The sequence below is a fragment of the Sus scrofa genome, chromosome 3 (assembly GCF_054392235.1).
Source record: "Sus scrofa isolate SSC_HxYL_T2T_F1_AM1 chromosome 3, Sscrofa_HxYL_maternal_Yorkshire_Landrace_v2.0, whole genome shotgun sequence".
NCBI classification, from domain to species: Eukaryota; Metazoa; Chordata; class Mammalia; order Artiodactyla; family Suidae; genus Sus; species Sus scrofa.
In genome coordinates this window covers 21,958,749-22,102,927 of record NC_139385.1, presented here as the reverse complement: position 1 = coordinate 22,102,927, position 144,179 = coordinate 21,958,749, and the positions used below count along the sequence as shown (strand labels likewise).

Below are 144,179 nucleotides of genomic sequence, written 5' to 3'. Positions count from 1 at the left end.
TTTTAGCTTATGTTTCTCCATATCCTAGAAAGATGTCATGTGAGGAATGAAACTGACATTGTATACCACTTCTTGTTAAATTGAATGGCATCTCTTTTTTAATGAAAGATAACTATTCACAATATTGATTAAGAGGTGAACTTAGGTTGTATCTAGTAAGTTAGTGAAAAGCTAGGGAATAGACCTTAAGAGCCATCTGTCCCTGACTAATCAATCTGCTGTAATAATTAAAGCTACCATCACTCTCTGTTTTTGTTAGTTGCCCTCTAAAATGGGGCCTGGGTTGGGGGGAAGGACTAGGGCTTTGGGATTGGCATGTACATACTGAGGTTTATGGATAGTTGGCTGATGGGGAGCTGCTGTACAGCACAGAGAATTCTACCCAATATTCTGTGATCATCTATGTGGGCAGAGAATCTGAAAGAGAATGGATTGTGCACACGTGTAACTGAATCACTTTGCTGTACAGCAGGAATTGTCACAATCATGTAAATCAACTACACTTCAATAAAACTTTTTTTTAAAAAGCTACTAGAACAAACAAAAATTAAAGCGACTGTCCTGTTTTGCATTCCCACCAGCAAAGTAAATAAAAAGTAGATAAATAGATAAAAAATAAATAATAAATAAATAAAATGGGGTCTGAAGTCTCATGGCATTAAATAGCCTCTGAAGCAGGGACCAACTGCTTCTAGCCCCAAATCATCAGTATCATGACCCTCTAACTCTGCATCGAAATTATCTTCCCTCCTAGCGAAGGAGGCTGACCTTGACTGGTTCCCTAGCTCCCACACTGCAACAGAGACAGAGCCAAATATGTCACTGAAACATTTCCCCAGGGAGGGGGAGGATAAGTGGTCTCTGTCTCGGTTCTGAGAACTATAAAGCTAATGATCCCTAGAAGTGGCTTGACTCCGAAGCTCTGAATAATCTACTTCTGGTCACAAAGAGCTGTAGGAAGTTATTTTGTCCATCCGTCTGTCTTGGGGCTGTGTTATACATTAAAAGTTCCAGAAAGATGGAGTCAAACAGTCCTCATACTTGATAGCACTTTAGTGTTTACCGAGCATTTTATTTATTTATTTTTTGGCCATGCCCGTGGCATGTGGAAGTTTCAGGGCCAGGGATTGAACTGGTGTCACAGCAGGGATAATGCTAGGTCCCTAACCTGCTGAGCCACCAGGTAACTCCTACCAAGCTTTTTTTTTTTTTTAACCAAGCTTTTTATATACATCATTTGCTTTCCCCAAATATCCCAAATTACTCATTACTATCTCCATTATCCAAAGCAAACTGAAGATCAGAGAGGTTGTTACTCGCTCAAAGTCACGCTTTTGCATGTACCAGCGCCTGGGCAGGGAACTTGTCAAATGTTCTTCCTACAACGTCTTGGCACAAGCTGTCTGGCAGGTACTTCCCCAGGCCAGGAATTCCTACCACTTCCTTTTGGTCCAAGAGCCCTCAGAGACAACTGTTACCAACTGACTCCTCCTGTCCCTAAACCTGCATCCTTTGTTCTCTTCTGGTCCTCTCCAAAGCATTTCCATTCTTCAAGCACAGTCTTAGACCTAAAGTAGGTAAGAGCTGCTCTCTTCACCTGTCTTCTCAAGGTGGGATACTCCAAGCATCTTCAGCTGCTTCTTTAACTGCCCTGGGAGGCAACCAGCTCTGCCCTCAGACCAATCAATTCACTGACATATGTGTTCTCACCTGATAAAGGGATGTCGCATCTGATGGGGGTAGTTGTGAGGATTAAACCAGAAAATACACATGAATTCACCTCAGAGAGGCCCAACAAATCAATATACTTCATCCCCCCCCTCCTACCTTTCCTTTACCTTCCTCTCAGGCTTTTTCATTGTGCTTCTAGATCCCTAAAAAAAGGGCATACTCCCCATTTGTGGGTGTGGATTGGTAGCAGGGTACTTTTCTAGGAAAGGGACTCTCCTTCTGATAAACTCCCCAAAGAAATAATGGAGAAAATTCTAAAAATACTCAGCAGGGGCCCATCAGAGGGTAGTGGTCTCTCTGCTGACTCAGTGCCTTTTATTCTTGTATTATCCACGTGCACCAATTATAGCCCTAAAACATAGCCAGGAGGTGCCACCTAACAGCTTTTGATTTATTAGTTTTATTAAACACAGATGCCTTTAATGTGGAGTTGTTTGTAGCCTGGGCTAGATTTCTAGCTTCTTTATCACAACTATTGGCCAATATATGAATTATCTTAAAAGGACACGGCTTTTGCTTTTTATCATACTTTTTCTCCACCTACCAAGGAAGAGGTCACTTGGAAGACACATCCTTTCATGGCAGGAAAGTAGCCTCGTAGATCAAATGTGTGTTTGTTCTGGGATGGTGCACAGCCAGGCCAGGCTTGGAGGAGGGGCTGGCATCATTCAGAAATCTTCATAATTACTCACCAAATGGGACCCATGGGTAGGGGCTTTGCTGGGAGATGAGTCTAGGGAAGGGAGGCAGTGGGAGAGGTGGGGAGGGCTGTGCAGTGGCAGCACATTCATTAGCTTTGGGGCCAAAGTAGGTTTCACATCCTGTATTTGCAGCAAGTGAGATTTGGGACTTCCAAGGTAAAAGACCGAACCTCTCCCAGTGCTATTAACACCAGCTTCCCTCCCCTCAGGCAGCCACAAGTCTTTTCTCCAAGTCCATGATTTTCTTTTCTGAGGAGATGTTCATTTGTGCTGGATATTAGATTCCAGCTATAAGTGATATCATATGGTATTTGTCTTTGTCTTTCTGGCTCATTTCACTCAGGATGAGAGTCTCTAGTTTCATCCATGTTGCTGCAAATGGCATGATGTCATTCTTTTTGATGGCTCAGTAGTATTCCATCATGTATATATGCCACATCTTCTGAATCCAATCCTCTGTCAATGGACATTTGGGTTGTTTCCATGTCCTGGCTATTGTGAAGAGTGCTGCAATGAACATGCGGGTGCATGTGTCTCTTTTAAGTAGAGTTTTGTCTGGATAGATGCCCAAGAGTGGGATGCGGGGCATATGGAAGTTCTATGTATAGATTTCTAAGGTATCTCCAAACTGTTCTCCATAGTGGCTGTACCAGTTTCCATTCCCACCAGCAGTGCAGGAGGGTTCCCTTTTCTCCACAGCCCCTCCAGCACTTGTTATTTGTGGATTTATTAATGATGGCCATTCTGACTGGTGTGAGGTGGTATCTCATGGTAGTTTTGATTTGCATTTCTCTTATAATCAGCGATGTTGAGCATTTTTTCATGTGTTTGCTGGCCATCTGTATATCTTCTTTGGAGAAATGTCTATTCAGGTCTTTTGCCCATTTTTCCATTGATTGATTGGCTTTTTTGCTGTTGGGTTGTATAACTTGTTTATATATTCTAGAGATTAAGCCCTTTTCAGTTGCATCATTTGAAACTATTTTCTCCCATTCTGAAAGTTGTCTTTTTGCTTTCTTTTTGGTTTCCTTTGCTGTTATCAGACACAACTTAGAATAGATTTACAAGGAGATCCTGCTGAGTAATATTGAGAACTTTGTCTAGATACTCATGTTGCAACAGAACAAAGGGTAAAATGTAATTGGGAAGAAATGTAATTGGGATAAAATGTAATTGTAATGTATACATGTAAGGATAACTTGATCCCCTTGCTGTACAGTGGGAAAATTAAAAAAAATATATTAAAAAAAAAGAAAATACTTCCAGGTCTTTTGAAAAGATGCAGCAAATATTTTCAAATTAGTCAAGGTAAAAGTGTTTTATAAACTGTAAATAAAGCATTATATCATGTAATATGTTGTTTCTACCCCAAATAACAACCAAAAAAAACACACCAGCTTCCTCCTAGCATCCTTGCAAACACTGAGATTATCAACCAAGATCAATGCACTTCCTCTGCCTTTTGCTCATTACAGCCTCACCTGAGGGTCTTGATCTTGAGGGTTGGTATTGGGGAAGGGGAGGTCGCTGGGAAGGTCAAGGGTCTGTCTCACCACAGTTTGATGTTTGTATTGCGTCCAGGCCTTTAAAAAAAAAAAAAAAAAAAAAAAAAAAAAAAAAAAAAAAAAGACTGTTAAAAATGTTTATCAATTTTCAACATTTATTTCAAAAAAAAAAAAAAACCCAAAACAACAACCAAAAAAGCTGCTTACTTCATTCTTCCATTTTTCCCTGTTATGTTTAAGTCACATGAGAGTAGTGTCCCTGGTTTTTGTTGTTGTTGTTATTGTTGGTGCTGCTGTTGTTATTTTTGTTTGTTTGATTTTTCTTTTCAGGGATGCACCCACAGCATATGGAAGTTCCCAGACTAGAGGTCTAATCAGAGCTACAGCTGCAGGCCTACCCACAGCCACAGCAATGCCAGATGCCAGCCACATCTGCAACCTACACCATAGCTCATGGCAACGCTAGATCCTTAACCCACTGAGCAAGGCCAGGGATGGAACCCACATCCTCATGGACACTAGTTGGATTCATTTGCCACGACGGGAACCCCCTTGTTGTTTATTTTTTGTTTCTGCCTTCCCACAGCACCTGGCATCCCAGGGCAGGTGGTCAGAAAATGTCTTTGAGATAAAGTCAAATGGACTCTTTTCTGCACCTCTGTGATTATTTTGTTCTGTCTCTGTCTGGCCCAGTAGACTCAGGAGGAAGCTTCAGGCTCCTGGACCTTCCCTGAGTTCCAAAGTTGCTAACAGTTCAAACAGTTGCTAATCAGGGAGGGGAGGGGATGCAGAGACCAGGGAGGGGCCCTGGAGAAACTAGAGTGCAGCCTTGGGGAAGGGTCCTGGCTCCTCCTCAAGGAATATCCATGACAATATCTTTGAGTTCTTCGAACTAAAACCCCTCAGAAAAGAAAACCAGAGAGGAGGACCCCCAGAACCAGTCCTGGGGCCACTCAACACCAGCTCTGAAGAATGAAAATTTGCCTCTACCCTGATCCTTATCTGTGGCCCTATTTTCTCCTCCCAAACTATAAACCCACTCCCTAATCTCTCCCAAAGGAGGGCACAGCCTTTGGGGCATTAGCCTGCTGTGACCCTCCTTTGCCTGACAAAGCAATAAAACAAATTTTTTCTCCTTCACCCAAAACTCTGTCTCTGTGTTTCTGTGTGGCACCAGGGGACAGAGGCTGACTTCTGACAAGACTACTACTTTCTCACTGGCTGTGTGATATTGGGCAGGACTCAACACTTTCCCAGCTATAATATTCTATGACTCTGATGAGTCCAGAGGGAGTATAAAAAAAGCAAGAAATGGGGGAGCAAGAAGGGCAAGACAAGGCAGAGCTTGTGTGCAAAGGGCCTGCCACTGAGCCATCTTCTCCAGGGCTGGGCTCCGAGCCACCGTGTGTCTGAGTTCACAACAGTGCCATTCCTGAGGGCTTCACACGTGTCCAGGGAGTTCCTTTTCTCCTGGGTTGGATGCTGAAGCTCACAGTTTGCCTCCAGGAACACACTTAGCAGATGAGCTCTTCTGGCTATCGAAACACATCAATACTGGAAAAAATGTCACCCTCCCTGAAACTGGCAAGAAACCTCAAAGAGGATCATCAAGGTGGAAGTTTCCATCCCAGGAGTGTTCTAGAGAGTCACAGAGCTGGAAGCTGAGGCTTCAACATGGGGCTAGGATTATTCAGTTTTCTTATTCAAGGAATGCACTGTACCTCGAGGGGGGTAATGGAACAGCAATAGACAAGTGGGCTTAGCTGTCATCTTTGGCCTTTAGCACATTCTGTCATCCAAAACTTAATACTTTGGTAAATATGACATGGTGGATTGAGTGATGGGGGCAGGCGGGGCTGACAAGGCTTCTTGCTTTAAGCAACAACTGTCTTCAGGATGGATGGACCTTCAAAGGAAGAACACACCTTGACAGCTGCCTTGGAGTGGTGGAATGCAGCCTCAGGAGAAACACCTACCAAGGAGAGACATGTTTATAACTTTTGTGGGGTGGGATAGGAATAATTTATTGCTGACAAAGGAATGTTTTTCTTCCATCAAAAGTAGAATATATTGTCTGTCTTATGTTTGCCATCTCCTGACTGGAAAAGCAAGATTTTGTTAGAGATGCTTTGCTCACTACATCTGCCCCTGACAGCAGAAGTATTTTAAAAATCCAAATAAACATTTTTCTCTAAAACAAGTACATGCTACTATAGAAAATTCTTGCATAGAAACACAAAGAATAATTAAAATCTTTCCGAGTCTGACTACTGAAGATAGTCAACTTGCATTTTGTTGAAATTCATTCTATGCTCTGTTATTTTTCAACATGGTTCACAACGGCACATACACATTTTCATGTTAACTTTCAAATTTAGCAATTAAGCACGATAAAGCCCATGTTATTAGAAAGGGTCATAAAATGGTTGTGATGAGCTTATAATGTTCTGTTGGTTTCTGTGCTGGAATTTACTAAACCGTAATGCTGACAGGCCTTTCATGGTTTTCCTATGTGCTGGATAGTCCTCTCAGTGTTTTACATACACTAAGTCATTTAATTCTCCAATCAATGTACAATGTGAGTATCCCCTATTTTAGAGATGAAGAAATTGGAGTTCCCTGGTGATCTAGCTGGTTGTGGCTTTGCTGTGGCAGGGGTTCAATCCTTAGTCTGGGAACTCCCACAGTGTTTGAGAGGTTAAATTTGAGAAGTTAAATAACTTGCCAGATGCCACACAGCTGCTGAGTGATGGGGCCAAGATTTGAACAGAGGCAGTCAGCGCTCCAGGGGGTATTCCTTAGCTCCTTTGCACTTTCCAGCCTCTCCAGTACACTTGGTCCTCAGAGTATAGTTGTTTGTTTTTTAATAAAACTGCTCTGAAGGTGGCATCTTCTTTTCCTGACAAATGAGAGCTTGGACCATTGAAGGTCTGGTTGGGCACAGGGATGGAGGGTCTGCTGGGAACATGAGACGATTCTGGGGGCAAAGCCCAACATGAAAACCAGAACATGGCGGGGGCAGAATCAGAGTTAGTACTCTGTTTTCAGACTCTTCCCTCCTCTATTTTTCTTTCCAACACTTTGTGCCAAAAGTCACAAAAAAGTCTTTTTCATAAGAAAAGACAATAAAATTATGAGCCCGTTGTAGGCAGAAACTCTGGCTTATTCATTGTTGCAGGTAATTTTCTCCCCTTTCTAACTTTATGCTGTGGATGAGCATGGAGTGGGCTTCTGTGGAACTTTTAAAGGTATTGGGAAGGGATTTTTCCATTGGGTGATGACAGTAGAGTCACGTGTTTGATTGGCGGGACTGGCTAAAGGGCAGAAGGCAGGCATGGCTCAACCCCTTCCAGATCTTCTCACCACCAACATGCACCCTCACCTCTGTCCCCTGGTGACCCTGGGCCCCTCTGGAAGGTCTAGATGGTTTTCTGTCTCTTGGGCCCTCTGGGCTCAGGAAGGCATGTGACAGGTGAGGCTCCTTTAGGAGGCCAGTGGGTGAGGGCTGCTTTCAGGCCCCACCTCCCTCATCAAAGTCCTAGGAGCTAAGGGCGATGACAGCTGGTTTTGACCACAGGAGCCTGGTTTTGACCACAGGTCTAAGGTTTGGTAATCCGGTGTCACCAACAGGTAAACTGATATCTGGATCTCCCTGTGCCTAGAGGGCCTATTTCTCAGTTGGTTAGAACCTGTGGAGAGAGGTATGTGATTTAAGTTCAACCTTGATCTTTGTGTTTTGGAGACAAAAAGCATTAATGTGAGAGTTGCAGTGACCCTTCCCGCCCCAAACTCTTTGAGTCGGTGTGGCATCCTCAGGTCTCCAGCCTCCATTCTCTGTAAAGAATTCCACCCTGAGGGGCAGATGGCTGCATCTCTCTGATTCTCAGTTCTTGGACTTCAGTGATGCAGAATGCCAATGACATGTGTTGAGAGGCAGAAAAGAGTTGCAAGGATGTGGCAGTGTGGGGGGTGCATATAAAAGGACTGAGATTTACTCATGGGGGGAATGAAAGAGTAGAGATGGGAGAATAAGGGGAGAAGGAGGAAAGGCAAGAAGTCACACAGACAAGTTCCTGCAGGACTCTTTGGGGAAAAAGATTCAGATCCACTGGGATATGCAAGAGAGACTGAGAATCAGACAAATGGGGAAAGATCATTTTAAGATGTTTTTACTGGGAGCTGTGAATTGGGTTCCTTTGGCATTTTTCAGAGTGACTGATGAATATTAAAATTCTCTCAAAAGCTGAAGAGATGGAGTTTTTTTTGAATGTGACTTTAGGTGTAGAGTGGGCTGTGAATTGGTCCCGGTTGTATATGGGTTACATACATCTTCCCAAATATTAACATAGATATTATCCAATGGAAAGAGAAGAAACACTCCTCAGTATCTTGAGCCCTGGGATGTGTAGGTGTGGGGTCCATCTGTGTCTGCATTCAGGGGCTGGGGGAGGTCCCCGGTGGAGCCTAGGCTGTTTTATACTAAAACTGGGCACCTGGAGAAGCCTCACACTGTCCCCTGGTGTCTACCTGTTGGAGATACCAAGGATATGCTGAGAAAGGAGCACGTCCTAGAGAAAGACAGTTGAAGTCTAAAGCAAGGACAGTGCAGCAAAGAGGGGGGGAGGGGGGAGAGGAAATCCTGACATCTATCCTCTAGAACCCAGACCCTGCAATAAACCCAAATTCTTAGATGAGGGGGTGGCCATGAAAGAGGGAAACAACAAAAACATCGGCTTCACCAGATGTCACCAGCTCCAGGCAACCCCAGGGAATTCTCGAGGACAACAGCAGCAGAGGTAATGGGAAGCTCTTCCTGCGGATCTGCCCTGTGGCTTCCACACTAGCTGTCAGTGGAGGAGCCGAGTCAGCAGACACCAGCTAGAATCCAAGAGGGGTTCATGATCACAGACAAAGACACAGAAACACTGTTCTTTGACTGCCCTGGCACAGGCTGTGGAGCCTGGGAAACAGCTCACTTTTATTTGTATTCTCCTTCTCCGCACAGCTCAGAGAAACCTGACATTATCTCAATGGGGAGAAGGAGGGAGAAAATTTTAAATAGGAGTCAGCTGCACCAGGGAAAGTTTTGAAGAAGTTTGGCAGGAACCCCAGTCAGCAGTGGCATCTGCGCTCCTGACACCAGGTCTGTAACATTTGGATTTCTAGGCATGGCAGATGGACCATTTGCCACATGTCTGCTTTTCTGGGCTCCTGTTTTCTGAGAGCCCTTGCTCACTTGGATCAGGCTATTAACAGACCTGACTCCTGGGAACATGGCACCTGACAGGCCCATGTGTGCTCCCACATGTGGTTTTCTGTTTATCAGAGTGAGAACATGAAAAAGGAGAGGAATGAAGCCCTTACTCTCTAGCTGTGTGTGCTGTCCTTCTGCCCACCTCAAGCAGGCTTGGCTCTGCCACAGGGCAACGCATCCAAATACAGATGGTGCCTACTAGCTGTTGGGGGACCTCACAGGTGGGAAGTGCATTTTGTTCCAAAGACTTCAATGGCATAGTTTAGAGGAAGAATAAAGACACACACAAATAAGTTAAATCTCCATGGGAACTTCCTGAACTGGCAGCCCTGACCCCAGGTGCCATGACTCTCTTTGGTGACCTCATAGTGGTGTTAGGTCCTGGATTGTCTTGGCCAAGCCTGGCTTCTAAAGGCCAGGAGAACAAGTTCTATGCCCGCATTGGGGTTGGGTAGTTATGGAAACTTTTTTCACATGGCCCTAGGCAAGCATCCAGGTGGCCTGTGCCATCACCCCCATATGAAGGAACAACTTGACACAGGATAGAAATGTACACCTAGCTGGTTTGGTGGGTTCTAGACATTAAAACTTACAACAGGAGTTCCCGTTGTGGCTCAGTGGTTAACAAATCCGAGTAGGAACCATGAGGTTGCGGGTTCCATCCCTGGCCTTGTTCAGTGGGTTAAGGATCCAGCATCACAGTGAGCTGTGGTATAGGTGGCAGATGCGGCTTGGATCCCGAGTTGCTGTAGCTCTGGCGTAGGCCGGGGCCTACAGCTCCGATTAGAACCTGAGCCTGGGAACCTCCATATGCCACAGGTGAGGCTCTAGAAAAGGCAAAAAGACAAAAACAAACAAACAAACAAACAAACAAACAAAAAACCAAACTTGCAACAATCGCTCAGTGGTGACTCATTGGAGAGTGTGAGCTCAGCTCTCAAGAATGTCATTGGAAAGCAGTTGTAGGAAATCAGTTTCTTTGCTCTGTGGTCTTGGGATTCTGTTTCTGCCTTGGAGGCTCGGATCAGAAGCAAGGCATTAAACTTCATCCTCAATTCTTTGCTCCCTGGAGTAGTTACAAGCTGGATATGCTTTTAAAGCAGGAAAATCAGAACAAGGGATATAGAAGGATTGCGAGAATTTCTTAGCTGAGGCTACCTGCAATGTCCAATAGAGAGTTGCAGATTTTAAAACAGAGAGGGTTCACCCTTTTCTTAGGTTTGAGGGAAATGCAGCCTCCTGAGTTTCTTAAAAAAAAAAAAAAAAAAAAAAGCCCCAGAATTTCATAAGCAGACTTTATATCAACATTTGGAGTTGTGAGAACGAATCAGACAAACATGCACCAAACGTTCCTTGAAGAGCAGAAGGGCTGAAAATGGAACTGCAAAGTGTTTGGCAGTTTGGAATTTTGGAATATAATTAGCACTCTCCCACCCCATACACCACCAGATAATTGACTGTTTGTATTTGGCTGGTATTTGCCTCCAAAACAAGTGATTTCGAAGCCTATTATGAGACACATTCCTCTCGAAATGATTATTTTCGTGTGTGTCTGTGTGAAGTATAAATCAGATAGAGTTTAGTCCATTTGGAGAGTTGATTTTGGTTTTAAATCTTTCCAGACATCACTCCCAGAAAGGGGACATGACCATAATAGACTAAACCTCATTTCCTGGCTTTACTGCCAGGACCTGAGAAGCAGGAGTCAGGAAATTCAATACGCTGCCTTCTTTTTTTGGGGGGGGGGGGGCGCTCCCACGCATATGGAGATTCCCAGGCTGGGGGTATAATCGGAGCTGTAGCCACCTGCCTACGCCAGAGGCACAGCAAGTGGGATCCGATCCGCTGCAACCTACACCGCACCGCGGCTTGCTCGGAGCTGTAGCCACCTGCCTATGCCAGAGGCACAGCAAGTGGGATCCCATCCGCTGCAACCTACACCGCACCGCGGCTTGCGGCTCACGGCAACGCCGGATCGTTAACCCACTGAGCAAGGGCAGGGACAGAACCTGCAACCTCATGGTTCCTAGTCGGATTCGTTAACCACTGCGCCACGACGGGAACTCCCACGCTGCCTTCTTAAATCAGATATCCATTCCCAGCTTTACTGCGCAGATCAGCAAGTTATTGATTTTCCTCTCCCAGAAGGTGACTTGAAATCTGTGGAAACTGTATTTACTTCAACATCTACACTTAATGCAATTTTGAGTCACTGAGCCTGACGGGCTTATTGTCTCCTTTATTCTAAGCAGCCCAGAGTCAGGCCAGTCTAAGGCCGGGGGTCGGGGTGTGGAGCGGGGGTGGAGAGGGGTTGGGGGTGTGAGGAATTTTGCTCCCCTAGCTGGATAGATGGCACAACGAAAGGCTGCTATGAAGAACCCCAGAGCGGGAAGGGAACTCCAAGAAGGGCTTCCAGGGAAGACCTGTGGTTGGACTGGGAACAGACTCAGAGTGGAATCTCAGCGGGGAGGGGGGGGGCAGGTCTGGGGGCAAAGCGCTGCTACTAAGCTTCAGTCTTCCACCGCGGCCCTGGGCCATCGTTGACTCAAGTAGGCCCTCTAGTGGTCGGATGCAGCCATCGCGGCTGGCGCTCCTGAGTGGTGGTGCTGGGCGGGGCCGGGGGAAGGGGTGGGGGCGCTTGCAACAATTCATCTGAGTTTCCTGTCTCATTTTCTCCCCTTCTCCTCACTCTGTTTTCTCCCCTCTTCAGGTCTCCTTTAGGAAAGTAAGTCCACCGCCTCCACCGCTTCACAGCTCCTTTGCTTACTCCACCTGCTTTTTAGGACCTGAAGAAATTTCTCTTTTCCATTTGGAAATCGCACATTATTGCATTGTCACCAAAACCAATTTGTGCAAACTAACAGGCTTATCAGAGCTGCTGAAATGAGATTAAAACTGCTTCCAATGAAACAGATAAAAACCGGGTGAATGAAGCCTTCTAATAAGACATTAAAGATAATGACAAGAATGATTGACTAGCTTGATATATTGAGCAGTTAGGAGGAGTCGGATGCCCCGGATCAGTAAACTAATAACAAAGAATCTATCTTTAATTTCCTTGAGTCAGTGAGGTATAATCACATCAACATTATAATTTTTTTTTGGTTATTATTTATCTGTGAGAGCAATCTCACACTTTTCCTCCAGATTGCTCAAAGTTTGTTAGTGAGAAGAGAGAGAGAGAGATGCTGGGGGGTGGAAAGAGCTCTTCTCATTTCAGCTCTTTACGAATAAAAAGAATGTGCTTAATACCCTGCTTGCGTTTACACACCTGGTTCTGTCGACACTCATTTTCCTTTCATCTCCGAGAGTGTCTTATTCATAGCCAGACTATTTTACATTAGACAATCAGTTCATCAATTATTGCATTATCCAGTCACATCCAGACAATCTGTAAATTACACTTCTGCTGGGTAATGTTGCAAGGCTGGCCATAGCTGCTACCTTGGAGCACTTTGCAGGGAGCCCTTCTGGCCATGCTTCAGCTGTGTTTCTCTTCCTGCTTTGTTGGGTTTGAGCTCAGGAGGGAAGAACCCAGAAGGAGAGGGCAGTCACTTATTGTTCCTTTAGAATTTTTCAAACCTTCCTGTGTGATGCAGGTCCAGGGCTATGCTCCAGGGATACAGATGAATGACAACTTGGCTCTGACCTCAAGGACCCCATAGCATAGTTGGGGGTGGGGATTGGAGGAAGAAAGACAAGGAAACAAAAGTGATCACAAATAAACAAACCCATGTGACAAATGACTTTCTGATAGAAATAATGGTGCTGTGGATCCCTGGAAGAGGAAATAACTCTGGAAAAGTGAGGAAAGGCTTCCCAAAGGAGAAACTCTCTGAGGTAGGTTTGTTTGAAAGGATGAATAGGTGGGGAAGGGTTTTACTAGAGAGAGAAAAAGAATGGGGTGGAGGTGACGTGTGTGCATGAGCAGCCTGCTGTGCCCTGGGAATCAGTGCCCGGGAGAATCTGGCAAAGGAGTCTCTGCACAGTCAAGAGGGACCCTTTATTCTATGCTGAGGTTTGCACATTTTCTCTTAAAAGCAGGAGCAAGCCATTCATTCTTTGTGAGGTAGCTATATGATCCAACCTGTGTTTAGAAATATAACTTTGGTGAGTGTGGAGAACGGGTTAAAGGTGGAAGGGAAATGAGTCAGGAAAGCTCTGTTCAAGTCATGACATAGAGAAGCACTGGCAGGACCAAGACAGGTATATATCTACACCTGAACATAGCTGTGATCTTGGGCTAAATCATCTCTTGAATTGCAGTTTTCTCATCTGTAAATCCAGGATAGAAATAACTGCTTATGGAGATTATTGGCAAGATCGGAAATAATAGAAACTAAGGTCTGGTTGTTCAGCACATGATGAGTCCATGAAAGACCGCAGTAGGGCCGATCTGCCCTGAGCACTACTGTGGGGGTGTGGAAGGGAACGGGTTAGGATGATGGGGAGTGTGTATGTTTTGCTGGTAGGAAAATTGATGGATAAAATGATCCCAAATTATCACATAATGTTGAGAACAGAAGGAAATCTGGAATAAAAAGCATGTTCAGATGGTTATGTTATTTCTGTCATTGATGCACTTTGTTGAATTAAATGGCCTGGGTTAGACATTTTTTGCAGTATTTTAGAGAGCCAGCAGGTTACAGCTAACACCCACCTCATCCATGTCAGGGGGCAGCTCTGAGGACTCAAAATTGATTGTGAAATTACTTGACCATCAGAATGTCACCTCCAAGAGGACAGGGCCATTGCTCACTGTTACACCCTCATGCCTAGGACTCGGCAAATAAATAGACGTGGAATGAGTGGATGAAGTCAACATAAACCAGTGCTAAAAACAGTGGAAACATTCATTTAACTACGAGTCAACAGGGTCAAAATGTCCACTCTCAGTCTTTCTTTTCATTCTCCTCACCAACTAAACTTCCACTCATGAATTCAGCATTTAACAAAAATGATTGATTCCTTTGAAATATCCTTGGGCTCTATATGCCACATGTATGGAATGAGGTGCTTAGTATACAGGGGTAAATAACACAGATATGGCTTTACCCTCAGCTTAATGTCCAGTGAACGTAGGCTGTTGACACGAAGGCTGTCAAATATGTGGGCTCCTTTCCTCCTTTTCCACTGCACCCCACTGTCCTTCTAGTTGAGACTGAAGTGATGGGAAGGTGTGAAAGACAGTAGGTAGAAGGATGGGTAGTAAAATAAAAAAGGGTGTATTGGAGTTCCCATCATGGCTCAGTGGTTAATGAATCCGACTAGGAACCATGAGGTTGTGGGTTTGATCCCTGTCCTCACTCAATGGGTTAAGGATCCAGTGTTGCTGTGAGCTGTGGTGTAGGTCACAGACTCAGCTCGGATGTGGCATTGCTGTGGCTCTGGTGTAGGCCAGCAGCTGCAGCTCCAATTCGACCCCTAGCCTGGGAACTTCCATCTGCCTTGGGAGCGGCCCTAGAAAAGGCAAAAAGACAAAAAAAAAAAAAAAAAAAAAAGAAAAAGAAAAAGAAAAAAAAGTTGTATCACATGCCTCCTGACTCCATCACTTACTAGATATCAGAATCTGGGCTAGCTACTCAGCCTCCCTAAGCTAAAAATGTCCTCATCCTTAAGTTGAATATTGTCAATAGAAATTGGTAAAATCAGGTATTCAAATTATTTGGTACACAGTGGACTCTTAATATTTTTTTTCCTTACCAAGAGATATCCTTGTAGATGAGCTTAATGGCTGTGAGAAGACAGTTGTTTTCCAAAGGTCTCAAAGCTTCGATATCCACAGAGCACTCCTCCTGACTCCAAGGTATGTCAGAGAAAACAGTCAAGTAGTTCGACTATGTTCAGGAAAGAGGAGAATCTACTTTCAGATCCTCCCTTGGCTCTTAGAAATGCTGATTTTTTCCTGATGCTTTATTAACACACAATCAAACGCAGCCTCAAAAACCTACCTGTTTGCAGAGAGGGCAGTCCTCTTAAATGAACAGTTGAGGGTGTGTGCCAATGAAAAGAAAACCCTAAAGACAACATGTTTTTAAAAGTTCTGTTTAATAAAACAATCTCACTGTTCGAGGTAACACATTAAAAGGAGTTGAAAATACTAATTCCATTACTTTTACAGCCACTGCTAAATTTCACAAACATGTTTAAAAAGCCATTATTTCTGGAGGTCCAGCTGTGGCACAATGAGATCCAAGACATCTCTGGAATGCTGAGATGCAGCTTACAGGTTCCATCCCTGGCTGGGCACAGTGGGTTAAGGACCTGGCGTTGCTTGGTTCTGATCCCTGGCCCAGGAACTCTATGTGCCATGGGGTGGCCTGAAAAGAAAAGAAAATAGCTGTTACTTCTGAATTTAATATAAATCTTAAATGTGGCTTTTTGGTATCAATTCTAAGCTCCCAATCAAGATTTCCTTCCCACTTGAGCCAATCCCATGACTGTCATCTTACTGATGTGTCCTTGTCCACCTACAGAAAAGGTAGACTTTTCATGAAAGTTTTACATGCTGATGGATTCCAATTTTTACAATCAATTTTATTCAAAGACCATATTTAGGGGTACTTAAAATATTTATATAGTCTACAAATGACTATTTTTTTAAATTCATTTTTACAAGATCTGGAGTTCCTGTCATGATGCAGTGGTTAACGAATCCGACCAGGAACCATGAGGTTGGGGGTTCAATCCCTGGCCTTGCTCAGTGGGTTAAGGATCCAGCATTGCCATGAGCTGTGGTGTAGGTCACAGACGTGGCTCGGATCCCGTGTTGCTGTAGCTGTGGTGTAGGCCAGCGGCTACAGCTCCGATTAGACCCCTAGCCTAGGAACCTCCATATGCTGTGGGAGCAGCCCTAGAATAGGCAAAAAGACACAAAAAAAATTCATTTTTACCAAGATCTTCATGGTGACAAAATATGCATTTTATAAAGTAGGCACTTACTCCTGGAGTGAAGACTGAAATTTTCCATAAAATTACATTTTCTACTGGGACTTGATGGGACTGAATTGGGTCATCTCTTTAGTTTTTTTCTGGCTTAAAATGCATATGTGTCTGTGATTTCATTGTGTCTCTCTTCTTTTCTAAATTTCTTACCACTTGGTCCCTGGGAAACAAGACTTATCCCTGAAGTAATTATATAATCAGATGGGTGAAAGGAAACACTAGGTAATTAATTTTATATAACTTTTGGAGGTGTCTATTTATTATGTCATAAATGGATTTATTGGATGGATGGATATGAATGCTACTTGACAATTATGTTCAAAGATAAGAATTTCTAAAAATAAGAGTAACATGCATTATACATTAAAGCAAAATAAAATTTCTTTAGAGTGACTATATAAATGGTAGAAATAACATAAGCAAATAATTATTCTCGGTATGTCTTTACATATCTCCCTTCTTCTTGGTTGTATCAGTGTCTAATACTCTGACAGGTATTTTTCTGAAGAACAAACTTTTGAATTATGGCTTATTGGTAATTTTTTCATAAAACTGATTGCAGTATCCTTCAAAGCTGTATTTCATGGTTGATAAATTTTTAATTGTTTATAACTTCTTTTTGTAGACTATATTATTTTTAGTTGAGAAAATGCCTCAGGTATTGAGGTGTATATCTGGTAAGCTCTGAGTAAATGCTGCTGTATGCAAGATATCCTTAATTCTGTTTTTTAATACATAAATATATGAATACTCTATGCTAAATATTTTTGCATGGACTGTCCTTGTGCCTCCATTGCTTCAAAACTAATTTTACAAAACAAAACCTATCAAGAAGTTATCTGGGAGTTCCTTCCATGATGTAGGAGTTGAGAATGTAACTGCAGCGGCTCAGGTTGCTTCAGAGGTGTGGGTTCGATTCCTGGCCCAGCACAGTTGGTTAAAGGACCCAGCATTGCTGCAGCTGTGGCTCATATTCAGTCCTAGGCCTGGGAACTTCCATATCCTGTGGGTGTGGCCATAAAAAGAAAGGGGGAAAAAAGACGTTATCTGCAATATATTTATTCAGAAAAATCTAAGGGATCCCCATTAGAAGATTTTCCCCAAAGGTAAAGATATTCCCAAGTATAATTATAGAATTACAAAGTTTAATATTTTATGCTTTTCATCTCTTACCATTTAGTTTATCCATTTCTTCTGTTGCTTTTATGTGGTTACAATTCATCATCTTTCTGGTTCCAAGATTTTCTTTCAATAATTATAATTTGCTGTACATTTCAAAAGCTTAAGTTACTTGGTGTGCCCTCAGTTGAACATCTGATTAAAGATTTACAACTCTTTTCAAACAAAATGCAGCCTCCATTGAGAGGCCTGCTTTAGGATAAGGTTCAATACTATTGTCAGTTGCTTGGATGGATCTACAAAGCAGTTCTTTAAAATTAAAACATTTCTAAAATCTGATGGAGACAGACAGTGAAGAGCAAAAGAATGCACTTCCATAATGGAAACATTCTTTAATAAAGTCAACACGAATTTTGTTGCAAAAGTTTATACTTTGGCTGATTTTAAATACAGCTTCTGTTTTGACAAGACCACTATCAAAGCTTGCTTGGACACTTTCATGAATCATACGTGCACTACAGCCAACTCCAACCAGAACTCTTCTTCCAAACCTGCTCCACGGGTTCTTAATTTAGTTAGAACATGTGTTTGTTTGTTTGTTTACCACCATATTGGGCTTCATCAAAATTTGTGTCATACTAGCACTGTCAATACAAGTAACTTTATCTTCAAGGTTGGACTTTTTAATCTAGATTTTTGATAGCATTTACTTTGATGTTAAGATATTTTACCAAAACAGAATGAACTTTGGAGAGTTTTACTTTGATGTCATGAATTAGATTTAAAAGACATTATTAGAATTAACTGATTTTTCTCTTTGAAGGATCTCATGACACTAAAGTAAAACTGACATTATCTCTTAGTGAAGTTCGATGGCTAATGGAGCCAATACTTTTAATAACTATCATTTCACTTTTACTCTTATGCAGGAGAGGCTTGGAATCGAGAGTGGAATTAATTTAGACAAATACTCATCTGATCCCAATGAAAAGTCATGCATTATAGTGTTATAAATGAACCTTCTGCAGCTGAACTTGCTAAATTGACTTCTTTGGGGAAAAGTCTTTTTAAAATAATCACTAACATTTAAAGGAGATGCCGGACTTCCTGTTGTGGCTCAGTGGTTAACGAACCCGACTAGCTTCCATGAAGACTCAGGTTCGATCCCTGGCCTCGCTCAGTGGGTTAAGGATCTGGTGTTGCCATGAGTTGTGGTGTAGGTCGAAGACCTGGCTTGGATCCTGAGTTGCTGTGGCTCTGGCATAGGCCGGCAGCTACAGCTCCGATTCGACCCCTAGCCTGGGAACCTCCATCTGCCATGGGTGCAGCCCTAAAAAGACAAAATAAAATAAAATAAAGTAGATGCTGATGCTTCTTCAGAATATTTGTGTCTTTTGGCGAGGTCAGGTAAACGATAACTATAAACCAAAATGTTGTGCAATTGACATTTTTATCACCACGTTTCTTAAGAAATGGAAATTTAGTATTTAATATTTCATTAAACGTTCACTCTTTTGAGATCATTGCTTTGAAAAGGACAAAATAAAACTAAACCTTACAAAACAAAAATACGTACTTATAGGTTTATATCATACAATAAATAATAAGTACCACTGAACAAATGCATTCAGAGTATTTTCTCTGTGATCTATGGCAGGACAGTCAAGTCTGTATTTACTGCACATGTTTCACTTATTTCAAACTTATCATTCCTGATGTCGTCATGCACCTTGCAGACCAGGGCATTGGCCATGGTCCTGGTCATAGCACCACTGGCTGCAGGTATACTGACTGGCCAGCAGGGGCAGCAACACTGAAAGCTTTTCCCTCATAGCCAGACAAGCTAACTGCCCCTGGTACCTAATCTGAACCTGCTTCCTTTTATCAGTGACTTCATGCTGTCCTTGGAAAGAAAGTATCAGTAGCGTATGTCTCAGTGAAAGCAGAAGGAAAAGTCAATTGGGTTATCATTAGTCATATGTTAATTAGAACTCCATACACTACATACTAACTACTTACAGAACTGCATGCATACTATACTAACTACTACCTGCTAACTACCTATTAGACAAGATCCTGGCAGAAACTAGAGGCACAGAATTACCAAACTCATCTTAGTTTATCTTAATGCTTTGTTAAAAAAATGAAAAATCTAGGATACATGTTAAACTGTGCAGGATCTGGGGCATCAGATGTAAAGTGGAAGTGTCCCAAACAAACTGGGATATAAGGTCTCCCTAACAATAGGGATTATTTTCAATTGTGGAAGTTTAATAATTATTCAGTGTCAGTGATTAAAGAAAGGGTTCAAAATTTAAAGGTGCGTTTTATCAGAGTTCCCTTGTGGCACATTGGCTTAAGGATCCAGCATTGTCACTGTCGTGGGTTGGGACCCTGGCTCAGGAACTTCCACAAGCTGCAGGTGTGGCCAAAAAAAAAAAAAGAAGAAGAAGGAGAAAGATAAAAAGGCAAGAAAGAAAAGAAAAAAGATGCTTTTTATTCACCCAAATTAAAAATTAGCACCACAGTGCAAATATTAGACTAGGGATCATTGAATCTGGCTTGCTAAAGGCTCTCAGCCTTTTTTCTGTCCAAGATACAGGTTTGGATACTAAAGGAGTAAGCAGTGATTACAAAGCAAATATGGCTACAGCAGAGTAGGGTCTCCTGGTGTCCATTAAGTCATTTAAAGTTACAACCCTGTTCACTTTGTTGCCCTTTCATTCTGTGTTACTTTTTGAGCTCAGTTGTTTACTGCCCTGGCTGTACTTGGTGTGCTCTTAAATACCCAGGAGGCAATGTTCTCACACTTCCTGCAAATATGCAATCTTTCTTTAGTGCTTTGCATGTTATGTACTGGGCTCTTACCCCGTATTCCCCTGCAGTGGATCTCATATCTTGCTTCATTTATGCCAAGGCTCCATCTGACATGCTCCATCAAAACCTCAAGTATACTCATTGTAGCAAAAGCTATTTCTATGAACAAAATGATATAAACTCACTGCTATGCGGGGAGAAGAACCTGTAATTTAGTCTCCATTGATTGAAGCAATCCCAATTCTCATTCTCCTGCCTCCCTGGTCCCATCTAAAGCAAATTTACATCATTGGAACAGGACTTCTACAACATCCAGGGGGAATTTATTTCTTCTCAGATGTCCACTTAACCTGCAGGGGTGAAGTAAGCAGGTGAGGTGAAGCTCTCACCATCATAGGTACCCTAAGAAAGACTTGCCTGATTCCTGCTAATTTGTTATCTCAGGGTTATCATTGCAGGCAGCAGCAGTTTTGTGGGTGTTTTAGGGATATTCTCTGTAGCTTTATGTTTCATACATGCTCCGCCCAAGTTCCTATAGCTGTGAATACTTAAATTCTTCATTCAGCTCCCAGTCTTTGAAACCAAGTCACATCAAACTTGTGTACAACCGAGGGCAATCAATATAGCGTCACCATTCTGCCACTTCATTTCGCATTCAGCACTCAACACATATTGATTGTGTACCTAACACTTGCCCGTCACCTGGGCAGGTAATGTGACTAAAACACAACCCCTGGCTTCAGGGAGTTTAGAAGGGTGGGAGATACAGGAAGGGGACCAAAGGTTTTCCAGAGGATGCCCAGGGCTGTAAGTGTGGCACATATAAGCTGTAAGGAACACATGGAGGGAAAGACCCAGATTTGGGGGAGAGTCCCTATTGGCTCTTCCAAGAGTGGGGGATGCCTGAGTTGAGGCGTTTGCCACACCTGATGCATGGGAGGATATTCCGGTGCAGTCCACAGTCATACAGGAGGCTTTTGGTATGTGCAGGTGGGAGCCACTTCTGCGAGGCTGACATGGTGTGTCCCTTACTGGGAGACCTCTCTGACTCTACCCCCTGCCTTGCCTTGGCTAGTTCCACTTCATGTCTCAGGTTACTCCGTGTCTTGTCCACCTGCTCCCAGAGTGTCCTGAACTTCCTTCAAGAGTGAAAAATAAATTCACCTTTGAAGTTCAAATGCTAATTCCACCCATAAAGTCTCTGTTTTGTGAAGAGAGAGACACAAAGACCATGTCAATTTGGGTTTTGCCCTGGTACCCAGCCTGGCCTGTGGTAGAGGGTAAGTCTCAATATATTGAAAAAAATGAATGACTACATAAACACAGAGAGCCAGGCCATGTAAATTGAGAGAGAATTTTCTCTAAAAGCTGACCAAATTTTTTTTTTCCCACTGTACAGCAAGGGGGTCAGGTTATCCTTACATGTATACATTACAATTACATTTTTCCCCCACCCTTTCTTCTGTTGCAACATGAGTATCTAGACAAAGTTCTCAATGCTACTCAGCAGGATCTCCTTGTAAATCTCTTCTAAGTTGTGTCTGATAAGCCCAAGCTCCCGATCCCTCCCACTCCCTCCCCCTCCCAAATTCTTTTAGTGTCCTGACCGCTGCTAGTTTTAATTTTTTTATAGTGCTCCTTTTTCATTAAAACTTGGTGCATTTTTGCCAAAGGACATTTGCTTAAGATGGCAAGCTAAGACTTTTTCCCTTGTCAGATCTCATCAAAATTCCAGCTTGGAAGTATACAAAGAAATGAACACCTAATAGCAAAAGCAAGGTAGTGTCAGCTGGTAGGCTCAGCAGCTGAGTGATTTCAGCTCATTAGAGGGGATGGTGGGAAGCAGGTTAACCGATGAAACAGTGGGGGGGTTGGGTCATTGGCTGGATGAGGCTGCAGTGCAGGTGAGATGGGCCTGGCAGTTAGAACCCGGACACGCATGCTGTGCTGTTTCCAGACACGCATGCTGTTTGCTGTGGGTGAGTAAGGAGAGCAGAAGCAGGGACTCACTGCTAATAGGAAGATTCACCCAAGATGGATTTGTAGAATCCTATGCCAGCAGCATTCACTCTCTCCTTGCCTTTCCTAGGCACAGACTGACAGGTAAACTCGTATTTACTTTCTAGGGAAATAGCCAGTGTTCTTCTCTAAGAGTGAACTTTCCGTGGTCGCCAAGGCCCTCTTTTTTTTTCTTTCTATGGCTGCACCTGTGGCATCTGGAAGTTCCCAGGCTTGGGGTCATAGCAGAGCTGCAGCTGTGGCCTTTGCCACAGCCATGGCAACACTGGACCTGAGCCACATCTGTGACCTACACTGCAGCTTACAGCAATGCTGGATTCTTAATCCACTGAGTGGGGCCAGGGATCATACCCGTATCCTCACAGAGACAACGTTAGGTCCTTAACCTGCTGAGCCACAATGGAAACTCCCCAAGGAATGTTTTGTTGTTGTTTTTTGGTTGGTTGGTTTGTTTTTCTTTTTCTTTCCTTTTTTTTTTTTTTTTTTTTTTTTTTTTGGTTTTAGGGCCTTATCTGCAGTATATAGAAATTCCCAGGCTAGGTATCCAATCAGATTTACAGCTGCCAGCCTACACCACAGCCACAGAAACTTGGGATCTGAGCTGCATCTGTCACCTACACCACAGCTCATGGTAATGCTGGATCCTCAACCCACTGAGCGAGGCCAGGGATCAAACCTGCATCCTCATGGATACTAGTCGGATTCATTTCTGCTACAGCACAGTGGGAACTCCCCAAGGAACTCTTGAATGAGAGTGGCAGCCCAGAGTAGAGATTTTCTTATTCTGGACCTGTGGAGTTTGCAGCCTAAGGGCTTCTGACTCTACTTTTCTGATTCACAGAGTTTAGAGTGAAAATGCTGGTGGAAAAGCTGACCCATGAACAAAGCTGTCAGCTTTCTCATCAAGAAAGAGTCCTGTCGAAAGAACCATATCTGCAAATATGCAGTAAATGAAATCGCCTCCATCTCCTCAGAGTAATCAGCTTTCTCCTCAATTCTTTCATGTAAAAAAGAAACAGAGGATTTTCTGCTGTGGGGTCCTGGGTTAAGAATCCTCCTGCAGTGGCTTGGGTCACTGCTGAGGCCAGGGTTCCATCTCCAGCCCTGCACAAGGGGTTATAAGGGATGCTCCACTGCTGCCGCTGTGGCATAAATTGCAGCTGTGGCTCGGCTTCAGTCCCTGGTGTGAGAACTTCCCTTTGCTGTGAGTGTGGTCATAAAAACAAAAGCATTAAACAAACCAGGGATTGCCAGACCAGGAAACAAGAGCGTGAGTGAGAATAGCCTGGATAATAAAGAAGAGCTGATCCCAGAGGAAAGACTGAACAAAGAGCAAAGTTGAGCTCTGTGAAAGGAACGGTTAGGAGATAGTGATCTCATGGAAGTGAAAAAATATGAGAAGCAAGGCTTCCAAGCATCATTAGCTAAGCACAAACTCCTTCCAAAATATGTAGCTATTGTGAGAAGCAGTTGTTTAACCAGAAACTACACTTTCTAGTTCCCTCCAGATTGCGTCTAGGCGAGACCAAATCACTATTTCACCCACAGAATGAGAGCGGAAGTGCCTGTGTGACATTTCCATGTCAAGGCTGTTGACAATAAGTTTTTCTTGCTTTTGCCCCTTCTTCTGCCTGTATACAAAGGACTGTGAGGCTGGGTGGGTGATGGATGAGCCCGGCTAAGGAAGGAGTCAGGATCCTTCACTATTTTTTAAAAATGTGTTTATTTTGCTTTTTAGGGCCACACCTGTGGCATATGGAAGTTGCCAGGATAGGGGTCAAATCAGAGCTGGAGCTGCCAGCCTACACCACAGCCACAGCAATGCCGGATCTGAGCTGTGTCTGTGACCTACACCACAGCTCATGGCAATGCTGGATCCTTAACCCACTGAGCAAGGGCAGGGATTGAACCTGCATCCTCATGGATACTAGTTGGGTTTGTTATTGCTGAGCCAGAAAAGGAATTGCCTTTAAATATATTTTTTTAATTAATTTATTTATTTATTTTTGTCTTTTTGCCTCTTCTAGGGCTGTTCCTGCTGAATATGGAGGTTCCCAGGCTAGAGGTCGAATCAGAGTTGTAGCTGCCGGCCTACACCACAGCCACAGCAATGCAGGATCTGAGCCGCATCTGCAACCTACACCACAGCTCATGGCAATGCCGGATTCTTAACCCACTGAGCAAGACCAGGGATCGAACCCACAACCTCAAGGTTCCTAGTCGGATTTGTTAACCACTGCGCCATGACAGGAACTCCCCTTAAAATGTATTTTTAAAAATTTTACTTTTCTTCAAGTTTTATTGAAGTATAGTTGATTTGCAATGTTGTTAATTTCTGCTGTAGAGTAAAGTGATTCCATTGTAACACACACATATCCATTCTTTGTCAGATCCTTTTCCCACCTTGAATCTTCCTTAGGGGAGTAGCAACATGATGAACAGAGACACCTGTATTTAAAGAGTTACATGAATGAAGCAAATGTTTAATGCGGGAAGGTACTGAAATTTGGGGGGTTCATTCATTTATTTGTTTGTTTATTTTAATTAAACGATAATTGTTGTACCATATTATATTCATTTCAGGTGCACGATATAGTGATTAGACATTTATATGCGTTGTGCAGTGATCTCTGCAAATATGTCTGGTCATCCTCAGTCACCATGCAAAGTTAATGCAATATTATTGACTGTATTCCTCATGCTGTTCCCGACATTGGGGTTTATTTATTACAGCAGTAGGTAGTATTGCCCCAAGTAATACAACTGGAGATTTAATGAAAGAAAAGAAAATCAGTAGGAGGGTGGGAAGATAAGTTAAAGAAATACCTAGAATCTAGAATTAGGGAGAAGAAAAGAAAATTTGAGAAGGTATAGGTAACCTAAGAAATTGACCCCAAAGCTCTAAGCACTAAAAAAAAAAAAAGGAATAAATAATACAAGAAATTGAGGGAGACAATTATGAAAGCTACACTAGAAAAAAGTTCACAGAGCTAAAGACTGATTTTTCAGATTGGAAGGGCTCAATGAGGACCAAATGGGCCCCAAAATAGATACACACTTGCAAAATTTCAGCAGGTTAAGGTTAAAAAGAAGATCCTCTTACACCTGCTAATGGCTATTAACAAAAAGACAAAAAATAAAAAGTGTTGGTTAGGATGTGGGGAAAGGGGAACCCTTAGGCACGGCTGGTGGGAAAACAAATTGGTGCAGCCACTATGGAAATCAGTATAGAGGTTTCTCAAAAAGAATGACAACCAGTACTACTTTTTGATCTGGCAATTCACTTTTGGGTATTTACCTGAAGGAAAACACTTACAGAAAAATAGAGGTACCCCCATGTTTACTGCAGCATTATTCACGCTAGCCAAGACATGGAAGCAACCTAAGTACCCATAAATAGGTGAATGGATAAAGAAACTGTTTATATATATATAAACAGTTATATATATATAATTTCCAATATATATAATGGAATAGTATTCAGCCATAAAAAGATGGCAAGCCTACTGTATGTGACAGCATGATGCTAAGTGAAATAAGTCCAAGAAAGAAAATAGAGTATGATCTCCCTTATATAGAAACAAATTCATAGAGACAGAGAACAGATAGAGGGCTTCCAGGGGTGGAGGGTGGGGCAAATGGGTGTCAGGGGTCCAAAGCTACAAACTTGCAATCCTAAAACAAAGTCCTGGGGCTGTAAAGTACAGCGTCAGCATGGCCCTTATAGTTAATGACACTGGATTGTATATTTGAAAGATTCTAGGAGAGTGGCTCTCCAAAGTTCTCATCACAAGGAACAAAAATTTCTATGTGGCAACGGACGTTCCTGAGAGTTATTGCGGTCATCATCTCACAATATACACAAAGATCAAACAATTATGTGGCATGCCTGAAACTCCTAAGGTTATAAGTCAATTATATCTAAATTTTTCAAAAAAGAGCAAACAAATCAATGCAGGAAAAAATACAGATTGTGTGTAAGGGAAAAGATTTAGACTGGCTTTGGGTTTCCCAGCAACATCGCCACAGGCCAACAGTGACTTCAATATCTTGAGGAAAAACATGTTTCAACCTAGATTTCCAATCTGGACCTAGCCAACTATTAATCAGTCATGAGGGTAAACTAAGTTACACTGAGAGCTTGTCCCTCTCCCCCCTTTGCTCCCTGTTTCTTCCTCCTCCTCTCCCCTCTCCCTCCAACAGAACCATTTCATCCTCATTTTCCATCTTCCAGTCGCTAAGGCCTGTCTCACAGAAGGGAAGACGGTTGCTTCTGGGGCATTATAAGAGTAGTAAAGGAGTGGGCTTACGATGTGCTGGGAACTTTGTTAAGTGGTTTCAATGTATTATCTCATTTAATCTCTCCATCTGCTTTATGAATGGTCACCCATAACTCAAGCTTCAGTCGAGGAAGCTGGAGTCAGAGAGGTTACACAGCTGAGCCCAGACCACACGGTCCATACCATGGAGGAGCACTGGGCCTTGAACTCAAGGCTCTCACTCAAAAGCCCAGACACGAGATCTTAACCCCTCTAAGATCCTGTCTCCCATACGAGGCTGTGCCAATTGTTTTCTCTTGCCAAATTACCCGTCTCCCTGTCTCCACCCCATCAAGGCTTGGTGGAGTGGAGACAGGGAGACTTGCCTTAAGGTGAACCCAATGTCAAGCCTTCCTTTGCTTTCCTAAAAATGCTAAAGCCCCTTCTGCAAGATGGCAGTGCATTCCCTGGGCAGAGTGGCGAGTTTGCTACATAACTGGTCAGTGATGACGGGTCATCCCTTTAGTGTGGATGGCACCGCACTGGTAGTTCTGTGAGGAATACTAACAAACATACAAGGCTGAAAATATCTTTTAAAGCTCTGATACCAGACAGGGTCATATCCTGATGTGAGCTGGTAGTGTTATGATTATCTGGAAGCGTGTTTGCTGATGGATGTGCAGCCAGAGAAAACTTTCTCCATTAGCAGATAGCAGGGTTCCGAGGCCTTACAGAGTGGGTCAGGTCAGTTTTGCTGGAAAAGAGGTCAAGGCAGTCCCTCTGCATGGGACACGGCTGTGGAGATGGGCCCAGAGAGAAGTATGGCTGAGAGCTTCTGGGACAAGCAAAGAAATGGATAGCAGGAGTGTGTGTGTGGGGGGGGGGTGTGTGTGAGAGCATGTGTGTGTGTGCATGTGTGTGCTGGTGCACCCATGCAGGATGGACTGGGATTGTGAAAGGGAAGATATTAGAGAGGAATCACAAAAAAAGGCAGTGACCTCGGGCAGCAGGAAGAGGACAGAGCCATGAACAAAACCACTTTATTCAGGGCAGGCCCTGCGTGTCTCATTCAGTGGTTTCCAAACCTGGCTACAGTGCAAAAGGAAGAGACTTAAGCATTTTGCCAGGTGCCACTCAAGTGTCTGATTTAGTAGGCTGATGGCAGGGCCCCGGCATTTATCCTTTTGAAATGGCTTTCTGGGTGACATCCCTTGAGTGCTCAGCCACAGAACCTGTGTAAACAAGTCTGCCACATCACTCTTCCTTTCCTCACATGCATGTGCGCACACACACACACACACACACATGCACACACACACACCCCTGCCCTTCTTTGCTCCCTGTCAGCCTGCACCTGCTTAACTCCTGCTCACCCACAACTCCCAGGGCTGCCGTCCCTGACCTTGGCTGCATCGAGCTCCTTTATCACACGGTCTAGAGAGGTGAGTTCTTCCTCTTTAGGGCCCGCCTCACCATTTGTAGTTACATCTACTTAGATGGGGAAACTCCATGAACACAAAGCCAAGACAATGTTTCAAAGAATATCAATTTCTCCCCAGCAACTAGAATAGACCAGAACCTAGTTGGTAATTAACAATGTCTGTGTAAGTTTTATCCTTTGTCTCAGCCTGGGTTCCCTGGACCCTGGGGGCTACTAAGGATTGACATAGCACTTTATAAGGGAGTGCATTTCAAGGGAAGCACCCCTGAGGATGGAAGGAACTGAGGCAGTGAAGGAGGAAGAGCAAACCTAAGGGGAGGTGTTGCTGAACTGGCTTTGGCTTTGTGACAAGGGCAGCTGATGGCTTGGTCTCTGGCAGCCCTTCTGGAAAGCCTTGCAAATTCCTGTGTCTCTGGTAGGGGAGGAAGATCAAGAACTTATCTGCCTCCTATGGGTCAAAACTCAACCCTTGAGGCAGAAAATTCTCTGCACCTCTTGGTGGTGTTTCCTGTAGGGTCTGAGCTGAAAACTGGAGGAGGTTACTCCTATCTAAAGCGCTATGGCAGCAAGAACATCTCAGGCTCAATAACAGAAGCTGGGACTCGGATTATTCATTATCTCTTCTGTGCAACCTCCTGCAGGATCATTTCAACAGACTGGGAAAAAGAGGTGCCTGGGTGCCAAATTTAAAAAACACCCTTGGAGTTCCCTTGTGGTGCAGTGGGTTAAGGATCTGGTGTTGTTAAAAAAGCAAGCGTGGCCAAAAAAAAAAAAAAAAAAAAAAAGACAATAAACAATAAAAAATAAAAACACTCTCACTTCCAGTGTTGTGAGAACACTGGTTGTTATGTTCTCATTTCTTTTAACCATCATGGAAACCTTGAGAGGTCAGTGTTAATAGTTGAATATATTTGTTCATGTCCCATGTGAAAATAGATAAGAACTTGATTCCAAGTTTAACCTATCTTATCAGCAAATTGCTCTTAGAAATTCATCTTTTCAGGTACACCCCAATGTTACTACAAATTTAATCCATCCCCCAAAGTAGATGACCCTTAGCTTTAGGAAGTTATTTATGCCAGGATCCATCCAAACAGCAGAAGTCTCTCTCTTTTTCCTGTCACCCTGAGTACTTGTCCTAACTGTCTACTACAAAGGACATGCCATCATTTTCCAAGAGTGTGAGATAAGAACAGGCCCCAGGGCGTTATGGGGCCCAGGGAGCTTCAAAGATTTACCAGGTTGCACAGCACTAGAAGTGCTTGGAGAACCTGCTTTTGTGATTAAGAGGCCCCAAGAAATGGTGCAAAGTCAGCCAGTTCTCAATCAACTTTCAGCTTCCTGGTCTCCAAGGAAGTTAAAACACCCACAATGCCTAGATGGTAGGAATGTCATTAAAACTGTCCCTCAAATTGAGCCCCTGGAAAGAAGACTTCCTCTCAGCCCCAGCAGCCTCTCAGTCCCAGCTTTATTTGTTTTTCTCCTGGGGAAACACCAGCAGCAAAGACAGGGTTGGAAGAGCATGACTCAAATATAAGCCATACACCAAACCTTGGAAAATGCTTCTGACCACTTCTACTCTTCTCTCTCTTTTTTTTGGGGGGGGGGGGCTTTTTAAGGACTCCCCCTGCAGCATATGGAAATTCCCAGGCTAGTGGTCAAATGAATTGGAGCTGCAGCTGGCGGCCTACCCCACAACCACAGCAATGCAGGATCTAGGCCTTGTCTATGACCTATACTGCAGCTCACAGCAATGCAGGATCCTTAACCCACTGAGTGAGGCCAGGGATTGCACCAGCGTCCTCTTGGATACTAGCTGGGTTCATTACCACTGAGCCATGGTGGGAACTTCCTACTCTCCTCTTTTTGATGATTCTTTAAAAAAAAAATGGTTCTGTTTCCTGCAAAAAAAATCTGGTGCATTTTATCTTATCCACAAGATTTAGGGCCTGTGTGTTCCTGAAGACCCCATCAATGGGATTTGTGAAACTCTGTGCTCACTTAGATGTCGGCTGCTCTCAGGTGCTCTTCTCAGTGCGTCTGTAGGAAGACCTTCAGGAATTAAACAGTATGTTATTTTTTTTCCTCCTTTTTTGACTGCCCTGAGGCATATGGATTTCTGGCCAGGGCTGAGATCCAAGCCAAGGTGGTGATCTAAGCTGTAGCTGTGGCAATGCTGGATCTTTAACCCACTGTGCGGGGCTGGGGATCAAACATGCATTCCACTGCTCCCCATGCCCCACCAATCCTGTGATGCCATAGTGGGAATGCTGAGGAATCAAACACTTTTATGATGAAATCCAGAATGCCACCCATCTCACTTCTCTGACAGGATAAGGGGCCAGGTGGCAGATTTCAGCCATAGCCCCATTCTGACTGCAACTGCAGTGAAAGGAAATGTTGAGATATAATCTAGGAAGCCTTGATCAGGGAGGGTAGAGTTTTTAAGCACTTCATTTTGGTTTCCACTAGAGTGAACCCCTCTCCTGGTGTGAATCCAGAGAGCCAGACTGTCTGTATTTAAACGTGGGCTTGCTGCTCCCTATGTGACCTTGAACGTGTTATATGACCTTTTCGTGTCTCAGTTTCCTCATCTGTAAGAGGAGATAATATGGCTTCTGTTTCACAGAGGATGCGAGGATCCCTGGCACAATAGGCAGAGTAAACTCTCAGTAACTCCTACAAGTGACCTTATGGTTATTTCAGGGACCACAGAGAAGAGGAGGTCTGTAGCTCTGGTACAGAACAGCTCTTGTCCAGCCATCTATGCTCTAGGCATACTTGCTCTGGGTAGAGGGGATGGGTGGGTGATTTTTGCTCTACAGAAGAATGCAGCACAGAACTTGAAAAAGTGAAGTCTGCACCACATTTAAAATATGACTCATTTCTCCAACCTAGTTTACACCCTTCATTTAGAAACACACCTTTTGTTAGAGCAGGACACACCTGCAGTATATATTAACAGCAGCCACTGCAGAAATTCAGGTTGAAAAACAGGAAGAAAGAGAAAGAGCTGGTATGAATAGAGTACCAACCACGGGATGGGGACACATGTTATTTTATCACTTCTTCTAAAGCACTGTGTAAGAAGTCTACTCTTATAGCTCTTTTATAGATGAGGACATTAAAACAAAAAAAAGTAAAATTTTTCAAGGTCAAAAAACTGGCTGGTGGCAGTGTTGTGACTTGACTTTCTGTACTCATTTTATAAGACCATGGAACACTTTTTTTTTTTTTTTTTTTGTCTTTTCGGGTCATATGGAGGTTCCCAGGCTAGGGGTCTAATTGGAGCTGTTGCTGCCCGGCCTACACCAGAGCCACAGTAACACCAGATCCGAGCCATGTCTGTGACCTACACCATAGCTCACTGTGATGTAGGATCCTTAACCCACGGAGCAAGGCCAGGGATGGAACTCATAACCTCATGGTTCCTAGTCGCATTTGTTTCTGCCACGCCACAATGGGAACTTCTCTTTTTTTAAAAAAAAAAAGATTTTTCAAAATTTTATTAAAGTATAGTTGATTTACAATGTTAATTCCTGCTATATAGCAAAGTGAGTCAGAATTATATATATTCTTTCTCATATTCTTTTCCATGAAGGTTTATCCCAGGATATTGACTCTAGTTCCCCATATAGATATCTCGATGGGGTGTTTAGGATTTTCTTTTCTTTTCTTTTCTTTTTTTTTTTTTTTGAGGTGACTGTATAATTATGTCTTTATTTATTTTTATTTTTTTCCCACTGTACAGAAAGGGGATCAAGTTATACTTACATGTATACTTTTTTTTTTTTTTTTTTTTTTTTTTTTTTTTTTTATTTTATTTTATTTTTTTTTTAAATTTTATTTTTTTTAATTTTATTTTCCCACTGTACAGCAAGGGGGTCAGGTTATCCTTACATGTATACATTACAATTACAGTTTTTCCCCCACCATTTCTTCTGTTGCAACATGAGTATCTAGACATAGTTCTCAATGCTATTCAGCGGGATCTCCTTGTAAATCTATTCTACGTTGTGACTGATAAGCCCAAGCTCCCGATCCCTCCCACTCCCTCCCCCTCCCATCAGGCAACCACAAGTCTCTTCTCCAAGTCCATGATTGATTTTCTTTTCTGAGGAGATGTTCATTTGTGCTGGATATTAGATTCCAGTTATAAGTGATGTCATATGGTATTTGTCTTTGTCTTTCTGGCTCATTTCACTCAGTATGAGATTCTCTAGTTCCATCCATGTTGCTGCAAATGGCATGATGTCATCCTTTTTTATGGCTGAGTAGTATTCCATCGTGTATATATACCACATCTTCCGAATCCAATCCTCTGTCGATGGACATTTGGATTGTTTCCATGTCCTGGCTATTGTGAATAGGGCTGCAATGAACATGCGGCTGCATGTGTCTCTTTTAAGTAGAGCTTTGTCCGGATAGATGCCCAAGAGTGGGATTGCAGGGTCATATGGAAGTTCTATGTATAGATTTCTAAGGTATCTCCAAACTGTTCTCCATAGTGGCTGTACCAGTTTACATTCCCACCAACAGTGCAGGAGGGTTCCCTTTTCTCCACAGCCCCTCCAGCACTTGTTATTTGTGGATTTATTAATGATGGCCATTCTGACTGGTGTGAGGTGGTATCTCATGGTAGTTTTGATTTGCATTTCTCTTATAATCAGCGATGTTGAGCATTTTTTCATGTGTTTGTTGGCCATCTGTATATCTTCTTTGGAGAAATGTCTATTCAGGTCTTTTGCCCATTTTTCCATTGATTGATTGGTTTTTTTGCTGTTGAGTTGTATAAGTTGTTTATATATTCTAGAGATTAAGCCCTTATCAGTTGCATCATTTGAAACTATTTTCTCCCATTCTGTAAGTTGTCTTTTTGTTTTCTTTTGGGTTTCCTTTGCTGTGCAAAAGCTTTTCAGTTTGATGAGGTCCCATGGGTTTATTTTTGCTCTAATTTCTATTGCTTTGGGAGACTGACCTGAGAAAATATTCATGATGTTGATGTCAGAGAGTGTTTTGCCTATGTTTTCTTCTAGGAGTTTGTGTATACTTTTTCCCCCACCCTTTGTTCTGTTGCAATATGAGTATCTAGACATAGTTCTCAATACTATGCAGCAGGATCTCCTTGTAAATCTATTCTAAGTTGTGTCTGATAACCCCAAGCTAGGATTTTCTTTACTCAAGGAAAAAGATGGGGGAGGGAATTAGATAAAACCAGAATAGCAAAATACTGAGAGTTGATGCTAGATGGTAGATGCCTCAGTATAACTTTATCTTCTTTACAAACTCTTGACAAGAGCCAACTTTGGTCCTTTTTGTGGTCTTTTCCTGTCTCCCTCTTGTCAACCCCTTCTCATTACCAATCATGCCCTCCTTGACCTCTCACCCAAGGACCCTCTATGCTTCTCAAAGGTAAAAAAAAAAAAAAAAGCCTCACCGGCTCAGGAACACATTCTTTGGGGGTGTGGGAGAAGACCGTGATGGACAACAGGAAGCCAAGAGACAATGCTGTGGTTCTGTTTAATTAAATTAGCTCAAGATAATGATATATCCTGAAATGGGAACACATCCATTAATGCTGTTATTATTATCAAGGACACAAATGGTCCACTGAGGATTAATGACAGACTAAACCGTCCATATGCTGTGAACCATAAGGAAACACTTGATAGGGAAAACCTCAACCAGGAACTTTGGACGGGATGGATAATGCATCCTGCGTGATCATGCACACGTGGTAAAGGGGATGGATGCTGGGCATCTGGTTAATAAATGAACTGTGAAGGGATTGAGGCAATAAAGTGAGCAGGTTCCACATTAATATTACCATATGATGTGTTTATAGGATGGGAATATTCAAAAGTGATTCCAGCCGCAATGTGCAGGAACTATTTTAATTGAGTTCTTCTTCTGCAACAGAAGCACAGATGTCATCCATCCCTCGAAGAAAGGGGTCACAGAAAGGGAAGATTTCAGCCTTGTTTGCTTCTGTAAGTGGTCTTTGATTTTTTTCTTCCAGATGTAACCTAGACACTGTGTTATTTAGCCATTGACTATTTAGCCAGGAGGACTGTTTGAGAAGACACAAGCCTTGGCTGCCCCCTACCCCAAGGATGTTGAAATAAAATATGCATATGTTAATGCCTTCCTGAAGCCATAAGACTGTTCTGGTTCACTGGGGATCCATCTCTGCCTGTATGATCTACGGTGTTGTGGACAGAAGGGAGCTGAATACAGCCAATTATACCCACAGAGCAAATCCTGAGAAGAAGAGACAGAATACAGGCTCCAGGAATGATTTGCTGCTGGGAAGGGATCCATTAGTCCAGGACAGAGGTTAGAGGGAAGAGGGCCCCAGCCTAAGGATGCAGCTATGTGCCAGAGAACATCACGAAAGGCTGCCCTGGGTGAAACACAGGGGAGCTCCCCACCTGGAATACGTTTCTCCTGACAGCAGTCTGTCCCACACAACATCAAATCCTTTGCAAAAATGTGCTGGGAATCACAACTGTTTGGTGTGATTAGGATGAGAAATAATTTAATGACCAGGTCTTATGCATAGTCTGTGGACGGCTGGCTTATGAGTATTGATCTTGGAATCTTTTGTCTCATTAAGGCTGCACCTGCAGAATAGGGAAGTTCCTGGGCCAGGGGTTGAATGGGAGCTGCAGCGGCCAGCCTAGGCCACAGGCACAGCATATGATTCCAGCTGCCTCAGAGATTTATGCCACAGTATGCAGCAATGTCGGATCCTTAACCCACTGAGTGAGGCCAGGGATCGACCCCATATCCCCAAAGACCCTCTGTAGGGTTCTTAACCTACTGAACTACAACAGAAAAGCCATGATCTTGGGATCTTGTTAGAGCCCACTGGGTTTGATCTCAGGTCCATCAGTCAAAATTGGAGATAACCTCTCTACACCTGTTCAAGTGAATGGGGCTGCAGACCCCTCCAAAGCCTCTACCTTCTGCTGTCAAGCCCTGACAGGTCTTGAGAAATAACCTGCATCACACTTCTCTATGAGACTCCACCTGTGGCCTTAGTGGGGCTGAGGGCTTGGGAAACTGCCCAGAGCATATTTCCAGGGAAGGGGAGGGGATTTCTTCTGCATACCCCAGGGGAAAGTCATATGGGGAGATATTTCCAGCCCTTCCATCATGCCTTCATCTGCAGCTCCTTGTGGAAGAAGGATTTCTGTGATTGGCAAGAGTGGGGTTCACTCCTCTTCCCTCTCCCCTGCTCCTCTCACTCCCCTTCTCTCTTTCTGTCCATCCTGACTTCCTTCCCAAAGAGGCAGTCCCTTTGCCTTCATTCCCACGAGGTCAGCACCCAAAGCCTGGACGGTCCCTTGTCCTTGACACTTAGTCTCCACCAGGCCTGACTTGACTTCCCAGTTTCTCAAAGACCTCATCAAAGACATCGCCTTCTCAAGACCTTCAGTCTCTCCCAGTGTGATGGCTTCTCGCCCCCACTTTACGTACACACGCAATTGTGTTCAGTTACAACAGAGCAACAGCCATCCTTCCTGGATTACAACCCTTCCCTGCCCTTTCCAGCCCCTCCTTCCCTTGTGCAGAAGCTCCTAGAAAATTCCCTCAAGTGTTATCTCACTCAGGCTTGGTCCCCAGCTCTGGCTCTGCCCACTGCCATGGCCTCTGCCTCCAGTGCATGCAAACAGCTCTGAGCCCTTACTTCAACTCCCATGGAAACTTTACTTCAGTTCTTGCCTGAGTGTCATCCTTTGACCACATCCTTCTCCTCCAAGTTCTTTTCTCCTTTGGTGTCTCTGACACATACATTCCTGTTCTTCCTGTTTCTCTAGAAAGTTCTCTGTTTGGCTTCCTTCTCTGATTCCTCTTCCCCACCATCTCCTAAATGGTGGTGTGCTGGGTTTCTGCCTTGGTCTTCCTCTTATGCAAGTCTCTCATGAATTCAACTGTGTATTACTTGATAAGTAACAAGGACCTAGTGTATAGCACAGAGACATCTGCTCAATACTGTGTAATAACCTACATGGGAAAAGAACATGAAAAGGAATGGCTATATGTATATATAACTGATTTACTTTGCAGTACACCTGAAACTAACACAACTTTGTAAGTTGACTACACTCCAATGAAATAAAATAAAAAAGAATATGAGAGGTGGCTGCTTGGGGCAAACTAAGATAATTTGGTTTTTGAGATGCTTTTGGATTAGTTTTGTGAAAACTTCTTCCAAAAAAGATTTTCCTCTCAAGTATTAATTTGAAGATGTAACACACTGTATGGATTCTGGGTGAGGGCATGTTCTCCATTTAAATATGAAGGAATAAGAAAGACAAATTGCACTCCTGTCCTATGGCTCCAGTAGGTGCTCTCCTTTGCACTGATTTTACCTGATCAGCCCTGGTTGGGATGAGACATGAGCTTCATGGCTGATGTCTACAGGACTACCCTGATTTCATGCCCAAATGAAGCAGTCAAAGGAACCCAGTCAGAACAAAGGAGGAGAGCGTGCCAGATGTGTGGCTAATGGGAGAATGATGGGGGGGGCAGGCAGTGAAGCTGGAATAAGCTTGTGAAGCAGGGGTAAAATCCTCACAAAGCAGCCTTCTGGAAGTTCTAAGGCAGAAGCTACCTTTGTGTGCCTTAGATCTCATCAGGAGAAAATATGTGATTGAACTACTCATATATCATGTACATAGAGCAATTCATTTTAGCAGGTTGAACTATCAATAATAAAATATGAAAGAGGATTTTGAAATGTTTTAGCAATTCATTTCAAATTTACTTTTTTTTTTTTTTGTCTTTTTGCTATTTCTTTGTGCCACTCCCACGGCATATGGGAGTTCCCAGGCTAAGGGTCGAATCGGAGCTGTAGCCACCGGCCTACGCCAGAGCCACAGCAACACGGGATCCGAGCCGCGTCTGCAACCTACACCACAGCTCACGGCAATGCCGGATTGTTAACCCGATCGTTAACTGAGCAAGGGCAGGGACCAAACCCGCAACCTCATGGTTCCTAGTCGGATTCGTTAACCACTGCGCCACCACGCGAACTCCTCCTTTGTGTTTTTAGCTGCATAACACACGTTCCTTTATTTGCTTCTCTGATAGTTTTTTTTCTTTTCTCATCAGTATTTTAAACCTAGCAAAAAATTAGAAATTGTAATGGGAATGGTTGAAATGTATAGTATTTTATATATATAAATATGTTATTATTATATTTAAATTAAAAATGCAAAACTATATTGCTTTAACTTCTCTCGGTTTTCATAGAAGTTCACTGACAGAATACATTCTTTTACATTTAGATTATGTATTAAAATCTCTATTTCATTACAGCTGACTTTTGTGGTGTTCCCCATTTGTTATAACAAAATATGATACACCAAAGTCTTAATTTATCAAATATTTTTTAATTTTGGGCTCTAATTTTTATTTATATAACAAATCAATCAATAAGCAATTATTTTATTAGCTTATTTGTCAAGCTCCAAGATTATTTGTAAGTACGACTAAGGATCAGCCTAAGCCAATACTAACAGCTTTGTTGAACTGCCATGATTAGGGCATCTGCCTTCCTCAAAAATGAAAAGTGGGTAAGCTGGGTATTTGGTTTTCCTTAAAATATAATTAATTGAGTTCATTTAATTCAGTATTTCCTGTCAGGAAAACTGCTAGTAAATATACAGTGGTGAATAAATAAACGTGTTGCTCACTCTCCTGGCACATATAAAATAGTAATTATGCAGTTAAGAAAATTATAAGATTATTCACATTATCCAGTCTACAAAGGGAGATTTTTCATCATAAATATTTTAGATTTTAGATCTTTTTTAAAGTGACAGGAAAATTCTCATGATTATTTTTTGTCATAAAATGCAAGTAATTTCTATTCCACAGGTTTTAAAGTATCTTTATTTCTTTCCTCCACCTCAGCCCTCACACTTTTTACAGAGTTTTTTGAGGCTCCATTTGTGTCTCCTCCTGAGACATCTTCTCTTGACTGCTCTAGATAATGTAGTGAGGAAAGCGGACACAATGTATCTGTTCTGAATGTACATTTATGCTTTATATTGTCAGCTTCATCATCCATGTTTGTATCTCCATCTATGGATTTATGTATATCTAAGGAAAAGGAAACATACAGTCATGGTTGAGAGCAGGTTTATGGAGCTAAACAATGCTTAAAAACACAACTCTGCCACTGATTAACCATTTGCCTCTGGGCAGGAAACATGATTTCTCTGTACTTCATTGTACTCATCTTTAAAACAGAGATAATAAAATCACCTATTCTACAAAGTTGTTACGAACATTAAATGTGAAAGGGAGACACATATATGAATATGTGTGTGCATATATATATTTGTGTTAAATGCTTTAAAAGGTGTCTAGCAAAAGTAATCACTTACGGAGTTCCCATTGTGGCGCAGTGGTTAACGAATCTGACTAGGAACCATGAGGTTGTGGGTTCGATCCCTGGCCTCACTCAGTGGGTTAAGGATTCAGTGTTGCTGTGAGCTGTGATGTAAGTCACAGACACAGCTCAGACCTGGCATTGCTGTGTCTCTGATGTAGGTCGGTGGCTACAGCTCTGATGAGACCCCTAGCTTGGGAACCTCCATATGCTGCAGGAGCAGCCCTTGAAATGGCAAAAAAGACCAAAAAAAGTAATCATTTATGAAATCATTAATTTCCTCATTAATATGTTTCTTGATACCCAGATATATTTAATCCAACTGTGTATAAATTATTCATTCTACTTTCCTTTCAGTGGGATGCTAGCAAGTGAGACACATGATACAGACTTTGATATATCTTCACTTCTCTGAGTGGAGTTTGCATCAGACTACTGACAATTATTTGAGGAGGTGGCAATGAACTGCTATTTTTTGGCTGCCTCACATGCAAGGGTCCACTAGCAAATGCATGTTGCCTACCAAAATTATATGGAGGCAAACATGTACACAAGATATGCTTTCATGAATATGACCAACTTTTCCTTTTGAAATAACTCTGACTTTCCATTCTGACTTTCTAAAAATATGTAGCAATTTCCTGAGAACATTTTCCATGCTAGAAAATTTTCTCATTTAATAACATGGTTAATGCCCTTCTTAGCTAAAGTCTACCTATGAGAAAGGAGAACAAGCACTGAAAGGAAGAGCATAAGATATTCATCATTAACAAGTATTTGATGCTTGCCCACTAAGAACACCCATGTGTATTAATCAGAAATAGGGAGTTCCCGTCGTGGCGCAGTGGTTAACGAATCCGACTAGGAACCATGAGGTTGCGGGTTCGGTCCCTGCCCTTGCTCAGTGGGTTAACGAGCCGGTGTTGCCGTGAGCTGTGGTGTAGGTTGCAGACGCGGCTCGGAACCCGCGTTGCTGTGGCTCTGGCGTAGGCAGGTGGCTACAGCTCTGATTGGACCCCTAGCCTGGGAACCTCCATATGCCGCGGGAGCGGCCCAAGAAATAGCAACAACAACAACAACAAAAGAAATAAAAGAATACTTAACAGTAAAGCACTCAACCCTCCAGCAGGGGGACTTCCCTTGTGGTGCAGTGGGTTAAGGATCTGGCATTGTCACTACACTGGCTGGGGTAACTGCTGTGGCACTGGTTTGATCCCCAGTACATGACTTCTACATGCCATGGACGCAGCACCACACACACACCCCAAAAAATTAAATTCTCCAGCAGGATTTTATTTTGGCCACTGTGCATACTCCTCTTCCATACTCCACTGTGCTTTACTCCACCTATGTAACCTCATTTTTCAACTCCTGGTTTTAATTAACATTTGTATTAATTCATCTAGCTCTTGACTGAACACTTTGAACTATCTAGAGTCTTTGGACTTTCTCATTACTCTATTTATGTGCCCTGGCTGAGCTCTGCTGACCAACCCCAGTGTCTCCACCCTGAGTTCAGTTCATTCTGATTTCAGTCTGGCTTAGTCTTAGGTAGATGATGTCTGCTCTGTACCTTCCTCACCCTCAAGCCTTTACTCAACTTGGCGCTGTCTGGGATAAGATCAAGGATCTCTGAGGCATAAATACATGTTTGTTGAATAAGAAAATAATTAAATAATCTCATGATGAGATAGACTGTATATTGGAATCATGTTAAGATAGAAAAAGTTTTATAGAAATAAGTTCAACGATGACATCAGGTAGCTAAGATGAACAAAAATCTAAAAGTATATCGCTAGCTAAGACAGAATGTCTCTCCTTTTTTAAAACTTATTAGAAATAGCTGATCTGCAATGTTGTATTAGCTTCAGATGTACAGCAAAGTGAATCAATCACACATATGCATATATCCATTCTTTTTCTCCCAGATAGGTTATTACAAATCAGTCAAAAAACGGGCAGTGTCTTTCCTTTGCAATGAACAGTTTTGTAAACCTTGATACACTACTTGAGAATATGTATTTTTATTTATAAATGTAGTTACAATGAGATGAGCTAGAATATATATCAGAATATCTGTAAAATAGACATCAAACTGATATTGTTATATCTGACATCCCTGTTTACTTTTTACTTATTTTATTTACACTTTTGCATGAGTTTTACGTGCACAGCTGTGTAAATATAAAATACAGTTAAGAGTTGGGAATCAAAATGTGAGTGATGCCCTCATTTTCTCTAAGAAGCTGTTCTAAGTAACTAATAAACTCTCCTCATAAGCCACCCAAACTTTTACTTTGGCAAATATGTAAAATTATTGTGCAGTGGATGATTTTTGCATCCAAGGTTTAATGTATATATTAAATATAATCTTTACAACTGGAAGATAGATAATAAAAACACAAAGTGAATAAATAATAGATTATACCTTCTATAGAACACATATATGTGGAATCCTTGGGATGTATAAATTATATTGGCTATGATTACCTTCTCTATTTGAATAAATAAAAATCACCAAGCTATCAGTCCCTCTAGACAACCTCTATCTACATCATTTAATTGATGCAAGTCAATGCTTATGAAGACTTCCATAAATACCCTGAAATATGTTTTAAAAGAATGTTGTATCCCTCTGCATTATTTCTCTCAATTCTTGGCCACATGCAGCAAAAATTTGGAGGCGTGTGGATGGGGAACTCTTCTGAAAGCGAAGTGCTACAGTGGCTCCAGGATAGAGCCAGTGGTCCCTGGTGCAGAATAGAGAGGTGGGCAGGCTCTCTAGGCAGGAGCCTTCGGTTTGGGATGGGAGTAGTTCTGGGTCAAAAGAAATCCCCTCAAACCAACAGTGCCTTAGGGTGAAAGTTGCAGCTCTTGTTTGGGTGCTTTTAATGAGTCTTTCTGGTCTGTTTCCTGAGTGAAATAAACACTCAATAAACACTCTTGCTGGTTGCCTTGGAGATCACAGTCTTGATCACAATCAAGAGCCAAATTTGTAGCAGTGCAGAGAAAATTTTATTTACATCCTCAGAGAGAGGGGGCCATCCTCAGGTGGGGACTGGCTCTGGCTGCAACTGGGTCTTTCCTTATATCCTCATACAGCACATGTGTTTGGGGACCCCAATTCTCCCATCCCATGCCCACTAATTTTTCCTGTCCCAGCCCCCCTGCAATGTGTGTAAGGGCTGAGTGTCATTTGATCTCTGTCTGGAGGCATGTTTTGACCTTCCTATTGGTTTGGGGCAGATGCTCATCTGCATGGGGAACAGGTTATAGGGAAGTGCTCTCTGAAGAGCATGCCTCATTTATATAGGGAAGCTCCAAAGACCACACCTTTTGTGTCCAGGTGTGGCTTTATTGTTTGATCACATGCCTCTTGTTTTCGGTAATGATAAATGGCCTGTTTCAAATCACCTGGGTCTACTTCCCCATCCCACCCTACCTAACACAAACACAGAGGTAATGAATGTAATTATACCTGTCTTTAGAATATATATATTTTATGTATTAAATTGGAAAACTTAATCAAAACATCAAAAATCAGAATAGAAATACACTGAAATTGGAAGAATAATGGTATGTATTTAACCCGTGAACAATGACAATTCCCTTATCAGAAAAATAAATTTGTATTTATTTCAAGTTATTTTCCTACTTGTGAAGTCATTGGCCCATGCCACTCTTCACTCCTTTTTATCCACCATGCCATACTGAAGGTGACATTTTGAAACTGGCATCCGCTCAGATGATTTTTTTAAGCTATTTTTTTTTTTTTGTCTTTTTGCTATTTCTTGGGCCGCTCCCTTGGCATATGGAGGTTCCCAGGCTAGGGGTCGAATCGGAGCTGTAGCCACCGATGTAAGAACATATTCCTGTGTACAATAAATAACTGCACCAAAGCCACAGCAATGCGGGATCCGAGCCGTGTCTGCAACCTACACCACAGCTCATGGCAACACCAGATCCTTAACCCACTGATCAAGGGCAGGGACCGAACCTGCAACCTCATGGTTCCTAGTCGGATTCGTGAACCACTGCGCCACGACGGGAACTCCCTAAGCTATTATTTTTAATCTTGACATAATTAGAACTTCTCTGGCACTTTACTTTTGGTTTTTCAACACATTAATCAGTTTGGTGAAATGTACCTTCAAGTATCAATTTGACACCAAAGAGGAACAAGTGTTCAAAGGAATCTAACCTGTTTTTTCCCTTTATATGTGAGCCTTATCTCCACCAATACAGCTTTCTCTCTTGGCATGCTACACCAATACCATTTCCTTTCTATGGTGTAAATAATTTTAATAAAATGAAACATGAATTTGACACACAGATTTTTAAGTTCATCAATATTTAAAATGCCTTCTTAATATTAGGAAGATAATTATTGTTGACTCTAATATGATTCATTTATAACTTCAAGCTTCCTCCATAGAATTAATGTCTGTTATACACAATAAAATAATTTTCAAGAAATAAATGTAAGAAAATATTCCTGTGTACAATAAATAACTATTTTATTTGTTTCTCTTGATGGTCTAATACATTGTAGTTTATCCCCTACATGTTTCTTAGAAAAATGTTGTTATACATATTTAAAACAAAATATTTAAAATACACTTAAAATAAAATATTTCAAATATTTCCACATGTATAAATTAAATTGCATTGTGACATTAGTAAACTTTGGTTTCATCTTTCACTTATTGCTGTTAATATATACTAAAACTACTTACAAAGATCATCCACATTGTATATAGGTAGAAAGATGAGTTTGACAAAAGCACCTAAGTTGTAAATGCAGATGAATTTAGCCAAGAAAACCTGTTTCACATCTTATATAATACACACTTCCCACCAAACACAGAGAGGTAAATCCATAAAGACTTTCTATTAACTATTAACATTGTTACTTGGGTCACCTCAAATAGAAATAATCATTTTCTATAATCTATGATAGTTACAGAAGATAATTATGAAAACAGGAACAGGATTGAGATGGCAGAATAGAAGGACTGGAGCACAACTTCTCTCCTAAAAGCAACAAAATTCACAACTAATGACTGAGCACTCTTCACCAAAATGGACCAGAAACCTTAAAAAAGATGCCCTACTCCAGAAGAAAAAGAGGAAGCCACATCAAGAGGTAGGAGGGGCGATTTCACGATATAAACAACTCCATACCTCCTGGGCGGGAAGCTCCACAGACGGGAAACTAACTGGTCCATAGAGACTCACCTACAGGAGTGAGAGTTCTGAGCCCCACATCAAACTCTCACGTGTGGGGATCTGGCACAGGGAGAAAGAGCCCCGGAGCATCTGGCATTGACGGCCAGTGGGGCTTGTGCTCAAGGGCTCCATGGGACTGGGGTAAATGGAGGCCCCATTCTTAAAAGACACACACAGACTTTCACGTGCACTGAGTCCCAGGGCAAAGCAAAGTCTCCAAGGGAATCTGGGTCAAACCTAACCGCAGTTCTTAGTGGACATCCTGGGAAAACAGGGGTGAACGTGGCTTGTTGTGAGGGAAGGACATTGAAAGCAAAGCTTTCAGGAATATTCAGCAGCAGTGCCTTTCTCTGGAGGTGGCCATTGTGGAAAAATCTGGCCCCATCTGTCAGCCTGCTGCTGAGAAGCCCCAGGGCAAACAACAACTCAGGTGGGATCACAGCCCCGCCCCTCAGTAAACAGGCTACCTAAAGAGCCCTCAGGCACACAGCTGCCTCTAATCCCATCCAGAGACTAAGCCCCACCCACCAGAGGGATTAGAATCAGCTCCTCCTACCAAGGGGCAGGCGTCAGCCCCTCCCATCAGGAAGCCTACACCAAACTCCCATACTGACTTCAGCCACAGTGGGGCAGACATCAGAAGTGAGAGAGGCTACAACTCTATTATCTGTAAGAAGGTCACCACACCAAAAACCTATAAAAATGAAAAGACAGAGGACTCTAACTCAGATGAGGGAGAAAGGAAAAACCCCAGAAAAACAGCTAAGCCATGAGGAGATTCTCAGCCTCCAAAAAAAGTCTTTAGGCTGTTGATGCTGAAGATGATGCAAGATGTTGGAAATAAACTGGAGGCAAAAATGGATAACTTACAGGAAATGTCGATCAAAGAGATACAAGATATCGAACTTAAACCAGAAGAGATGCACAATACAATAACTGAAAGAAAAAATTCACTAGAAGCAGCTAGCAGCAGAACACAGGAGGCAGAAGAACGAATAAGCGAGGTGGAGGACAGATTAGTAGGAATTACAGATGCAGAACAGAAAAGAGAAAAAAGATTGAATACAAATGAAGAGAGTCTCAGAGAACTCTGGGACAACATGAAACACACCAACATCCATATCATAGGGGTGCCAGAAGGAGAAGAGAGAGAGAAGGAGACAGAAAGATATATTCCAAGAGATAATAGCCAAAAACTTCCCTAACATGGGGAAGGAATCACTCACTCAAATCCAGGAAGCACAACAAGTACCATATAAAATAAACCCAAGGAGGAACACCCCAAGACACATACTAATCAAACTGACCAAAATTAAAGACAAAGAGAAAAAATTTTTTTTGTCTTTTTGCTATTTCTTGGGCTGCTCCCACGGCATATGGAGTTCCCAGGCTAGGGGTCGAATCGGAGCTGTAGCCACCAGCCTATGCCAGAGTCACAGCAACGTGGGATCCTAGCCACGTCTGCAACCTACACCACATCTCACGGCAATGCCGGATCGTTAACCCGCTGAGGAAGGGCAGGGACTGAACCCACAACCTCATGGTTCCTAGTCAGATTCGTTAACCACTGCACCACGACAGGAACTCCTTTTTTTTTTTTTTTTTTTTTTTTTTTTCAGAGAAAATCTTGAAAGCAGCTAGGGAAAAGAAACAAGTAACATACAAGGGAACCCCGATAAGGCTATCGGCAGATTTTTCAACAGAAACTCTGCAGGCCAGAAGGGAGTGGCATGATATACTCAACGTGATGAAAGGAAAAAACCTCCAACCAAGATTACTCTACCCAGCAAGGCTCTTATTCACATTTGAAGGAGAAATCAAATCCTTCACAGATAAAAAAAAGCTGAGAGAATTCAGCAACACTAAACCAGCCTTACAACAAATACTAAAGGAACTTCTCTAGACAGAAAAGAACAAGAGAAGAAGGAAAGGGAAAAGAGCAGCAAAAACAAATCCAAAGTAATTAATAAAATGGCAATAAGAACATACATATCAATAATTACCTTAAATGTGAATGGTTTGAACGCCCCAGCCAAAAGACATAGACTGGCTGAATGGATACAAAAACAAGACCCATATACATGCTGTCTTCAAGAGGCCCACTTCACTTCTAGGGACACATACAAATTGAATGGGAGAGGGTGGAAGAAAATATTTCATGCAAACGGGAATCAAAAGAAAGCTGGAGTAGCAATACTCATATCTGACAAAATAGACTTTAAAATGAAGACTATTTTAAGGGACAAAGAAGGACATTACATAATGATCAAAGATCAATCCAAGAAGATGATATAACAATTTTAAATATCTACACACCCAACACAGGTTCACCACCATATATAAGGCAACTGCTAACAACCTTAAAAGGAGAAATCGACAATAACACAATCATAGTGGGGGACTTTAACACCCCACTTACAGCAATGGACAGATCAACCAGACAGAAAATCAATAAGGAAACACAGGCCCTGAATGATGCATTAAACCAGATGGACTTAATAGACATTTATAGGACATTCCATCCAAAAGCAACAGAATACACATTCTTCTCAAGTGCACTTGGAACATTCTCTAAGATGGATCATATCCTGGGCTACAAATCCAACCTCAGTAACTTTAAGAAAACTGAAATCATATCAAGCATCTTTTCTGACCACGACACTATATGACTGGAAATCAACAACAAGAAAAAATCTGCAAAAAACACAAACACGTGGAGACTCAACAACATGCTACTAAACAACCAATGGATCACTGAAGAAATCAAAGAGGAAATTAAAAAATACCTAGCAGCAAATGACAACGAAGATATGACACTCCAAAACCTATGGGATGCAGCAAAAGCCGTTCTAAAAGGAAACTTTAGAGCAATACAAAGCCCACCTCAGGAAACAAGAAAAAACCAAAATAAACAAGCTAACTTTACATCTAAAGCAGCTCAAGAGAGAAGAACAGACAAGACCTAAAGTTAGTAGAAGGAAAGAAATCATAAAGATCAGAGCAGAAATCAATTCAATAGAAACAAGGAAAACCATAGGGAAAAAAATGAAATGAAAAGCTGGTTCTTTGAAAAGATCAACAAAATTGATAAACCCCTAGCCAGACTTATCAAGAAAAAAAGAGAGAGGACTCAAATCAATAAAATTAGAAATGAAAAAGGAGAAGTAACAACGGACATCACAGAAATACAAAGGATCATAACGGACTACTATATGCATCTATACTCCAATAAAATGGAAAACCTAGATGAAATGGACAAATTATTAGAAAAGCACAATCTTCCAAGACTAAACCAAGAGGAAATAGAAAAGATGAATAGACCCATCACAAGAACCAAAATTGGAACTCTGATGAAAAACTTCCAACAAACAAAAGTCCAGGACCAGATGGCTTCACAGGCAAATTCCATCAAACATTTATAGAAGAGCTAACACCTCTCCTTCTGAAAATATTTCAAAAAATATCAGAGGAAGGGATACTCCCAAACTCATTCTATGAGGCCACCATCACCCTGACACCAAAACCAGACAAAGATACCACAAAAAAAGAAAACTACAGGCCAATTTCACTAATGAACATCAATGCAGAAATCCTCCACAAAATACTAACAAGCGACATCCAACAATACATTAAAAGAATTGTACATCATGGTCAAGTGGGATTTATCCCAGGGATGCAAGGGTTCTTCAATAGCCACAAATCCATCAATGTGATACACCACATTAACAAACTGAAGAATAAAAACCATATGATCCTCTCAATAGACATGGAAAAAGCCTTTGACACAATCCAACACCCATTTCTGATAAAAACCCTTCAGAAGGTGGGCATGGCAGAAGCCTACCTCAACATAATGAAATCCGTATATGACAAACCCACAGCTAACATCATTCTCCATTGGGAAAAGCTGAAAGAATTCTCACTGAGATCAGGAACAAGACAAGGATGTCTGCACTCACCACTACACTTCAACATAGTTTTGGAAGTCCTAGCCACAGCAATCAGAAAAGTAAAAGAAATAAAAGGAATCCAACTTGGAAAGGAAGAAGTAAAACTATCGCTATTTGCAGATGACATGATAGTATACCTAGAGAATCCTAAAGACTCTACCAGAAAACTGTTACAGCTCATCCACAAATTCGGCAAAGTTGCAGGATACAAAATCAATACACAGAAATCGACAGTGTTTCTATATACTAACAATGAAAAAGCAGAAAAGGAAATTAGGGAAGCAATCCCATTTACCATCACAACCAAAAGAATAAAATACCTAGGAGTAACCTACCTAAAGAAACAAAAGACCTATACTCTGAAAACTATAAGCCACTGATGAAAGAAATCAAAGATGACACAAAGAGATGGAAAGATATACCATGCTCGTGGATTGCAAGAGTTCATATTATCAAAATGACTATACTACCTAAGGTAATCTACAGATTCAATGCAATCCCTAACCAATTACCAAGGACATTTTTCACAGAACTCAAACAAAATATTTTAAAGTTTGTTTGGAAGCACAAAAGACCCAGACTAGCCAAAGACATCCTCAAAAAGAAACATGGAGCTGGAGGAATCAGGCTCCCCCAACTTCAGACTATACACACAAAGCAACAATCATCAAAATTGCATGATACTGGCACAAAGACAGACATATAGATAAGTGGGACAGGATAGAAAGCCCAGAATTAAACCCTATAGCCAACTAATCTATGACAAAGGAGGCAAAACTACACAATGGAGAAAGGACAGCTTGTTCAATAAGTGGTGCTGGGAAAACTGGACAGCCACATGGAAAAGAATGAAATGAGAACACTCCCTAACACCATACACAAAAATAAACTCCAAATGGTTTAAAGACCTAGATATAAGACCAGACACTATCAAACTCCTAGAGGAAAACATACGCCAAACACTCTCTGACATAAATGGCAGCAACATCTTCTCAGATCCACCTCTTAGAGTATTGACAATAAAAAGAAAAATAAGCAAATGGGAGCTAATCAAACTTCAAAGTTTCTGCACAGCAAAGGAAACCCTAAACAACACAAAAAGACAACCCACAGAATGGGAGAACATCTTTGCAAGTGAATCGACTGACAAGGGATTCATCTCCAAAATTTATAAACAACTTCCGCAGCTCCATACCAAAAAAAAACAAGCCTTTCAAAAAATGGGCAGAAGATCTAAACAGACAATTCTCCAAAGAAGACATACAGATGCCCAAGAAACACATGAAAAGATGTTCAATGTCAGTCATTATTAGAGAGTTGCAAATCAAAACCACAATGAGGTACCACCTTGCACCAGCAGAATGGTCATCATCCAAAAGTCTACAAACAAGAAGTGCTGGAGAGGGGGTGGAGAAAAAGGAACACCAGTACACTGTTGGTGGGATTGTACATTGGTGCAACCACTGTGGAAAGCAGTATGGAGATTCCTCAGAAAACTAAACATAGAACTACCATTTGATCCAGCAATCCCACTCCTGGGCATCTATCCAGAGAAAACCATGACTCTCAAAGACACATGGACCCCGATGTTCATTGCTGCACTCTTTTCAATAGCCAAGACATGGAAACAACCTAAATGTCCATTGACAGAGGAATGGATCCAGAAGATGTACATATACACAATGGAATAGTACTCAGCCATTAAAAAGAATGAAATACCAGCACTTTTAGCAACATGGATGGACCTAGAAACTATCATGCTAAGTGAAGTCACCCATACAATGAGACCAACATCAGATGCTTTCACTGACATGTGGAATCTGAAAAAAGGACAGACTAAACTTCTTTGCAGAACAGATGCTGACTCACAGACATTGAAAAACTTATGGTCTCCAGAGGATACAGTTTAGGGGGTAGGGGGATGTGCTTGGGCTGTGGGGTGGAAATCCTGTGAAATCAGATTGTTATGATCATTATACAACTACAGATTGATAAATTCATTTGAGTAATAAAAAATGAAAAAATAAAAAAACAACTGGACATTGTTATAGATCAACATATATGAAACCCAAGGTAACCATAAATCAAAATCCTATAACAGATATGTAAAAACAAAGGAAAGGAACATCATCTTAACACATGAGCTATGCGTTTTCAGCTCAAAGATGGAGACACAGGAGGCCGGTGTGGCTGCAGACAGGCAGGGTGGAGGCACAGGGCACCCTGGCAGCCTGGGCTGGTCTGAACCTGTCTGGGGGCAACCTTCAGGTCCCCTGGCTGTGGAATGGACAGGCTGGGCCCCACTAGCCTGTGGTATGGGCAGGCTGGCCCCACTAGCACACAAAGCATCTTTTTCAAACATGCATGAGCATTAATCCATGACAGATCCTCTTCTGCTGTGGATCCTGGTTTGCTAGTCTCATCATTGTCAGTTAATATTCTGCTGGACTCTCTGCATATCAACGAATGAAGGAAGTGGTCTCCACTTTCCTCATGAGCTGATATCCTGGGCAGGCTGTGGTTTCTTTGGGAGGCTGTTTTCCCCAATGTCATTGAAAATCATTCCCAGTGTTCTAAATTGGGAGAGTGTGGAAATCTGAGTTTGATGGTTGGTGGTTGGTTGGTTGTCTGGCTTGCTCCTTTGCTTTCTAAGTGTTTGCACATTGGAGTGTTTAATAAGTTTTTGTGGAGAAGGTACTTTGTGAAACGTCTGTTGCTTTTGGAGCTTGCTTGATATTTTAAAGCATTGGTTCTATTTGTTTATTTATGTCTGAATGTATGTAGGTAGGTATGTATGTATGAAATCAGTGGGTTTTTGTATGTGTTTGGTGGAATTTGTGTTAGCTTTCCTAAGGTTTTCCAATAGGGTTCATTGCAATCTTGGTTGGGATGGTGTTAGTGCTTGTGTCAGGTTATTGGAAAGAGGGAAAGGTGAGAGATGATCACAGTTGATGAAACAATGGGGCAGCCAATATCTAAGCTGTGTAGAGAGGAAAGAGAGGCCCATCAGGAGGATTGGGAGGGATCTGTCAGTCACATTCCAGGAAGAATTCAGGAGAGTCTGAGGTCCATGGAAGGAAAACGGTGAGTGGGAGATCCTGGGGGAGAGAGAGCATGGAAAAAAAAAAAAAAAAGGAACCCACACTCCTTGGATTGGCAGTTCTGTTAGATGTGAAAAAAAAATGTTGTGCCTTCTGTAAGCAACTCCTTTTTTTCTTAACTATGAGCAGTATCTATGTAGCTGTCTCAAGGGTTTAGTCCTATCTTGAGCAGTATCATGCATGTATGACTTTATTTCATGGTTTCGTTATTTGTGGTAGACAGTGGTCAGATTCCTGAGGGAAGGAAACACGGTTTCATTCATCTTTGAATTGTGGACTGTGTTTGGCACAAGAGATCTGTAAAACAACACTTAGGGTGAATGAATGAATGACTGATTTAGGCCCCAAGTTCACAAACGAAAACAGAAAAAAACAACTTACGCTTTAGGGCTAGAACCATTGATCAACTGCATTGGTTCCTTGGTTGGCTTTGACTGTGGAGTAGAGTAACCCATGTAGACTCCTTTTGTTCGCTGGGTATGTGGAGTGCTTGATGGGACTGTAAGGTGACTGACTGTACCACTGTAGGTGACTCAGCCTTGCCCTTCCTAGACTTTACTTGGGTGAAACCTGCTAGATGATCAGAGGGCCAGAGTGCAAATATGTGTTGGAAATGCTAGGGACCATTTCCAGGGACAAGCTGTCCAAGTGGTTTTGGTGCTGAGGTTCAGGATACAGGCCCAAGTCCTGGGCCCTGGTTCCACCCCCTGCAGGCTTTCCTTTTGTGCTGTTGGCCCTGCCCCCAAGTTGCCTAGAGGTGCTGCTTGCAGGATTGGGAGCATGCACATGGGTGCGCACACCTCCCGCTGAGTGAAGCTGGAAGTGAGGCGGGTCACAGGACTTGCTCACTGTCTGCCTGCCCAGGAGCTGGAGCCCGAGGTGTGAGCCAGAGAGGGGTCAAGCCACACTCTCCCTTCTGGAGGTGCACCCTGGGCAGGGCCCTGCCCGGGGGTCCAGGATGCTGACTGGCCCTTGCCCATCTTCCCCAGGCCCCAGCTGGCAGCAAGGTGTCATGGACTGGCTCAGGTCAAGCAAGGTAAGTGGGCACCTCCCTTGGTCTCTGTGTGCGGCAGGCCTCTCTTCCCGAGGGCATTACCCTGTTGTGCTTGGGCCCACTCTCTTCTCTCCTTCTGTCCCCTCTGCCTTCCTGTTGCCTCCTCTAGCCTAAGGTCCCTCCTCTGGCTGGCGGGGATCTCTCTCAGATCACACAGGGTGGCAGGCGCACAGCTGGTGGAGCTGTCACCTCTCCCCTAGGCCTGGCTTTTGGCCTCCTGTCCTCAGGGGCCCCGCTGGTGCCTCCCGCCTGGACCTGGGTCGGGTGAGGTCCCTTTGTGGAGGTTAGTCAGCCTCCTGGCCTCTCTTGGGCCCTCATGTGTTTGCTCCCTTTTCCCCGTGGGGCTGTGGGTGCTTCAGTTGGACCGATGGGAAGATGTGTTTGGCCATTTCAGGTCCCCTGGGTCCCTGGGCTCAGCAGAGCTTCCCTGGCTGCTGCCCCGGGTCAGGGCAGTGCCTGCTTGGCAGGAAGCCCCACCACAGGGTGGCCCAGGGCACTCCAGCAGCCTGGGATGGACCAAACCTGGCTGGGGGTGACCTTCATGTACCCTGGGTTCCCAGGGCTATCAGTGGGATGGGCAGACTGGGCCCCACAAGTGCCTGAAGCCTCCTTTTCAAATGTGCCTGAGCAGGAATCCTCCATGGATCCTCTTCTGCCCTGGAGGCTGTTGTTCTGGTCTCCTTGTTGTCAGTTCACAGTCTGCTTGTGTCTCTGCACATCAGTTCATGAAGTAGGTTGTCTCCACTTTCCTCAGCCCACAAGAAAGTTAGATGTTCACACTAAGAATCTACTTTTCTCTAGATGCTGGATGAGGAGGACCCTAAAAATGATGGGGTGAATTCAGAGGTCAACACTCCTGTGACAAACCATCAGGGTGAAGAAGAACAAGGTGGGTCTTCCTTGCTGGCATTGATTGGAGAGCCACCAGAGCTGGGGTTCCTTTTGGAAAGAGGGCTGCGGGTGTAGGGCATGCCGCTCTTTCCCAGTCATAGTGATGGGCAAGTCATACTCGCCCTGGACACAAGTCTATCCTGTAGATGGTGCTTTGTGGTAAGATACGAGGCCTGGGAAGTGAGGTCCACATGTGAGCATGTGTGGTGTGAGCTTGTGGTTCCCCAGAACCTCTTGCCTGTTTCCACCACAAAGAGACACGTCAGCTTCGTGGAGGACAAATCCCACCCCCTCTGAAGAGCTTCTCTGCATTCATGCATTCTCCCTTGACCACTGCTGCTCCCCAGTTGGCTTAATGTTCCCATTGCTCAGGTGGGGAGGGTGCCGAGCCAGGTGGCCCAAGCCCTTGACCTCCTACATGGAAAAGCCAAAGGGGGACCCCGGCCGGGTTCCCCATGGGGTTGCTCTGGAACCCTGACCTGTGCCTCTCCCTCAGCAGGGAATCCTCAGTCACGGAGCCCTGAGGGGTGAGGGTCCCTGTCCCCCATCCATGCGTGGGCATAGCAGGGACTCCAGAGGTCCTGTAACACCTGCCCATCTCGAGAAGGTGGGCGGTCGGCGCTGGTGTCTTTGCTTCCACTTGGCCAAAACAGATCAGAATCAGGGGAATGTTTTCTCGTGTTGGATGGTGTCACGTTAAGGCTTCCAACTGCCCACCCGAGGTGGCACACACCCAGGGGCTATTGCACATAAGAGCTCAGGGTGAAACTCCATCGTCAGCCTGGTGTCCGGCACCATGGTACAAAAACTTCTGCAGTGCTGGGCGAGAAGGAGTCAGTGCTCAGTCTGTGTCTCTCTGTGACAAACTGTCCCATTCGTCATAAGGCTCCTATGAGTGCGGGTAGCCTTTCACTCAGGGGACATGCACACCTCATGTAGAAAAGGGAGACTGGGAGAGCAAGCAGGATGTGACTGAAAGTGGCTGTTTTTCATGGTAGGATTTCCATAGAGTCACATCATCTATATTTGATTTTCTTTACGACAAGTGGTTGGTAAATTCACTCAGTAGCATGCCTTTCACAGGATTGAAGTCAGCCCTCCAGGATAGTTTAAACATTTGATCAAAAACAAAGTCTTAGAGAAAACACGAGGAGTGCAGTAGCTGCATCTGTGACTCTTGTGGCACAGATGATCTGGGAAGAAGTCCAGCAGACCCTGGCCGTTTAGCAGACATTTCAGATGGGCAGGAGATGTCTGGGTCCCTACGCTCCCAAGAGAGCTTGCCTTTGCATGTCTTTGCCCATCGATGAGGGTCCCCTTTGCTAGAAAGCCACAGCTCTGGTTTCCTGTCTTGCCTGCCCTTCTCCTTTGCGTTCCTTCCTGCACCAAAGGGGCTGGCCCAGCAGCAGCTCAGCCCACACTTACCAGCCATGCACATCCATTCACTGACTCCCCACATCCCCCTCATCAAGAAAAACTCCCAGCGGGATTCCTGAGCATCACGCCCAGTGTCCTGACAGTTCCTCTGTGTGCCTGCAGATATCTCCGAGATAGCGCTGGATGATGTGCCTTCGGTGACAATGGTGGGACGGCCTCCATTCGCTCCGCGGGTAAGTTGGGTTTTTAGTCTGAGCTTGCAGTGTTGCTTTATTTCCCCTTCATGGACATTCAGTTATGAAAACCTGAGCATGCACGTTCCAGACAATATGGACGATTCTGAGGGGTGGGACTCCCTGTCAAGCGTGTTTGTTGCCAGCTCCCGATGCCTGGTTCCGCAGGACAGTGCAGTAACAACACCTGTGCCAACCTGCAGAGGACAGAGCTCTTTCTCCAGAAGCATTTTTTCCTCGAGGGAAAGAGTTCTGTCATTTCCAACTGACATGGCCTTGGACATCCCTTCCTCTAGGACAAGTTCTTGCCTTTCTCCCTGAGGAGGGTTTGCTCTGCCTTTGCTGGGTTCTCTGGACTCCACTGCCGTTGTGCATTGGGGTTTCTGCTGTCACCAAGTGAAGGAAAGGCCTGTGCAAATACATGACCTTGTGGTCTGATCCTCGTGGCACTTTCTCCTCTTGTCATTGCAGGTGGCCTTCATGGTGAACAAAACACGTATGTATGCTAGAAGCACTCATCTGGGGGAAGGGGCACCTTAGAACATGAGGAAGGTGGCACAGTCTTGCTGGGTTTATTTATTTTTAATTGTTGTTTCCCCAGTGCAGGTTTTTTTTTCCTACTGTATGGAATGGTGACCCAGTTACACATACATGTACACATTCTATTTTCACACATTATCATGCTCTATCATAAGTGACTGGACATAGCTCCCAGTGCTACACAGCAGGCTCTCACTGCCCATCCATTCTGAAAGCGTGAGTTTGTATCTATTAACCCCAAGCTCCCCAACCACCCCAGCCCCTCCCCCTCCCCCTCAGCAACCACAAGCCTCTTCTCCAAGTCCATGGTTTTCTTTTCTGTAGAAAGGTTCATCTGTGCCTCATATTAGATTCCAGATACATTCTTACTGGCTTTAGTGTGGAGGGCCAGATTGTTTCCAGTTTTGTCCTTGGACTTAGAGTTGCAGGTTTGCTGATGGAAAGTGACTTACAGGTAAAGTCACAAGGCCAGGTACTGTAGCCCCAGGAACAAGCCGTGTTACCATTAGTCAATGGAGGTTTGTGTGCAAGGGAATAGTGTTGTGTAAGGGAGCTCTTTTTTTTATTTTGACTTTTTGTGTGTGTGTTGTTTGAATGTTTTTTCATTAAGTTTCTCTATATATATGTACCTCAAAATATCATTGTTCCTTGTTCCAATACCCCAAAATTTATCCCTGTACCTATTTCATCATGAAAATATACACATGTAAAAATTAACCAGTGTATAAACTTTTATTGTTTTCATTCATTTTATATCAAGTGCACCTCACTTCACCTAGAAAAACATTGCCTTCAGCACCCAGAGGAAATATCAGATTTCTTCCTTGTGAACAATACTCTTTTCCCAATCCCTTTTATGTGGTCCATACTAACTTCATTTAATAATAAATCTTACCTCCTCAGAGGAGGCCTCATTGCAATATTGATCGCTGTGATACATCACTCTTGCTGCTCACCTCAACAAACAGTTTCCTAGTCAAGTCTCAGAGTCTGAATTCCCACTCCACTCCGTTATTAAGCATCTTTTGCTGGGCAAAGTTCCCCTTCCTCGAGGAGCCCTTTCCTTGTATCCATGTGCCATGCCCAGTTCTGGAGGAATCTGAAAATAGGAACCCCCAGGAACAGATGGAAGAAATTCACTCCAGGTTTCTTCTCTGAGTGTGAGTAGTCACCTTCAGATCCTGTGCTATGATTACAAACTTCCTTCTGCTATGGAAAATCTGTCTTCCATCCCTTATACTGGCCCTGGTTTCTCTGTACTGGGCAAGAAATGCTGTGTACAGTGACAACAGAACCATGAGATCTACTCCAGTGACTGAGCTCAGGGTGGGCTCTTGCTCATTTCCCAGGGGTTGAAGGGGAGGCTGTGCAAGGAGGCACAGAAATACTCAGCAGTGTGACAGGAATATCTCCACTCAGGTTGCTGTTGAAACTGACAGATGCAACAGGTTTTTGGTGCTTTCTGAAAGCTTTGCAGAGAAACAAGTCAAGAGAGTAATGTCAATTAAATAGAAAACAAAGAAACATATACCTAATAATATTTTTGGACTGTGACTCCTTTAAGAAATACATACTGTCATAGAATTCAGTTGCCTTCTATCTATCAGTATTTTCTCTAATGAAGAGAAAATGAGAATGACTTGATTTACAGCGTTTGTACCAGAAACTCTCTATGAGACCATCGTGTCCTTGAAACTCTCCATGTCTACATCATGGTTTTCAGATGGTGCTGAAGGGAACCCTGGTGTTGGTTACATGGTGAAGTGGTTGCTCCCCACAGAGAAGCTCTAAGAACCCAGAGGCCCACCTGGTGGACTCCAGGTGTGAGGACAGTGCACCTTGAGGGAGATGCTTTAGGAAGTGGATGGAAGCCAGAGAAGGGGCACCCAAGCCATGTGGGATCCAAGGTGTTTGACTTAAATAGTAGGAATGAGTGGAATACACCTGTGTGCACCCTTCAGGTCTTCCTTGGACCCCTGCTTGAGTGGCTAAGAGGAAGGCCATCCCCTTCCCTAGAGCAAACACTGGGGGAGGTGTCTCCTTGCAAGCCTGTGGAGAGCAGTCTTCCTCCTGTTCCTTGGTCCTCTGCAGCTATCCATGTGCACTCCAGGTCCTTTCTCCTTCCCTCCAACCACCCCCCTCCTTGTTTTGTTCTTCTTTCTCCCCTTTCTCCCACTTTGTATTTTATTATTGTAGTTAAAATACGCATGCCATAGGATCCCACCTCTTAACAAGATCAGAAGTGTCCAGTCCAGTACTATTAATACTATGCAGCACATGGTTGTACAGCCTGTCTCTACTGCTTTTTCACCTTGCACATTAAACCCTAGAGCCATTGAAGGAACACTCCCCACTTACCATCCTCCCAGCTCTTGGAATCACCTGTATTTTCTGCTTCTGTGAGTTGTCCTTTAGATATCTAATTGAAAGGAGATTGTTCAGTATTTGTCCTCCTGTGATTGGTCTTTTTCACTCTTGCTGATGTCCTCCAGGTTCATTTGGGTAGCCACAAATTGCAGGATTTCCTTCTTTTTTAAAGGATGCATAACATGACACTGTACATACGTGTGTGTGTACCATATTTTTGTGATTAATTTGTATGGTCAGAGACACTAGGACAGTTTTCCTGCTTAGCTATACTGTATAATGCTGCAATGAACAGGAGATGGCAGGTCTGTCTTGCACATACCCATTTTATCTCCTTTGGATATGAATCCAAAGTGTGATTGATGCATTTTTGCTAGTTTTATTATTAATTTTTTGGAGGTCCTGCATACTGTTTCCCATAATGGCTATACCATTTTCCATTCTTACCAACAAGGTGCAGAAGTTCCAGGTGTCCACATCTTTGCCTACATCAATTAATTTTCATTTTACAACATACATCCTAACAGGTGTGAGTGGGGTATCTCCTTGTAGTTTGATTTGCATTCTACTGCTACCTAATGTTGATCAAAACATGCATTTTCACATATATATGGATCACTTTCAAGTCTTGTGTGTGTGGAAATATTTACTCAAGATGTTTGCCCATTTTTAACTCAGCTATTCGCCCAAAGCCTTTTTTGTTTTCTTTTTTTTTTTTTTTTGGTTTGGTTTTGTTTAGTTTTGATTTTGTTTTTTTAATTGCAGTGTGGTAGTCTCATATATTTTGGATTTGGGTCCCTTATTCAGAAGCAATATCTGCAAGTATTTCCTCCCACCCTATAGATTGCCTTTTCATTCCGTCAATTGTTAAAGAGACTATACTTTTCTGACTGGGGAATCATAGAACCTGGGCAGTGATCTTTTGGCCATACATGTGTGAGTTTATTTTTAGGTCCTTCTCTTATGGATCATTGGTCTGTCTTCCTGTTTAGATGCCAGGGGTAGACTTTTTTGCTGCCATGGCTTTGCAGTGTGTTTTGAATCTGGGGATTGGGATATCTCCATTTTTATTCTTTGCTGTCAAGATCATTTTTTTATTTTGGGTTCTTTGGGGTTCTACTTGTATTTTAGGATTTTCTTTTCCAAGTCTCAAAAAATGGCATGAGGTTTTGTGAGTGGTTGCAGTTTATGTGTACTTCATTTTCAGTAGCAGAGAAATGTCGACAACATTAAACCATCCAGTCTAGGAACATGGTGTGTCGTTCCAAGCACTTGCACCTTCTTTAATTTCTTTCAGCCATGATCTGTAGTTTTCAGTGTACAAATTGTTCACCCCATAAAGGGGTGCCACTGCCTTCCTTGGGTCTTCCAGGCTCAGGGGTGAGAAGGATGGGATCATGAAAAGAGTGATGCATCCCTCCCTCCCCTCTGCCCCTTCTCTCCGATTATGTCCAGCACTGGTGCCCTGGGCCAAGCTCTTCACCACTAGCAAAACGTGGGGTGCCCTGCTGGGAGTTCCTCCCAGGTCAGAGTGTTGACACTGTTGTTTGAGTGTCCCCAAGGACTCTCACAATGCCTAGCATGGGTCCAAGTGCCCAAGATAACCTGCAAATGAAAGATCCCCTCTGGATGTCCAGGTTCCCTGAATGAAGGAACAGTGAGGTGAGGGTGGTTGTTTGCCTCTTCTTCATCTTGCAAGCTCTTAGAGCTGCTCCGTCCACTGTGGTACCCACTAGCCAGAAGTGCCAGGTTATTTTTAACTTAGTTCAAATTGTGGTTAACTCAAGCAATTAAAATAATCACACACACACACACACACACACACACATAACACCCAATGGCTTGATCACACTAGCCATATTTCAAGTGTGCCTGTAAGTGTTGGAGTTTCCAGTTAGTCAACTTGAAGGGGAGAGCTGTAATGGACCTGTGGAAGTGAGAGATTGACAGGTGCTTCTCTCAGCATCTTGCTTTCTTGAAGGTTTAAAACCATGATCGATGTCTTGCTGAAGGACTGTTGCTCCACAGAGCCCAGGGGAGATGTGAGAATCTGGAGAGGACTAGTGGGGTGCCTTGGAAGGCAGCATTAGGTGAAGGGGAAGGGGAGAAATGGGTGGGGCAACTTTTCTTATAATGTCATTGCTCATGTTTATGTTTCTGCAGAATTGATTGTGGAGAGCGTTGGCAACAGCAACAGCGAAGATGCAGGTAGGAATAGCACTCAGGAAGGATCTAATGAGAGAGGAGGTCATGGAACCCTTGAAACTAAGAAAGGTGAATTTGAAATCAGGCAGGAGAAGGAAATGTGCATAGAATTCTGATTTGTTTTTTCATATATTTATGATGTAATGAAGGAATTAGCCCCTGTCCTTTGATTGTACTTGTGTTGAGAGACATCTCTTGCTGCTTTGTCATTCAAACATTTTCTTTCCCACAACACCTCCTCTTTCTTTCTCTCTTCACTATCAAGGGTGAAAGTTCCAATTCACATTCCCAGGTGGAGGGGGATTGCTTACAATGGATTTTGGCTTTGTTTTTATTTTTATTTTTTATGTTTCCTTCAAATTTTTTATTATTTCCCCAATATAATTTTTTCCCCAATACAATTTTTCCCCTTACGGTACAGCATGGTGACCCAATTACACACACATGTATACATTCTTTTTTCTCCCATTATCATGTTCCAGCATAAGTGACTAGACACAGTTCTCAGTGCTACACAACAGGATCTCATTGCTAATCCATTCCAAAGGCAATGGTTTGTGTCTATTAAGCCCAAGCTCCCAATCCATCCTACTCCCTCCCCCTCTCCCTTTGCAACTGCAAGGCTATTCTCCATGTCCATGATTTTCTTTTCTGTGGAAAGGTTCATTTGTACTGTATATTAGATACCAGATATAAGTGATATCATATGGTATTTGTCTTTGTCTTTCCGACTTCACTCAGTATGAGAGTCTGTAGTTCCATCCATGTTGCTGCAAATGGCATTATTTCATTCTTTCCTATGGCTGAGTAGTATTCCATTGTGTATATATACCACATCTTCCTAATCTAATCATCTTCGACAGACATTTGGGTTGTTTCTATGTCTTGGCTATTGCGAATAGAGCTGCAATGAACATGCGGGTGCATGTCTTTTTTAAGGAAAGTTTTGTCAGATGTATGCCCAAGAGTGGGATTGTGGGGTCATATGGTAGTTCTATGTATATATTTCAAAGGTACCACCATATTGTTCTCCACAATGGTTGTACGAGCTTCCATTCCCACCAACAGTGCAGGAGGGTTCCCTTTTCTCCACACTCCCACCAGCATTTACTATTTATGGACTTCTTAATGATGGCCATTCTAACTGGTGTGAGGTATTATCTTGCGGTAGTTTTGATTTGCATTTCTCTAATAATCAGGAATGTTGAGCATTTTTTTCATGTGCTTGGACATTTGTATATCTTCCTTGGATATATATATATATATATATATATATATATATATATATATATATATATATATTAGTCTTTTGTCCATTTTTACATTGGACTGTTGGATGATTTGTTGTTGAGTTGTATAAGTCATTTGTATATTGTGGAGATTAAGCCCTTGTCAGTTGCATCATTTGAAACTATTTTCTCCCATTCTGTATGCCGATTTTTGCTTTCTTTTTGGGTTCCTTTGCTGTGCAAAAGCTTGTCTGTTTTGTTAGATCCCATTGGTTTATTTTTGCTTTCATTTCTGTTGGCTTTGTTTTTAAATTCACCTATGACAGCCATAAGCTGATGGGGCACAAAACTCTGAGAGTCACTTGACACTGGAGACCCAAGTTCTTGGAGGGAGTGTCTGGTGGTGGATGAGAAGTATACTCTGTCTGCACTTTCAGGATCCCATTGCTCTTTCTTCCTCATGTGAAGGCACTCCCAGGGCAGGATGGCTTGTGGAGCACATCCTCTGGGATCACGGATGTGCTTCAGCCTCCTTCAGCTCATCTCAGCCTGGACAGCTCACCCAAGGCTGATGTGCTGATGTGCACATCATGTTTGAGAGAGGGCTCCATGTCCACCTGCCTGGGGACCCTCCCCACCAGAAGGAAGTCTAGAGGAATGTGTGAAGGGGAGGCTGGGCTTCTCTGCACACTTGCTCTCACAGACCCACCCACCTTGTCTCCTGGGCTTGACCAGGCCCAGGACAGAGGCTCAGGGCAGCAGGGCCTGGGGCCCCTGGTTGCCTGAGAATCCACCGCTCATCCAGGCAGCCCTGGCCCTGATCCCCACACCCCAGTCATGTGCACACCATGTCCTCTCCTCAGGCCTGACCAGCTCTCATCCCTCCTTCTCTTTCCAAGTCTCAGGGCAAAATCCTGGCAGGCACCCTGTGTTATGTAGATGCCTGCTGCCTCATTTTGGGGCAAGGAATTTGGATACATTCCTTCACCTCTGATTGTGCTTTTATCCTCTCTGAGGAGCCGGGAAAGTCAGGGTGGTGTTGTGAGCAATAAGCTTCTGCCAGATACCTAAGGTCACCCCAGGTAATAAGGGAGTCCTGGTTGTGTGGAGGTTTTTGTCCTTCCCTCCCCCAGGTGCCAGCACAGGATCAGGCCCATCCATGCCAGGAACTCCCTGGGTGGCATGGATTGGCTAACTGCCTGGAGAGAGGCAACATAGCCATGGCCCTTCTTCCACCCTGCCCTCATTGGAGGAAGGAAATGAGCAGTAATTAGAGGAGAGAAATGAGGAAGGAGGGAGTCGGAAGCTGGGGTGCCGGAGGAAGGCCAGGGTGTGCCCTGAGGTGCATGGGGACAGAGGCAGCCTGTGTGTGAGGCAGGAAGACACAGGTCTTATTCCAAGTCACATTGAGGGAAGCAGAGGGCTGCAGCAGGATCTTGGGGATCAGAGACCTTCTCCACTGTAGATGTGAACCAGCTGAGGCCCTGGGAGGTCCATGGAGGTGAGGACAGAAAGGGGCCCGAGACTGAGCTCCCTGCAGCATCATGGTCCTGAGGTTCCATCTTGATTCTAAATCACCCCTTTCCTTTCCCATGGCCTCCCCAACCTGGTGGCTGCCCCTGGACACAGAACACTACATGGCAGATAATGAGAATTCTGACAAGGACAGTAGCAGTAAGCTGGTAATCTGTTTCGTCTTTCACGTCTTTTTGTTTTCCTCTCTTTTTGTCACCCATAGGCTCTTCCTTGTAAGTCTTAACCACCTCCTTGCTCCATCCTTTTATGATATTTACCATGAAGGATTTGGCCTCAGGTGGGCACTGGGAGTCCTGGGATAAAATGGACACCATCTCTGCAGCTTTCCTCCCATTTCCTTAGCATCTTGCCAGCGTCCATCCCCAGCTCTGCACCTTTGAGTCCAGCTTAGCTGTCCTGAGGGGCCTGAGCAGAAGATGGGAGTAGAGTAAGCTGCTCTGGACCTGCCCAGCTAGAGGGGCCACAATAAATCCCCCCTGCCCTGGGTGCCTCCCTGACCAGGGTGTTTTCCTGCCCCAGGTGGCTGCAGGCCAGCATGACTGTTCTTTTCCTTCCAGAAGTCAAGACACTCCCAGCTTACAACTTTTCTGTGAAGGCAGAAAACAAATATTCATACAAAGAAGAGAAAGAGAGATTCCTCTAGAGTTTGGTGGAAAGAGTCTTTTCCCCACTAAAATATCTAAGATTTAATCCCCAATTATAATAAAACTCTAAATCAGTGTTCAGTCTCTGACTCAGTTTCCTCTTTGAAGAATAAATATTTAATTTGCATGGTTGATGTTAAGGAAATTTTATTTGCTCAGATATAACCAGTGATTTGCTCTCTTCTTGACAACTAACTGTATTGTTAGCTTGCTACCCAAGCTGATGTGGACATTATATTTTCAAAGAAGAAATATAAAATATACACAAAATATTCATAGGTAAAATAATTGTGAGTAATTTTGGACTGCATTTAGGAAAGCCTTCAAATTTTACTCTCAGTGATTGATTAAAACTACTGTTAAATCTTTTTAGTACTGACTGAGATGACTACCTCATTAATGTGAGGTCACAGTAAGTTCTTTTGCAGGGGGGGGTGTTTCTGTGTGAGTGTAAAGATGCTCTACCTATCTGGAAATGGGTTATAACCACAAATGCAGAGACATTCTTTAAGGGTGTTGTTTGTTTGGCCTGTGATCTAATGCCTTTTTGAGAAAGGTATCCATAGATATATGAAAGGTCATGGCTCTGTTGATGTATGTCTTTCCACCAATGTTTGGCATCTTGGAGAATCTTCACTTCTCAGTGGACATCAGGGGTGAGCAGCCTGCTTTGCCTGGATCTTGCTCTCATCAGTTGTGGCAGGGCCTCATTTCTGTCTCTCATGGTTGGTTATACTTCACTCTGCCCTGTGATTCCCACAGTCCTCAATGTCTTCACTACTGTTGTACTTGGCATATGACTTTTAACCTTTCCCTCTACTCTTTTAGCAAAAAGGCATTAGGTCATGGGCCACTTGTCCTCAGGGCTGAGTTTTAACATCTGTCCTGAAGGACTATATTGAGAGAAAACAAGGAGCACTTGGTCCACAAGGGTTTTCTCTTGCTTTCTCCTGAGTCCTAATACTGTAACAGTCATAACAAGACTCATTTTTGCTTCCTATCATAAACTTTCCAAGGACTGAAAAATAGATATTAAGTAAATAAAATAAAACCCTTCTTTCTCAAGGTTAAACCTTACAATAGAACCATGTTTTTTGATTACAGTCCTTTCATCAAATCTTGCCTATCACTAAATCACATTTTTGGAAGGAAATTCCTCAGAGCTTATCAGGTTTTCATGCTTTCATTAGAGAAGTTTATTGATGCTGAGTTGATCCTATTCCACAGGTCACCTATCAAAATAATTTACTTTGTTTTGCCTTACAGATTATTTCTGTGGTCTTGCCAAAGGTTTGTAGCAATATATTACTATTATCCATGTCTACAGTACCATAATGCATTTTTATAATCAACACCACTTTCTAAGCAGAAAACTGAACTTTTTTTTTGGGTGACTTTCTCTGAAAATCGATTAATATTCTTCAGCCAGGAACATGGCCCTTTTCCAATAGAAACACACTGAGAACTCTTAATGGACTTTGAGGAGCATGGTGATGTATCATGGATCATATGTGATTAGAAGCAAGAAGGAGAAGAAACTGTTGATGCCTTGGTTTCTTTAACAATCTCTCAGTGTTGGCATAAATGTCTACAAACCATCCACTCATCTTCACCACGCCTCCTTCCGTGAAGGTTCGGCTGTTTTGACAGGATAATCTGAAGATGTTTCCTGATGAAAAAGATACTTCGCTGCCTGGATTGCTCTGTGATAAGCACTGTTAAAGATCATATTCAGTGAATTGCAAAATTCTCAGCAGGAGAAGGTAGATGAAGAAAAGCCACAAAGACATTGCAAAAGGTAAGGAAAAGGACAGTGGGCAGATTATAAGAAAGGGGAGTGGAAGGGAAAACAACTGTACAACTTTACCAGTGTGATGGGAAAAAAGGACAATTAAGGGATACTTCACGCAGGGCAAAACACACAAAAGCATTCATTTTTAAATTTTTCATATTTGTTTTTGCCGAAAGATGTGTGTGTATGTAATTATTACTCTCCATTTAGTGAATATCAGTGGTGTAGATACAAAATGGCACAAAACTGATTTTCTTTCCTTCCTTCTCCTGACTAGCTGGAAGCGAAAAGTTCCATAAGTGGTGATTAAGCCATAGACTCTTGAGGTATCCGTTTAATACACTGGTGGAAAAAAGCCCTAAAAATTAGAAAAAGCTTATTGAAATGAAAATTCCTTACTTCAGTCAGTTCAGAGATTCAAAAGAGTTTGGGGATGAACTAGGAATTTATCAAAAAAACTAGTCTTCCTTATCAGAGTCGAAAAACTTGCACTCTGAGTCTCATAGTATATCTCTTTTAGGATTTTGAAAACTGTGACCTGAGGGCCACATCTGGTCTGTCACCTGTTTTTTGTTGAAGCTGTATGGTAACTCTCACTTGCACCTTTGTTTGCATGTCTCTGTTTCATCTGGCTGCTTGGGTGCTACAAATCCAGAGGTTAGTAGTTGTCACAGAGACTGTATGTTCCACAAGGCCAAGACTATTTATTATTTGACCCCATAAAAATTTTGTTGACTTCTGTATTTATTTTAAACATACCTATTATTCCAGGTTCAACTTGAATCTTTCTAAGAATTTTCTTGCAATTTTCCCTGCTCACACTGCCCTCTGTATCTGTAGATTGTTGTTAAAATTATAGATATATCCATACCATCCACAGCTTAACTAAACTTCAGGTAAGTTTTTTTTTTTTCTTTCTTCATTACCTTATTCTTGCAGCATTTATATGAGAAAACAAAATTTTAAATTCCTTCTCCTTCCCTAGGATATGTGAAAGTTTTACAACCCAGGAATGTCTTGCTCAAGAACCTGGGAGACTTCCTTTCTCAAAGTAATAATTGAGAAAGATAAGGCCCCTTTATCCCAGTCTCTGTGCAGAGGTAGACACTAACTCCCATTAGTGCTACTTAGAAGGCCACCCTTCAGGCTAAGGACCGGGAGTACTTTTTAATTAGTTCACTCTGTGTTTGCAAATCCACCCCCATCTTTGTTTCAGAGGAGCTGAGTTCAATCTCTTGCAGTCATCTTTAATAATCTTGACCATCAGCAAATTGTGCTTGCATTTTTTGTTTGTTTGTTTGTTTATTTGTTTTAGGCTATACCCTAGGCCTATGGAAGTTCTAAGGCTAGGGGTTGAATTGGGCACAGCTGCGGGCCACAGCCACAGCCATAGCAATGAGGAGCCAAGCCTCCTCTGTGACCTCTCACAGCAACGTTGAATCCTTAAGCCACTGAGGGAGGCCAGAGATTGAACCTGCATCCTGATGGATAGTAGTCAGATTGGTTTCCACTGAGCTGCTACAGGAACTCCTAGCACAAAGTTTTGGATAAAGTTTTCCTTGCCAAGTTAATTCTATCTAGTGCAATACTTGTTTGAAACATCTGCGACTCTTTTCTATCAAATAAAAGTCTTACTCTCAAAATCCATAGTGATGGCTGCCTTAGTGAGTTTGGGCTGCTACAACAGAATACACTGCGTGGGGTGGCTTACACAATAGTTATTTATTTCTCATATTTCTAACAGTTAAACATTCAAGATCAGGTGGAACAAAGTCAGGTTCTGAGGAATGCCATGTTTCTGATTTACACAGGGTGGGTCATTTTTCTCATGCATCCTCACATGACAACAGAAGAGGAAAAGGGTAGAGCTCTTTTCTTCCTAGAGGGACTCCACCCTCATAAACTAATTGCCCCCCAAAGGCCCCAGCTCCCAGTACCATCCCTCTGGAGGTTGGTGTTCCAATATAGGATACAGTATGGGGCACCACAAATTTGCAGTCCACAAGCATAGTAGCTTACACTATTTATAGTCAGTGGGATTTGGTTAGACTCTTCATGATACTCTGTGTGTAAGAGTGATAGTCTCCAAGTTGGCCTTATTTCATCACTTTTATGTATTTACCTTGATTCATTATGATAAATAGTCACCAACTATAAAAACAGTTGTTGGATCAAAGATAGGGGGATTTTGAAAAGAAAAAAATATGACCGGGTCAAAGAAATGCCAATCAGGTTGGCATTTGAATCTATATCAAAACCCAGTCAATTCTCCACTTCTAAAATCAACAATAGGACATTTACAGATTTCTTTTAATCACAAACTCATTTAATGTGTGTTAACTAACATTTACTGAGTATGGCCCTCTTTCCCAGCAAACACCTACAAGTTCATTATTGGATAAAGAGGCACATGGTAAACCTAATGTGTTTAAGTGGATGAATCATTGGTGCCCCATCATTATCACATCCAAAATGTTCTGAGATTTTTATTTGAGACATAAATAACCACGTGTGCTTTACAACACCTTTTATGAATGGACTGGGATATTTCTGGCTGTACATAACTTCTGGGGAAAAAGTCATGTCCTCTTCCTATAAAATTGATTGGTCTACTTTGACATGCATCTTTAGAAATACAATTGTTTAACAGAAAAATTTGTCTTGAAACACCTCTGTTTATTTTCCTAATTAGTGGAAGCTTAAAGGCATATTTAACCCTTAGAATGAGTAATGGTCATGATATTCTTCCTAGTTTTATTTATCAAAGCCAGAAACTACAAAAATATTTACTGAAATTTTTTTTGGCAAATGAAAAAATTTTCTAATGATGCAAGTACGAGTAACTGCAGTAAATGAAAAGAATGTGACAAATTGGAAACTTTCTTGCAGTACACATCAAAAATATGTTTTTGTGAGGAGAAAAAGTGTATTGATAGGACACTACAGAATAGCAGTCGACATGAAACATGAAAATATTAACTTTGGTCATAATAAGCTTAAATCTCAAATTTTGAAATGGTATTATCTGTCAATGTCCAGTGACTCAGGAAGAGCAGAAATGGAGGGGTATGGTAAGTTAAACAGTAATGGGACTTCTTTAAATTCTCCACATGCTGGCTTTTTGCCTCTTCACCCTGCAAGGTTCACTCTCAACTCTTCCTGAGGGACAGGTCATTTTCTCTGATAGAAAATTATTTTCTTAATCAGAGAGTTATGTGGGAGCCTGAGATTCAGTTTTGGAAATTAATGTTTCCTCTGAAAAGACAAGCTTGTCCATGAAAACACCCTCTCTGCCAGCAGCAGTTGGACCCATCCTGGGCAGGGTTTACTTGCCTCTGAAAGTTCTATTATGACACATCACCATGGTAATGTGATTATGCACTAAGTTCTATTATGACACATCACCGTGGTAATGTGATTATGCACCTCATGGTCAGACTGCCACTCTGTAGTGAGAGTTTGGTATCTGCTGGCCACTTTGTAGCTCTGCCTTAATAGTTCAAACTTTAGGAATGGGAAATTTTAGTTCCTGTCCCACAGGTAAGTTTACATGGATCCCCTAAAGTCTGTTCCTTCAAATGGGCTCACTAATTTTGCTCAAACATTTTCTTCATCTTTTTTTTTCTCATTTCTATCACTCTAAACTATCTATAGAGTTATAAGTGTAACTTCCAGTTTTGTTGTATTAATTAATATGTCTGGTCCACAGGCCTGAAATATTTTCCTGAATGTAGAGAACCATATTATTTCCTAATGCCAATTTTGTCAGTCTCAACCAGAGAAAAGACAAAGGGAACCTACCCACTCTGCTTCCACTAAAGCAGGTGAAACTGGATGCCTCCCCAGGAATGGATGTTTCAGGAGGAGCAGGGACTTACAGCTCAGCTCTTCTGAATGTAGCTGTCAAAATCTGAAACCAAATAGTGGGGGTCTAAATACAGAGAGTGTTATAAAGCAAGGAAACTGGGATTTACTGGCAGGATTCCCATGAGTTGATGTGGACAGAATCACGGGCTGTTTGCATATTGCCAGGGTGTTTGATGAGAAGGAACAGTGTGATCATTTAGTGGGATGAACATGTGGTCACTGATGGAATGAGGTTCAGTCTGGGGATCCTCAAGGAGCAATCTGGGTGGGGTTGCCTGCCTCTTGAACATGGATGTGGCTTTCAAATGGATGTGGGACACTGTGGCCTTCTTCTCCAAGCATCTAGAGACAGATGAGGTGTTGATAGAGCAGAATTTTGGTGAGGACTTGAGCCCTGCCCATCCTTAGGCAGCCCTTTGTCCAGGCTGCTCAGAGGGGTACTCAAATCAATTATTAGTGAGACTCTGAGCAACCAAGACTTACTTGCCTCAGCCCTCAGGGTTGGTCCATTGAAAGGAAGCTGGTCCTTGGCAAAGCCATCATGTGGAGTTTGGTTTAGAATGTTCTGAGCTCTGGGTCAAGTGATCATTGGGAAGCTCCTCTGGACAAAGACAGCTGAGAGGAAGAAGATTCTGGGAGAACAAGAGCAGTTAGAATCCCTGTGTCTTTCAGACCTTCAGAAGGGCTTTGTTTGGAAGAAATGTTTATATTGTGGATCAGGGGGAGAAAGATGGGGATCAAAGGCGGGGCAAGGGTGTGGGCTCTTCTCTAAGCTCAGGCAATTCCTCTGGGACATCAGAACTCACCCACAGAAGCCATGGGGCAGGAGGGGTTGAGACTGAGGAGAGCTACTGATTCAGGTGTCCAGGGCATGATCTCAGAACCCTGGGCAAGGATTTCTGTCCTCAGGAAACCAGGTCCATTCCTGCCACATATCTGTCACTGAACAGTGTTTGACTCTTAGAAAGTCACTACATCCCTCTAGATGTTAGTGCCCCCCACTGTACTCTATGGGTTATAGCCCCTGTTTGCACTTCCTCCCCTTCAACTGGACTGGGTATCAGAGGAGGTGAAAATAGATATTGTCCATGAGCTGTGAAGCATTGTTCCCATGAAGATGCTGGAGAGTAAGCTTCCACCCTTCCTGACTTGAGGCATCCATTTACCCTCTCTGGCTTCAACCATCACTGAATGTCTAGCTTACTCTTGCCATCACTCAAGGATGAACACATACGGAGCATTAATGAAGCACCCATCCTTCAATTTTCTAAAATGTTACCCATACTGCCTGAAGTCGTCCTCATGACATAATACTAAAAGCTAACCAGATTACCATTTCTACATCTTAGAACAGGGCATTGAGGCACCTAGGAACCTACAACCCTTTCCCCAGGTTCATGATTCTTCTACATGTGTTTGAACCAGACCATTAGGCACAATCACTGTGATTTCCTGCATTTCTAGAAGGTCTCAGTTAAACAAAGGTATTTGTTCATAAAACCTGTCTATTAGTTGTTTTAAACTGCTCCATCTTCTATGTCTGTTCTGATCCAGGCAGCACTCCTGGGCAGCTGGTGAGCCAGGGGACCAAATGATTAAATGGAATAAATGAGTACTAATTTCCTTATTTTCTGACAGCAAGTTGTTAACAGTTCTCTCTGTGGTAATACATTTTGTAGGATCCTGCTTCCAGATTAAAAGTAGCCAGCCTCTGAGGTCACAAAGATCTACCTCTGGCTGTGTGAAAAACTTATGCTGCTGTCACTGCAAACAGGTTGTTCATACTCCACGTGAGTCTGATGAAGGTACTGTGGTGATTTTCTCATTAAGTTCATGAAAGAATAATTTTTCTTTAGTGTCCCGTATATAAGAAAGAACTGTTAGATATAATGTGATGTCCTTTTTTCCCCCTGTGTTTCCAAATTGAAACATATTTCATCAGTTGGTTGTGTTATAACTGCGGAAATAAAAATACATTGAAATCTCAACAGCTGGTTGACATTTAAGAGTGAATATGACCTCTAGCTAGGGTGTAGATATTAGCTGGTTTTTGGACATTAGCTGATGTGCCTCCCTCAGGAAATCGTGTTTCCAGGTTTCATTAAGTTATTAGACATTTTTTAGACCTGGGATATATCTGCAAAGAAATAAAACAGATGACACAGACGGTTCCTGAATCCCATCGCTCCAGGTTTAGCCATGATAACATTTAACATGCTTTTGGTACCTTTATTACAATTAGTGAGACAATATGGATACATTTTTATTAATGAGAAGTCTGTAGTTTGCTTTAAGATTCATACTTGGTGCTCTTGTAAGCTCTGCTATTTGGCAAATGCACACTATTACCTGTCACCATTATACCACAGAGAAATCTATACCCTAATGCTCCCTGGCATGTTTCTCCCAAGAGTCAAAAGGTAGGCAGTACCCAAAGGCTGTGAATAATGTGTGATGAATGGAAGGACTGGAAAAATAAAATGGGAAGTATAACACAAAATGGAATAGTCTTCAGCCACAGTGTGGAGTTAAAGCTTGAAATATGCTAGAGTATGTGTGGACCAAATAATACAAAACTCTATTGTGGTGAGAGAAGTAAGGCAGGCACACCAAGCCAAATATCATGTAATTCTAATTGCATAGGCAAATTCATATAGCAGAAGTAGAAATTACCAAGGCCTGGTGGCCAGGGGAAGGTGAATTTTGACCTAATGGGTATAGAAGTCATGTTGATTATGATGACAAAGATGTGGGTATAGCTAGCATTGATGGGTCCTGAACAGTGTGGAAGTAAAAAATGCTATGGAACTGTATACTTAAAAATTATGCAAAGGGTACATATTATATCTGTGTCATCACACTAAAGGAAGTAAAAAATCATCAAGCAGAAGAGATGCTGAGCAGAAGCAGGGCATGTGAATATGTGGGAGATAAAATGGTCTTGTAACATTTCAAGAAGTGGTGGGAATCACCATGAGATTTAAATGGTCTGGAGGAGTCATTGGACTCTGTCCTTGAAACATAGCATGACTTACTTTTGTTATGTTTTTACAGCCACACCTGTGGCATATGGAAGTTCCTGGGCTAGGGATTGACTCAGAGCTGTACCCCAGCCATGCAACACCAGATCCAAGGCACATCTGCACACTTTACTGCATCGTGCAGTAATGCTGTCTCCTTTACCCTCTGGGGACGGCCTTTCATTCAGGGGACCTGCACACATTTTGTAGAGAATGAATACTGGGAGAAAAATAGTGATGTGATTGGTAGTGACCGCCTTTACTGGCAGGATTTTGGTAATGTCACATATTCAGTATTTGATTTTCTTTAGGAGAAAGAGTTTGGGAATACATTTATTAGCATATTTTGCCTAGAATAGAAATCAACCCTCCATGAAAGTTTAAACTCTAATTAAGTACAAAGACTTATGGAAGAGATGATAAGTACAGTCACTACAATGTGGCTTTTTGGGAGCAGATGAACTGAGAAGAAGTCACAAAGACTGTCTATTTAGCAGAAATTTAGATCAGCAGGAGGCGTCTGGATCTCTATGCTTGAAACACAGCTTGCTTTGGGGGTCTTTTCCCATTGATTACGTTCCCCTTAGCTAGAAAACTGAAGGTCTGTTTTCATGTCTTTCCTGCTCTCCTCCTTTGCTTTCCTTCCTCCACTAAAGGGGCTGAACCTGCAGCAACTCAGTCCATACATATTATCCTCTCACACCTGTACACTCCCTCCCCATATCCTCACCAAGAAGAACTCCCTGAGTGATTCCTCAGCATCATGGTCAGTGTCCCGACAATTTCTCTGTGTCCCTCTAGCTCCCCCACCTCAGGATACAGTGGAGGAAATGCCCACCTTTGAGGTAGAAGAAGAGGCTCTTTCTGACATTGAGGTGAGCTCCACTTTCTTTATCTCAGATGAAAATGCAGCTTCATTTCTTTTTTCAGTCAAAGGCAGTTATAAAATTCAGACCATGTACGTTATAGCTGATGTATACAATTTCCTTGGTTGGGGCATGTTGAGGGAAAATCAACTACAACAGAGACCTGATTCATTAAATCTTTCCCCCAATGTTAGCATCAAATAACTACTGTCCTAAGAGCAGGCCCTTTCCCCAGCAGAATATTTTCCTCCTTGAAGGAGGAAAATTGTATGATATCTGTTTCAAATTGGACCTGAGAAGTCTTCCAGGAAATGCTAGATCCTTTCCCGCTGATGTCTTCTCAGGTTCCTTTGGGGACCATCAACTCAAGGGCAGTTTCCCAGTTAGTTTTCTGAGGACAAAGAGGGAACAAAAGACCTGTGAGCCCAGAGCACAGGAAGCTTAGATCCTCACACTGTCCTTGTTTGTGTTTTTTCTCTTGTTACAGAGATCGAATATTGTTACAGATATTCACATGTATTATGAGAAGGACACTCCACCGATGAACAATCAGGGTGAAGGAGAAAAAGGTGGGGCTTTCTTGCTGGCTTTGATGGGAGAGCCGCCAGATTCCGGGTTCTTGGTGGGAATGAGGGCTGGGTCTGTAGAGCAAGTGCCTGTTGCCCAGTGAGGAGCAGTGCCGGGTACTATGGTTCTGGAAGACACTTCATTACTGGGTCTCTGGGCATGTGGGTGTCTCGGTGTGAGCCTAGGTGATGTGATTGTGGATCTGCACATGTGTGATGTGTAGTTCTTCAGGATGTATTTCCTGCTTAGACAGTACACCCACCACCTTTCTTTAGGAAAAATCACCTTTGCACATCATCTCTCTTGTCACACCTGCATGCTTCACCACAGCTGTTCCCAGTTGGCTTACCATTCCCAATGCTCAGGCAGAGATGGTACTGAGACAGCTGGCCCAAGCTCTCGACCCCCTGAGTGGAGAAGCCAAAATGGGAACCAGGCGAGGGCCCCCATATGGTGCTCTGGACCCAAGACACTCACCTGTCCCTCAGCCAGGGAAACATCAATCATGGGGAAAGAAGTGGGGGGGGGGTGTCTCTGCTCCCTGTCCGTGTCTGGCAGTACCAGGGTCTCCAGAGGTCACAGACCTGCCCATTGTTATAAGGTGGCCTAAGTGGTCACAGAACCCAGGCAGCTCTGGGTGGACTTTACAGTCACATTGGCACAGACCTTGGTGGGAATGGCTCCTCCTCAGTTCACAGATTCTGAGAGGGCTGAGGCCCCCATGAGACAATGTAGGTCATGCACACTTTGTGTAGAAAAGGAACCCTTTGAGAAAAAACTATGATGTGATTGATAGCAGCTGGTTTTTAATGTAGGATTTCAGTAGAGCCAAATCTTCTACATTTGATTTTCTATAAGACCAGTGGTTTGTGAATCCGTTTATTAGCATACTTTTCCCTAAAGTGGAAATCAGCCCTCCACTGATTTAAAAAAAGAAGTTTAAACTTTTTTAAATGATTTTTCTTTTTTCCATTAGAGTTGATTTGCAGTGTTCTATCAATTTCTACTGTAGGGCAAAGTGACCCAGGCACACACATAAACACATCCTTTTTCTCACAATATCCTCCACCATGTTCCACCGTTAGTGACTATATGGTGTTCCCTCTGCTATACAGCAGGATCTCACTGCTTATCCACTCCAAGTGGAATAGTTTGCATTGCTTAACCCCAGATTCCCAGGCCATCCTACTCCCTCCCCCTTCCCCTCCGCTACCACATGTCTTTTCTCCAAGTCCGTGGGATTCTTTTCTGTGGAAAGGTTCATTTGTGCCGTATATTAGATTCCAGCTATAAGTGATATCATCTGGTATTTGTCTCTCTTTCTGACTTAGTTCAATTAGTAGGAGGGTCTCTAGTTCCATCCATGTTGCTGAAAATGGCATTATTTTGTTTTTCTATGGTTGAGTAATATTCTGTTGTGTATATATGCCACCTCTTCTGAATCCATCCATTAGTTGGTGGATGTTCAGGTTGTTTCCATGTCTTGGCTAGTGTGAATAGGGCTGTGGTGAACATAACAGGTGCATGTGCCTATTTCAAGGAAAGTCTTGTCTGGATATATGCCCAAGAATGGGATTGCTGGATCACATGCTAGTTCTGTATATAGTTTTCTGAGGTACCTGCAGAGTGTTTTCCATGGCGGTTGTACCAATTTACGTTCCCACCAACAGTGGAGGAGGGCCCTCTCTTCTCCACACCCTCTCCAGCATTTGTTATTGGTTGACTTGTAAATGATGGCCATTCTGACCGGTGTGAGGTGCTACTTCATAGTACCTTTGATTTGTCTTTCTCTAATAATTAGTGATGTTGAGCATTTTTCCATGTGCCTGTTGGCCATCTGGATATCTTCCTTGGGTAAATGTCTATTCCTAGTTCTTTTACCCATTTTTCAAATGGGTTGTTGGTTTTTTGGCTGTCGAGTTGTCCATGTGTTTTTGTATAATTTAGAGGTTAAGCCCTTGCCAGCTGCGTCATTCAAAACGATTTTCTCCCATTCCATAGGTTGTCTTTTTTTTTTTTTTAATGGTTTCCATTGCTGTGCCAAAGCTTGTCAGTTTGATTAAGACCCATTGGGACCCACTGGTTTATTTTTGCTTTTAATTCTTTTCCCTTACAGTCTGATGTAAGAAAACATTTGTAAGGTTGATGTCAGAGACTGATTTTCCTGTGTTCTCTTCTAGGATTTTGATGGTATCTTGTCTTACATTTAAGTCTTTAAGCCCTTTGGAGTTTATTTTTCTGCATGGTGTCAGGGTTTCATTGATATTCACGCAGCTGTCCCATTTTCCCAGCACCACTTGCTGAAAAGACCATCTTTTACCTGAACTTTTACATTCTCGCCTCCTTTGTTGAAGATTAATTGACCGTAGGTGTCTGGGTTTATTTCTAGGTTGTGTATTCTGGTCCATGGGGCTGTGTGTCTGTTTTGGTACCAGGACCACACTGTCTTGATTACCATAGCTTTGGAATATTGCCCAAAGTCTCCTGCTTGGTTTCTGTTCCTCAGGATTGCTCTGGCAATTCTGGCTCTTTTATGGGTCCATATAAATGTTTGGATCGTTGGTTTTAGTGTGGTGAAAAATGTCATGGGTAATTTGATAGTGATTGCATTGACTCTGTAGATTTCTTTGGGTAGGATGGCCATTTTTACCATATCCATTTATCCAACCCTGGAGCATGGAATATCTTTCCATTTCTTTGAATCCTCTCTATTTTCCTTGATTAATGTTTTATCGTTCTCACCATATGAGTCTTTTGCCTCCTTGCTCAGGTTTACTCCCAGGTATTTAATTTTCACGGAGGTGATTTGAAAAGGTATTGTATTTTTGTAGTCCTTTTCTGAGACTTCATTTTTAGTGTACAGAAAGGCAACTGATTGCTGAGTGTTAGTTTTGTGCCCTGCTACATTGCAGAATTTGTTGATCAGGTCAAGGAAATTTTGTGTGGAATCCTTAGGGTTTTTGATATTTAGTATCATGTCATCTGCATAGCGTGAAAATTTTACCTCTTCTCTTCCAATCTGGACACCGTTTATTCCTTTTGTTTGTCTGATTGCTGTGTCTAGGACTTCCAATAAGTATATTGAATAAAAGTCAAGAGAGTGGGCATCCTTGTCTTGGTCCAGATTTTAGTAGGCTGGCTTTCAGCTTTTCTCCATGGAGTATGATATTTGCTGTGGGCATGTCAAAAATGGCTTTGATTATGTTAAGGTAAGTTCCCTCTGTACCCACTTGGGTAAGAGGTTTTACCCTGAATGGATGTTGCACTTTTTCAAAGGCTTTTTCTACATCTATTGAGATGATCATGTGGTCTTTGACTTTTCTTTTGTTAATGTGGTGTATGCTATTGATTGATTTGTGTCTGGTGAACCATCCTTGTGCACCTGGGATGAATCCCACTTGGTCGTGGTGTATGATCTGTTTTATAGGTTGTTGGATTCGGTTGGCTAAAATTTTGTTGAGGATGCTTGCATCTATGTTCATCACAGATACTGGCCTATCATTTTCTGTTTTGATAATATCTTTGGTTTAGGTATTAGGGTGAGGGTGGCTTCACAGAATGTCTTTGGGAGTGTTGTTTCTTTTTCACCATTTTGGAAAATTTAACAAAGGATAGGTATAAATTCTTCTTTGTATGTTTGGTAGAATTCAGCTGTGAAGCCATCTGGTCCTGGACTTTTGTTTGTAGGGAGTGTTTTTATGACATATTCAGTTTCATTTGAAGTGATTGGTCTGGTCAGTTGCTCTGTTTCTTCTTGATTCAGTTTTTGGTGGGATGTAAGTCTCTAGAAGGGTGTCCATTTCTTCCAGGTTTTCAAATTTCTTGCCATCTAAATATTCAGAGTCTCCTCTCACTCTTTTTATTTTTTGTATTTCTGCAATATCCATTAAGATTTCTCCTTTTTCTTTTCTTATTTTGTTTATTTGGGTTTTTGTTCTCCTCACCTTGGTGAGTCTGGCCAGAGGTTTTTCGATTTTGTTACCTTGTCAAAGAACCAGTTCTTGCTTTTAGTGATAGTTTTCTATAGAAATTTTTTTCAATCTCTCCTTTATGGATTTCCTCTCAGGGCTTTATGATTTCCTTCCTTCTTTTGGCTTTAGGTTTTGTTCTTCTTTTTCTAGTTCATTTAGGTGGTGGGTAAAGTTGTTGATGTGAGGTTTTTCTTCTTTTTTGAGGAAGGCCTCTATCACTATGCCTTTCCCTCTAAGCACTGCTTTTGCAGCATTCCATAGATTGGAGTGGTTGTGTCTTCAGTATCAGTTGTCCTGAGGTATTTTTCTAATTACCTTTTGGATTTCCTCATTGACATGTAGAGTTTTTAGTAGCATGTTGTTGAGTCTCCACGGAGTCAGTTTTTTTCTGATTTCTTTCTCTGTGGTTGATTGCTAGTTTCATGGCATTGTGGTCAGAGAAGATACTTGAAATGATTTCTATCCTCTTAAATATGTTGAGGTTAGTTTTGTGCCCCTGAATGTGTCAGTCCTTGAGAATGTTCCGTGTACCCTTGAAAAGAATGTATCTAATTCTGCCTTTTTTTTTTTTTTGGATGTAATATACTGAAAATGTCAGTGAAGTCTAACTTTTTTATTGTGTTATTTAGGATCTCTGTTGCCTTATTGATTTTCTGTCTAGAGGATCTGTCCATTGATGTGAGTGGTGTGTTAATGTCTCCTACTATTAGTGTATCCCCATTGATTTCTTCTTTTATGGCTCTTAGTATTTGGGTGTGCATGGGTGCTCCTCTATGAGGGGCATATATATTGATGATGATAATATCCTCTTCTTGAATGACACTATTTTAACATTAAACACTGTCCTCCTTTGTCTTTCTACATGGGCACATTTTTAACATCTGCTTTGTCTGATAGGAGTATTGCAACTCCTGCTTTCCTGTCTTGTTCATTGGCATGAAACAGCTTTTCCCATCCCCTCACTTTCCATGTGTCCTTTGTCCTAAGGTGAGTCTCTTGTAGCTAGCACGTTGTAGGCTCTTGCTTTTGTATTCAATCAAGCACTCTCTGCCTTTTGATTGGGGCATTCGGTCCATGGACATTTAAGGCAATTATTGATACATATGCATTTATTGCCACTTTAAACCTTGTTTTCCAGTTGAGTGTGTGTTTGTCCTTTTTTCCTTTTTTTGGTTGTATGATTTCTATTTATGCTTGTGTCCCTTTCTTTTTAGTTTTTGTGAATGTAATGTTTGGTTTTGCATTGCAGTTGCCCTATTTTTCAGGCCTGTTAGCCCATTCCTCTATCTGCTAGCATGAGCCTGATAGTCAGATAGGCTCCCACACATTATAATAAAAAAGAGCCTATATATTCTTACTTTCCTTGCTTGCATTTTGTAATTTTGAATTCCTTTTTAACATCTTCATGTTTGTCCTTTTGCTTGTCCTTGTGTGGATCGTCTCTTTTTCAATAGTTTTTTTCTTCTTTTTACATCTGTGTACTGGCTTATTGAAGTGATTACATTCCAATTGTGATTTCCAGCATCTTGTTTTTCTTCGTGTTTATTTGGAGAAGCCCTTTCAGTGTGTCTTTTAGAATACTGCTGTATTCTTCTACCTTTTGCTTGTTGGAGAATTTCCTTATTTCTCCTTCTCATTTAAAGGATATTTTTGCTGGGCACAGTATCAAGCCTGAAGATTTTTCCCTTGTAGAACTTTGACTATATCTTGCCACTCTCTTCTGGCCTGTAGAGTTTCTGAATTGAAATCATCTGATCGCCTTATGGGCTTTCCCTTATAATTCGAGTTTTGTGTTTCTCTTGCTGCCTTTAGAATTCTCTCTTTTTCTTTTAATTTTGCTATCTTTATTGTAATGTGTCTTGGTGTGGGCCTGTTTGGGTTCACCTTGTTTGGGGCCCTTGGTGCATCCTGTTTCTTGATATCTGTTGCCTTTAGATTTGGAAAGTTTTCAGACATGATTTCTTCAAATATAGTTTCAATCCCCTTTTCTTTCTCTTCTTCTGGAATTCCTCTTATGCGTAGATTGGCACCCTGTGTTTTACCCCATAGATCTCTTATATTGTTTTCCTGTTGTTTCATTTGGTTTTCCATATGCTGTCCTGATTGGGTCATTTCCATTATTCTATCTTCCAAGTCCCTAATTCATTCCCCTGCATTATTCCTGCTGGTCTTTAATGCTTTTAACTCAGTTTGCATCTCTGCAAGTGAATTTTCTAATTGTTCTTGAGCTCCTCCTGATATTCTCTAGTTCCTTTCTAATGCAATCTGCTTTCCTTTTTCTATCTGCTCTTGAAAGAAAAATGTATGTCTTCTAGAGTCAGTTATTTGGGGAGGGAATCCTTAGAAGATGGAAAAGGTGGCGCATTCTTGCTGGTTTTAGTGTGGAGGGCCAGATGGATTCCATTTTTGTCCTTGGGAGTAGAATGACAGGTTTGCTGATGGAAAGTGACTTACAGGTAAAGGCGTGAGGCCAGGTACTCTAGTCCCAAGAAAAATCCATATTACCTTGAGTTGATGGAGGTTTGTCAGAAAGGCACTAGGTGTGTCTGTATGTGAAATGGCTAGTAGGATTCTTAGTATGTCAAAATCCTGACCCTTAATCTTTGTCCACATAGATGACCCTGAGGAAGCCATGGACAAGCTGACCAAAATTGAACCAAAAGAAGAATCCAACAGCTCCTCAAACGTTAGTGTGATTTATTTACCTGAGAAACAACATAGCTTCACTTCCAACATTTTTAATCAAATTCAACTCTGAAAGTGTACAAAGGTCAAATCAGTGGATAAGTAAAATTTTGCTGGGTTATATGAATGTTAACTGAATGTCTCCCCCAATGGATGACTGATTCAAAAGAACATTTAAAAAGTGACAAGAGCGGATAGAATGAGCAGGTGTGGTTGGGAGCATGGTTAGTAGCAGAGAATTGCTCTCCTTGAAAGAGAATTTGGTAACTTTGTATCAAAGAGCACATAAGAGTTTTTCCATGATAAATCGAAGCCTTTCTCCAATGATGCCTGTGTTTTTTCTTTGGGACCTGGGACTAAAGGAATTTTACATTTGGGTCTTCGACACACAGACAATGAAAAATCTTGAGTCTGTAGAGCACAGGAGGCTTAGATGCTGTCACTGTTTACTTTTCTCTAGATGCGGAATGAGGAGGACACCAACAAAGATGGGGAGGATTCAGAGGTCAACATTCCAGTGACGAACATTTGGGGTGAAGAAGAAGATGGTGGGTCTTCCTTGCTGGCATTGGTTGGGGAGTGGCCAGATCCTGGGATGCTTTTGGAAAGGGGGTCGTCTGGGATGTTGAGCAGGCAGCTCTTTCCCAGTCATAGTGATGGGCAAGTCATACTCGCCCTGGACACAAGTCTATCCTGTAGATGGTGCTTTGTGGTAAGATACGAGGCCTGGGAAGTGAGGTCCACATGTGAGCATGTGTGGTGTGAGCTTGTGGTTCCCCAGAACCTCTTGCCTGTTTCCACCACAAAGAGACACGTCAGCTTCGTGGAGGACAAATCCCACCCCCTCTGAAGAGCTTCTCTGCATTCATGCATTCTCCCTTGACCACTGCTGCTCCCCAGTTGGCTTAATGTTCCCATTGCTCAGGTGGGGAGGGTGCCGAGCCAGGTGGCCCAAGCCCTTGACCTCCTACATGGAAAAGCCAAAGGGGGACCCCGGCCGGGTTCCCCATGGGGTTGCTCTGGAACCCTGACCTGTGCCTCTCCCTCAGCAGGGAATCCTCAGTCACGGAGCCCTGAGGGGTGAGGGTCCCTGTCCCCCATCCATGCGTGGGCATAGCAGGGACTCCAGAGGTCCTGTAACACCTGCCCATCTCGAGAAGGTGGGCGGTCGGCGCTGGTGTCTTTGCTTCCACTTGGCCAAAACAGATCAGAATCAGGGGAATGTTTTCTCGTGTTGGATGGTGTCACGTTAAGGCTTCCAACTGCCCACCCGAGGTGGCACACACCCAGGGGCTATTGCACATAAGAGCTCAGGGTGAAACTCCATCGTCAGCCTGGTGTCCGGCACCATGGTACAAAAACTTCTGCAGTGCTGGGCGAGAAGGAGTCAGTGCTCAGTCTTTGTGTCTCTCTGTGACAAACTGTCCCACTCGTCATAAGGCTCCTATGAGTGCGGGTAGCCTTTCACTCAGGGGACATGCACACCTCATGTAGAAAAGGGAGACTGGGAGAGCAAGCAGGATGTGACTGAAAGTGGCTGTTATTGATGGTAGGGTTTCCATGGAGTCACGTCATCTATATTTGATTTTCTTTATGACAAGTGGTTGGTAAATACAATTACCAGCATACTTTCCTGGAATTGAAATGAGCCCTCCAGGACAGTTTAAAGTTTTAATCAACAACAATGTCTTACAGAAGATGCAATGAGTGCAGTAAAAACAACAGTGACTCTTGTGGCGCAGATGATCTGGGAAGAAGTCCAGCAGACCCTGGCCATTTAGCAGATGTCTGGGTCCCTACGCTCCCAAGAGAGCTTGCCTTTGCATGTCTTTGCCCATCGATGAGGGTCCCCTTTGCTAGAAAGCCACAGCTCTGGTTTCCTGTCTTGCCTGCCCTTCTCCTTTGCGTTCCTTCCTGCACCAAAGGGGCTGGCCCAGCAGCAGCTCAGCCCACACTTACCAGCCATGCACATCCATTCACTGACTCCCCACATCCCCCTCATCAAGAAAAACTCCCAGCGGGATTCCTGAGCATCACGCCCAGTGTCCTGACAGTTCCTCTGTGTGCCTGCAGATATCTCCGAGATAGCGCTGGATGATGTGCCTTCGGTGACAATGGTGGGACGGCCTCCATTCGCTCCGCGGGTAAGTTGGGTTTTTAGTCTGAGCTTGCAGTGTTGCTTTATTTCCCCTTCATGGACATTCAGTTATGAAAACCTGAGCATGCACGTTCCAGACAATATGGACGATTCTGAGGGGTGGGACTCCCTGTCAAGCGTGTTTGTTGCCAGCTCCCGATGCCTGGTTCCGCAGGACAGTGCAATAACAACACCTGTGCCAACCTGCAGAGGACAGAGCTCTTTCTCCAGAAGCATTTTTTCCTCGAGGGAAAGAGTTCTGTCATTTCCAACTGACATGGCCTTGGACATCCCTTCCTCTAGGACAAGTTCTTGCCTTTCTCCCTGAGGAGGGTTTGCTCTGCCTTTGCTGGGTTCTCTGGACTCCACTGCCGTTGTGCATTGGGGTTTCTGCTGTCACCAAGTGAAGGAAAGGCCTGTGCAAATACATGACCTTGTGGTCTGATCCTCATGGCACTTTCTCCTCTTGTCATTGCAGGTGGCCTTCATGGTGAACAAAACACGTATGTATGCTAGAAGCACTCATCTGGGGGGAGGGGCACCTTAGAACATGAGGAAGGTGGCACTTTCTTGCTGATTTAGTATGGAGCGCCAGATGGTTTCCAGTTTTGTCCTTGGAAGTAGCGTAGAAAATTTATTGCTGGAAAGTGACTTACAGGTATAGTCATGAGACCAGGTACTGCAGTCCCAGTAATAAACCATATTACCATAAGTTGATGGAGGTTTGTTTGCAAGGGACCTGGGATGTCTATATGTCAAATGGCTGTTAGTATTGTGAGTGTGTCAAAATCCTGAGCCTTTATCTGACCTACCTCATAGATGACACCGAGGACCCTATGGAGAAACGGCCCAGCATCAATGCTCAAAAAGCAGCTCTCTACTCCGATCAGGTAATTACTTTTTACTTATTTGAGAAAAGTATATTTTCATTTCCTGCTTTTTGAAAGAATTCAAATATGAACATCGAAAAGTTCAACAGAGGGCATACTTAGGATTATCCTTGGTTAGATGCATAGTGAATGACTATCTATCTCAAGGCATGAATGTTTCTAGATGTCATTAAGCAAAAGGAAAGCAGCCTTAAGAAGCTGGCTGAGGGCAATATTATCAGCAGAGAATTGCCCTCCTTGCAAGAGATTTTGGTGATTTGGGGTCAAAGTACACATAAGAATTCCTCCACAGAGATTTGAAGCCTCTGTCCAGGATGACCTCTGTGTTCTCTTTGGGACCATGGACTCAAGGCGTGTTTCCCTTTTGGGTTTTGATGGACAGAAAGACCATGACAATTCTTGTGTCCACAGAGACCAGGAAGCTGAGATTCTCACACTGTTTTCTTGCACTAGATGATGACCAATGGTATGACTAATAATAATGCAGTGACGTCAGAGATCACGACTCCAGTGACGAACAATCGGGGTGAAGAAGAAGAAGAAGGTGGGTCTTCCTTGCTGGCATTGGTTGGAGAGTGGCCAGATCCTGGGATGCTTTTGGAAAGGGGGTCGTCTGGGATGTTGAGCAGGCAGCTCTTTCCCAGTCATAGTGATGGGCAAGTCATACTCGCCCTGGACACAAGTCTATCCTGTAGATGGTGCTTTGTGGTAAGATACGAGGCCTGGGAAGTGAGGTCCACATGTGAGCATGTGTGGTGTGAGCTTGTGGTTCCCCAGAACCTCTTGCCTGTTTCCACCACAAAGAGACACGTCAGCTTCGTGGAGGACAAATCCCACCCCCTCTGAAGAGCTTCTCTGCATTCATGCATTCTCCCTTGACCACTGCTGCTCCCCAGTTGGCTTAATGTTCCCATTGCTCAGGTGGGGAGGGTGCCGAGCCAGGTGGCCCAAGCCCTTGACCTCCTACATGGAAAAGCCAAAGGGGGACCCCGGCCGGGTTCCCCATGGGGTTGCTCTGGAACCCTGACCTGTGCCTCTCCCTCAGCAGGGAATCCTCAGTCACGGAGCCCTGAGGGGTGAGGGTCCCTGTCCCCCATCCATGCGTGGGCATAGCAGGGACTCCAGAGGTCCTGTAACACCTGCCCATCTCGAGAAGGTGGGCGGTCGGCGCTGGTGTCTTTGCTTCCACTTGGCCAAAACAGATCAGAATCAGGGGAATGTTTTCTCGTGTTGGATGGTGTCACGTTAAGGCTTCCAACTGCCCACCCGAGGTGGCACACACCCAGGGGCTATTGCACATAAGAGCTCAGGGTGAAACTCCATCGTCAGCCTGGTGTCCGGCACCATGGTACAAAAACTTCTGCAGTGCTGGGCGAGAAGGAGTCAGTGCTCAGTCTTTGTGTCTCTCTGTGACAAACTGTCCCACTCGTCATAAGGCTCCTATGAGTGCGGGTAGCCTTTCACTCAGGGGACATGCACACCTCATGTAGAAAAGGGAGACTGGGAGAGCAAGCAGGATGTGACTGAAAGTGGCTGTTATTGATGGTAGGGTTTCCATGGAGTCACGTCATCTATATTTGATTTTCTTTATGACAAGTGGTTGGTAAATACAATTACCAGCATACTTTCCTGGAATTGAAATGAGCCCTCCAGGACAGTTTAAAGTTTTAATCAACAACAATGTCTTACAGAAGATGCAATGAGTGCAGTAAAAACAACAGTGACTCTTGTGGCGCAGATGATCTGGGAAGAAGTCCAGCAGACCCTGGCCATTTAGCAGATGTCTGGGTCCCTACGCTCCCAAGAGAGCTTGCCTTTGCATGTCTTTGCCCATCGATGAGGGTCCCCTTTGCTAGAAAGCCACAGCTCTGGTTTCCTGTCTTGCCTGCCCTTCTCCTTTGCGTTCCTTCCTGCACCAAAGGGGCTGGCCCAGCAGCAGCTCAGCCCACACTTACCAGCCATGCACATCCATTCACTGACTCCCCACATCCCCCTCATCAAGAAAAACTCCCAGCGGGATTCCTGAGCATCACGCCCAGTGTCCTGACAGTTCCTCTGTGTGCCTGCAGATATCTCCGAGATAGCGCTGGATGATGTGCCTTCGGTGACAATGGTGGGACGGCCTCCATTCGCTCCGCGGGTAAGTTGGGTTTTTAGTCTGAGCTTGCAGTGTTGCTTTATTTCCCCTTCATGGACATTCAGTTATGAAAACCTGAGCATGCACGTTCCAGACAATATGGACGATTCTGAGGGGTGGGACTCCCTGTCAAGCGTGTTTGTTGCCAGCTCCCGATGCCTGGTTCCGCAGGACAGTGCAATAACAACACCTGTGCCAACCTGCAGAGGACAGAGCTCTTTCTCCAGAAGCATTTTTTCCTCGAGGGAAAGAGTTCTGTCATTTCCAACTGACATGGCCTTGGACATCCCTTCCTCTAGGACAAGTTCTTGCCTTTCTCCCTGAGGAGGGTTTGCTCTGCCTTTGCTGGGTTCTCTGGACTCCACTGCCGTTGTGCATTGGGGTTTCTGCTGTCACCAAGTGAAGGAAAGGCCTGTGCAAATACATGACCTTGTGGTCTGATCCTCATGGCACTTTCTCCTCTTGTCATTGCAGGTGGCCTTCATGGTGAACAAAACACGTATGTATGCTAGAAGCACTCATCTGGGGGGAGGGGCACCTTAGAACATGAGGAAGGTGGCACTTTCTTGCTGATTTAGTATGGAGCGCCAGATGGTTTCCAGTTTTGTCCTTGGAAGTAGCGTAGAAAATTTATTGCTGGAAAGTGACTTACAGGTATAGTCATGAGACCAGGTACTGCAGTCCCAGTAATAAACCATATTACCATAAGTTGATGGAGGTTTGTTTGCAAGGGACCTGGGATGTCTATATGTCAAATGGCTGTTAGTATTGTGAGTGTGTCAAAATCCTGAGCCTTTATCTGACCTACCTCATAGATGACACCGAGGACCCTATGGAGAAACGGCCCAGCATCAATGCTCAAAAAGCAGCTCTCTACTCCGATCAGGTAATTACTTTTTACTTATTTGAGAAAAGTATATTTTCATTTCCTGCTTTTTGAAAGAATTCAAATATGAACATCGAAAAGTTCAACAGAGGGCATACTTAGGATTATCCTTGGTTAGATGCATAGTGAATGACTATCTATCTCAAGGCATGAATGTTTCTAGATGTCATTAAGCAAAAGGAAAGCAGCCTTAAGAAGCTGGCTGAGGGCAATATTATCTGCAGAGAATTGCCCTCCTTGCAAGAGATTTTGGTGATTTGGGGTCAAAGTACACATAAGAATTCCTCCACAGAGATTTGAAGCCTCTGTCCAGGATGACCTCTGTGTTCTCTTTGGGACCATGGACTCAAGGCGTGTTTCCCTTTTGGGTTTTGATGGACAGAAAGACCATGACAATTCTTGTGTCCACAGAGACCAGGAAGCTGAGATTCTCACACTGTTTTCTTGCACTAGATGATGACCAATGGTATGACTAATAATAATGCAGTGACGTCAGAGATCACGACTCCAGTGACGAACAATCGGGGTGAAGAAGAAGAAGAAGGTGGGTCTTCCTTGCTGGCATTGGTTGGAGAGTGGCCAGATCCTGGGATGCTTTTGGAAAGGGGGTCATCTGGGATGTTGAGCAGGCAGCTCTTTCCCGGTCATAGTGATGCCCTGGTGGTACATGCCCTGGACACATGTCTCTTGTGTTGATTCCTTGGGTTGTGACACATTAGGAGGGACAGGGAGTGAGGTCCCTGTGTGCGCACATGTGGTGTAAGCATCTGTTTCCTCATGAGCTCGCTCCTATTTTTACAGAAAATACACCTCTCAACTTTCCTTAAGACACATCCCATCACCTCCGCATACCACCTCTACAGGCATGCACTCATCCCTCACCGCCACTGTTCCCAATGGGGCAGAGACCGTTGGCCCAAGCTCTTGACCTCCTACGTGGAAAAGCCAAAGTGGGACCCAGGCTGGGTTCCCTATGGGGATGCTCTGGACCCCCGCCTTGCACCTCTCCCTCAGCCAGGATTTGATCATTCATGGGGAGCATGGAGCGGGGAGGGCCCCTGCTCTGTGTCTATGCCCGGGAATACCAGGGTCTCCAGAGGTCCTGTTGATGCTGTGCATTTTAAAAGGTCCCTGCCAGTGCTGCTGTCATTGCTTCAACACAACCAAAGCAGACAGGAATTGGAGAGGCGTCGTCTTGTATTGGACGGTGTCACCGTCATTCTTACGTTTGGCCACCCTAGGAAGCACACACCCAGGCGATGTTGCAAGTGAGAAACTCGGCAAATGAAAAACTCTCCTCAGGTTGTATGTACAAGTAACTGTAGCAAGATACAAGCATGTGACAAATTGGAAAATTACTTCTATTATGCATCAAAAATATTAGATTTTGTGAGGAGACAAACTGAATAGGGCACTGCAGAATAGCAGTCGACATGAAAGATGAAAATATTCACCCTGGTTATAATAAGCTCGAATCTCGCATTTTGAAATGGTTTGATCTGCAAATGTCTAGTGACTCAGGAAGAGTAGAAATGGAGGGGTATGATCATTGAAACAGTAATGGGACTTCTTTAAGTTCTCCACCTGCTGGCTTTTTGGCTCTCCCCCCTGCAGGGGTTTGCTCTCAACTCCTCCTGGGGGGCAGGTCATTCTCTCTCATAGGAAATTATGTTCTTAATCAGAGAGTTATGTGGGAGCCTGGGATTCAATTTTGGAAATGAAAAGGTTCCTCTGAGAAGCCAAGCTTGTCCACGGAAACACGCTTTCTGCCAGAAGCAGTTGGACCCATCCTGTGCAGGGTTGACTTCCCCCTGAGAGTTGTATGATGACACATCACCATGGTAATGTGCTTATGCACTTCTTGCCTCATGGTCAGACTGTCACTCTGTGGCCTGAGAGGTTCGTATGTGGTGGCCAGTGTGAAGCTCTCACTTCATGGCTCATGCTTTAGGAATGGGCAATCTCAATTGTTGTGCCAAAGGTGAGTTTACATTGATCCCCTGGTGGCTGTTCCTTCAAATGGGCTCACTCACTTTTTCACATGCATTTTTCTTCTTAGATATTTCTTGTCATTTCTACCACTCTGAGTTATGTATAGAGTTATAACTTCCACCTTTGTTGTGTTAATTAATATGTCTGGTCCACCTGCCTCAGATTCATCACTCGTCATTGTTGTGACCCTTGGACTGTCACTTCGTTACTCCTCATGTCGGTCCTGTTTGCACTTCCTCACCTGCAACAGGACTGAGTATCAGAGGAGATGAAAATAGATACTGTCCATCAGCTGCACAGCATCGATCCCATGAAGATGCTGGGGCATAAGCTTCCACCCTTCCTGACTTGAGGCATCCATTTACCCTCTCTGGCTTCAACCACCACTGAGTGTCTGGCTTACTCTTGCCACCACTCAAGGATGAACACATACGGAGCATTGACGGGGCACCCGTCCTTCCTTTTTCTAAAATGTTACCCGTACTTCATGAAGTCGTCCTCATAACATCGTACTAAAAGTCAGCCAGAAGACCATTTCCACCTCTTAGAACAGGGCATCGATCGAGGCACTTAGGGATCTACAACCCTTTCCCCAGGTTCATGATTCTTCTAAATGTGTTTGAACCAGACCATTAGGCACGATCACTCTACTTTCCTGTGTTTCTAGAAGGTCTCAGTTAAACAAAGGCATTTGTTCCAAACTCCTGTCTTTCGGTTGTTTTAAACTGCATGATCCTTCTAAGTCTGACTTTGATCCAGGCAGCACTCCTGGGCAGCTGGTGAGCCAGGGGACCAAAAGATAAAATGGAATAAACGAGTACGAATTTCCCTATGGTCTTCTGACAGCAAGATGTCAACTGTCCTCCCTGTTCTGATAGATTGCATAGGATGCTGCTTCCAGATTCAAAGAAACAATGGACAGAAGTCACAAAGATCAACCCCTGGTTGCATCAGAAAGTTATTCTCCCGGCGCCACAAGCGGGTACACCCAGCAGGTGGGCCAGGTACATGGAGATTTTCTCATTAAGTGCATGCAAGGATAAGTTTTCTTTCATGTCCCCTGTATATGAATGAACGAGGAAGTATTATGTGATATCCTGTGTGTGTGTGTGTGTGTGTGTGTGTGTGTCCAAATTGAAATATACTTAGTCAGGTGGTGGTGTAATACCTGTGGAAATAAAACTACTTTGAAATCTCAATAGCTGGTTGATGGTTAAGAGTGAAGATGATCTCTAGCTAGGGTGTAGATGATAACCGGCTTTTGGACATTAGCTGATATGTCTCCCTCAGGGAGACCATGTTTCCAGATGTCTTTCAATTATTAGACATTGTTTAGACCTGGATTGTGTGGACAAAGAGGTCAAATGACACAGACGGTTCCTAAATCCCAGCACTCCAGGTCCAGTCATTGGTGGTACCTTTATTACAATTAGTGGAACACTGTGGATACCTTTTTATTAATGAAACATCTATAGTTTGCCTTAGGAGTCATACTTGGTGTTCTTATAAGCTCTGCTCTTTGACAGATGCGCAATGTGATTTCTCACCACTGTAGCACAGAGAAATCCATACCCGAATGCTCCCTGGCATATTTCTCCCAGGAGTCCAAAGATGGGCAGTACACAAAAGGCTTTGATGAATGTGATGACGAATGAGATGACTGGCAAAATGAAGTGCAAAAGATACTCCGAATGAGCTACCCTTTAGCCACAGAGTGGCATTAAAGCTCGAAATATGTTAGAGTAGGGGTGGACCAGATAATACAAAAATCTATTGTGGTGAGTGAAATAAGGCAGGCACAGCAAGACAAATATCATGTAATTCTGCTTGTGTAGGCAAATTCCTATTAACAGAAGTAGAAATTACCAGGGCCTGGCGGCAAGGGGAAGGTGAGTTATGATGGGTCATGTCGGGCATGATGACAAAGGTGTGGGTGTAGGTAGGGTTGATGGGTACTAAAGCATGTGGAAGTCAAAAAGGCTACGGGACTGTATGGTTAACAATTGTGTGAAGGACAAATATTATATCTGTGCCATCACGCTAAAGGAAGTAAAAAAAATAATCAAGGAGAAGAGATGCTGAACAGAAGCAGGGCATGTGAATGTGTGGAGATGAAATGGTCTTGTAACCTTTCAAGAAGTAGTGGGAATCGCCCTGGGATGTAAAATAGGCTGGAGGAGTCATTGGACTCTGTCCTTGGAACATAGCATGAATTATTTTTGTTTTGTTATGCTATGTGTTTACGGCCACACCTGTGGCATACGGACGTTCCCAGGGCAGGGATTGACTCAGAGCTGTACCCAGACATGGCAACACCGGATCCAGGCCACATGTGCACACTACACTGCAGCATGCAGCAACCCTGGATCCTCGAGCCCCTGAAGGAAGCTAGGGAGTGAACCTGCATCCTCACAGAGACAGCTTTGTGTCCTTAACACACTGAGCCACAGTGGGAGGTCCGCAGAACATGAATTTGGAATTTACCTTTTTTCAAATGGCCTACATTGAGTTGATTGTGTTGGCTTTAGCTAGGAAGCTTAAAGCTCCCCTTCTCATTATGTCAAGGAACCTCCCCTTGGCCAGCCTCGTCCCACTGGAGTGGTCGGCCAACAGCACGGGGGCCCATACTTAATAATCTCCCATCCTTCCCCTCCCTCCCTGTGTTCACACACCACTCCCCAACAATGCTGCCTGAATAATTCCTGAGCAGCATCACCAATATCATGACCCTTCATCTGTGTCCTCCTAGAAAAAATGGAGGAATTCCAGGCAAAGCTGCCCAGCATCACAGGAGAAGTAGAGGCTCTAACTGGCTCCATGGTAAGTGCCTTTTATTATCTGAGATCAAAGCATAACTTCATTTCCTCAATTTTTCTTTTTTCTTGTTGCTTCTCTCTCTCTCTCTCTCTCTCTCTCTCTCTCTCTCTCTCTCTCTCTCTCTCTCTCTCTCTCTCTCTCTCTTTTAGGGCCACACCCTCAGCATATGGAGTGTCTCAGGCTAGGGGTCTAATCAGAACTACGGCTGCCAGCGTACCCCACAGCCACAGCAAATCTCGATGTGAGCCGAGTCGGTGACCTACACCACAGCGCATGGCAACACCAGACCCTTAACCCACTGAGCGAGTCCAGGGATCAAACCTGCAACCTCATGCTTTCTAGTCAGTTTTGGTTCCACTGTGCCAAGACGGGAACTCCAATTTCCTCCTTTTGTCTACCAATTTCAACTATGAAAGTCTACACTGCTCAAATCAGTGGAGACCTACATTTTTCCTGGGTTGGATGCATGTTGACTGAATGTCTCTCCCAATGTGTGACTGATTGAAAAAATGACAATAGCCTTTAGAAACTGCAAGTATGGCTGAGAGCAATGTTATCAGCAGAGAATTGCCCTCCTTGCAAGAGATTTTGGTGATTTGGGGTCAAAGTACACATAAGAATTCCTCCACGGAGATTTGAAGCCTCTGTCCAGGATGACCTCTGTGTTCTCTTTGGGACCATGGACTCAAGGCGTGTTTCCCTTTTGGGTTTTGATGGACAGAAAGACCATGACAATTCTTGTGTCCATAGAGACCAGGAAGCTGAGATTCTCACACTGTTTTCTTGCACTAGATGATGACCAGTGAAACGACTAATGATAATGGTGTGACTTCGGAGATCACGACTCCAGTGACGAACAATCAGGTTGAAGTTGAAGAAGAAGGTGGGTCTTCCTTGCTGGCATTGGTTGGAGAGTGGCCAGATCCTGGGATGCTTTTGGAAAGGGGGTCGTCTGGGATGTTGAGCAGGCAGCTCTTTCCCGGTCATAGTGATGCCCTGGTGGTACATGCCCTGGACACATGTCTCTTGTGTTGATTCCTTGGGTTGTGACACATTAGGAGGGACAGGGAGTGAGGTCCCTGTGTGCGCACATGTGGTGTAAGCATCTGTTTCCTCATGAGCTCGCTCCTATTTTTACAGAAAATACACCTCTCAACTTTCCTTAAGACACATCCCATCACCTCCGCATACCACCTCTACAGGCATGCACTCATCCCTCACCGCCACTGTTCCCAATGGGGCAGAGACCGTTGGCCCAAGCTCTTGACCTCCTACGTGGAAAAGCCAAAGTGGGACCCAGGCTGGGTTCCCTATGGGGATGCTCTGGACCCCCGCCTTGCACCTCTCCCTCAGCCAGGATTTGATCATTCATGGGGAGCACGGAGCGGGGAGGGCCCCTGCTCTGTGTCTATGCCCGGGAATACCAGGGTCTCCAGAGGTCCTGTTGATGCTGTGCATTTTAAAAGGCCCCTGCCAGTGCTGCTGTCATTGCTTCAACACGGCCAAAGCAGACGGGAATCGGAGAGGCGTCGTCTTGTATTGGACGGTGTCACCGTCATTCTTACGTTTGGCCACCCTAGGTAGCACACACCCAGGCGATGTTGCAAGTGAGAGCTCAGAGTGCACCCACATCCTTAGCCTGGTGTCCAGCACCATTGTACAAACTCGCTGCCCATCTGGGTGAGAAGGACTCCGTGCTCCCTCTGTGTTTCTCTCCATGAAGTAAGCCCCTCTTGCTGTAAGGCTCTTGTGAGTGTGGACATCCTTTTGTTCAGGGCCCACGCACAAAATGAAGCCTGCAGAGAAACTGTCATGGGATGGATAGTGGCTGCTATTAATGGTTGGATTAGAGCATTGTCATGTCTTCTATTTTTGATTTTAAGATCAACGTATTGTGAATCCTTTCATTAGCATACTTTTCCTAGAAATTATCCCTCCAGTAAAGTTTTAACTTTTTAAATGATTTTTTATTTTTTCCATTATACTAGGTTTAAATTTTTCTGTTAATTTCTACGGTGCAGGAAAGTGATCCTGTCACGCACAGGTGCACACACGTGCGCGTGCGCGTGCACATACACACAGGCATGCATACATTTTCTCCCATTATCCTCTATCACGTTCCTTCGTGAGTGACTGGATATTGTTCCCTGTGCGATCCAGTGGGCTCTCGTTGCTTATCCAGTCCAGATGCAATGGTTTGCATCCCTTAAGCCCAGAGGCCCAGTCCATCCCACTCCCTCCCTGTCCCTGTTGGCAAGCACAAGTCCCTTCTCCAAGTCCTTGAGTTTCTATTCCGTGGAAAGGATCATTTGTGCTGTGTATTAGAGTCCAGGTATAAGTGCTATCGTATGGGATTGGTGTTTCTCTTTCTGAGGGACTTTGCTTAGTGTGAGCGTCTCTAGTTCCACCCACTTTGGTGCAAATGGCACTATTCCTTCCTTTTATGGCTGAGGAGTATCCCATTGTGTATCTATCCCACCTCCTCCTAACCCATTCACCTGTCGATGGACATTTAGGTTGTTTCCATGTCTTGGCTAGTGTGAGGAGTGCTGCTATGAACATGCGGGTGCAAGTGTCTCTTTTAAGTAGAGCTTTGTCCGGATAGATGCCCAAGAGTGGGATGCGGGGCATATGGAAGTTCTATGTATAGATTTCTAAGGTATCTCCAAACTGTTCTCCATAGTGGCTGTACCAGTTTACATTCCCAGCAACAGTGCAGGAGGGTTCCCTTTTCTCCACAGCCCCTCCAGCACTTGTTATTTGTGGATTTATTAATGATGGCCATTCTGACTGGTGTGAGGTGGTATCTCATGGTAGTTTTGATTTGCATTTCTCTTATAATCAGCGATGTTGAGCATTTTTTCATGTGTTTGTTGGCCATCTGTATATCTTCTTTGGAGAAATGTCTGTTCAGGTCTTTTGCCCATTTTTCCATTGATTGATTGGTTTTTTTGCTGTTGGGTTGTATAAGTTGTTTATATATTCTAGAGATTAAGCCCTTGTCAGTTGCATCATTTGAAACTGTTTTCTCCCATTCTGTAAGTTGTCTTTTTGTTTTCTTTTGGGTTTCCATTGCTGTGCAAAAGCTTTTCAGTTTGATGAGGTCCCATGGGTTTATTTTTGCTCTAATTTCTATTGCTTTGGGAGACTGACCTGAGAAAATATTCATGATGTTGATGTCAGAGAGTGTTTTGCCTATGTTTTCTTCTAGGAGTTTGATGGTGTCCTGTCGTATATTTAAGTCTTTCAGCCATTTGGAGTTTATTTGTGTGCATGGTGTGAGGGTGTGTTCTAGTTTCATTGCTTTGCATGCAGCTGTCCAGGTTTCCCAGCAATGCTTGCTGAATAGACTTTCTTTTTCCCATTTGATGTTCTTGCCTCCCTTGTCAAAGATTAATCTTGCCCATTTTTCAAATGGGTTGTTTGTTTTTGCTGTTGTGTTGGAAGTGTCTTGATTTGTGTGTGTGTGTGTGTGTGTGTGTGTGTGTGTGTGTGTGTGTGTGTGTGTGTTTTAGATGTTAGGCTGCTGTCAGTTGCATCACTTGAAACTATTTTCTCCCATTCCATAGGCTGTGTTAGTTTTTATGAGTTCCTTTGCTGTGCAAAGGCTTATGGGCTTGATTAGGACTCATTTGTTTAGTTTTGCTTTGGTTTCTTTTTCCTTGCACTCAGTGTGACCTACGGAAATGCTTTGATGTCAGAGAATGTTTTGCGGACATTCTCCTCCAGGAGTTTGATGGTGTCTTGTCTTAGGTTTCAGTCTTTAAGCCGTTTTGAGTTTCTCTTTGTGCACGGTTTGAGGGTGTTTTCCAGTTTCATGGATTTTCATGTGGCTGCCCAGCTTCCCAGCACCACTGGCTGAACAGACTGTCTTTTCCCCATTTTACATTCTTGCCCCCTCAGTTGAAGAATAATTGACCGTCGGTTTGGGGGTTATTTCTGGGTTCTGTATTCTGTTCCAATGGTCTGTGTGTCGGTTTTGGTACCTTTACCACACTGTCTTGCTTACTGTAGCTTTGTAATATTGACCGAAGTCTGGGAGAGGTGTGCCTCCTGCCTGGTTTTTGTTCCTCAGGATTGCCTTGGCCATTCCGGGCCTGTTTTGGTTCCGTGTAAATGTTTGGATGGTTTTGTTCTACTTCTGTGAAAACTATCCCAGGTGGGGATGGCATTGAATCTGTAGATTGCTTTGCGTAGAATGGCCATTTTTAGGATATTCACTTTTCCAAGCCAGGAGCATGGACTATCTCTCCCCTTCTTTGACTCCTCTTCAACTTCCTTGAGTCATGTTTTATTGCTCTCGGTGTAGAGGTCTTGCAGCTCCTGGCTCAGGTTGGTCCCTAGATAGTTAATGCTTTGGGTTCTTCCTTGGACCCCTGCTTGAGTGGCTAAGAGGAAGGCTGTCCCCTTCCCTGGAGTGAACACTGGGGGAGGTGTCTCCTTGCAAGCCTGGGGAGGGCAGCCTTCCTCCTGTTCCTTGGTCCTCTGCAGCTACCCGTGTGCACTCCAGGCCCCTTCTCCATCGCCTTGTCTGCCGCCTCTCCTTGTTTTGTCTTCTTTGTTTCTCATTTACACAGGGTCCTTTTTCTCATGCGTCCTCACATGACAAAAACTAAAAAAGAATAAAGAGGAGAAGGGGAGAGCTCTCTTCTTCCTAGAGGGACTGCACCCTCATAAACTAATTGCCTCCCAAAGGCCCCACCTCCCGGTACCATCCCACTGGATGTTGGCGTTCCAACATAGCCTCCGCTTAGGAGGGAACACAAAGATGCACGCCATAAGCACAGTAGCTTATGCTACTTATAGGCAGTGGGATTTGGTTAGGCTGTTCACGATACGATGCATGTAGCAGTGATGGTCTCCAAGTTGGCCCTGTTCCATCATTTTTACATCATTTATCTTGATGCATCATTACTATTAGTCACCAACTTTTAAAAACATTTGTGGAATCAACTAGAGGAAGATTCCCTCCCCCCCACACACACACACACAAATAAATAATCCACTATGTGGCTTGGTCAAAGGAATGCCTAATCTACCTGGCAAACTGACTCTATATCCAAACTCAGTGAATTCTCCACTACCGAAATCAAGAGTTGGACATTTGCAAGTTTCTTTTAATCACAAACTGAACGTGCCCCTCTTTGCCAGCAAACACCTACCAGTTCCTTTTGGGATAAGTAGGCACTTTGTACCGCACATCTAAACTGTTAAAATGGATGAATCATTGGTGCACCATCACTCTCACATCCAATATGTTCTGAGATTTTTATTTGAGACACACATTACCGTGCGTGCTTTACAAAACATTCTGCTCATTTTGGGAATGGACTGGGATATTTCTGGCTGTCCATAACTTCTAGGGGAAAAGTTGTATCCGCTTCCTAAAAAACTGATTGGCCCTTTGACATGCATGTTCAGACATAGTCACAAGTGTTTAATAGAAACATTTGTCTCAAAAGCCCCGTACTTATGTTCCTAAGTAGTAAAAGCTTTTCTTCAGGGCGTCTTTAATCCTTAGTATGAATAAAAGTCGTAATATTCTTCCTCCTTTCCTTTCTCAAAGCCAGAAATTACAAAAATAATTACTAATTTTCTTTCTCTCTTTCTTTTCTTCTTTCTTTCTTTCTTTCTTTCTTTCTTTCTTTCTTTCTTTCTTTCTTTCTTTCTTTCTTTTTCTTTTTTTGGCAAAAGAAAAAGAAAAAAAAAACTCTCCTCAGGTTGTATGTACAAGTAACTGTAGCAAGATACAAGCATGTGACAAATTGGAAAATTACTTCTATTATGCATCAAAAATATTAGATTTTGTGAGGAGACAAACTGAATAGGGCACTGCAGAATAGCAGTCGACATGAAAGATGAAAATATTCACCCTGGTTATAATAAGCTCGAATCTCGCATTTTGAAATGGTTTGATCTGCAAATGTCTAGTGACTCAGGAAGAGTAGAAATGGAGGGGTATGATCATTGAAACAGTAATGGGACTTCTTTAAGTTCTCCACCTGCTGGCTTTTTGGCTCTCCCCCCTGCAGGGGTTTGCTCTCAACTCCTCCTGGGGGGCAGGTCATTCTCTCTCATAGGAAATTATGTTCTTAATCAGAGAGTTATGTGGGAGCCTGGGATTCAATTTTGGAAATGAAAAGGTTCCTCTGAGAAGCCAAGCTTGTCCACGGAAACACGCTTTCTGCCAGAAGCAGTTGGACCCATCCTGTGCAGGGTTGACTTCCCCCTGAGAGTTGTATGATGACACATCACCATGGTAATGTGCTTATGCACTTCTTGCCTCATGGTCAGACTGTCACTCTGTGGCCTGAGAGGTTCGTATGTGGTGGCCAGTGTGAAGCTCTCACTTCACGGCTCATGCTTTAGGAATGGGCAATCTCAATTGTTGTGCCAAAGGTGAGTTTACATTGATCCCCTGGTGGCTGTTCCTTCAAATGGGCTCACTCACTTTTTCACATGCATTTTTCTTCTTAGATATTTCTTGTCATTTCTACCACTCTGAGTTATGTATAGAGTTATAACTTCCACCTTTGTTGTGTTAATTAATATGTCTGGTCCACCTGCCTCAGATTCATCACTCGTCATTGTTGTGACCCTTGGACTGTCACTTCGTTACTCCTCATGTCGGTCCTGTTTGCACTTCCTCACCTGCAACAGGACTGAGTATCAGAGGAGATGAAAATAGATACTGTCCATCAGCTGCACAGCATCGATCCCATGAAGATGCTGGGGCATAAGCTTCCACCCTTCCTGACTTGAGGCATCCATTTACCCTCTCTGGCTTCAACCACCACTGAGTGTCTGGCTTACTCTTGCCACCACTCAAGGATGAACACATACGGAGCATTGACGGGGCACCCGTCCTTCCTTTTTCTAAAATGTTACCCGTACTTCATGAAGTCGTCCTCATAACATCGTACTAAAAGTCAGCCAGAAGACCATTTCCACCTCTTAGAACAGGGCATCGATCGAGGCACTTAGGGATCTACAACCCTTTCCCCAGGTTCATGATTCTTCTAAATGTGTTTGAACCAGACCATTAGGCACGATCACTCTACTTTCCTGTGTTTCTAGAAGGTCTCAGTTAAACAAAGGCATTTGTTCCAAACTCCTGTCTTTCGGTTGTTTTAAACTGCATGATCCTTCTAAGTCTGACTTTGATCCAGGCAGCACTCCTGGGCAGCTGGTGAGCCAGGGGACCAAAAGATAAAATGGAATAAACGAGTACGAATTTCCCTATGGTCTTCTGACAGCAAGATGTCAACTGTCCTCCCTGTTCTGATAGATTGCATAGGATGCTGCTTCCAGATTCAAAGAAACAATGGACAGAAGTCACAAAGATCAACCCCTGGTTGCATCAGAAAGTTATTCTCCCGGCGCCACAAGCGGGTACACCCAGCAGGTGGGCCAGGTACATGGAGATTTTCTCATTAAGTGCATGCAAGGATAAGTTTTCTTTCATGTCCCCTGTATATGAATGAACGAGGAAGTATTATGTGATATCCTGTGTGTGTGTGTGTGTGTGTGTGTGTGTGTGTCCAAATTGAAATATACTTAGTCAGGTGGTGGTGTAATACCTGTGGAAATAAAACTACTTTGAAATCTCAATAGCTGGTTGATGGTTAAGAGTGAAGATGATCTCTAGCTAGGGTGTAGATGATAACCGGCTTTTGGACATTAGCTGATATGTCTCCCTCAGGGAGACCATGTTTCCAGATGTCTTTCAATTATTAGACATTGTTTAGACCTGGATTGTGTGGACAAAGAGGTCAAATGACACAGACGGTTCCTAAATCCCAGCACTCCAGGTCCAGTCATTGGTGGTACCTTTATTACAATTAGTGGAACACTGTGGATACCTTTTTATTAATGAAACATCTATAGTTTGCCTTAGGAGTCATACTTGGTGTTCTTATAAGCTCTGCTCTTTGACAGATGCGCAATGTGATTTCTCACCACTGTAGCACAGAGAAATCCATACCCGAATGCTCCCTGGCATATTTCTCCCAGGAGTCCAAAGATGGGCAGTACACAAAAGGCTTTGATGAATGTGATGACGAATGAGATGACTGGCAAAATGAAGTGCAAAAGATACTCCGAATGAGCTACCCTTTAGCCACAGAGTGGCATTAAAGCTCGAAATATGTTAGAGTAGGGGTGGACCAGATAATACAAAAATCTATTGTGGTGAGTGAAATAAGGCAGGCACAGCAAGACAAATATCATGTAATTCTGCTTGTGTAGGCAAATTCCTATTAACAGAAGTAGAAATTACCAGGGCCTGGCGGCAAGGGGAAGGTGAGTTATGATGGGTCATGTCGGGCATGATGACAAAGGTGTGGGTGTAGGTAGGGTTGATGGGTACTAAAGCATGTGGAAGTCAAAAAGGCTACGGGACTGTATGGTTAACAATTGTGTGAAGGACAAATATTATATCTGTGCCATCACGCTAAAGGAAGTAAAAAAAATAATCAAGGAGAAGAGATGCTGAACAGAAGCAGGGCATGTGAATGTGTGGAGATGAAATGGTCTTGTAACCTTTCAAGAAGTAGTGGGAATCGCCCTGGGATGTAAAATAGGCTGGAGGAGTCATTGGACTCTGTCCTTGGAACATAGCATGAATTATTTTTGTTTTGTTATGCTATGTGTTTACGGCCACACCTGTGGCATACGGACGTTCCCAGGGCAGGGATCGACTCAGAGCTGTACCCAGACATGGCAACACCGGATCCAGGCCACATGTGCACACTACACTGCAGCATGCAGCAACCCTGGATCCTCGAGCCCCTGAAGGAAGCTAGGGAGTGAACCTGCATCCTCACAGAGACAGCTTTGTGTCCTTAACACACTGAGCCACAGTGGGAGGTCCGCAGAACATGAATTTGGAATTTACCTTTTTTCAAATGGCCTACATTGAGTTGATTGTGTTGGCTTTAGCTAGGAAGCTTAAAGCTCCCCTTCTCATTATGTCAAGGAACCTCCCCTTGGCCAGCCTCGTCCCACTGGAGTGGTCGGCCAACAGCACGGGGGCCCATACTTAATAATCTCCCATCCTTCCCCTCCCTCCCTGTGTTCACACACCACTCCCCAACAATGCTGCCTGAATAATTCCTGAGCAGCATCACCAATATCATGACCCTTCATCTGTGTCCTCCTAGAAAAAATGGAGGAATTCCAGGCAAAGCTGCCCAGCATCACAGGAGAAGTAGAGGCTCTAACTGGCTCCATGGTAAGTGCCTTTTATTATCTGAGATCAAAGCATAACTTCATTTCCTCAATTTTTCTTTTTTCTTGTTGCTTCTCTCTCTCTCTCTCTCTCTCTCTCTCTCTCTCTCTCTCTCTCTCTCTCTCTCTTTTAGGGCCACACCCTCAGCATATGGAGTGTCTCAGGCTAGGGGTCTAATCAGAACTACGGCTGCCAGCGTACCCCACAGCCACAGCAAATCTCGATGTGAGCCGAGTCGGTGACCTACACCACAGCGCATGGCAACACCAGACCCTTAACCCACTGAGCGAGTCCAGGGATCAAACCTGCAACCTCATGCTTTCTAGTCAGTTTTGGTTCCACTGTGCCAAGACGGGAACTCCAATTTCCTCCTTTTGTCTACCAATTTCAACTATGAAAGTCTACACTGCTCAAATCAGTGGAGACCTACATTTTTCCTGGGTTGGATGCATGTTGACTGAATGTCTCTCCCAATGTGTGACTGATTGAAAAAATGACAATAGCCTTTAGAAACTGCAAGTATGGCTGAGAGCAATGTTATCAGCAGAGAATTGCCCTCCTTGCAAGAGATTTTGGTGATTTGGGGTCAAAGTACACATAAGAATTCCTCCACGGAGATTTGAAGCCTCTGTCCAGGATGACCTCTGTGTTCTCTTTGGGACCATGGACTCAAGGCGTGTTTCCCTTTTGGGTTTTGATGGACAGAAAGACCATGACAATTCTTGTGTCCATAGAGACCAGGAAGCTGAGATTCTCACACTGTTTTCTTGCACTAGATGATGACCAGTGAAACGACTAATGATAATGGTGTGACTTCGGAGATCACGACTCCAGTGACGAACAATCAGGTTGAAGTTGAAGAAGAAGGTGGGTCTTCCTTGCTGGCATTGGTTGGAGAGTGGCCAGATCCTGGGATGCTTTTGGAAAGGGGGTCGTCTGGGATGTTGAGCAGGCAGCTCTTTCCCGGTCATAGTGATGCCCTGGTGGTACATGCCCTGGACACATGTCTCTTGTGTTGATTCCTTGGGTTGTGACACATTAGGAGGGACAGGGAGTGAGGTCCCTGTGTGCGCACATGTGGTGTAAGCATCTGTTTCCTCATGAGCTCGCTCCTATTTTTACAGAAAATACACCTCTCAACTTTCCTTAAGACACATCCCATCACCTCCGCATACCACCTCTACAGGCATGCACTCATCCCTCACCGCCACTGTTCCCAATGGGGCAGAGACCGTTGGCCCAAGCTCTTGACCTCCTACGTGGAAAAGCCAAAGTGGGACCCAGGCTGGGTTCCCTATGGGGATGCTCTGGACCCCCTCCTTGCACCTCTCCCTCAGCCAGGATTTGATCATTCATGGGGAGCACGGAGCGGGGAGGGCCCCTGCTCTGTGTCTATGCCCGGGAATACCAGGGTCTCCAGAGGTCCTGTTGATGCTGTGCATTTTAAAAGGCCCCTGCCAGTGCTGCTGTCATTGCTTCAACACGGCCAAAGCAGACGGGAATCGGAGAGGCGTCGTCTTGTATTGGACGGTGTCACCGTCATTCTTACGTTTGGCCACCCTAGGTAGCACACACCCAGGCGATGTTGCAAGTGAGAGCTCAGAGTGCACCCACATCCTTAGCCTGGTGTCCAGCACCATTGTACAAACTCGCTGCCCATCTGAGTGAGAAGGACTCCATGCTCCCTCTGTGTTTCTCTCCATGAAGTAAGCCCCTCTTGCTGTAAGGCTCTTGTGAGTGTGGACATCCTTTTGTTCAGGGCCCACGCACAAAATGAAGCCTGCAGAGAAACTGTCATGGGATGGATAGTGGCTGCTATTAATGGTTGGATTAGAGCATTGTCATGTCTTCTATTTTTGATTTTAAGATCAACGTATTGTGAATCCTTTCATTAGCATACTTTTCCTAGAAATTATCCCTCCAGTAAAGTTTTAACTTTTTAAATGATTTTTTATTTTTTCCATTATACTAGGTTTAAATTTTTCTGTTAATTTCTACGGTGCAGGAAAGTGATCCTGTCACGCACAGGTGCACACACGTGCGCGTGCGCGTGCACATACACACAGGCATGCATACATTTTCTCCCATTATCCTCTATCACGTTCCTTCGTGAGTGACTGGATATTGTTCCCTGTGCGATCCAGTGGGCTCTCATTGCTTATCCAGTCCAGATGCAATGGTTTGCATCCCTTAAGCCCAGAGGCCCAGTCCATCCCACTCCCTCCCTGTCCCTGTTGGCAAGCACAAGTCCCTTCTCCAAGTCCTTGAGTTTCTATTCCGTGGAAAGGATCATTTGTGCTGTGTATTAGAGTCCAGGTATAAGTGCTATCGTATGGGATTGGTGTTTCTCTTTCTGAGGGACTTTGCTTAGTGTGAGCGTCTCTAGTTCCACCCACTTTGGTGCAAATGGCACTATTCCTTCCTTTTATGGCTGAGGAGTATCCCATTGTGTATCTATCCCACCTCCTCCTAACCCATTCACCTGTCGATGGACATTTAGGTTGTTTCCATGTCTTGGCTAGTGTGAGGAGTGCTGCTATGAACATGCGGGTGCAAGTGTCTCTTTTAAGTAGAGCTTTGTCCGGATAGATGCCCAAGAGTGGGATGCGGGGCATATGGAAGTTCTATGTATAGATTTCTAAGGTATCTCCAAACTGTTCTCCATAGTGGCTGTACCAGTTTACATTCCCAGCAACAGTGCAGGAGGGTTCCCTTTTCTCCACAGCCCCTCCAGCACTTGTTATTTGTGGATTTATTAATGATGGCCATTCTGACTGGTGTGAGGTGGTATCTCATGGTAGTTTTGATTTGCATTTCTCTTATAATCAGCGATGTTGAGCATTTTTTCATGTGTTTGTTGGCCATCTGTATATCTTCTTTGGAGAAATGTCTGTTCAGGTCTTTTGCCCATTTTTCCATTGATTGATTGGTTTTTTTGCTGTTGGGTTGTATAAGTTGTTTATATATTCTAGAGATTAAGCCCTTGTCAGTTGCATCATTTGAAACTGTTTTCTCCCATTCTGTAAGTTGTCTTTTTGTTTTCTTTTGGGTTTCCATTGCTGTGCAAAAGCTTTTCAGTTTGATGAGGTCCCATGGGTTTATTTTTGCTCTAATTTCTATTGCTTTGGGAGACTGACCTGAGAAAATATTCATGATGTTGATGTCAGAGAGTGTTTTGCCTATGTTTTCTTCTAGGAGTTTGATGGTGTCCTGTCGTATATTTAAGTCTTTCAGCCATTTGGAGTTTATTTGTGTGCATGGTGTGAGGGTGTGTTCTAGTTTCATTGCTTTGCATGCAGCTGTCCAGGTTTCCCAGCAATGCTTGCTGAATAGACTTTCTTTTTCCCATTTGATGTTCTTGCCTCCCTTGTCAAAGATTAATCTTGCCCATTTTTCAAATGGGTTGTTTGTTTTTGCTGTTGTGTTGGAAGTGTCTTGATTTGTGTGTGTGTGTGTGTGTGTGTGTGTGTGTGTGTGTGTGTGTTTTAGATGTTAGGCTGCTGTCAGTTGCATCACTTGAAACTATTTTCTCCCATTCCATAGGCTGTGTTAGTTTTTATGAGTTCCTTTGCTGTGCAAAGGCTTATGGGCTTGATTAGGACTCATTTGTTTAGTTTTGCTTTGGTTTCTTTTTCCTTGCACTCAGTGTGACCTACGGAAATGCTTTGATGTCAGAGAATGTTTTGCGGACATTCTCCTCCAGGAGTTTGATGGTGTCTTGTCTTAGGTTTCAGTCTTTAAGCCGTTTTGAGTTTCTCTTTGTGCACGGTTTGAGGGTGTTTTCCAGTTTCATGGATTTTCATGTGGCTGCCCAGCTTCCCAGCACCACTGGCTGAACAGACTGTCTTTTCCCCATTTTACATTCTTGCCCCCTCAGTTGAAGAATAATTGACCGTCGGTTTGGGGGTTATTTCTGGGTTCTGTATTCTGTTCCAATGGTCTGTGTGTCGGTTTTGGTACCTTTACCACACTGTCTTGCTTACTGTAGCTTTGTAATATTGACCGAAGTCTGGGAGAGGTGTGCCTCCTGCCTGGTTTTTGTTCCTCAGGATTGCCTTGGCCATTCCGGGCCTGTTTTGGTTCCGTGTAAATGTTTGGATGGTTTTGTTCTACTTCTGTGAAAACTATCCCAGGTGGGGATGGCATTGAATCTGTAGATTGCTTTGCGTAGAATGGCCATTTTTAGGATATTCACTTTTCCAAGCCAGGAGCATGGACTATCTCTCCCCTTCTTTGACTCCTCTTCAACTTCCTTGAGTCATGTTTTATTGCTCTCGGTGTAGAGGTCTTGCAGCTCCTGGCTCAGGTTGGTCCCTAGATAGTTAATGCTTTGGGTTCTTCCTTGGACCCCTGCTTGAGTGGCTAAGAGGAAGGCTGTCCCCTTCCCTGGAGTGAACACTGGGGGAGGTGTCTCCTTGCAAGCCTGGGGAGGGCAGCCTTCCTCCTGTTCCTTGGTCCTCTGCAGCTACCCGTGTGCACTCCAGGCCCCTTCTCCATCGCCTTGTCTGCCGCCTCTCCTTGTTTTGTCTTCTTTGTTTCTCATTTACACAGGGTCCTTTTTCTCATGCGTCCTCACATGACAAAAACTAAAAAAGAATAAAGAGGAGAAGGGGAGAGCTCTCTTCTTCCTAGAGGGACTGCACCCTCATAAACTAATTGCCTCCCAAAGGCCCCACCTCCCGGTACCATCCCACTGGATGTTGGCGTTCCAACATAGCCTCCGCTTAGGAGGGAACACAAAGATGCACGCCATAAGCACAGTAGCTTATGCTACTTATAGGCAGTGGGATTTGGTTAGGCTGTTCACGATACGATGCATGTAGCAGTGATGGTCTCCAAGTTGGCCCTGTTCCATCATTTTTACATCATTTATCTTGATGCATCATTACTATTAGTCACCAACTTTTAAAAACATTTGTGGAATCAACTAGAGGAAGATTCCCTCCCCCCCCCACACACACACACAAATAAATAATCCACTATGTGGCTTGGTCAAAGGAATGCCTAATCTACCTGGCAAACTGACTCTATATCCAAACTCAGTGAATTCTCCACTACCGAAATCAAGAGTTGGACATTTGCAAGTTTCTTTTAATCACAAACTGAACGTGCCCCTCTTTGCCAGCAAACACCTACCAGTTCCTTTTGGGATAAGTAGGCACTTTGTACCGCACATCTAAACTGTTAAAATGGATGAATCATTGGTGCACCATCACTCTCACATCCAATATGTTCTGAGATTTTTATTTGAGACACACATTACCGTGCGTGCTTTACAAAACATTCTGCTCATTTTGGGAATGGACTGGGATATTTCTGGCTGTCCATAACTTCTAGGGGAAAAGTTGTATCCGCTTCCTAAAAAACTGATTGGCCCTTTGACATGCATGTTCAGACATAGTCACAAGTGTTTAATAGAAACATTTGTCTCAAAAGCCCCGTACTTATGTTCCTAAGTAGTAAAAGCTTTTCTTCAGGGCGTCTTTAATCCTTAGTATGAATAAAAGTCGTAATATTCTTCCTCCTTTCCTTTCTCAAAGCCAGAAATTACAAAAATAATTACTGATTTTCTTTCTCTCTTTCTTTTCTTCTTTCTTTCTTTCTTTCTTTCTTTCTTTCTTTCTTTCCTTCTTTTTCTTTTTTTCGCAAAAGAAAAAGAAAAAAAAAACTCTCCTCAGGTTGTATGTACAAGTAACTGTAGCAAGATACAAGCATGTGACAAATTGGAAAATTACTTCTATTATGCATCAAAAATATTAGATTTTGTGAGGAGACAAACTGAATAGGGCACTGCAGAATAGCAGTCGACATGAAAGATGAAAATATTCACCCTGGTTATAATAAGCTCGAATCTCGCATTTTGAAATGGTTTGATCTGCAAATGTCTAGTGACTCAGGAAGAGTAGAAATGGAGGGGTATGATCATTGAAACAGTAATGGGACTTCTTTAAGTTCTCCACCTGCTGGCTTTTTGGCTCTCCCCCCTGCAGGGGTTTGCTCTCAACTCCTCCTGGGGGGCAGGTCATTCTCTCTCATAGGAAATTATGTTCTTAATCAGAGAGTTATGTGGGAGCCTGGGATTCAATTTTGGAAATGAAAAGGTTCCTCTGAGAAGCCAAGCTTGTCCACGGAAACACGCTTTCTGCCAGAAGCAGTTGGACCCATCCTGTGCAGGGTTGACTTCCCCCTGAGAGTTGTATGATGACACATCACCATGGTAATGTGCTTATGCACTTCTTGCCTCATGGTCAGACTGTCACTCTGTGGCCTGAGAGGTTCGTATGTGGTGGCCAGTGTGAAGCTCTCACTTCACGGCTCATGCTTTAGGAATGGGCAATCTCAATTGTTGTGCCAAAGGTGAGTTTACATTGATCCCCTGGTGGCTGTTCCTTCAAATGGGCTCACTCACTTTTTCACATGCATTTTTCTTCTTAGATATTTCTTGTCATTTCTACCACTCTGAGTTATGTATAGAGTTATAACTTCCACCTTTGTTGTGTTAATTAATATGTCTGGTCCACCTGCCTCAGATTCATCACTCGTCATTGTTGTGACCCTTGGACTGTCACTTCGTTACTCCTCATGTCGGTCCTGTTTGCACTTCCTCACCTGCAACAGGACTGAGTATCAGAGGAGATGAAAATAGATACTGTCCATCAGCTGCACAGCATCGATCCCATGAAGATGCTGGGGCATAAGCTTCCACCCTTCCTGACTTGAGGCATCCATTTACCCTCTCTGGCTTCAACCACCACTGAGTGTCTGGCTTACTCTTGCCACCACTCAAGGATGAACACATACGGAGCATTGACGGGGCACCCGTCCTTCCTTTTTCTAAAATGTTACCCGTACTTCATGAAGTCGTCCTCATAACATCGTACTAAAAGTCAGCCAGAAGACCATTTCCACCTCTTAGAACAGGGCATCGATCGAGGCACTTAGGGATCTACAACCCTTTCCCCAGGTTCATGATTCTTCTAAATGTGTTTGAACCAGACCATTAGGCACGATCACTCTACTTTCCTGTGTTTCTAGAAGGTCTCAGTTAAACAAAGGCATTTGTTCCAAACTCCTGTCTTTCGGTTGTTTTAAACTGCATGATCCTTCTAAGTCTGACTTTGATCCAGGCAGCACTCCTGGGCAGCTGGTGAGCCAGGGGACCAAAAGATAAAATGGAATAAACGAGTACGAATTTCCCTATGGTCTTCTGACAGCAAGATGTCAACTGTCCTCCCTGTTCTGATAGATTGCATAGGATGCTGCTTCCAGATTCAAAGAAACAATGGACAGAAGTCACAAAGATCAACCCCTGGTTGCATCAGAAAGTTATTCTCCCGGCGCCACAAGCGGGTACACCCAGCAGGTGGGCCAGGTACATGGAGATTTTCTCATTAAGTGCATGCAAGGATAAGTTTTCTTTCATGTCCCCTGTATATGAATGAACGAGGAAGTATTATGTGATATCCTGTGTGTATGTCCAAATTGAAACATACTTAGTCAGGTGGTGGTGTAATACCTGTGGAAATAAAACTACTTTGAAATCTCAATAGCTGGTTGATGGTTAAGAGTGAAGATGATCTCTAGCTAGGGTGTAGATGATAACCGGCTTTTGGACATTAGCTGATATGTCTCCCTCAGGGAGACCATGTTTCCAGATGTCTTTCAATTATTAGACATTGTTTAGACCTGGATTGTGTGGACAAAGAGGTCAAATGACACAGACGGTTCCTAAATCCCAGCACTCCAGGTCCAGTCATTGGTGGTACCTTTATTACAATTAGTGGAACACTGTGGATACCTTTTTATTAATGAAACATCTATAGTTTGCCTTAGGAGTCATACTTGGTGTTCTTATAAGCTCTGCTCTTTGACAGATGCGCAATGTGATTTCTCACCACTGTAGCACAGAGAAATCCATACCCGAATGCTCCCTGGCATATTTCTCCCAGGAGTCCAAAGATGGGCAGTACACAAAAGGCTTTGATGAATGTGATGACGAATGAGATGACTGGCAAAATGAAGTGCAAAAGATACTCCGAATGAGCTACCCTTTAGCCACAGAGTGGCATTAAAGCTCGAAATATGTTAGAGTAGGGGTGGACCAGATAATACAAAAATCTATTGTGGTGAGTGAAATAAGGCAGGCACAGCAAGACAAATATCATGTAATTCTGCTTGTGTAGGCAAATTCCTATTAACAGAAGTAGAAATTACCAGGGCCTGGCGGCAAGGGGAAGGTGAGTTATGATGGGTCATGTCGGGCATGATGACAAAGGTGTGGGTGTAGGTAGGGTTGATGGGTACTAAAGCATGTGGAAGTCAAAAAGGCTACGGGACTGTATGGTTAACAATTGTGTGAAGGACAAATATTATATCTGTGCCATCACGCTAAAGGAAGTAAAAAAAAATAATCAAGGAGAAGAGATGCTGAACAGAAGCAGGGCATGTGAATGTGTGGAGATGAAATGGTCTTGTAACCTTTCAAGAAGTAGTGGGAATCGCCCTGGGATGTAAAATAGGCTGGAGGAGTCATTGGACTCTGTCCTTGGAACATAGCATGAATTATTTTTGTTTTGTTATGCTATGTGTTTACGGCCACACCTGTGGCATACGGACGTTCCCAGGGCAGGGATTGACTCAGAGCTGTACCCAGACATGGCAACACCGGATCCAGGCCACATGTGCACACTACACTGCAGCATGCAGCAACCCTGGATCCTCGAGCCCCTGAAGGAAGCTAGGGAGTGAACCTGCATCCTCACAGAGACAGCTTTGTGTCCTTAACACACTGAGCCACAGTGGGAGGTCCGCAGAACATGAATTTGGAATTTACCTTTTTTCAAATGGCCTACATTGAGTTGATTGTGTTGGCTTTAGCTAGGAAGCTTAAAGCTCCCCTTCTCATTATGTCAAGGAACCTCCCCTTGGCCAGCCTCGTCCCACTGGAGTGGTCGGCCAACAGCACGGGGGCCCATACTTAATAATCTCCCATCCTTCCCCTCCCTCCCTGTGTTCACACACCACTCCCCAACAATGCTGCCTGAATAATTCCTGAGCAGCATCACCAATATCATGACCCTTCATCTGTGTCCTCCTAGAAAAAATGGAGGAATTCCAGGCAAAGCTGCCCAGCATCACAGGAGAAGTAGAGGCTCTAACTGGCTCCATGGTAAGTGCCTTTTATTATCTGAGATCAAAGCATAACTTCATTTCCTCAATTTTTCTTTTTTCTTGTTGCTTCTCTCTCTCTCTCTCTCTCTCTCTTTTAGGGCCACACCCTCAGCATATGGAGTGTCTCAGGCTAGGGGTCTAATCAGAACTACGGCTGCCAGCGTACCCCACAGCCACAGCAAATCTCGATGTGAGCCGAGTCGGTGACCTACACCACAGCGCATGGCAACACCAGACCCTTAACCCACTGAGCGAGTCCAGGGATCAAACCTGCAACCTCATGCTTTCTAGTCAGTTTTGGTTCCACTGTGCCAAGACGGGAACTCCAATTTCCTCCTTTTGTCTACCAATTTCAACTATGAAAGTCTACACTGCTCAAATCAGTGGAGACCTACATTTTTCCTGGGTTGGATGCATGTTGACTGAATGTCTCTCCCAATGTGTGACTGATTGAAAAAATGACAATAGCCTTTAGAAACTGCAAGTATGGCTGAGAGCAATGTTATCAGCAGAGAATTGCCCTCCTTGCAAGAGATTTTGGTGATTTGGGGTCAAAGTACACATAAGAATTCCTCCACGGAGATTTGAAGCCTCTGTCCAGGATGACCTCTGTGTTCTCTTTGGGACCATGGACTCAAGGCGTGTTTCCCTTTTGGGTTTTGATGGACAGAAAGACCATGACAATTCTTGTGTCCATAGAGACCAGGAAGCTGAGATTCTCACACTGTTTTCTTGCACTAGATGATGACCAGTGAAACGACTAATGATAATGGTGTGACTTCGGAGATCACGACTCCAGTGACGAACAATCAGGTTGAAGTTGAAGAAGAAGGTGGGTCTTCCTTGCTGGCATTGGTTGGAGAGTGGCCAGATCCTGGGATGCTTTTGGAAAGGGGGTCGTCTGGGATGTTGAGCAGGCAGCTCTTTCCCGGTCATAGTGATGCCCTGGTGGTACATGCCCTGGACACATGTCTCTTGTGTTGATTCCTTGGGTTGTGACACATTAGGAGGGACAGGGAGTGAGGTCCCTGTGTGCGCACATGTGGTGTAAGCATCTGTTTCCTCATGAGCTCGCTCCTATTTTTACAGAAAATACACCTCTCAACTTTCCTTAAGACACATCCCATCACCTCCGCATACCACCTCTACAGGCATGCACTCATCCCTCACCGCCACTGTTCCCAATGGGGCAGAGACCGTTGGCCCAAGCTCTTGACCTCCTACGTGGAAAAGCCAAAGTGGGACCCAGGCTGGGTTCCCTATGGGGATGCTCTGGACCCCCGCCTTGCACCTCTCCCTCAGCCAGGATTTGATCATTCATGGGGAGCACGGAGCGGGGAGGGCCCCTGCTCTGTGTCTATGCCCGGGAATACCAGGGTCTCCAGAGGTCCTGTTGATGCTGTGCATTTTAAAAGGCCCCTGCCAGTGCTGCTGTCATTGCTTCAACACGGCCAAAGCAGACGGGAATCGGAGAGGCGTCGTCTTGTATTGGACGGTGTCACCGTCATTCTTACGTTTGGCCACCCTAGGTAGCACACACCCAGGCGATGTTGCAAGTGAGAGCTCAGAGTGCACCCACATCCTTAGCCTGGTGTCCAGCACCATTGTACAAACTCGCTGCCCATCTGGGTGAGAAGGACTCCGTGCTCCCTCTGTGTTTCTCTCCATGAAGTAAGCCCCTCTTGCTGTAAGGCTCTTGTGAGTGTGGACATCCTTTTGTTCAGGGCCCACGCACAAAATGAAGCCTGCAGAGAAACTGTCATGGGATGGATAGTGGCTGCTATTAATGGTTGGATTAGAGCATTGTCATGTCTTCTATTTTTGATTTTAAGATCAACGTATTGTGAATCCTTTCATTAGCATACTTTTCCTAGAAATTATCCCTCCAGTAAAGTTTTAACTTTTTAAATGATTTTTTATTTTTTCCATTATACTAGGTTTAAATTTTTCTGTTAATTTCTACGGTGCAGGAAAGTGATCCTGTCACGCACAGGTGCACACACGTGCGCGTGCGCGTGCACATACACACAGGCATGCATACATTTTCTCCCATTATCCTCTATCACGTTCCTTCGTGAGTGACTGGATATTGTTCCCTGTGCGATCCAGTGGGCTCTCATTGCTTATCCAGTCCAGATGCAATGGTTTGCATCCCTTAAGCCCAGAGGCCCAGTCCATCCCACTCCCTCCCTGTCCCTGTTGGCAAGCACAAGTCCCTTCTCCAAGTCCTTGAGTTTCTATTCCGTGGAAAGGATCATTTGTGCTGTGTATTAGAGTCCAGGTATAAGTGCTATCGTATGGGATTGGTGTTTCTCTTTCTGAGGGACTTTGCTTAGTGTGAGCGTCTCTAGTTCCACCCACTTTGGTGCAAATGGCACTATTCCTTCCTTTTATGGCTGAGGAGTATCCCATTGTGTATCTATCCCACCTCCTCCTAACCCATTCACCTGTCGATGGACATTTAGGTTGTTTCCATGTCTTGGCTAGTGTGAGGAGTGCTGCTATGAACATGCGGGTGCAAGTGTCTCTTTTAAGTAGAGCTTTGTCCGGATAGATGCCCAAGAGTGGGATGCGGGGCATATGGAAGTTCTATGTATAGATTTCTAAGGTATCTCCAAACTGTTCTCCATAGTGGCTGTACCAGTTTACATTCCCAGCAACAGTGCAGGAGGGTTCCCTTTTCTCCACAGCCCCTCCAGCACTTGTTATTTGTGGATTTATTAATGATGGCCATTCTGACTGGTGTGAGGTGGTATCTCATGGTAGTTTTGATTTGCATTTCTCTTATAATCAGCGATGTTGAGCATTTTTTCATGTGTTTGTTGGCCATCTGTATATCTTCTTTGGAGAAATGTCTGTTCAGGTCTTTTGCCCATTTTTCCATTGATTGATTGGTTTTTTTGCTGTTGGGTTGTATAAGTTGTTTATATATTCTAGAGATTAAGCCCTTGTCAGTTGCATCATTTGAAACTGTTTTCTCCCATTCTGTAAGTTGTCTTTTTGTTTTCTTTTGGGTTTCCATTGCTGTGCAAAAGCTTTTCAGTTTGATGAGGTCCCATGGGTTTATTTTTGCTCTAATTTCTATTGCTTTGGGAGACTGACCTGAGAAAATATTCATGATGTTGATGTCAGAGAGTGTTTTGCCTATGTTTTCTTCTAGGAGTTTGATGGTGTCCTGTCGTATATTTAAGTCTTTCAGCCATTTGGAGTTTATTTGTGTGCATGGTGTGAGGGTGTGTTCTAGTTTCATTGCTTTGCATGCAGCTGTCCAGGTTTCCCAGCAATGCTTGCTGAATAGACTTTCTTTTTCCCATTTGATGTTCTTGCCTCCCTTGTCAAAGATTAATCTTGCCCATTTTTCAAATGGGTTGTTTGTTTTTGCTGTTGTGTTGGAAGTGTCTTGATTTGTGTGTGTGTGTGTGTGTGTGTGTGTGTGTGTGTGTGTGTGTGTGTGTGTGTGTTTTAGATGTTAGGCTGCTGTCAGTTGCATCACTTGAAACTATTTTCTCCCATTCCATAGGCTGTGTTAGTTTTTATGAGTTCCTTTGCTGTGCAAAGGCTTATGGGCTTGATTAGGACTCATTTGTTTAGTTTTGCTTTGGTTTCTTTTTCCTTGCACTCAGTGTGACCTACGGAAATGCTTTGATGTCAGAGAATGTTTTGCGGACATTCTTCTCCAGGAGTTTGATGGTGTCTTGTCTTAGGTTTCAGTCTTTAAGCCGTTTTGAGTTTCTCTTTGTGCACGGTTTGAGGGTGTTTTCCAGTTTCATGGATTTTCATGTGGCTGCCCAGCTTCCCAGCACCACTGGCTGAACAGACTGTCTTTTCCCCATTTTACATTCTTGCCCCCTCAGTTGAAGAATAATTGACCGTCGGTTTGGGGGTTATTTCTGGGTTCTGTATTCTGTTCCAATGGTCTGTGTGTCGGTTTTGGTACCTTTACCACACTGTCTTGCTTACTGTAGCTTTGTAATATTGACCGAAGTCTGGGAGAGGTGTGCCTCCTGCCTGGTTTTTGTTCCTCAGGATTGCCTTGGCCATTCCGGGCCTGTTTTGGTTCCGTGTAAATGTTTGGATGGTTTTGTTCTACTTCTGTGAAAACTATCCCAGGTGGGGATGGCATTGAATCTGTAGATTGCTTTGCGTAGAATGGCCATTTTTAGGATATTCACTTTTCCAAGCCAGGAGCATGGACTATCTCTCCCCTTCTTTGACTCCTCTTCAACTTCCTTGAGTCATGTTTTATTGCTCTCGGTGTAGAGGTCTTGCAGCTCCTGGCTCAGGTTGGTCCCTAGATAGTTAATGCTTTGGGTTCTTCCTTGGACCCCTGCTTGAGTGGCTAAGAGGAAGGCTGTCCCCTTCCCTGGAGTGAACACTGGGGGAGGTGTCTCCTTGCAAGCCTGGGGAGGGCAGCCTTCCTCCTGTTCCTTGGTCCTCTGCAGCTACCCGTGTGCACTCCAGGCCCCTTCTCCATCGCCTTGTCTGCCGCCTCTCCTTGTTTTGTCTTCTTTGTTTCTCATTTACACAGGGTCCTTTTTCTCATGCGTCCTCACATGACAAAAACTAAAAAAGAATAAAGAGGAGAAGGGGAGAGCTCTCTTCTTCCTAGAGGGACTGCACCCTCATAAACTAATTGCCTCCCAAAGGCCCCACCTCCCGGTACCATCCCACTGGATGTTGGCGTTCCAACATAGCCTCCGCTTAGGAGGGAACACAAAGATGCACGCCATAAGCACAGTAGCTTATGCTACTTATAGGCAGTGGGATTTGGTTAGGCTGTTCACGATACGATGCATGTAGCAGTGATGGTCTCCAAGTTGGCCCTGTTCCATCATTTTTACATCATTTATCTTGATGCATCATTACTATTAGTCACCAACTTTTAAAAACATTTGTGGAATCAACTAGAGGAAGATTCCCTCCCCCCCCCACACACACACACAAATAAATAATCCACTATGTGGCTTGGTCAAAGGAATGCCTAATCTACCTGGCAAACTGACTCTATATCCAAACTCAGTGAATTCTCCACTACCGAAATCAAGAGTTGGACATTTGCAAGTTTCTTTTAATCACAAACTGAACGTGCCCCTCTTTGCCAGCAAACACCTACCAGTTCCTTTTGGGATAAGTAGGCACTTTGTACCGCACATCTAAGCTGTTAAAATGGATGAATCATTGGTGCACCATCACTCTCACATCCAATATGTTCTGAGATTTTTATTTGAGACACACATTACCGTGCGTGCTTTACAAAACATTCTGCTCATTTTGGGAATGGACTGGGATATTTCTGGCTGTCCATAACTTCTAGGGGAAAAGTTGTATCCGCTTCCTAAAAAACTGATTGGCCCTTTGACATGCATGTTCAGACATAGTCACAAGTGTTTAATAGAAACATTTGTCTCAAAAGCCCCGTACTTATGTTCCTAAGAAGTAAAAGCTTTTCTTCAGGGCGTCTTTAATCCTTAGTATGAATAAAAGTCGTAATATTCTTCCTCCTTTCCTTTCTCAAAGCCAGAAATTACAAAAATAATTACTGATTTTCTATCTCTCTTTCTTTTCTTTCTTTCCTTCTTTCCTTCTTTCTTTCTTTCTTTCTTTCTTTCTTTCTTTCTTTCTTTCTTTCTTTTTCTTTTTCGGCAAATGAAAAACTCTCCTCAGGTTGTATGTACAAGTAACTGTAGCAAGATACAAGCATGTGACAAATTGGAAAATTACTTCTATTATGCATCAAAAATATTAGATTTTGTGAGGAGACAAACTGAATAGGGCACTGCAGAATAGCAGTCGACATGAAAGATGAAAATATTCACCCTGGTTATAATAAGCTTGAATCTCGCATTTTGAAATGGTTTGATCTGCAAATGTCTAGTGACTCAGGAAGAGTAGAAATGGAGGGGTATGATCATTGAAACAGTAATGGGACTTCTTTAAGTTCTCCACCTGCTGGCTTTTTGGCTCTCCCCCCTGCAGGGTTTGCTCTCAACTCCTCCTGGGGGGCAGGTCATTCTCTCTCATAGGAAATTATGTTCTTAATCAGAGAGTTATGTGGGAGCCTGGGATTCAATTTTGGAAATGAAAAGGTTCCTCTGAGAAGCCAAGCTTGTCCACGGAAACACGCTTTCTGCCAGAAGCAGTTGGACCCATCCTGTGCAGGGTTGACTTCCCCCTGAGAGTTGTATGATGACACATCACCATGGTAATGTGCTTATGCACTTCTTGCCTCATGGTCAGACTGTCACTCTGTGGCCTGAGAGGTTCGTATGTGGTGGCCAGTGTGAAGCTCTCACTTCACGGCTCATGCTTTAGGAATGGGCAATCTCAATTGTTGTGCCAAAGGTGAGTTTACATTGATCCCCTGGTGGCTGTTCCTTCAAATGGGCTCACTCACTTTTTCACATGCATTTTTCTTCTTAGATATTTCTTGTCATTTCTACCACTCTGAGTTATGTATAGAGTTATAACTTCCACCTTTGTTGTGTTAATTAATATGTCTGGTCCACCTGCCTCAGATTCATCACTCGTCATTGTTGTGACCCTTGGACTGTCACTTCGTTACTCCTCATGTCGGTCCTGTTTGCACTTCCTCACCTGCAACAGGACTGAGTATCAGAGGAGATGAAAATAGATACTGTCCATCAGCTGCACAGCATCGATCCCATGAAGATGCTGGGGCATAAGCTTCCACCCTTCCTGACTTGAGGCATCCATTTACCCTCTCTGGCTTCAACCACCACTGAGTGTCTGGCTTACTCTTGCCACCACTCAAGGATGAACACATACGGAGCATTGACGGGGCACCCGTCCTTCCTTTTTCTAAAATGTTACCCGTACTTCATGAAGTCGTCCTCATAACATCGTACTAAAAGTCAGCCAGAAGACCATTTCCACCTCTTAGAACAGGGCATCGATCGAGGCACTTAGGGATCTACAACCCTTTCCCCAGGTTCATGATTCTTCTAAATGTGTTTGAACCAGACCATTAGGCATGATCACTCTACTTTCCTGTGTTTCTAGAAGGTCTCAGTTAAACAAAGGCATTTGTTCCAAACTCCTGTCTTTCGGTTGTTTTAAACTGCATGATCCTTCTAAGTCTGACTTTGATCCAGGCAGCACTCCTGGGCAGCTGGTGAGCCAGGGGACCAAAAGATAAAATGGAATAAACGAGTACGAATTTCCCTATGGTCTTCTGACAGCAAGATGTCAACTGTCCTCCCTGTTCTGATGCATTCCCTAGCATGCTGCTTCCCAACTGGAGGAAACCCTCCTCAGGTGGCAGAAGTATCAACCTCTGGCTGTGTCAGAAGTTTTTTCTACTGGCGCCGCAAGCAGTTACACCCAACAGGTGGGTCAAGCTCATCGTGATTTTCTCATTAAGTGCATGCAAGGATAAGTTTTCTTTCATGTCCCCTGTATATGAATGAACGAGGAAGTATTATGTGATATCCTGTGTGTATGTCCAAATTGAAACATACTTAGTCAGGTGGTGGTGTAATACCTGTGGAAATAAAACTACTTTGAAATCTCAATAGCTGGTTGATGGTTAAGAGTGAAGATGATCTCTAGCTAGGGTGTAGATGATAACCGGCTTTTGGACATTAGCTGATAAGTCTCCCTCAGGGAGACCATGTTTCCAGATGTCTTTCAATTATTAGACATTGTTTAGACCTGGATTGTGTGGACAAAGAGGTCAAATGACACAGACGGTTCCTAAATCCCAGCACTCCAGGTCCAGTCATTGGTGGTACCTTTATTACAATTAGTGGAACACTGTGGATACCTTTTTATTAATGAAACATCTATAGTTTGCCTTAGGAGTCATACTTGGTGTTCTTATAAGCTCTGCTCTTTGACAGATGCGCAATGTGATTTCTCACCACTGTAGCACAGAGAAATCCATACCCGAATGCTCCCTGGCATATTTCTCCCAGGAGTCCAAAGATGGGCAGTACACAAAAGGCTTTGATGAATGTGATGACGAATGAGATGACTGGCAAAATGAAGTGCAAAAGATACTCCGAATGAGCTACCCTTTAGCCACAGAGTGGCATTAAAGCTCGAAATATGTTAGAGTAGGGGTGGACCAGATAATACAAAAATCTATTGTGGTGAGTGAAATAAGGCAGGCACAGCAAGACAAATATCATGTAATTCTGCTTGTGTAGGCAAATTCCTATTAACAGAAGTAGAAATTACCAGGGCCTGGCGGCAAGGGGAAGGTGAGTTATGATGGGTCATGTCGGGCATGATGACAAAGGTGTGGGTGTAGGTAGGGTTGATGGGTACTAAAGCATGTGGAAGTCAAAAAGGCTACGGGACTGTATGGTTAACAATTGTGTGAAGGACAAATATTATATCTGTGCCATCACGCTAAAGGAAGTAAAAAAAATAATCAAGGAGAAGAGATGCTGAACAGAAGCAGGGCATGTGAATGTGTGGAGATGAAATGGTCTTGTAACCTTTCAAGAAGTAGTGGGAATCGCCCTGGGATGTAAAATAGGCTGGAGGAGTCATTGGACTCTGTCCTTGGAACATAGCATGAATTATTTTTGTTTTGTTATGCTATGTGTTTACGGCCACACCTGTGGCATACGGACGTTCCCAGGGCAGGGATCGACTCAGAGCTGTACCCAGACATGGCAACACCGGATCCAGGCCACATGTGCACACTACACTGCAGCATGCAGCAACCCTGGATCCTCGAGCCCCTGAAGGAAGCTAGGGAGTGAACCTGCATCCTCACAGAGACAGCTTTGTGTCCTTAACACACTGAGCCACAGTGGGAGGTCCGCAGAACATGAATTTGGAATTTACCTTTTTTCAAATGGCCTACATTGAGTTGATTGTGTTGGCTTTAGCTAGGAAGCTTAAAGCTCCCCTTCTCATTATGTCAAGGAACCTCCCCTTGGCCAGCCTCGTCCCACTGGAGTGGTCGGCCAACAGCACGGGGGCCCATACTTAATAATCTCCCATCCTTCCCCTCCCTCCCTGTGTTCACACACCACTCCCCAACAATGCTGCCTGAATAATTCCTGAGCAGCATCACCAATATCGTGACCCTTACTCTATGTATTCCTAGGAAAACTCTCAGTAATTTTGGAAGAGTCCAGCATCACGGGAGAAGACTCGTCATCTTTCTCCACAGTAAGTGCCTTTTTTTTTTCTGAGATAAAATCTTAGCTTCATTTCCTCCTTGTTTTCAAGCAAATTCAAGCATGAAAGTCTATACTGTTCAAATTGTGGAGACTTACTTTTTTCCTGGGTTGGGTGATTTTTGACTGAATGCCTTTCCCAATGAATGACTGATTGAAAAGGACATTTTTCAATATGAAGCATCAGTTACAAACTGCATGTGTGGTTCAGATCATTTTCTCCACAGAGTATTACCCTCCTTGAAAGAGAATTTTGTAATTTTTGGTCAAAATACTCTTGAGAGGTCTTCCAGGAAATTTTGAAGCCTTTCTCACAGATGGATGACCTCTTTGTTTTCTTTGGGACCATGGACTCAAGGGAAGTTTCCATTTGGTTTTCTGAGAAAAGAAATACAGTCAAATGTCCTTTGTCCATAGAGCCCACAAAGCTTAGATTCTCACACTGTTTTCTTTTCCCTAGTCGACGAAGGAGAAGACTAACAGCAGCGGTGTGTATTCAGAGATCATCACTCCAGTGACGAACACTCTGGGTGTAGTTGAATGTGGGGCTTCCTTGCTGGCATTGGTTGCAGAGCCTCCAGATCCTGGGGTCCTTTTGGAAAGAGAGTTGGGGGTGTAGAGCATGCAGCTTTTTGCCACTCATAGTGATGCCCAAGATGTCCATGCCCTGGACACAAGTCTATCATGTTGATGCCTTGGGTTGTTACATGTTATGAGGGACAAGGAGCGAGGTCCCTGTGTAAGCACATGTGGTATGTTTCCTCATGAGATATTTCACATTTACACGGACAAGACAATCATCAAATTTCCCTAAAACAAATTCCATCCCTTCGGCAATCTTGTCTACATTCACGCATTCTCCCATCACCAGCACTGTTCCCAAGTTGGCTTAATTTTCCTGTTGCTCAGGTGGAGATGGTGCAGAGCCACATGTCCTAAGCTCTTGACCCCCTACATGGAAAAGCCAAAGTGGGACCCAGCCTGGGTTATCCATGGGGCTGCTCTGGACCCCTGACCTGCACCTATCCCTCAGACAGGACTTGATCACTCATGGGGAGCATGGAGGGGGGAGGGCCCCAGCTCAGTGTCTATGCCCAGGAATACCAGGGTCTCCAGAGGTCCTGTTGATGCTGTGCATTTTAAAAGGTCCCTGCCAGTGCTGCTGTCATTGCTTCAACATGGCCAAAGCAGACGGGAATCGGAGAGGCGTCGTCTTGTATTGGACGGTGTCACCGTCATTCTTACGTTTGGCCACTCTAGGTAGCACACACCCAGGCGATGTTGCAAGTGAGAGCTCAGAGTGCACCCTCATCCTTAGCCTGGTGTCCGGCACCATTGTACAAACTCGCTGCCCATCTGGGTGAGAAGGACTCGGTGCCCCCTGTGTTTCTCTCCATGAAGTAAGCCCCTCTTGTTGTAAGATTCTTGTTAGTGTGGTTATACATGTAATCAGGGCACATGCTGCGCACACCATGTAGAAAATGAAGCTTGGAGAACAACCATGATGTGAATGATAGTGGCTGTTTTTAATGGTAGGCTTTCAGTGTTGTCAATTCTTCTATATTGGATTTTCTTTAAGAGCAGTGTTTTTTGAATCCATTTATTAGCATACTTTTCATGGAAATCAGCCCTTCCATAGTGTTTTTTTTAAGTGCTTTTAATTTTTTCCTTCATAAGTGACTAGTTATTTTGCCCTGTCCTATCCAGTGGGATCTCATTGCTTATCTGCTCCCAAAGCAATTGCTTGCATCTCTTAACCACAGAGTCCAAGTTGAGCGCAACATACATTTTCACATATATTTGATCACTGTCATAGCTTCTATGGGGTTATAATCTTCTCAAGGTGTTTACCCATTTTTAAACTCAGCTATTATCCCACAGTCTTCTGTTTTTTGTTTTTTGTTTTTGTGTGTGTGTGTGTGTGTGTGTGTGTGTGTGTGTGTGTGTGTGTGTTTTGTTTTAATTGAGTGTTAGTTTCTTATATTTTTGGGATTTGGGTCCCTTATTCAGAAGCAATATCTGCAAGTATTTCCTCCCACCCTATAGATTGCCTTTTCATTCCGTCGATTGTTAAAGAGACTATACTTTTCTGACTGGGGAATCATAGAACCTGGGCAGTGATCTTTTGGCCATACATGTGTGAGTTTATTTTTAGGTCCTTCTCTTATGGATCATTGGTCTGTCTTCCTGTTTAGATGCCAGGGGTAGACTTTTTTGCTGCCATGGCTTTGCAGTGTGTTTTGAATCTGGGGATTGGGATATCTCCATTTTTATTCTTTGCTGTCAAGATCATTTTTTTATTTTGGGTTCTTTGGGGTTCTACTTGTATTTTAGGATTTTCTTTTCCAAGTCTCAAAAAATGGCATGAGGTTTTGTGAGTGGTTGCAGTTTATGTGTACTTCATTTTCAGTAGCAGAGAAATGTCGACAACATTAAACCATCCAGTCTAGGAACATGGTGTGTCGTTCCAAGCACTTGCACCTTCTTTAATTTCTTTCAGCCATGATCTGTAGTTTTCAGTGTACAAATTGTTCACCCCATAAAGGGGTGCCACTGCCTTCCTTGGGTCTTCCAGGCTCAGGGGTGAGAAGGATGGGATCATGAAAAGAGTGATGCATCCCTCCCTCCCCTCTGCCCCTTCTCTCCGATTATGTCCAGCACTGGTGCCCTGGGCCAAGCTCTTCACCACTAGCAAAACGTGGGGTGCCCTGCTGGGAGTTCCTCCCAGGTCAGAGTGTTGACACTGTTGTTTGAGTGTCCCCAAGGACTCTCACAATGCCTAGCATGGGTCCAAGTGCCCAAGATAACCTGCAAATGAAAGATCCCCTCTGGATGTCCAGGTTCCCTGAATGAAGGAACAGTGAGGTGAGGGTGGTTATTTGCCTCTTCTTCATCTTGCAAGCTCTTAGAGCTGCTCCGTCCACTGTGGTACCCACTAGCCAGAAGTGCCAGGTTATTTTTAACTTAGTTCAAATTGTGGTTAACTCAAGCAATTAAAATAATCACACACACACACACACACACACACATAACACCCAATGGCTTGATCACACTAGCCATATTTCAAGTGTGCCTGTAAGTGTTGGAGTTTCCAGTTAGTCAACTTGAAGGGGAGAGCTGTAATGGACCTGTGGAAGTGAGAGATTGACAGGTGCTTCTCTCAGCATCTTGCTTTCTTGAAGGTTTAAAACCATGATCGATGTCTTGCTGAAGGACTGTTGCTCCACAGAGCCCAGGGGAGATGTGAGAATCTGGAGAGGACTAGTGGGGTGCCTTGGAAGGCAGCATTAGGTGAAGGGGAAGGGGAGAAATGGGTGGGGCAACTTTTCTTATAATGTCATTGCTCATGTTTATGTTTCTGCAGAATTGATTGTGAAGAGCGTTGGTAGCAACACTGATGAAAATTCAGGTAGGAGCAACACTGCCAAAGGTGAAAGCTCGGATTCAGGTTCCCAGCTGGAGGGGATCCCTTGCAGCAGATTTTGGCTTTGTTTTTAAATTCACCTATGACAGCCATAAGCTGATGGGGCACAAAACTCTGAGAGTCACTTGACACTGGAGACCCAAGTTCTTGGAGGGAGTGTCTGGTGGTGGATGAGAAGTATACTCTGTCTGCACTTTCAGAATCCCATTGCTCTTTCTTCCTCATGTGAAGGCACTCCCAGGGCAGGATGGCTTGTGGAGCACATCCTCTGGGATCACGGATGTGCTTCAGCCTCCTTCAGCTCATCTCAGCCTGGACAGCTCACCCAAGGCTGATGTGCTGATGCGCACATCATGTTTGAGAGAGGGCTCCATGTCCACCTGCCTGGGGACCCTCCCCACCAGAAGGAAGTCTAGAGGAATGTGTGAAGGGGAGGCTGGGCTTCTCTGCACACTTGCTCTCACAGACCCACCCACCTCGTCTCCTGGGCTTGACCAGGCCCAGGACAGAGGCTCAGGGCAGCAGGGCCTGGGGCCCCTGGTTGCCTGAGAATCCACCGCTCATCCAGGCAGCCCTGGCCCTGATCCCCACACCCCAGTCATGTGCACACCATGTCCTCTCCTCAGGCCTGACCAGCTCTCATCCCTCCTTCTCTTTCCAAGTCTCAGGGCAAAATCCTGGCAGGCACCCTGTGTTATGTAGATGCCTGCTGCCTCATTTTGGGGCAAGGAATTTGGATACATTCCTTCACCTCTGATTGTGCTTTTATCCTCTCTGAGCAGCTGGGAAGGTCAGGGTGGTGTTGTGAGCAATAAGCTTCTGCCAGATACCTAAGGTCACCCCAGGTAATAAGGGAGTCCTGGTTGTGTGGAGGTTTTTGTCCTTCCCTCCCCCAGGTGCCAGCACAGGGTCAGGCCCATCCATGCCAGGAACTCCCTGGGTGGCATGGATTGGCTAACTGCCTGGAGAGAGGCAACATAGCCATGGCCCTTCTTCCACCCTGCCCTCATTGGAGGAAGGAAATGAGCAGTAATTAGAGGAGAGAAATGAGGAAGGAGGGAGTCGGAAGCTGGGGTGCCGGAGGAAGGCCAGGGTGTGCCCTGAGGTGCATGGGGACAGAGGCAGCCTGTGTGTGAGGCAGGAAGACACAGGTCTTATTCCAAGTCACATTGAGGGAAGCAGAGGGCTGCAGCAGGATCTTGGGGATCAGAGACCTTCTCCACTGTAGATGTGAACCAGCTGAGGCCCTGGGAGGTCCATGGAGGTGAGGACAGAAAGGGGCCCGAGACTGAGCTCCCTGCAGCATCATGGTCCTGAGGTTCCATCTTGATTCTAAATCACCCCTTTCCTTTCCCATGGCCTCCCCAACCTGGTGGCTGCCCCTGGACACAGAACACTACATGGCAGATAAGGAGAATTCTGACCACAACTGTCAGGGTCATAAGGTAATCTGTTTCGTCTTTCACGTCTTTATGTTTTCCTCTCTTTTTGTCACCCAGAGACTCTTCCTTGTAAGTCTTAACCACCTCCTCTCTCCATCCTTTTATGATACTTACCATGATGGATTTGGTCTCAGGGACTGTACTTTTCCTTCCAGATACCAAAACGCTCCCTGTTCATGCGTTTAAGAAAAACATTTGGGGGGACAGCCTCCGATGCTGATGATGAGCACACCTAGGAAGAGGCAGTGTCAATGTGGCAGACCGGGGGTGCAAAGGTGAGGAGACAGATGCGCCTGTTCTCCGCAGCATGCCCAAGTTCCTTCTGGTTTTTCAGAAAGCCAGACAAAACTCTGTGTGACCACTCTTGAGTGTGACCACAGAAGTGGAGAAAAGAGGAGGGTATTAATCCATCCAGAGGATGCCATGAGCACACCTCCCAAGCAACACATCCCCATCCCAGGAGCCCCTGAGGTTGCTAGTCAGGGAGGTGCTGTAGGGCCATCAAGTGCATGGCTCACTAGGGGCTCTTCCCAGTGTGTTCTTTTTGAAGAGCCCCACTGGAGTGGTCCGACATCCTCTGCAGGACCCATCCCTGCAGTGCCAATCCCCACCCCCTCAAGTTACCAGGGAGCCTCCCCCCGCCCAGGAAATCACCAGATGATGTGAGGCAATGGAGGAGTGGCCCTGACCTGCCCAGTCTCAGGACTTCTGGGAAAAGGGTGAAGAAGACCCAGACACCCACTGCTCTGTGAGCAGGGAACCCACCTGTCCCTGCTCTGCATCCCTATGGACTCTTCATGGTCCTGGTATCATGTTGGGAAGCTGCAGGATCCCTGCTTGCCTAGGAGGTGCCTGAGCCCTGGGGGTCCCTCAGCCTCTGCAGCCCCCTTGTGAGGTCTCGGTCACCTTATGGCCCCATTTCACAACCTGCGCTGGAGCTTCTGTAGATACTATATTATGTGTGTCCAAGTCACACTAAAGCAGCATGAGGTGGCACTTCATTGCAGTGCTCATTTGGGATGGGTTTCCAGGCAGGATTTATGTTACTTCTGTTCCTTTTGTTTTTTCTCCAATTTTGTCATTAAATAACATAAACACAGCTTGTTTTATTACATTTTTAAAAAGCAGTGTTGTGGAGTTGCCTTGTGGCTCAGTGGGGTAAGGTTTTGGCTTGTCCCTGCTGTCTCTGGTCACAGGTATGGCATGGGTTCCATCCCTGGCTGAGGAAACTCTGCATTCTGAGGGTATAGCCAAAATTTTTTTATAAATAAAAAAATAAATAAAAATCAGTTTTTTCCCTAAATGATCACCTCTCTTTGTGTTACAGATTGTCAGTTTGGCATCAATGACAACCTGGATGTGAACACCCCCAGCCTACGCCTCAGCACATCCATACCATCAGGACCTCCACCTAAATAAGTCCAGAAGCAGCCTCACTCAATGCTCACCTCCTAGGGCACCTCACTTAGTATAATCTCCGTTGTTTAACTGCGTAGATTTAGTGTATTAGTTATATCCCTAGTTTTATCTTTTAGTTTTCTCTATATGTTCTATATGTTCAATATTTATCTCTATGTTCTGTGTTTTATGAAATAAAATGTTTCTTATTAAATTTAATTTATTATTACACTGTATTTATCTATACAGCTGCTTTTAGAATCCTGCTTTATAAAATAAAATACACACAGAGATAGAAAAGCACCCTCAGCAGAGGCAGCGCTTCATGAATTGTTGGAAGGCAGGTGCCCTAGTGTCCACCAGGATCACTCCCTCCCTCGCTTATCCCTCACCAAGTCTCAGTTCAGTAAGGAACTCCAAAGTTCATACTTTACACCGGTCCCATGTCAGTGGTTGTTGTTGTTGTTGTTGTTGCTCTTTTGAGGGCTGCACCAGCAGCGTTTGGAGGTTCCCAAGCTAGAGATGGAATCGGAACTATAGCTGTTGGCCTATGCCACAGCCACAGCAATGCTGGATCCAAGCCACTTCTGGGACCTACACCACAGCTCGCCGTGGTGCCAGATCCTCAAACCCACTGAGCGAGGCCAGGGATTGAATGTGCGTCCTCATGGATGCTAGTCAGATTCGTTTCTGCTGAGCCATGATGGGAACTCCCCATGTCAGTCTTCCTAGGGAGTCCATTGTCTGAAGCCTGTTCAATCCAGTGGTCCAGGGGGTAATAAACCCAAGATCTTTCATGGTGGCTTGGATATCAGGACTCTTGATACCCACCCAGCCTGGCTGGTAAAAAATTCATGATTCATCATCTATCCCCTTGTGAATCTTAAATATGTTTCTCTATTTCCTTCTGGCACAGAGAATTTATCTGCAGCAATGTTTCTGAAATTCTAATTTTTATTCCCTTATAGTTCTCCTTTTTATTCTAGATGCCCAGAGGAATTTTTTTAAGCCTTACACTGCAGTATCATTTCTTATTAGTCATTGCAAGTAAATGATCAGTGTTCTTTTGAAAACAATTTCAAGACCGACCTTTTTAATTTTCCAAAAAATCTGCATGATGCTGTTTAAAATTTGCTTTGTATCATTGGTTTTTCTCTTTCAGGTCCATCAATCATTCATCTTTCAGATCTCTTATGAGTGTCTTTTATTCCAATACATTCGTCAGATATTTTACAATGTCTGGCTTGATTTATTTTCCAGGAGTTGTTTTTGTTTTTGTTTTAATAGTTGTTAAAAATTTCTTCCTTTTCATCCACCATTTCTGATAAGGTCTTATTTCTCACCCTGTTTCTCCTAGTTTTAACTTCATTTACAAAATGATTTTTCAGTATGTTCTTAATTCTTTTTTTTTTTTTTTGGCTTTTTTTGGCTTTTTTTTGGGCCACTCCCACGGCATATGGAGGTTCCCAGGCCGAATCGGAGTTGTAGCCACCGCCCTACGTCAGGGCCACAGCAACGCAGGATCCGAGCCACGTCTGCAACCTACACCACAGCTTACGGGACGCCGGATCGTTAACCCACTGAGCAAGGGCAGGGACCAAACCCGCAACCTCGTGGTTCCTAGTCGGATTCGTTAACCACTGCGCCACGACGGGAACTCCATATGTTCTTAATTCTTTTTTGAATCCTATACCCTAATTGCTGAGTTTTTAAAATTCTGATCTCTGAGGCACTTGGATTATTTTCACTTTTTCTTCTGCATTTCTTTTTTTTTTACAGTGTTTGGTCTTTATTATTAATCACATCATCATGCATGACAAGAGGATCATCATATCCATGGAGAAGTTGATAAGCATTTGGATTGGGCTTACTTATCCCAGAGTTTTTTGGGATTTTTAAAATTTTTTATTGAATTTTATTTGGCCATGCCTATGGCATGTGGAGTTTCCTGGGCCAAGTATCAAGCTAGCACTATAATAGTGACCCAAGCAGCTGCAATGACGATGCCACATCCTTAACCTGCTGAGCCTCAAGGAAAATCCTTTTTTTTAATTGAAGTATAATTGACCTATAACACTAAGAGGTCCAGATGCAAGAATATACTTTTTTGATATTGCTGTGCTTTCCAAAATGATCATCACAGTTAATATAGTAACCATCTGTCACAAGCCAATGTTATTACAAGGTCACTAGGTTATCTATGCTATACATTTCATCCTCATAACTCATTTATGTTTTACCTAGAATTTTGTAAGTCTTATTAATTTCCCTGGCCTATTTCTCTCATCAGTGCACCCATATCCCCTCTGGAAACCACCTCTTGGTTTTCTGTATCTATGACTGCATTATGTGTTTTTGTTAGGTTTGTTCACTTGTTTTTTTTTTTTGTCTTTTTTTTTTGCCATATCTTGGGGATTGTTAACCCACTGAGCAAGGGCAGGGATCAAACCCGCAACCTCATGGCTCCTAGTCGGATTCATTAACCACTGTGTCATGATGGGAACTCCCCTGTTCACTTGTTTTGTTTGTTTCCACATATAGGTGACATCACACTGTGTTTCTCTTTGTCTCTCTGACTTATTTAACTGAGCATAATACCCTGTAGGTCCATCCATCTTGTCACAAATGGTAAGATTGCATTCTTTTTTATGACTAATTGTCCATCTGTGATATATATGTGTGTGTGTGTGTGTGTGTGTGTATCAATCACATCTTCTCATGCATTCATTTATTCATAGATGCTTTGGAAAACTACCCAGAGGTGGAATTGTTGGATTTTCTGAAATTTCTATTTTCAATTTGTTTAGGAAACTCCATATTTAAAGTATATTACTTAAGATAATTATTAATTAATAATGCATCCTACTGCATTTCACCGCATGCTGCAGATATGAGGGTTTTTTTTCTTTAGTGATACTAGGTTTGTTAAAGGCAGAAAAAATTTTAGGATGCCTATTTTCTCCTGATCCATTTGCAGTATCTAGAAAAAAGTTCTTAAATTTCCTTTTTGTTAACTTTTGGTGATTATTTATAATTGCTATCCCTAGAGTAGTATTTTCTATAAGGGTGAATCATTTCGTGTGACACTGAATGGAACATATATAAAGAGTATAAAAGCAATTTTAATAAAATCATTTGGATTACAAAGAAAACTTATTCCATGTTATGGGCTCAATTGGGATGACAAAGGCTGGAATACAGAGAAAAGAGACAAGACCTGTGGGAATGCATAAAAGGGCAGATTTTATTACCAAGTCCAGGCTCAAATGGCTCATCACACAACAGGACAATAAAGTGAGAGGTGATACAGAAATGTAGGCTAAAGAAATAGCAGCATTATTCAGAAAGCTAGCAGACCAAGAAGCCAGTGGACCAGGGTCCCAAAGAGTTTCTACTAAAAGGGGAGAGCTAAAGGAATAGATTTAACAGAGAGTCAGGTTTGTTCTTCTCGGTTACAACTTTTCTGCAATGGAAGAAAAGAAATGCTTATTTGTCCCAGGAAGAAAAAGAGATCGCTCTAGAGTGTGGTGGGAGAAGGATTTTCCCCAGTAGAATATCTGAGATTTAATCCCAAGGAAAATAAGCCTATAATTATGTGTTCATTCTGACTCAGTTTCTTCTTCTTTGAAGAAAAAATATTTAATTTGTATGGTTGATGCCAAGGAAATTGTATTTGCTCATCTATAACCAAGTGATTTGCAGACTTTTTTTTTCTCTTTTTTTTTCTTTTGTCTTGCTGGGCCTCACCCATGACATGGAGGTTCCCAGGGTGGGGGTCCAATCAGAGCTGTAGCCACTGGCCTATGCCATAGCCACAGCAATGTGGAATCTGAGCAGAGTCTGCAACCTACACCACAGTTCATGGAAAGGCCAGATCCTTAACGCACTGAGGGAGGCCAGGGATCAAACCCGCAACCTTATGGCTCCTACTCAGATTTCTTAACCACTGAGCCTTGCCGGGAACTCCCAGATTTGCAGACTTCTTGACAATGAGTTGTATTGTCATCTTGTTATCCAAGCTGATATCGACACTATGTTTTCAAAGAAGAAACACAAAATATACACAAAATATCCATAGGTAAAAAATTATGTGTAATTTTTGGACTATATATATAGTAAAGCCTTCAAACTTTACTCTCAGTGATTGACTAAAACTACTGTTAAAGCTGTATATGATTTTAGTGCTGACTGAGATGACTACCTCATTAATGTGAGGTCACAGTAAGTTCTTTTGCAGGGGGGGGGGTGTTTCTGTGTGAGTGTAAAGATGCTCTACCTATCTGGAAATGGGTTATAACCACGAATGCAGAGACATTCTTTAAGGGTGTTGTTTGTTTGGCCTGTGATCTAATGCCTTTTTGAGAAAGGCATCCATAGGTATATTAAAAGTCATAGATATGTTGATGTATGTCTTTGCCACCAATGTTTGGCATCTTGGAGGCACTTCTCCACTTCTCAGTGGACATCAGGGGTGAGCAGCCTGCTTTGCCTGGATCTTGCTCTCATCAGTTGTGGCCAGGCCTTGTTTCTGTCTCTCATGGTTGGTTATACTTCACTCGGCCCTGTGATTCCCACAGTCCTCAATGTCCTCACTACTGTCGTACTTGGCATATGACTTTAAACTGCAATGTTTATATAAGATTATTTCTAGGTCCCAAGACATCTATAATTATGTTACTTTATTTATTTATTTATTTAATAGTTATGTCCCCAATACAATTTTTTTGGCATTTCTGTGACTTTTATTTATTTATTTTTTCACTATACAGCACAGGGACCAAGTTACACATCCATGTATACATAATTTTTCCTCCCATTGTCATGTTGCAAAGCAAGTATCTAGACATAGTAAGTATCCTACACAGCAGGATCTCATTGTAAATCCATTCCAAGAGCAACAGTTTGCATCTGTTAACCCCAAGTTCCCAGTCCACCCCACTCCCTCCCCCTCCCCCTGGGCAACCACAAGTCTATTCTCCAAGTCCATGATTTTCTCTGCTGCAGAAAGTTTCATTTGTGCTGTATACTATATTCCAGACATAAGTGATATCATATGGTATTTTTCTCTTTCTGACATACTTCACTCAGTATGAGAGTCTCTAGTTCCATCCATATTGCTGTAAATGGCATTATTTTGTTCTTTTTTATGGCTGAGGAGTATTCCACTGTGTATATATACCACATCTTCCTAATCAAATCATCTGTCAATGGACATTTGGATTGTTTCCATGTCTTGGCTATTGTGAATAGAGCTGCAATGAACATGCGAGTGCATGTGTCTTTTTTAAGGAAAATTTTGTCCAGATATATGCCCAAGGGTGGGACTGCTGGGTCATATGGTACTTCTCTGTATAGATTTCTAAGGTATCTCCATACTGATCTCCATAGTGGTTGTACAAGCTTACATTCCCACCAACAGTGCAGGTGGGTTCCCTTTTCTCCACACTCCCTTGAGCATCTGTTATTTGTGGACTTATTGATGATGGCCACTCTGACTGGTGTGAGGTGATATCTTGTGGTAGTTTTGATTTGTATTTCTCTAATAATCAGGGATGGTGAGCAGTTTTTCATGTGCTTGTTGGCCACCTGTACATCTTCCTTGGAAAAATGTCTAGTCAGGTCTTTTGCCAATTTTTCAATTGGGTTGTTGGCTTTATTGCTGTTGAGTTGTATAAATTGCTTGTATATTCTAGAGATTAAGCCCTTGTCAGTTGCATCATTTGAAATTATTTTCTCCCATTCTGTAAGTTGTCTTATTGTTTCCTCTTTGGTTTCTTTTGCTGTGCAAAAGCTTGTCAGTTTGATTAGGTCCCACTGGTTTATTTTTGCTCTTATTTCTATTGCTTTGGGAGACTGACCTGAGAAAATATTCCTAAGGTTGATGTCAGAGAATGTTTTGCCAATGTTCTCTTCCAGGAATTTGATGATGCCTTGTCTTATATTTAAGTCTTTAATCCATTTTGAGTTTATTTTTGTGCATGGTGTTTTAATTTTAAAAAATACCTATTCTTATTTCAGATATTTAATCTTTACATATTTCCAATACCTAGGAAAAACACATAAACCTTGTTTTTGTTAAATATCAACACTCCATATTTTTTGTAGTATGATATATATATTTGAGTATAGGTCAAGAATATGTCAAATTCCTGTTCTATTTAATCAGTTAAGGCTACAATTGGGCAAGTTCTGATTTAAAGAAGGGCTTTCTGAAATCTCATGAACTTTAATACTAATTTTATTTTTACTGAAATATTAAAGAGCATGCTAATTTCATATTAATTTTAACTCTTTCTTCAACTTGATACTCATTTCAGTGGATCCTTAAGCATGTTTTTCTTTTCAATTCAGTGACTGATAGTATTGATATACAAGAAACTTCCATTTTAAGTGTTTTTGATAGGCTTTAGCTTAATAGGTAAATATGAGATTCTAGGATAGTTACTGGTAATTTCTGCCATGTTTCCCAATGTATTTTTGATACTTAAATTTGTTTGCAACCTGCCAATAAGGACTATTTATTCAGACAAAAAAATTACCTATGTATCTAAATATCTCTATCTCTATTTATATAACTACCCTATAAAATAATATAGTATATAGTATATATTTTAGGCAGTGGGGGATATCTTGTGTAGGCTACAAGAGCGGGCATAAGGTGCTGCAACCATCACAGTCTCCAGAGGTGGGCATAACCCACCACCAAGGAGGATCTCCCAATAGGGCACTGCCTGTCCCTCCCACAAACCCAGAGGTCAATGCCACAGTAAAGGGCTCAGTGACCAAACTCTCCCCACTGTCCCTGCCTTCCCAGGAGTGCCTTTGGCCCACCACTACCACATCTTCTGAGGGCCCTGTGGCAAGGCACCACCTGCCAACCCACTTCTCCATTGTTCACTGCCACTGATAAGGGCCCCATGACCAAGCACCATGCACAGGTGCTGCACATTGCCCCCACCTCCTATGGGTGCACATGGAGCTGTCTACCTGCACACTCCTTATCAAGGGGATAACAGCCTGTACACACTGAGGAAAGAGCAAACATCCAAACCAAAAGCAGCCCTCATGCCAAAAATAGTAAAGTGACCCAGAGATGCTCCCACATATAAATAGCCTTCTAAGACTACAGTAGTTACTGTTTCCCCTAAATTGAGAGATTAAAAAATAAGCAAAATGAAGAAGCAGAAAAACTATTCCCCATTAAAACAATAGGAGAATTCCTCTGAAGAAGCAAACAATGAAACAGACCTCTTCAGTCAAACAGACACTTAGTTTAAAAAGGTGGTAATGAAAACATTGAAGGAATTAAAAAAAGGCTATTGAGAGAAATGCAGATTGCTATAAAAAGGAGCTATAAACTAAGAAAAGGAGCCAATAAAAAAATAGAAGATTAATTTGCCAATATGAAGACTGAGCTAAAGGTAATGAATAACAAAATGAATAATGCAGAGGAATGAATAAGTGACATGGAAGACAGAATAATGTTAATCATCCAATCAGGACAGCAGAAGACAGACAAATAAAAAAATGAAAGCAATCTAAGAGATATGGGATAATATAAAGCATGCCAATCTTCATATAATAGGGATCCCAGAAGGAGAAGAAAGACAAAAGGAAACTAAAAATATATTTGAAGAAAATTTTGGCTGAAAATTCCCCAAATCTTAGGAAGAAAACAGATATCCAGGTACAGGAAGCACAGAGGGTCCCGAAGAGACCTAGCCTAAGGCATGTAATTAAAATACCAAAAAATAACGAGAGGATCCTATAGGCAACAAGAGAAAAACAGAGAATAAATTACAAGGGAAACCCAAAAGGTCATCAGTCAATTTCTCTTCAGAAATTCTACAGGCCAGAAGAAAGTGGCAAGACATATTCAAATTCTGAAAGGGAAATATCTTCAATCTATAATACTCTACCCAACATGATTACCATTTTGAATGGAAGGAGAAATTAAAAATTTCTTAGAAAAGCACAAACTAAAAGAATACAACAATACTAAACCTATCCTGAAAGAAATATTGAAAGGTCTCCTCTACACAGAAATCACAATTGGCAGGTAATCAAATAAGCCAGTATATAGATCAAAAAGAAAAAAAAATCATACTTGTGAAAGCAATGATAAACACAAGGCAGCAAAAAGATAAACATGGATAAAAAAGGACATTAAAATCATAATATGTGGGAGAGTAAGAATATCTAGGGTCGGAGTTCCCGTCGTGGCGCAGTGGTAACGAATCCGACTGGGAACCATGAGGTTGCGGGTTCGGTCCCTGCCCTTGCTCAGTGGGTTAACGATCCAGCGTTGCCGTGAGCTGTGGTGTGGGTTGCAGACGCGGCTCGGATCCTGCGTTGCTGTGGCTCTGGCGTAGGCCAGTGGCTACAGCTCCGATTGGACCCCTAGCCTGGGAACCTCCATATGCCGCGGGAGCGGCCCAAGAAATAGCAACAACAACAAAAGACAAAAAAAAAAAAAAAAAAAAATATCTAGGGTCTTTTTTTTTAGAATGTGCTTGAACCTATATGACTACTAGTCTAAAGCAAGCAATATAGGAAGGGGTTAACATACTTGAAAAATAGGGTAAACACAAATCAGAAGGAAGACACAAGCATAAAATAAAAGGATATCATCAAGCCACGAAACTAAAAATAAAGGAATAAAGAAGAAACAATCAACTAGAAAACAAGATTTTAAATGTCAATAAATACATATATATCAATAATAACCTTGAATATCAATGGACTGAATGCTCCAATGTAAGGCACAGAGTGGCAGACTGGATTAAAAAAAGGAAGGAAAAACAAAAACAAGAGTCTACTATATGCTGATTACAAGAGACCCACCTTAGGGCACAGGAAAAATATACCTTGAGAGGATGTAAAAATACACACAATGCAAATGTAAATGACGAGAAAGAAGGAGTCAAAATCCTCATATGAGATAAAATGGACTTTAAAACAAAGTCCATAAAGAAAGATAAATAAGGATATTATTTAATGATAAAAGGATCAATTCAGGAGTTCCTGTTGTGGTGCAGCAGAAACAAGTCTGACTAGGAACCATGAGGTTGCATGTTTGATCCCTGGCTTTGCTCAGTGGGTTAAGGATCTGGCATTGCTGTGATCTGTGGTGTAGGTCACAGACATGGCTCAGATCTGGTGTTGCTGTGGCTCTGGCATAGGCTGGCAGCTATAGCTCTGATTTGACTCCTAGCCCGGGAACCTCCATATGCCATGAGTGTGGCCCTAAAAGGGACAGAAGACAAAAAAAAGGATCAATTCAGATGAGGATATTACACTCAACCACATATATGCACCTAATATAAGAGCACCCCAACACTTAAAATAAATACTGAAGACATAAAGGGAGAAATTGATGGGAATGCAATAATAGTAGGAGACTTTAACACCCTACTCACATCAATGGACAGATCTTCTAAACAGAAAATCAATAAAGCAGCAGAGATCCTAAATGACACAGTACAACAGAATAATTGATATTTTCAGGACATTACATCCAAAAAAAGAAGAATATATATTCTTTTCAAGTGCACATGGCACATTCTCTAGGTTAGAACACATAATAGGGGACAAAACTAACCTCAAGAAATTTGAGAGTATAAAGATTATTTCAAGCATCTCCTCAGACCATAAAGGCATTAAACAAGAAATCAACCACAGGAAAAGCAATGAGAAAAAACTGACTACATGGAGACAAAACAATATTCTACTAAAACACCAATGGGTCAACAAAGAATCAAAAAAGGAATTTTAAAAAACCTTGACAAAAATTACAATGAAAATACAAAATCTGTGGGATGCAACACACACACACACGTGTGCGCACACATACACACCCACACACACAACTCTTAGAGGAAAGTTCATAGTGATACAGACCTTCTTCAAAAAAATGAGAAAAATCTCAAAGAAATAACCTAACCTACCACCTACAAGAATTAGAAAAACAAACAAAACCTAAAGTCAGCAGAAGAAAGGGAATAATAAAGAACAGAGGGGGAATATATAAAATAGAGGCTAAAAATCAACAGAAAAAAATCATTAAAACTGAGAACTCGTTATTTGAAAGGGTAAACAAAACTGAAAAACTCTGGCCAGACTCACCAAGAAGAAGAGAGAACCCAGATAAACAAAACTAAAAACAAAAAAGGAGAAATCTCAACTGATGCTGCAAAAAAAAAAAAAAAAGAAAGAGAATATTATGAACAATCATAGGCCCAAATTTGATAACCTAGAAGAAATGGACAACTTTCCAGAAACATAGAGCCCACCAAAATTGAATCAAGAAGAAATAGATAATTTGAACAGACTGATAACAAAAACATTCCCTACAAACAAAAGTCCAGGACCAGATGGCTTCACAGTTGAATTCTAGAAAAAAATAATACTGATCCCTCTTAGACTCTTTGTGATAATCGAAGAGGAAGGAACATTCCCCAAATCATTCTATGAATCCAGCATAACCATAATAGCAAAACCAGGCAAAGATACTACCAAAAAAGAAAATTATGGGCCAATATCTTAGATGACTACAGATGCAAAAATTCTCAACAAAATTTTAGCAAAGCAAATCTAACAACTCAAAAAAAAAGATCATACACCAAGACCAAATGGGATTCTCTTAACAAATTCACAAGAGTGGTTCCACATATGCAAATCAATCAAAATAATACACCACATTAACAAAAGTTAAAAACCACATGATCATCTTGATTGATACAGAAAAAGCATTTGACAAAATTCCACATCCATTCATTATAAAAACTCTTACCAAAGTGTGTATGGAGGGAAAATATCTCTATATAAAAAAGCTACTTATGACAAACCCACAGTCAATATAACACTCAATGGAGAAGAGCTGAAAGCCTTCTCACTAAAATCTGGAACAATACAAGGATGTACACTCTCACCAATGTTATTCAGCATAGTATGGGAAGTCCTGACCACAACAACCATACAAGATAAAGAAGTAAAACATAACCACATTGAAAGGAAAGAGGTAATATTGTCCCTAGATGTAGATGAAATGGTACTATATATAGAAAACCCTTAGGACTCCACACAAAATCTACTGGATCTGATCAACAAATTCAGCAAAATAGCAGGATACAAGATGAACATTCAGAAATCAGTTGCCTTTCTGTATACTAACAATGAAATATTAGAAAAGGAATGTAAAAAAAATTTTTTTAATAGCAAACACACAAACACACACCCCAAACCTAAAAAAAAAATCTGACAAAGGAGGTAAAAGACTTACATACCAAGAACTATGAAATAATACTAAGTGAAGTAAGTCAGAAAGACAAATACCATATGATATCACTTATATCTGGAATCTAGTATACAGCACAAATGAATCTTTCCACAGAAAAGAAAATTATGGACTTGGAGAATAGACTTGTGGTTGCTGAGGGGGAGATGGAGTGAGTGGGATGCATTGGGAGCTTGGGGTTAATAGATGAAAACTATTGCTTTTGGAATGGATTAGCAATGAGATCCTGCTGTGTAGCACTGAGAACTATGTCTAGTCACTTATGGTGAAGCATGATAATGGGAGAAAAAGGAATGTATACATGTATGTATAACTGGGTCACCATGCTGTATAGTAGAAAAAAAATTGTGTTGGGGAAATAACAGTAAAAAAATTTGAAAAAAGAACCATGAAACAATCAAGGAAATTAAATAGGATTAAAAAATGGAAAGATACCCCATCCTCTTAGATTGGAAGAATTAGTATTGTTAAAATGTCCATACTACCCAAAGCAATCTACAGATTTAATGTGATCCCTATCAATCTAACCCTGATATTTTTCAAAGAAACAGAATTGAATAATCTCAAAATTTATATGGAACCATAAAAGACCCAGAATTGCCAAAGCATTCCTGAAGGGAAAAAAGACAAGAAGCATAATTCTCTCAAACTTAAGACAATACTACAAATCTACAGTAATAAAAACAGTATGGTATTGGTACAAAACAGACATATAGATCAACATTGCAGAATAGAGAGCCCAGAGATAAATGCAGATAATCTTTGACAAAGGAGGAAAGAATATAAAATGGGGAAAAAAGTCTCTTCAGCAAGCAGTGCTGGGAAAACTGGACTACTGCATGTAAATCAATGAATCTAGAACACACCCTCACACCATGCATAAATATAAACTCAAAATAGCTTAAAGACTTAAACATAATAAACAAGACATCATAAAACTCCTAGAAGAGAACATAGGCAAAACATTTTCTGACAAAACATTCTCTGATATCAATCATACAAATGTTTTCTTAGGTCAGTCTCCCAGGGCAATAGAAATAAAAAATAAATAAGCCAACATGACCTAATCAAACTTACAAGCTTTTGCACAGCAAAGGAAACCATAAACAAAACAAAAAGAACCTATATAATGGGAGAAAATATTTACAAATGATGTGACAAGACAAGGGCTTAATTTCCAAAACATGCAAGCAGCTCACACAACTCATTAACAAGAAACCAAACAACCCAATTGAAAAATAATCAGAAGACCTAAATAGATGTCTCCAAAAAGACATATGGATGTCCACCACACACATGAAAGAATGCTCAACACTGCTCACTTTTAGAGAAATGCAATCAAAACTACATACAATGAGGTACCACTTCATATCAGTCAAAATGGCCATCATTAAAAAGTCTACAAGCAACAAATGCTGGAGAGGGTGTGGAGAAAAGGGAACCCTCCTATACTGTTGGTAGGAATGTAAATTGGTAAAAATACTATGGAAAACAGTAAGGAGGTTCCTTAAAAGACTAAATATAAAACTACGATATGATCCATAAATTCCACTCCTGGGTATATATCTGGACAAATCTATAATTCAAACAGATTCACAGCAGCACTATTCACAATAGCCAAGACATGAAAACAACCTAAATGTCCATCAACAAATGAATGGATTAAGAATATGTGGTACATATATACAATGCAGTACTACTCAGACATTAAAAAGAATGAAATAATGCCATCTGCAGCAACATGGATGCAACAGAGATTCTCATACTAGGTGAAATAAGTCAGAAAGTGAAAGACAAATTCCATATGATATCACTTATGTGAAATCTAAAATATGACACAAATGAACATACCTATGAAACAGACTCACAGACATAGAGAAAAGACTTGTGGTTGCCAAGGGGAAGGTGGAGTGAGATGGACTTGGAGTTTAGGGTTAGTATATGCAAACTATATACATTTAATATGGTAAATGACTAGGTCCTACTGTATAGCACAGGGAACTATATTCAATCTCTGGGTATAGACTATGTGGAAAAGATACACACACACACACATATATGTGTGTATTTCTGTGGCTAAGACTTCCAGTACAATGTTGAATAAAAGTATTGAGAGTGGGCATCCTTGTCTTGTTGCAAATTTTAGTGGGAAGGTTTTCAGCTTTTTTCCCACTGATATTGGCTGTGGGTTTGTCATAAATGGCTTTTATTATGTTAAGTTCCCCCTATACCTACTTTGGTAGCAGAGTTTTTGTAATAAACAGATGTTGGATTTTGTCCAACGCTTTTCCTGCATCTATTAAGATGACCATGTGGTTTTTGACTTTTGTTAATGTGGTGTATGATGTTGATTGATTTGTGTATGTTGAATGATTCAAAGTATGCCAATAATTTTAGAAATGAAGTAAAATACATTCTCTTTTACTAACTAAATGTGCAGTACTTCTCTATTGCTTCTGAAATGGTCAAAATATGGGGTGTATGATTTGGATATGATCAGGACTTTTTTATTATAGAATAAGCTAAAATTAATTTTCACGTAATTATTAACTTCTAGAACATACAAAAGCTTTCAAAGAGTTATATATTTTATATGTAATTACACAATACCTAGACTCCACTTCTACAGGTTTTTTTTTACAATTTCTTACCATTATTGCATAATTCTTTGGAATATTTTGATATTATAAAATGGTTTATTAATTATCATTATTTTACATATACTTTATTATTAAAATATTTAAATTTTCTTTTAATATTAAGTTTGAATATATTGTAGAAATTTAACATAAGGGAATAACAAAATTGAATATATAAATGCGATCACTGAATATAATTACTCATGGCATTGTCTCATCATTACTAGCTGTAAGTATTAAATTTACATAGAGGTTTTCTTAATTTTGTAACATCAACTTCAAATTTCATCTTTTTTTGTAGGATTCAATTTTGTTCCTTTGTAAATTGGGGCTCTTCTACCAATTCCAATGTTATTTAATATTAATCCACTTCTTCTAACCTAAAATCTGATATTTTACCTCCTAAGAGAGTGAAATGAGTTTCCTTTTCAGCATCTGAAATCACTTCCTCTTTGATCTTTTGAAAAAAGACTAATGATAGTCTTTAATGTTAATATCACTTTGATCTTGGTAACATTTTATGTATAGTTTTGCTTCCAAGCTACAATGAATATGATTTGGAGCTTCTAATTTATAATCTATACTACACTTAAGTCTGGGTGTAAACAATCTATGCAATCATGAAAATAACTTTGTTTTCTGATACTCCAATGAACGTTCTGTTATTAAAAGTGTCCCATGTTAAGTGGAACTTTACAGTATTCTGATTCTAAACTTAAAATATATTTTTTTGTCCTTTTAGGGCCATACTAGTGGCATATGGATGTTCCCAGGCTAGAGGTCTAATGGGAGCTGTAGCCACTAGCTTACACCACAGCCACAGAAACACCAACACCAGATCTGAGCCTTGTCTGTGACCTACACTACATCTCATGGCAATGATAGATCCTTAACCCACTGAGCGAGGCCAGGGATCAAACCTGCAACCTCATGGTTCCTAGTCGATTCATTTCCACTGCACCAGATGAGAACTCCTAAACTTAAAATCTCTTAAAATCCTTTTTTCAAAACAGGCAGGGAGTCCATCATTAGCTCTGTCCAAATGAAACATGGAGTTCCCATTGTGGCCCAACTAGTATCCATGAGGATATGAGTTTGATCCTGGGTCTCATTTAATTGGTTAAAGATCCAGCATCACCTTGAGCTGAGGTGGAGGTCACAGATGTGGCTCAGATCCCACATTCCTGTGGCTGTGATAGGCCGGCAGCTGCAGGCCTGATTTGATCCCTAGCCAGGGAACTTCCATATGCCACAAAAAAGCAAAAAAAAAAAAAAAAAAAAAAAGGGGGGGGGGAATGAAAAAACAGACAAATATTTCAAAGTACTGTTGTGGAACATATAAAACTATTGAAGGGGGGATGATGCTAACCATGAGGCTTTTTCTATGTGGAAGCTTCTCACACAAAATAGCTCCTACCTCATAGTCCTTGCAGCTCTGTTTCCTTGAAAGCTAAGAATTTTTTTATCTGTCAGGAATATTGTTAGAATCAGTGGAAAAACTGTAGAAATACAATGGGAAAAGACAAATGACTAGGGACCTATGCATGCTTAAACAAAATAACAAAAAATATCTTTCTAGTTAAAATGAGATATCTCTATCATGTCACTTAGTCTTTTCAGTTGTAAAATAAAATCCTTATTCTACCACCAAGTAGGTTCAAACCAACTTGGTGTTGGCTAACATTCTCAGTCCAAAATTCAACATCCATTTATAGAGATTACTTCTTTTTTCATTTTATTGAGATGTAATTGACATATAACACCACTGTGTAAATTTAAGCTGTACGGCATAAAGATCTGAGAAACAAATTTATTATGAAAAAAATTATCACAATAAGGTTAGTAAACACATTCATCACCTTACTTTGTTCCTTTTTTTGTGGTGATAATAAAGATATGTAAATAAAGCTGAAAAGTATACAGTATTGTTACTTGGTTATTATGCTCTAAATTAAATCCCCAGAACTTATTCAGCTTATAACTGCAAGTTTGTTTTCTTTAACCAGTATCTTCCCATTTCCAAGCCCCTGACAAGTCGCCAATCTACTCTTTTGTTTCTGACTTTGGCTTTCTAGATTTACCACATAAGTGAAATCATACAATATTTCTCTTTTTCTGTCTGACTTATCTCACTTAGCAATGCCCTCAAATATTCATCCATGTTGTCCAGAATAGCAGGATTTCCTTCTTTTTATGGTTAAGTAATATTCTACTGTGCATAAACAATATATCTTCTTTTCCACTCATCTGCCAATGATAGTTAGATTGTTTCTATGTCTTGTAAAGTCATTAATTCTAAGAAAATAAAAAAATGGTAAGCAGCATTGGGAAACTGATGATAAAATTTATAGTATAGCATGTGTAGACTTCACATGAACTTATATAAAATATTCATGTTCATATGACATGTATAATATGAAAAAATCAAGCCCTGAAATATTTGATAAATTGCTACCAACAGTAACTCAAAAGACCTATTAGTTATGTAATTAGCTTGAGACTTTGGGAGAAGTCAGAAAATAAGTTTTTCATGGTTTGTGTTAATTTTTTGGATGAGTCTGCCAAAATGTTACAAGAAGAAAATGAGTTCAGGAAAATAATAACTAGTTTGAAACCTGAAATGACAGGAAATACAATCTATAAACCTAGTAACTTATAATATCAGAGGAAGTAATTACTTATTAATCCTAAGCAATAAAGTATAAAATTGACAGAGGCTAATTAAACATTAACCTTGTGGCAAATATATTGAGGTTATATCCATTACCCTCATTGATAAAACCATTGATTAAGATTTCTCAAAATTTCAGAACACTTGAAAGTAGGCAAACAATATTTATATTTCAATTAGCTCAGATACCTAAAAGAAGAGGTGTAGCTCTCTTACTGAAGTCTGATATATACATCCATCTAAATCAACAGAGAGCCATGGGGAATAAGAAAACACAGCAAGTGTGAAGGTTATGCGATAAAATGAATATGGGCATGGCTACCAGGCTATGGAGAAAACAGGCAGCAAACAATTACGGCATAATATTCTAGAAGTAGTACTGTAAGATTAAACATTGAGTTTTATTACCAAAATACCCACAATTTTGGACAAAAAAATATTGTGACTATCTGAGCATTAAATCTACTTTGGGAACTTTGATGGCTTACGGCAGGAAATTGACTGAGAATGATGCTCATAGTACCAGAAGGGACATATTCACTGATACCTACTTTAGAAGTGTCCACAGTATCATGAAAACCTATCACACCTCCCTTGAGGCAGTCAGGAGCTGGAGATCACAGATAAAAATGGACAAAGGAGTATGACCAGGGACAAATTGTTTTGATCATCTTTTCTTCAATCTGTTAGTGAAAGAGGAATTTCCAATCTAGGGTTTGGGGGATGGCCTACCACATGACACAGAAAACTGGACATTTGAGATCAACAGCACAAACTCACATCCAGGACAGGAGGATACCATGTCATGCAGGGTCCCAGGGAGTTTGCAATAGGAATATAGAGAGCACGTAGGGGCTGTAGGAAGCTTATGAGTTTCTTTATGGTTCCTGCAGGAGGATGTGAATGCTTGGTTTGAATAATTTTGTAGGTTACTAGGGAGCTGAAACTTGCTATGAAAAAACAGGCAAGCACTCTACCTGGAGGGTTGTTTACTTAGAGGATCTCATTCACAGGGGTATATTTGGGAAGAGAAACTTGTAGTTAGGCTATTGGAGGCCCTCCAGATTCTGATGTCATAGGAACATATAACATTCAACAAATTCCAGGCTTCGTACCACACTAATCAAGGGATATTCTATAAACAATTTCTCCATGATGCTCTCCCATCCCCAGAGAGGGATCTCTTACTATAGAGAGTTGACATTTTCTAGAATATTTAGATGAATTAAATAGTACAATATGTTCAACCTTTCTTATATGGCTCTTTTCACTCAGAATAATTACTGATTTCAACTTCTTTTGAAATTCATGGCTGATATAGAAGACAGTAGATATCTGTTGACATTTTGAAGAAACTCATAAGGTGATTTTTAGTGTTTGCTGCATTTTACATTCTCACCAATAGTGCATTAAGATTTCTATCACACCATATCCTTGCCAACTTTTGGTAGGGTGAGTCACTTTAATATTTTACTTTATTAATAGTCTAATGATAGTTAATTGTAGCTTTAATTTGTTCTTCCCTAATGACTAAGAATTGTATTTTCTCTTCATTACAGACCTTGTTTCCTGCACCTCTGCATGGCCAGTGAATATGATTAGACACCAGGCACTGTGAATTTTACCTTTTTGGGTGATGGATAATTTTTACACTCACAAATAGTCTAAGCTTTGTCTTGATGTCATAACATCTTAAAAATCATTCAGCATTTTCAAATCTTTAATACTGTGTTGGGCAGGGACAGAGGAATGTTTAGTCCAGGCTTAATTCCTCTCTGTCACTGAGGCAAGACCTTCTGAATATTCTACCTGATACTTCATGAAAGATCAGGTTTGCCAATATGGTTGGTGAGAGCAGGCAGAATTTCTGGCCCTTTGTGAGACTTGGGGGTTGATTTCCCCTACCAGGCTCAGCAATTATCTTGATATCCTTCAGTAGTTTCCTCCCATGCATGCACTCATCAGTACTTAGTTGAATTCTTGAGGGGATTCTTAGAAGATGTCTAGGGCTCTCTTTCCACAAAGAAATCTTCTGATAGTCTTTCCTATGAATTCTTGCCACCATAGCCTGTCTAGATTCCTATCTCTTATCTCTTTAAGTAAGGTATACTCTCTTGCTCTTCTTGGGTTCCTGATGCCTGAGCCAAGCAATAGCCTAGAAATGTCCTCAGGCAGTAGCTAGGGAATTAATAGAATTTATTTTGGTTTTCATTTCTCAGAAACTACTCTCCTTCATTTGATGCCTAATGTCTTGGGAGCCATTGTTTCATATATTTTGCCTACTGTTTTATTTGTTCAGACAGGACAGTAAATCTTACCCTGCTACTACATTTTGGTGAGAAGTAGATGTCATGGTTGTCTTTTTAATGAGTACATAAACTAGTCTTTCCTGACTATTGTAGAAAAGGTTATATTAATATAAATGTTCTCAAAAACTAGGACAAATAAAAAATCCTACATATAATTTATACACAACTTCTAAACATGTGGGTGTATGTTTTATATGATGAGAACATGAGCAATAAACAATATCTGCATAGAAAGATTCTATGCAGGGCAGAGAGATAAATTAGATGTTGGCAGAATTCTTTAAAAAAAATAGAGAAGTTAAATGCATGTGGCTATCACTCCACTCTGCCCCTTTCCTTGGAAGTGAGCACATGTACCTAATCTCCAGAACCCATTTCTTCTCTGGGAAGATTTGCTCTCCCCTGACTCTACTATTCCCCTTCCTTCCAGAGTGTTTCCCCAACCTCTGATCACTGCCCCCAATGCTCTCTTCTGGATAGGCTCCTGTGCTTCTGCTGCCTTGAGAGCAGTCTCTGGTGAGTTGACCACACACACAAGTGGGGCTGAAACTGCATCTGAGCCCCAGGAGTCCTGTAACTAATGAAAAAAACTGAAATCTCTCCTCCCAGCTGTAGGAACTGCAGATTTACACCTCCACTGACAGCCTTCTAAATCCAGTGACTGTAGAACAACCCAATGGACAAGTGCTTTTGCAGCTGAGACAGGTCTGGCTTTAGCATCTGTGGGCTTTGTGGACACATAAATGTGGGGGTTGGTTCAGGCCAGGGTCAGTCTGAGCTGCCTCCATAGCTCCCATAACAGGTGCAGGGACATTACTACTGCAGTCCTTGGATCTGACATCAGTGGATGGGTACCAATGGCCTGGTGAAAACAATGCCTGAGATACACCAAGTCCAACTGCCAGCATAGCAGTGGCAACAATAGTGTATTTTGTCAACCCACACAGTAAGTGAAAAGTGACACAACAGAACACACTCACAGGTGAACACTCCAGAAGAGGAATGCTCAGGGGCTTCTCTCCTAGTGCAAGCACTCTAATTCTACCTATCCCTACCTCTTACCACAGGGGAGAAACACAGCACAGAAACAAGTCTGGGGCATCTACTACAATAACTAGGGAGCAGACACTGCCCCTGATAGGGCAGTGACAATCACAAAGCAGAGAGGAAGCCCAACTTGATAGCCAGTGCAGGCTCTTGTCACCACAATGTCAGTCACATCTATTGTCAAGGGAAAAACAGCCAGCATACACTGAGGGAAGAAGT

At 42.8% G+C, this 144,179-nt stretch overlaps 1 protein-coding gene across 1 annotated transcript; it reads left to right on the top strand.

The window, feature by feature from the left end:
• Nucleotides 1-67,779: 67,779 nt before the first annotated feature.
• Nucleotides 67,780-124,214, top strand: LOC146404463 (uncharacterized). Its single transcript, XM_085017172.1, has 30 exons — nucleotides 67,780-67,884; nucleotides 69,891-70,016; nucleotides 72,033-72,106; nucleotides 72,585-72,666; nucleotides 79,251-79,321; nucleotides 79,781-79,868; nucleotides 81,394-81,464; nucleotides 81,936-81,960; nucleotides 82,277-82,347; nucleotides 82,801-82,891; nucleotides 84,417-84,487; nucleotides 84,959-84,983; nucleotides 85,300-85,370; nucleotides 85,824-85,914; nucleotides 88,241-88,366; nucleotides 90,112-90,182; nucleotides 90,972-91,062; nucleotides 97,468-97,593; nucleotides 99,341-99,411; nucleotides 100,185-100,275; nucleotides 106,655-106,780; nucleotides 108,507-108,577; nucleotides 109,321-109,411; nucleotides 115,820-115,927; nucleotides 117,662-117,726; nucleotides 118,195-118,222; nucleotides 121,099-121,143; nucleotides 122,551-122,603; nucleotides 122,756-122,875; nucleotides 123,928-124,214. Exons 1-29 carry the CDS (start codon nucleotides 67,857-67,859, stop codon nucleotides 122,834-122,836), a joined length of 2,229 nt encoding a protein of 742 aa, XP_084873298.1. The 5' UTR covers nucleotides 67,780-67,856; the 3' UTR covers nucleotides 122,837-122,875; nucleotides 123,928-124,214.
• The last annotated feature ends 19,965 nt before the right edge of the window (nucleotides 124,215-144,179 follow it).

Coding starts and splice junctions, on each gene's coding strand:
- LOC146404463 (XM_085017172.1), top strand. CDS start 67,857: ATGGGAAATTTTAGTTCCTGTCCCACAG. Junction 106,781..108,506: donor ACACCCAGCAGGTGGGCCAG/GTACATGGAGAT, acceptor GTGTCCTCCTAG/AAAAAATGGAGGAATTCCAG. Junction 118,223..121,098: donor GGAGAAGACTAACAGCAGCG/GTGTGTATTCAG, acceptor ATGTTTCTGCAG/AATTGATTGTGAAGAGCGTT.